The sequence below is a fragment of the Muscardinus avellanarius genome, assembly GCF_963383645.1.
Source record: "Muscardinus avellanarius genome assembly, chromosome: 15".
In the NCBI taxonomy this organism is placed as follows: domain Eukaryota; kingdom Metazoa; phylum Chordata; class Mammalia; order Rodentia; family Gliridae; genus Muscardinus; species Muscardinus avellanarius.
The window spans coordinates 36,195,460-36,324,825 of record NC_137801.1 but is presented as its reverse complement, the minus strand read 5'-3'; the positions used below and the strand labels follow the sequence as shown (position 1 = coordinate 36,324,825).

The following is a 129,366-nucleotide window of genomic DNA, read 5'->3' as shown; positions in this document are numbered from 1 at the left end:
CCAGTACTGGCCTTGTCTCCTGGCAGGCTCTGATCCCAGCCTCGAGGGCCCCAGCACTGGCCTTGTCTTTAGGCTAGCTCCTATCTCTCCCTCGCTGGCTCCAGCTACAGCCTCACCAAATGGCAGGCACCGATCCTGGCCTTGCTGACCCCAGCACTAGCCTACTCCCTCAGCAGGCGCCAATCCCAGCCTCTGAGGCCCCAGCACCAGCCTTGCCTCACGGCAGGCTCTGTTTCTGGCCTCGCTGGCCCCGAAACTGGCCTCACCCCTTGGCAGGCTCCGATCCTGGCCTTGGAGGCTGCAGCACCAGCTTTGCCTCACGCTAGGCCCCGATCCCGGCCTCACTGGCCCTGGCACTGGCTTCACCCCTTGGCAGGCTCTGATTTTGGCCTCGGAGGCCGCAGCACCAGCCTTGCCTCACGGCAGACTCTGATCCCAGCCTCGCTGGCCCCGGCACTGGCCTCACCGCTTAGCAGGCTCCAATCCTGGCCTCATTGGTCCTGACACTGGCCTCACTGCTCAGCATGCTCCGATCCCAGTCTCGGAGGCCCCAGCACTGGCCTTGCCTCACGGTAGGCCCTGATCCCAGCCTCGCTGGCCCCGGCACTGGCCTCACCCCTCAGCAGGCTCCGATCCCTGCCTCAGAGGCCCCAGCACCGGATTTGCCTCATGGCAGGCCCCGATCCTAGTCTCGCTGGCCCTGGCCTCACCCCTCGGCAGGCTCTGATCCCAGCTTCAGAGGCCCCAACACAGGCCTTGTCTCATAGCAGGCTCCAATCCTGGTCTCACTGGCCCCGGCACTGGCCTAGCCACCTGGCAGGTTCCTATCCTGGCCTCCGAGGCCCCACCTCCAGCCTTGTTGTCTTGCTGTGCATCAGGCTCTGTTCTCTGCCACTATGAGCAGGTCGTCTACAGATGTTCCCTCCCCCCCTTTTTTTGTGGTACTGGGGTTCCTGGAACTCCTGGGGACCCACTTTTTAAAAAAATATATTTTTTTATTTAGAAACAAGATCTCTCAAGCCAGCAAGGCTGGCCTCACACATGCGTGATCCTCCTGTCTCCGCCTCCTAAGTGTGGGGATTACAAGCGTGTGCCACCACACCCAGCGTTCTTCAATTTTTTTTTTTTAAAATATGAGGGAGCAGTACATGTCTTTTTTGGAAGCTGGGACCCCAGATACCCAGTGACAAAATTTTGTCCTCCCTCTAAAGGCAGAGGCCCACAGCTTCACTCCAGAGAGCCGGCTCTGCTGCTCCAATATATACCCTGGCCTCCTACTCTGTGCAGAGGAGCGTGGGGCCATGAGGGATGATGACTCCCAGAACCCCCAGTGCGGTGGCCCACCCCAACCATGCAGGGCTCCCTCTGAAACCCCCCAAACCCTTTTACCACTTAGCATGTTGTCCAGAAATCCCGATCATGTGTGGGAGGAGCAGTCTACTTTTGGGGAGATTTCCTCAGACGTTCATGGTGGACTGGACTGGATCTGACTGCCTCTCCAAACTCTGGTAACCACCACTGCCGCTGCTGCCACTGCCATCTTGGTTCTCTTCCGAACACCCTTCCCACACAGTTTGTTTTCCAGAATTCCCAAGCATGTGCGGCATTAGCAGTATACCTTTGAGGATATTTCATTAAAATTATGATGTGGATTGGATTGAATCTCTGCCTCTACCAAATGCTAACCACCGCTGCCACTGTCACAGCCATCTTGGTTCTCTTCCGAGCACCCTCTTCACACAGCATGTTGTCCCAAGTTCCTGAGCGTGTGCAGTGGTAGCATTCTACCTCTGGAGCTATTTCTTCAAAAGATCCATGTGTGTTGCATCAGATCTCTGCCTCTCCTAAGTACTGGCCACTGCCATTGCTGCTGCCTCTACCATCTCAATTCTTTCCCAAACTCTTTTCCCACACTGCATGTTGTCCAGTATTCCTGAGCATGCGCGATGGTAGCATTCCACCTTTGGGGCAATTTCTTCAGAAGATCAGGGTGGGTTGGATCAGATCTCTGCCTCTCCCAAATACAAGCCTCCACTGCCACTGCAGCCACCGCTGCCAATACCGCCTTCCTCCTAGGTCTCCGCTGAGCTCCCTCCTTACAGATGATATCCAGGATTCTTAAGCATGTAAGGAAGAAGCAGTCCCCTTCACAGGGATTTTTCCAAAAGTTTCAGGTCAGTTGGAAATGTTTTGTCTGCATCTCCAGAATCCTGGCTGCTGCCGCAGCCATCTTAAACCCTTTCCAATATTTATTCTTTTTCTTATTTATTTATTTATTTATTTATTATTTATTTATTGTGGGTCTGGGGATGGAACCCAGGAGCATTCGACCTCTGAGCTACACCCCCTGCCCTGTTTTTTATTCTTTATTTTGAAACCAAGTCTCAATGAGTTAAAGAGGGCCTCACTAAGTAGCTGAGGCTGTCCACGAACCGTGATCCTCCAGTCTCAGCCTCCTGAATGCTGTGATTACAAGCCGGTGCCACCATGCCCAGCTAGATTACTCTTGAAAAATCAAGACAGCAGATAAGCATGATGATTAGCATATTTATTTATTTATGTATTTATTTATTTTTGTGGTACTAGGGGTGGAACCCAGGAGCTTTTCTACTTACAGGCTATACTCCCAGACCTATTTTTATACTTTATTTGGAAACAGGGTCTCATTAAATTGCTGAAAGCCTCCTTCTGGGGCTTCTGTTACTAAGTAGCTGAGGCTGGCTTTGAACCTGTGTGATCCTGTCTCAGCCTCCCAAGTGCTGGGATTACAAGCATGCACCACCACACCTGGCTCTCCAGCCCTATTTTTCTTTTTATCAGGTTTTTTTTTTTTTTTTTTTTTTTGGCGGTCCTGGGGATGGAACCCAGGGGCATTTGACCTCCGAGCTACATCCCCTGCCCTATTTTTTATTCTTTATTTTGAAAAAGGGTCTCACTAAGTTGCAAATACCTTCATTAAGAGGTAGCTGAGGCTGTTCATAAACCACGATCCTCCAGTCTCAACCTTCCAAATGTTGGGATTATAAGTGTGCGCCACCACGCCCAGCTTCCAACCCTATTTTTCATTCTTTATTTTGAAACAGAGTCTAAGTTGCAGAGGGCCTCATGATGTAGCTGAGGCTGGCCGTGAACCCACCATCCTCCCAAGTACTGGGATTACAGACATGTGGCACATCCAGCTCACCGAATCAAACTGATTCAGTGGCAGCTTTGTCTTCCCACGGCAGGCAAATACACCAATCACCACCACTATTCATTCTCTTTCTTAGATTACTAAGCAGAAGTAACCTTGAATAGCTGCTGAGTAAAGATAGCAGGAGAGAAAAACCCTAAAAGAGAGAGGCCCAGAAAGCCTCTAAATAAATCAGAACAGAAAATATATGTGTACAGCCGGGTGTGGTGCCTCATGCTTGTAATCTCAGCATTTAGGAGGTTGTGACAGGAGGATCGTGGTTCATGGACAACCTCAGCTACTTAGTGAGGCTCTTTGCAACTCAGCAAGACTCTGTTTCAAAATAAAAAATAAAACATAGGGCTGGGGATGTATCTTGGAGGTAGAATGCTCCTGGGTTCAATCCCTGGTAACACACACACACACACACACACACACACACACACACACACGAAAAAAAAGAAAAAGAAAAAAAAAGAAAAGGAAAGAAAAAAAGAAAAGAAAAATAACTCCAGATTCCTAGAATTTGCTTTTCAGTATGTAGGGGAACAACCCATATTAGAAAATAGAATTATCAGCCTGGCGTGGTGGCGCACGCTTGTAATCCCAGCATTTGGGAGGCTGAGACAGGAGGATCACGGTTCGTGGACAGCCTCAGCTACTACTTAATGAGGCCCTTTAAACTCAGTGAGACCTTGTTTCAAAATAAAGAATAAAAAATAGGGCTGGGGGTATAGCTCGGAGGTAAATGCTCCTGGGTTCCATCCCCAGTACCGCAAATAAATAATAAATAAATAAACATAAGCATAGTTTTCACCAGCAGCATCAGAGGGCTAGGTGTGAGATGTTATCAATCATACCATGGAAGGGTAGTTCACCCCTGCCAGAGTCAGCATGTAGGCGGACCCATGCATAAGAAGACACCCCCCTTCTTATGCATGTTAAATTTGGGCTGGTAGAGAGCTTTCCTTTGTTCTCTTTCATGCCACACCATTTGGGGCAGGGGTCTAAAATCGCCCCTGCATGTCCAGAACTGGTCAATGGTCCCAAATTTTTAGTGTCCAGGCAACCAAGCAATTGTTCTTCCCTCAGTTCTTTTTTTTTTTTTTTTTTTTTTTTTTTTTTGCGGGTCTGGGGATGGAACCCAGAGGTATTCTACCTCCGAGCTACACCCCCTGCCCAATTTTTTATTTTTTATTTGGAAACAGGGTCTCACTGAGTTGTGGAGGGCCTCACTAGGTAGCTGAGGCTGTCCGCGAACCACGATTCTCCAGTCTCAGCCTCCCAAATGCTGGGATTACAAACACGCGTCACCGTGACTGAATCTTAATGGTAGGGGCAGCAGGCAGGCAGTGCCACCTTTTTGGTTTCGCCCTGTTTACCAGCCACAGTACCTTGCTGGCTCTTTTTCTAAGAGGCACAGCACAGATTGTCTATCTGTAAGCCACGTGGGATCACATTGCCTGGTCTGAGCCTATAACAATGCATAACAGAAGCCCTAGAAGAAAAAGGTTTTTTGTTTCTTTCTTTCTTTCTTTTTTTTACTTAGCCTTTACATGATTAAGGGCCAATGCACCACGCTCCTCTTACAGGGTTCTTGCCCAGTAGATTTATTATTATTTTTATTTTATTTTATTTTATTTTTTTGGTGGTACTCAGGGTAGAATCCAGGGGCTTTCTACTTCCAGGCTACACTCCTAGACCTATTTTATATTTTATTTGGAAACAGTCTCACTAAGTTGCTGAGAGCCTCACTAAGTAGCTGAGGCTGGCTTCGAACCTGTGCGATCCTCCTGTCTCAGCCTCCCAAGCGCGGGGATTACAAGCGTGTGCCACCACGCCCTGCTTCTCAGACCTATTTTATACTTTATTTGGAAACAGGGTCTCACTAAGTTGCTGAGAGCCTCACTAAGTAGCTGAGGCTGGCTTTGAACCTGCGCGATCCTCCTGTCTCAGCCTTCCAAGCGTGGGGATTACAAGCATGTGCCACCATGCCCAGCTTGCTCAGTGGATTTTGATAAATGAAGTTCAAGGACTAGCAAAGGATACAGAAATATGAAAGTTTATTTTAAGTCATGGAAAGATAAAAGACAAGAAAACTCTCTCACTTCAGGAGGGGTTAGGGATCCTCGAAAGAGAGTAACCATCGAAGCTCTTGGGAGGTGGGGTTTTTTGTTGTTGTTGGTGGTGGATTTTTGGTGGTACTGGGGGTGAAGCCCAGGGGCTTTCTACCTCCGGGCTATACTCCCAGACCTATTTTATACTTTATTTGGAAACAGGGTTTCTCTAAGTTGCTGAGAGCCTCACTAAGTAGCCGAGGCTGTCTCTGAACCTGTGCGATCCCCTTGTCTCAGCTTCCCAAGTTCTGGGATTACAAGTGTGTGCCACCATGCTCAGCTAGGAGGTGGGTTTTAAATCTTATGAGGCTCCCCATCTGCTCTTTAGTAATTGGTCAGAATTGAGTTTGGGGGTACCAGTGTCTTTTGTCCAATTTCAATCCTTAATTTGAATTGTTATCTTGTGGGCTGGTGGGCCTGATCTCCTGGTGCCCACTGGTCCCTCACCTCCCTACTCATTATCACAGAATATGATATAGATGGCTTTTTAAAATCCTTCTTCCCGGGATGAGACGGGTGCCAGGGCCAACCTGGCCAGGATTGGGACCCGCCGTGAGGCAAGGTTGGTACTGGAGCCCCTGAGGCCGTGATCGGAGCCTGTCGAGCTGTGAGCCGGGAGCCTGGGCCAGCAAGGCTGGGATTGAAGCCTGCTGTGAGGCAAGGCCGGAGTTGGGGCCTCCGAGGCCGGGATCGGAGCCTGCCGAGGGGTGAGTCCAGAGCCAGGGCTAGCGTGGCCGGGATTGGAGCCTGCTATGAGGCAAGTCTGGTGCTGTCACCTCCGAGGCCGGGATTGGAGCCTGCCGAGGGGTGAGGCCGGTGCCAGGGCCAGCAAGGCTGGGATCAGAGCCTGTCATGAGTCAAAGCTGGTGCTGGGGCCTCAAAGGCCAGGATCAGAGCCTGCCAAGGGGTTAGGCCATTGCCAGGGCCAGCAAGGCCGGGATTAGAGCCTGCCGTGAGGCAAGGCCAGTGCTAGGGCCTCCGAGGCCGGGATTGGAGCCTGCTGAGGAGTTAGGCTGATGCCGAGGCCAGCGAGGTCAGGATCGAAGCCTGCCATGAGGCAAGGCCGGTGCTAGGGCCTCCAAGGCGGGGACTGGGGCCTGGTGAGGGGTTAGGCCAGTGACAGGACCAGCAAGGCTGGGATCAGAGCCTGCTGTGAGGCAAGGCCGGTGCTGAGGCCTCCCAGGCTGGGATTGGAGCCTGCCGAGGGGTGAGGCTGGTGCCAGGGCCAGCAAGGCCAGGATTGAAGCCTGCCATAAGGCCAAGCCAGTGCTGGGGCCTCTGAGGCCAGGATCGGAGCCTGCTGAGGGGTTAGCCCATTACCGGAGCCAGCAAGACCGGTACTGGAACCTGCTATGAAGCAAAGCTAGTGCTCAGACCTCTGTGGCCAGGATTGGAGCCTGCCGAGGGGTGAGGCCGGTGCCAGGGTCAGCAAGACCAGGATCAGAGCCTGCTATGAGGCAAGGCCAGTGCTGGGGCATCCGAGGCCGGGATTGGAGCCTGCCAAGGGGTGAGGCCGGAACCGGAGTAAGCGAGGTCGGGATCGGGGCCTGCCATGAGGCAAGGCTGGTGCTTGAATCAGCGAGGCCAGGATTAGAGTCTGCCGGGGCGCCGAGGCCTTCAGGAGTGGGATCAAAACTTGCAGTCCAGCATACATAGAGAAACATACAGAAAATAGAAATTCAGATGCTTTCCTTAATATGCAAAAACGAGGAAAAAATGGGTAATGGGAAGAGATCTAGTTGAAGAAAGGGCCCCATGAAAGAGCAATTAAGGTGACCAATCAGAGGGGATGGGATGGGGGAAGATGGAATCTCTTCAAAATGCAGGATAGCCGAGCGTGGTGGTGCACGCTTGTAATCCTTGCACTTGGGAGGTGGAGACAGGAGGATCGCGTTGGTTCGGAGCCAGCCTTGCTGGCTTGAGACCCTGTTTCCAAATAAAAATATAAAAATAGGTCTGGGAGTGTAGCCCAGACGTAGAAGGGCTTCCAGGAACCCCAGTACTACACACACACACACACACACACACACACACACACACACACACACAAAACCAAAAACAAACAAATCAATCAATGTTAATCACCAAATCAGCATGGGATCGAGGGAGGGGGAGGGAATGGGACAGGGAGGGGATAGGGGCTAATTGGATGATGTGTGCTTGTATGCCCTCACAAGTCATGTATTGTATTGTGATGTTTGACTACAATGCACCAATAAAAATATAAATAAAAATATAAAAAATAAATAAATAAAATCCCTCTTCCCACTTGTAATCCCCGCGCTTGGAAGGCGGAGACAGGAGGATCACATAGGTTCAAAGCCAGCCTTGCTTAAGATTCTCTTAATGGTCCCTGTTTCCAAATAAAAAAAATAAAAAATAGGTCTGGGAGTGTAGCCCGGAGGTAGAAGGGTTTCCAGGAACCCCAGTACCACACACACACACAAAAAAACCACCCCAAAAAAATCCCTCTTCCCAGTGCCTCTGTCTTGCCTTATTTATTTATCTATATTGTGGTACTGGGAATTGAACTCAAGGACATTCTACCTCTGAACTACACCCCCAGCCCTATTTTTTTCCATCCCCCTGGGGATGGAACCCAGAGGCATTCTATCTCCAAGCTATATCTCCAGCCCTTTTTTTATTCTTTATTTTGAACAAGATCTCACTAAGTTGCAGAGGGCCTCACTGAATAGCTGAGGCTGACTGTGAACCTGTGATCCTCCCGTCTTAGCCTCCCAACTGGATTACAAGTATGCACCACTATGCCCAGCTCCTTTTTTTTTTTTTTTTTTTTTTTTTTTTTTTGTGGTACCGGGGATGGAAACCAGGGGCATTCTACTTCCAACCTATAGCCCAGCCCTATTTTTTTTATTCTTTACTTTTTTATTTTTATTTTATTTTATTTTTGTGGGTCTGGGGATGGAATCCAGAGGCATTTGACCTCCGAACTACATCCTGCCCAATTTTTTATTCTTTATTTTGAAACAGGGTCTCACTGAGTTGCAGAGGGCCTCACTAAGTAGCTGAGGCTGTCCGTGACCCTCAATCCTCCCGTCTCAGCCTCCGGAATGCTGGGATTACAAGGGTGCGCCACCACGCCCGGCTTTTATTCTTTATTTTGAAACAGGATCTCACTGAGTTGCAGAGGGCCTCACTAAGTAGCTGAGACTGTCGGATGAACTGCGATCCTCCTGTTTTAGCCTCCCAAATGCTGGGATTATAAGCATGCACCACCATGCCCAGCCCAGCTCCTATTTTATTTTTTATTTTGAAACATCTTCTCACTAGGTTGAGGAAGGCCTCACTAAGTTCCTGAGGCTGGCTACAAACCAATGAGCCTCCTGTCTCAGCCTCCCAAGTACTGGGATTACAGGCATGCGCACTATGCCTGGTTTATTTTTCGTTTGGAAGCACTAGATTGCAGATAGTCTCTTCAAATTACTGAGGCTGGTCTCAAACCTTCAATTCTCCTGACTCAGCCTCCCAAGTACTGACATGGGCTACTATACCTGGCTTGTGGAACCCATATTACGAACCACAATTCACTGGGCTTCATGGTGGTACATGCCTATAATCCCAGAATTTGAGAGGCTGAGACAAGAAGATTATAGGTTCCAGGCCAGAATCAGCAATTTAGTGACACACTGTTTCAAAATAAATAATCAAATAGGACTGGGGGAGAAGCTCAGAAACAGAATGCGAAAAATAAAATCACACACACACACACACACACACACACAGCCACAAAAACAAAATAAAACCCAAGCATGGTGGTATATACCTGTAATTTCTGTACTTGGAAGGCTGAGACAGGAGGCTCACAGTCTGGAAATCAACCTTAGCAATTTTGTGAGACTGTCAGCAACTTAGCAAGACCCTGTTTTAAATATAATAAAAGAAGGCTGGAAGGGGGTGGTGAGCTAGTCGTGTTAGTACATACCTGTAATCTCAGTATTTGGGAGGCTGAGTGAGACAGGAGGATCGAAAGCTCAAGGACAATCTCAGCAAACAAGTAGTGAGACTCTAATCAACCTACAAGACCCTTTTTCAGAATAAAATAAAAAATAGGACTGTGGGTATAGCTCAGAAGTAAAATGCTCCTGCGTTCAATCTCCAGAACCACACACAAACACACACAAAGGAGCTAGTATTCTGGCTGGATGTAATGAATCACGCCTGTAATCCCTGTATTTGAGAGGTTGAGACAGGAGGATTGCAGGTTTGAGTCTAGCCTTAGCAATTTAGCAAGGCCTTCAGCGATATTTATTTATTTATTTATTTATTTATTTATTTATTTATTTATTGTGGTACCGGGGGTGAAACCCGGGGCTTTTTCTACCTCTGGGCCATACTCCCAGACCCATTTTATATTTGATTTGGAAACAGGGTCTCACTAAGCTGCTGAGGCTGGCCTTGAACCTGTGCGATCCTCTGTCTCAGCCTCCCAAGCGCGGGGATTACAAGCGTGCGCCACCAGCCTGGCTGGCCATCAGTAATTTAGCAACACTCTGTTTCAAAATAAAAAGGGCTGGGGACGTAGTTTGGAGGTCGAAATCTCCTGGCTTCCTTTCTGGAGGTAACAAGAAAAGAGCCTAGCATTTCAGAGTCTCTGGCTTTGCCCTGGAATAACTTAGATGCCTCTTTGAATTTGGTGTCCCAGTCCTCAGCCTCACACCAACATGGGGAGTCTAAGTCAAGTCTTTTCTTTCTCTCTTTCCTTCTTCCTTCCTTTCTTTTCTTTTCTTTTCTTTTCCCCCCTATGTCTCTCTCCATGTTTGTGTACTGCTAGGAATCAAACCAGGGCCATCCTTCCTCCGAGCTATACCCCCAGCGCTTTTGTGTGTGTGTGTGTGTGTGTGTGTGTGTGTGTTGCTAGGGATTGAACACAGGGGCATTCTTCCTCTGAGCTATACCTCCCTTCCCTACTTTTTATTATTTATTTATTTATTTATTTATTTATTTATTTTTGTGGGTCTGGGGATGGAACCCAGAGGCATTTGACCTTCAAGCTATACCCCCTGTCCAATTTTTTATTCTTTATTTTGAAACAGTCTCACTCTCTCACTGAGTTGCGGAGGGCCTCACCAAGTAGCTGAGGCTGTCCGCAAACCGCGATCCTCCAGTCTCAGCCTCCCAAATGCTGGGATTATGGGTATGCACCACCACGCCCTGCTCCCAGCCCCTTTTTTTCATTTATTTTCTATTTGTTTTTGTTTGTTTTGTGGTACTGGGGATGGAACCCAGGGGCCTTCTACCTCCAGGCTATACCCCCGATCTCTTTCTATATTTTATTTGGAAACAGGGTCTCACTAAGTTCCTCAGGGTCTTACTTAGTTGCTGAGCCTGGCTTTGAACCTGTGATCCTAGTGTCTTAGCTTTCCAAATATTGGGATTACAGGTATGTACCACCATACCTGGCTTTTTTTTTTCATTTTAAAACAAAGTTTTGGAGCCGGATGTGGTGGCACACGCTTGTAATCCCAGCATTAGGGAGGCTGAGACAGGAGGATTGCACAGGTTTGAACCCAGCCTCAGCTACTTAGTGAGGCTCTCCCTGTTTCCAAATAAAATATAAAAGAGGTCTGGGAGTATAGCCCGGAGGTAGAAAACCTCTGGGTTCCACCCCCAGTACCACCAAAATAAAAAAATAAAGAAATAAAAAATAATAATAAAAAAATAAAACAAAGTCTTCCTAAATTGCTGAGGCTGACCTTCAATATGGGAGTCTCCTGTCTCAGCCTCCTAAGTACTGGCATTAGAGGCATACACCACTATATTTAGCAAATTAGGCCTTTTCTTTTTCTTTTTTTTTGTACTTGAAATTTAAGCCAGCCAGGGGTATTCTACCTCTAAGCTAGACCCTCAACCCTATTTTTTATTTTTATTTTGAAACAGTGTCTCACTAGGTTGATGAGAGTCTCACTACTTGCTCAGACTGTCATCCAACCTGAGAGCCTCCTGGTTCCACATCTCAATACTGGGATTACACACGTGTACCACCACACTGGCAAGTTAGGCCTTTTCTAAGTGACCCGCAAGCTCTCTACCACGTCTGAACACTGAAGACCTTGGTGTTCAGTCCCTCCTCCCACTGCCCCACCACTAATACCTCCCTCTCTCTACTACCCCCAGAGCCCCTCAAGTCTGGGGAGGAAGCGCTGCTTTTCCGGTGGCTCTGACTCCTTTCTGGAGGAGCCTTGAGGCCCTCAGGAGGACTCCCCATGGCCCAGCTTCCCTGGAGTCTCTGCAGCAGAGGGTGGCCCGGAGACTTGAGGAATGGAGTTAACTCCCCCGCCAGCGCACGAAGCTGCGATCAGATGCATTATTTATGACGCTGGTGTCAGCATGGCTCCCAGGCACCAGGGGAAATGGAAAAGGCACTTGGGCCTGGGCTGATGAAACTAAATATTTAAATAGGAATCAGGAATTGAGGTAAAATCCATTTTTCTTCAGTAAGGCAGAGAGCACCACAGATGAATTCAAGGCTGGGGACTTGGTAAACACCGTCCAGATCAGAGAGGAAGGCTGGGCCTGGTCCATGGCCACGGGCAGCTCCCAGCTGACTCTCTGGAGCAGAAGGAAGGTATTTGCAGGGCCTGGGAGGAGGCCCAAGGAAGGGAAGACAGGGAAGCAGGGGATTGAAGAACCACTTGGGAACGAGACTGTGAGACACCAGAACTGAGAGTCAGGCTGAATTACAGCTCTGCACAACTTCTCTGGCTGTTCTCAAATCCCAGATCCTTCTGTCTCAGTCTCCCAGATACTGGGATTACAGGTGTGTACTACCATGCCCGGCTGATGCCTTTCCTTTCTCCAGGGACCTGGGTCTCTTTCTCTCAAAAAATGTGGAATTTTTATTTTTTATTTTTTTTTACTCCCAGACCTTTATTATTTTTATTTTTATTTACATTAATTAATTAATTTATTTATTTTTGAGGTACTAGGGATTGAATCCAGGATCATTACCCCCAGCTGTATTTATTTATTTATTTATTTATTTATTTATTTATTTATTTATTTATTTTCTTTTTGTGGTACTGAGGATAGAACCCAGGGGCCTTCTGCCTCCAGGATATACTCCCAGACCTATTTTATATTTTATTTGGAAACAGGGTCTCACTAAACTGCTGAGAGCCTCACTAAATCGCTGAGGCTGGCTTTGAACCTGTGCGATCCTCCTGTCTCAACCTCTCAAGTGCTAGGATTACAAGCTTAAGCCACCACGCTTTTTAACAGGGTCTCACTAAGTTGCAGAGGGCTTCCCTGAGTAGCTGAGGCTGGCCATGAGCTTGCGATTCTCTTCTCAGTCTCCCAAGTACTGGGATTACAAGTGTGCACTACCACTCCTGGCTAGGGTAGGAGATTTAAAAAAAAATTTTTTTTTCCTGCTGCTAGGTATGGTGGCACATGCCTATAAACCCAATGCTTGGGAGGCTTAGACAGGAGGATCACAGGTTTCAGACCAGCCTCAGCAATTTAGCAAGCCCTGTTTAAAAATAAAAATAAAAAGGGCTGGGGGTGCAGCTCAGAGGTAGAATGCCCTTGGCTTCCATATCCAGTACCTAACCACACCACACATTTGCAATTGCCACACACACACACACACACACACACACACACACACACACACACACACACACATATTTACATATTTATTTATTTATTTTTGAGGTACTGGGGATGATTGAATCCAGGAGCATTCTACCTCCAAGCTATACCCTCAATCTTTTTTATTTTATGTGTCTGTGTGTGTGCACGCGCGTGTGTGTATGTGTGTTACTGTGTTACTAAGAAATTAATCCATGGGTATTCTAACTCTGAGCTAGATCCCAGCCTGTTTTATTTTTATTTTAAAACAGAGTTTTAGCCGGGTGTGGTGGCGCACGCTTGTAATCCCCGCGCTTGGGAGGCAGAGACAGGAGGATCGCGCAGGTTCGAAGCCAGCCGCGCACGCTGGCTTAGGAGTTCCTGTTTCCAAATAAAAATGTAAAAATAGGTCTGGGAGTATAGCCCGGAGGTAGAAGGGCTTCCAGGAACCCCAGCACCACCAAAAAATAAAAAAAATAAAAAATAAAATAAAACAGAGTTTTACTTGGTTGATGAGTGTCTCACTACTTGCTAAGGCTGTCCTCAAACCTGTCATCCTCCTGTCTCAGCCTCCCAAGCAGTGGGATTACAGGTGGGTGGCATCGCATCCAGTTTTGTTTTGTTTTGTTTTGTTTTGTTTTGAAACAGGGAATTGCTATGTTGAGGAGAGTCTCATTACTTGCTGAGGCTAGTCACGAATCTGCAATTCTCCTGTCTCAGCCTCCTAAGTACTGGATTACAGGTGTGATAGCACGCTCAGCTGTGTTATCACTCTTCTTTCGGAAGGATAGTGGTAGGATGTTGGCCAGCCACTCATCAACTCTGTGTTGATTTATCATGTCCCACCTGAGTCCCATTAGAAAGCTGACCCCCACCGGGCGTGGTGGCGCATGCTTTTAATCCCCACACTTGGGAGGCTGAGACAGGAGGATCACACAGGTTCAAAGCCAGCCTCAGCTACTTAGTGAGGCTCTCAGCAACTTAGTGAGCCCCTGTTTCCAAATAAAGTATAAAATAGGTCTGGGAGTATAGCCTGGAGGTAGAAAGCCTCTGGGTTCCATCCCCAGTACCACAAAAAAAAAAAAAAAAAAGAAAGAAAGAAAGAAAGAAAGAAAGAAAGAAAGCAAGCAAGCTGACCCCTACACACTACACACAAACAAGAGGAGACCGTTCCAGGGGAAAGAGAGGATGGGTACAAGGGAACAGGCCCGCTGATGAGAAAATCCAAGGCTCTCCAGATCTGAGGAAATAGCAGGTCTCAAAAGGAAATTTCCAAGTGGAAAGAAATGGTGTCCCGTGGCTGACTTCCCTGCAGCCTCCCATGCTCTCTCGCTTGCCTCTCCACCGCAGCCACTCCTCGGCCCCCAGGGATGTGCTGTTTCTTAGTCCCTGCTGAACAAGTGCCCTTTCCCTCTTCTCCTCTAAGGGCAGCTGAGACAGGCTGACATTTTCCAAATTAACTTTTATAAGAACTTAGGAAAGAAAAGGAAATAATTGCAGAAAATACAAGTGCAAAAGTTCAGTTCGGTTCAACATTTATAGAGATTTTTGTGTTCAGTGTCATCGCCTGAGCTACTTTGACAGATAGAGTAGGATTCTGGGGCTTGAGGAGCCACCATCCAGCCGGCAAGAGAACACGACTCCTTATATCTACTAGGATAAGGGACAAAATGGTCCAGGACTGGGAGCAATTAATATGGTCTACTGTAGCAGCAGGGGTAGTCAAGGCCTTGAGAGGTGTTTTAGTTTAGTTTTAGAGGTTGTAGTCTATCCTGAGAGTATAGTAAGAAAAAACTCTGTGTGTGTGTGTGTGTGTGTGTGTGTGTGTGTGTGTGTGTGTACTTGGAGCATTCTATCTCCAAGCTACACCTCCAGTCCAATTTATTTTATGTATGTATGTATATATGTTTGCATATATGTGTGTATGTATGTATATATGTATGTATTTATTTATTTATGGAACTGAGGATGGAACCCAGGGCCATTCTACCTACGAACTACACCTCCAGCCCTATTTTATTTAATGTATTGATTGATTGATTTTTGCAGTCCTGGGGATGGAACCCAGGGGTATTCTATACTCCCAACCCTAATTTTTTGAAACAGGTCTCACTAAGTTGTGGTGGGCCTCACTTAAGTAGCTGAGGCTGGCCACAAACCTGCAATCCTCCTATCTCAACCTCCCAAGTACTGGGATTACAAGTGTGCACCACCATGCCCAGCTCTTCAGCCTTATTTTTTATTCTTTATTTTGAAACAGGGTCTCACTAAATTGAGGAGGGACTCACTAAGTAGCCAAGCCCGGCTTTCTTTTTATTTATTTTTATTTTTATTTTTTATGGTACTGGGGATTGAACCCAGGAGCATCCTACTTCCAAGCTACAATCCCAGCTCCATTGTATTCTTTATTTTGAAACAGGGTGTTGTTAAGTTGCAGAGGATCTCACTAAGTAGCTGAGGCTGGCCACGAATCTGCAACCTCCTATCTCAGCCTCCCAAATACTGGGATTACAAGTGTGTGCCACAATGCCTGGCAATTTATTTTTACTTTGAAGCAAGTTCTCACTAGACTGATGAGAGTCTCACTACTTGCTGAGGCTGTGCCAAAACCTGTGGTTCATTTGTCTCAGTTTCCCAAGTACTGGGATTACAGGTGTATGCTACCTCACCCGGCAAAAACTTTTTTTTTAATTTATTTTATTGGTGCATTGTAATCATACATCACATTGGAATATAAGACTTGAGAGGATATACAAGCACACATCATCCAACTAGCCCTCATCCATTCCCCATCCCATTCCCTCCCCCTCCCTCGATCCCATGCTTGTTTGGTGATTAACTTTGATACATATGTTTATGTACCTCCTGCTTTTTAAAGAGGCTCCATCCTCCCCTATTCCATACCCTCTGATTGGTCACCTTAATTGTTTCACTATAGGGCCCTTTCTATAGCTCGACCACTTCCTGTTGCCCGTTTCTTCCTAGTTATTGCTGACTAGGGGAAGCATCTGGTTTTAATTTTCTGCGATATTTCTCTGTGCATGCCGCGTTGCAAATACCGATCCCACTCTTGACAGCCCCAGTTGTGGCCTGGCTACCCAGTGGACTGATCAGACCTCGCTGGCTCAAGCAGCAGCCTTGCCTCATGGGAGGCCCCGGTTCTGGCCTCGCTGGCCCTGACACTGGCCTAACCCCTCAGCTGGCTCCGATTCTGGCCTCGGAGGCCCCAGCACCGGCCTTGCCTCACAACAGGCTCCAATGTTAGCCAATGGCCCCGGCATCGGCCTAACCCCTCGGCAGGCTCCTATCCAGGCCTCGGAGGCCTCAGTAGTGGCCTTGCCTCAGGGAAGGCTCTGATGCCGGCCAGTGGCCCCGGCACCAGCCTAACCCCTCAGCAGGCTCTGATCCAGGCCTCGGAGGCCCCAGCATTGGCCTTGCCTCGCGGTAGGCTCCGATCCAGCCTCGCTGGCCTCAGCACCGGCCTACCACTCGGCAGGCTCCGATCCTGGCCTCGGAGGCCTCAATAATGGCCTTGCCTCACGGAAAGCTCCGATGCCGGCCGTTGGCCCCAGCACTGGCCTAACCCCTCGGCGGGCTCCGATCCCGGCCTCGGAGGCCCCAGCACCGGCCTTGCCTCATGGCAGGCTCTGATCCTGGCCTCACTGGCCCCGGCACTGGCCTAACCCCTTGGCAGGCTCCAATCCCGACCTCGCTGGCCCCAGCACCGGCCTAACCCCTTGGCAGGCTCCGATCCTGGCCTCAGAGGCCTAAATAGCAGCTTTGCCACACGGAAGGCTCCGATGCCGGCCATTGGCCCGGCACTGGCCTAACACCTCAGCAGGCTCCGATCCCGGTCTCAGAGGCCCCAGCACCAGTCTTGCCTCACAGCAGGCTCCGATTCCAGCTTTGCTGTGTCCGTCGCTGGCCTCACCTCTCGGCAGGCTCTAATCTGAGCACCTTCTTCGCCCAACTATTTGTCCCACATTCTCGAGGGTGCGTGGTGGTAGGTAGCATTCTGCCTCTGGGGTCATTACTTCAAAAGTTCCAGGTGTAATGTATCAGATCTCTGCCTCCCCTGGGTACTGGCCACTGCCATTGCCACTGCCTCCACCATTTCAAATCTTTCCCAAGCTCTCTTTTCACTCTGAATGTTGTCCAGTCTTCCTAAGCTTGCGCGATGGTAGCATTCAACCTTTGGTGTAATTTCTCAAAAAAAAAAATAATAATTAATTAATTAATTAAATAAGGTTGGTAGGCTCCGATTTCTGCTTCTCCTGAATACAATTCTCCACCGCCAACGCAGAGATCGCTTTCAGCACTGCCTTTCTCCTTGGTCTCCGCTAAACTCTCTCTCCTTACAGGTGATGTCCAAGATTCTTAACAATGTAGAGAAGAAGCAGTCCTCCTTAGCGGGGAATTTTTCCAATAATTCAGTTCATTTGGATAAGTTTTGTCTGCATCTCCAGTATCCTGGCATCCGCCACCTCCTTGACCCCTCTCCAATATTTTCCTTTTTTCTTTTTCTTTTCCTTTTTTACAGGGTCCTTCCGGGTGGAGAGGGGGGTCGCCTAGGGGTGCCCCGCCAGCACCTGCCCACCCACCCAGGGTCGGGCGGGGGGCTCAGACCATGGGGTCCTTCCGGGTGGAGAGGGGGGTCGCCTAGGGGTGCCCCGCCAGCGCCAGCCCACCCGCCCAGGGTCCGGGGCCCGGGGTCCTTCCGGGTGGAGAGGGGGGTTGCCTAGGGGTGCCCCGCCAGCACCAGCCCACCCACCCAGGGTTGGGCCCGGTGGCCCGGACCAAAGACTTTTTTTTAAGAGAGACTAAGAATGTTGTAGCTGTAGCTCAGTGGTAGAGCTGAGATTGGTCCTCAGTGCCATCAAAAAAAGAAAGAAGAGCTGGGCGTGGTGGCACACGCTTGTAATTCCAGCATTTGGGAGGCTGAGACAGGAGGATTGAGTTCATGGACAGCCTCAGCTACTCAGTGAGGCCCTCGGCAACTTAGTGAGAACCGGTTTCAAAATAAAGAATAAAAAAATAGGACAGGGGGTATAGCTCAGAGGTCAAATTCCCCTGGGTTCCATCCCAAGACCCGCAAAAAAAAAAAAAAAAAAAAAAAAAAAAAAAAAAAAAAAAAAAAAAAAGAAGAAGAAGTAGAAGAACTGAGCATGGTGGCACATGCTTGTAATTCCAGCATTCGGGAGGCTGAGACAGGAGGATTGTGGTTCAAAGCCAGCCTCAGCTACTTTAGTGAGGATCTCCACAACATAAAGAGACCCTTCTTCAAAATAAAAAATAAGCTGGGCATGGTAGCACATGCTTGTAATCCCAGCATTTGGGAGGCTGAGACCTGAGGATCGTGGTTCATGGACAGTCTCAGCTGCTTAGTGAGGCCCTCCGCAACTCAGTGAGACCCTGTTTCAAAATAAAGGATAAAAAATTGAGCAGGAGGTGTAGCTCAGAGGTCAAATGCCTCTGGGTTCCATCCCCAGACCTGCAAAACAAACAAACAAACAATCAAACAAACAAATAAACAAAAATAACAAATAGGGCTGGGCCGGTCATAGTGGTACACACTTGTAATCCCCGCGCTTGGGAGGCTGAGAGAGGAGGATCGCACAGGTTCAAAGCCAGCCTCAGCTACTTAGTGTGGCTCTCAGCAACGTAGTGAGACCCTGTTTCCAAATAAAGAATAAAATAGGTCTGGGAGTATAGCCTGGAGGTAGAAAAGCCCCTGGGTTCCATCCGCAGTACCATAAAAAAAAAAAAAAAATAGGGTGGGGGGTGTAGCTTAGAGGTCAAATGCACCTGGGTTCTATCCCCAGACCTGAAAAAAATAAAATAAAATAAGCCAGGCATGGTGGCACACACTTGTAATCCCAGCGCTTGAGAGGCTGAGACAGGAGGATCGCGCAGGTTCGCAGCCAGCCTCAGCTACTTAGTGAGGCTCTCAGTAACTTAGTGAGACTCTGTTTCCAAATAAAGTATAATATATAGCATAGCGGAGTGTAGCCTGGAGGTAGAACGCCTCTGGGTTCCATCTCCAGTACCACCCCAAAACCCCAAAAAACAAAAAATAAAAAATAAGGCTGGAGATGTAGCTTGAAGGTAGAACACCCCTGAGTTCAAACCCCAGTACCACAAAAAAAAAAAAAATAATAATAATAATAATAATCCCAGCACTTGGGAAGCGGTGACAGGAGGACTGCAGGTTCAAGAGTAGCCTTAGAAAATATTAAGACTTTCATCAACCTAGCAAGGCCCTGTTTCGAAATAAAAATAGGGCTGGGGATATAGCTCAGAAGTAGAATGCCCTTGGGTTCTGTAGGCACTGTGAGGCCTTGCCAGAGGATATGAGAAAAATAAAAAGCCTATGATATGGTGTGAAATCAGGGAGAAAAGCCTCTATCTCCCTGCCCCCAGCACATAATTTTGCTAAAATATGGCCCGCAGTGAAGCCCACTGATCAGTGGAATACATAACTTCCTGCGTACCCTTCCTTCCTAAACTCCATAAATGCCCCGAGTCTGTAAGGAAGTGGGCTTCTGACTCTTGTGGGTTCTTTCCTGGGTCAGTTGCTCCTTCTCAGATTTTATGGAGAATAAAGCCTGCTCCTTGCTGTCAAGCTGTGCCCCTTTGTCTCTGTAATTCCTAACATTTGGTGCCGAAACTCAGGAGGGAGTTGGCATCCAGTTTTCTCTTATGACCTGGGAAGTGACAGGCAGCTGTATTCACCTCGTGCCAGGCACAGGCCTTGGCAGCTCGTCCTGGGCTAATTCCCAGATCCTGGAGATTCTGGCCACCTCCCTACACCCTTTCTTCCCTCCTGAGTGTGGTGAAAAGGATTGTGAGGAAATGAAGAAGCATTGCAGCAGGTGTTCGATGGGAAACTCCAAGGATAGGTGTACTCCACACCTGCCTTATCTCAGTGTTCTGGCTGGCTGACTCACCCCTTTCCCCTCTCTCCTGTGAATGGCTCTGGTACTAGAAGGTCCTTTGCCGATCTGGGTTACTGCATTCAACACCTATCCCTAATTCGGGTCTGGTAAGTCCTGCTCCTATCCACCTTTCTTTTCTGTGTTACCCAGAAAGGCTCCGAACCGCCCCCCCCCCCACCTTGCTGCTTGGGATTCCCAGATCTGAAGATACCCCCTATAAAGGCCTGGGGATACCTGGCTGCAGATAATCCCACCCCAGGTCTGGGGATGTTCTCTTCCCAAAATAAGAACTTGGGAATGCCTGGCCTTCTGTGACTGGCCCCAGCCACCATCCACGCCTTCACAGAGCACCCTTTGTCAACACAGCATCTGTCCTTCTGCATCATCTCTTACCAGCCCATGGATTCCCAAATTTCAAAAATTTCCCCGGAGTCCCCTCTAGCATGCCTTTAAAACATTTCCTTACTGGGACTGAGAAGGAAGCTTAAATCAAAATGACCACACCCTCACATCAATAAGACTTAGAGCTGGGGATGGTGGCACATGCTTGTAATCCCAGCATTCTCAGCATTCGGGAGGCTGAGACAGGAGGATCTGGGTTCGCAGCCAGCCTCAGCTACTTAGTGAGGCTCTCTGCAATTCAGTGAGACCATGTTTCAAAATTAAAGAATAAAAAATAGGGCTGGGGGTGTAGCTCGGAGGTAGAATGTCCCTGGGTTCCATCCCCAGTACCACACACATAAAAAAAATGGGGCAGGGGGTATAGCTCGAAGGTTAAATGCCCCTGGGTTCCATCCCCAGACCCACAATCAATCAATCAATAAGACTTAGAGCCCGGCATGGTGGTGCATGCTTGTAATCCCAGCATTTGGGAGGCAGAGACCGGAGGATTGTGGTTCGCAGAAAGCCTCAGGTACTTAGGGAGACTCTCTGCAACGTAGTGAGACTCTGTTTCAAAATAAAGAATAAGCTGAGACGGGCATGGTGATGCACATTTTTAATACCAACGCTTGGGAGGCTGAGACAGGAGGATTTCACAGGTTTGAAGCCAGCCTCAATTACTTAGTGAGCCTTTCAGCAACTTAGTGAGACCCTGTTTCCAAATAAAGTATAAAATAGGTCTGGGAGTATAGCCCGGAGGTAGAAACCCCTGGGTTCCACCCCCAGTACCACCAAAAAAAATAATAATAATAAGCTGGGCATGGTAGTGCACGCTTGTAATCCCAGCACTTGGGAGGCTGAGACAGGAGGATTGCGCAGGTTCGAAACCAGCCTCAGCTACTGAGTGAGGCTCTCAGCAACTTAGTGAGACCCTGTTTCCAAATAAAATATAAAATAGGTCTGGGAGTATAGCCCAGAGGTAGAAAAGTCCCTGGGTTCCACCCTTAGTACTACCAACAAACAAACAAAATAAACAAACCAAAACAAAATAAAGAATAAAAAATGGGGCTGGGGGTTTGGCTCAGAGGTCGAATGCCTCTGGATTCCATTCCTAGACCCGGAAAAATAAATAAATAAATGTTATAGGTTTTCGGGGTGAGGGTTACTACTTGGGGGTGACTGTCCCCCAGGGATCTTTGTTAGACCCCTGGAAATAATTTCCCAATAAAACCACAAAACCCATAAAAACAGAAAAAGATAAAAAGACAAAAAGGCAAGGGTTCTTGTCCTGAGCTAAGAATAAGTATGCAATAGCCTGGACTCTTGCTGAAGATTTAAAGAAGTTTATTAAAAAGATAGAAATACAGAAGATAGTTACAGCCCCGTGCCATTCAGAAGTGGTATGGGGGGTTGGTTCGAACAACTTCACCAAAGATACAACATATGGACCAGACTTTTCATACACATGACCTCCATCTTGTTCACGTAATCTGACATAGTAAACATCCCTGTAAGGTACCTCCCCTTACTTTCCTGCCAAGGTGTACTTTCCCCTTTCCTGCCTAGGTGTCTCTTTACACGAAGGTCATGGTCGACCCTTTCCTCCCATCCTAGCTAGATTATCCATTTATTATGTAAACCTGTCTTTAGAATGAGGATGAGGAAGTCCTAGTTCCCCTCTCCTATGGACTTGTTAATTACCTTTAGCTAGGTTAATTTACATTGGAATAGTTGCCTGCTTTTTTGGGCAGAAAACAAGTCCTTTCACCAATTGTTGAAATATAATTGAATAGTTGAAAATGGAGTTAGGGAGTTTAGGAGGGAGGTAAAAACACCAACTGGGTTATCAGAGACTGCTGATTTGGACCCGGCCCCTCCGAGAGTCAGCCAGCTGGGGGGAAGGGACCGATAGGCCACAGGTCTGGAGAGTTGTGCATAGTCCTGATTGGGCGGCTGAGTCACGTGGCAGATCAGAGGCACCAATGTTTTATAGGGATGCCGATTCTCTCACGACATCCTGAGTCTCGCGAGGTTTGGAGTCTCGAGGCACCTGGAGTCTCGCGGCCGCTTCTGGCTTCCGGGGGGTGCCCCTGTGAGAACATGTGGTGGGGGACCCACCTTATCAATAATAATCAGAGCTTTCTCAAATCTTCCTAGGCCACTCACAATACTGGTACAAGAAAGAAAGAAAGAAAGAAAGAAAGAAAGAAAGAAAGAAAGAAAGAAAGAAAGGAAGGAAGGAAGGAAGGAAGGAAGGAAGGAAGGAAGGAAGAAAGAAAGAAAGAAGACATAGATAACTTTGCCCTGAATGGCCAAAGAGAGGAGGCCTTTGATTTTCAAGCTTTTTCTCCTCTCCGCCCTCAGCACTCACACTGCAACAATCGCTTTCTCTGCCAAGCCCCTCTCCTCAATGCAAAACTTCCCAGGGAAAAAAATAAAAATTTCTCATTCACCCCCTCCACTGGGCAGGCTGTATGCGTGTCCCTGAAATGGCACAAGCTGCAAGTGGGCCTCCTGGTGCAGCCTCCCAACGTGAGCCACGAGTGCACAGCTCCAGTGCCGCAGCCCGCGGAGCGCGCTGCTGCCTTTGGTTCCAGCTGCCCGCTCCCTTCCTGGTCCAGCCAATGATGCGGCATATCGTCCCAGCGGCCATGTTCCTGTCACTAGGGCAGCTTGTTAACTTCTCCTGTAATGGCAAAAGTAAAAAGGAGGCAAACTGGAAAGAAAGGAGAAAAGATATAGTTTTAAAATTTAGAAACTTCTTTATCCCCTGCAAGATCTGTTCTTTCAAAGATAAAGCCCTCATGGCGGCGCCTTCCGCTGGCCTCCCTCAGCCTCTGGCCAAATCCTTCCCTCCTTTTCTCCATCTCTCACTTGCTCCTGTGCATTCTTGCCCCCTGAGAGGTCAAGGCAGAGAATCATCTGTATTCATTTGCCCAAGTGGAGGAGAAACTATGATAGTTCTCTAAGCTTAGAGAGATGACGCGAAAGCCCAGTGAGAACTCTGTCATCTTTCTGTCTCACTTCAGCGAGACAATGCTTAAAAACCCCCAGTCCACTGAAGGTCAGGCTTTCTTACATTTATATTTTATGCCTCAATTTCCTCCTGATATTCAGAAAAAGTAACTGCAGAGGGAAGAGGGTCCTCATGTTACAGATTGGGAGAGTATGGTTGTGGGGAAACTGTTCCCAGGAACCCCTGTTAGGGTCCCGGACAGACTTTTTCCCCAACCGATAACAAAACCCAAAACGACCAAAAACAGAAAAATACCACGGGTTCTTGTCCTGAGCTAAGGATAAATATACATAGCTTGGACAGTTGCTGAAGATTTAAAGAAGTTTATTAAAAAGATAGAAATACAGAAAATAGAAATACAGAAAATAGTTACGGCCCCATGCCAGAATGGCATGGGGGAGGGTGGTCCGGGCCAATTCACCCCCCCCAAGATATAGCACATGAACCGGACTTTTTATACCCATGACCTCCATCTTGTTTACATGATTCTGACGTAGTGAAGGTCTCTGTAAGGCACCTCACCCAGCAAGGTGTGGCAAGGTGTCTCCTTTCATGAAGGTCGACCCCTCCTACCATCTTAGCTAGCTTATCTGATCATGTAGATCTGTCTTTAGATAGAGAAAGTCCTAGTTCTCCTCTTCTATTGACTTGCTAATTACATGTAGCTAAGTCAATCTAAGTTTCAGTAGCTGTTTGCTTCCTGACCAAAGCCAAGCCTTTCTCTTTCCAGGTCTGCCGCCATTTTGATACAATTATTTTTGAAATATATTAATAACCAGAGCTTTCTCAAATCTTCCTAGGCCATTCCAATACTGGTACACTCAGACTGCTCAAGAAGATCCCCTAAAGGCAGCCTTCAAGGTCTTCAGCAATAGGGAGGAGAAACAAACAAACAAAGAACAGCATTTGTGCCTAAAGTATCAGCCGCCTCTACGGTCCAGAAAGCAGAGAGGCCTTCCTCAGCCCCTGCAGTTGCTTCTGTTGTGGCAAAGGCAAAAGCACTGGGCTAAAGGGTGTCCTGGTGCCGGGCGTGGTGGCGCATGCTTGTAATCCTCGCGCTTGGGAAGCAGAGACAGGAGGATCAGGCAGGTTCTAAGACAGCCGCCCGCGCTGGCTTAGGAGACCCTGTTTCCAAATAAAAATGTAAAAATAGGTCTGGGAGTGTAGCCCGGAGGTAGAAGGGCTTCCAAGAACCCCAGTACCACCAAAACAAAATAAATAAATAAATAAATAAATAAATAAATAAATAAATGGTGTCCTGGTCCAAAGCCATCAAGGAGGCCCTGTTCAACGTGTGTGCAGAGGGCAGGGGACCACCGGAAGTGGGAGTGGCCTCAGCAAGGACACCTCCTTGCTCAAGTACATCCGCCTCAGGAACTCTTCTCTGATGGCCTTATCAGCTGCTGATTGATGAGATCCAGAGTCCACTGCCCCCACTGACTGCGAGCCCCAGGACACGCCCCCCAACAGGGACACTGGGGCAAGTTTGTCTGATTTAACAGACATCTGGACCTTTGTTCTCTTCCTCCATTTCTGTTGTGGGAGTAAAAGGAACCCCAGAAAAACCCCAAAGGACTCCACCCCTATTTTGCCGTTTTGGAAGAACATTCTTACTATTAGTCATATGGAGGTGCCTAATTTATGGAGTAAGTCCTTGCCCATAAGGGGCATAGCACATCGTCGAATAACCAGGAAGAAATGGAGAAGGGCTGGGGTGTAGGTCAGAGGTAGAATGCTCCTAGGTTTAATCCCTACCACTCCCCCCCTACAAAAAAAAAAAAAAAATCTGTCACTGGGTGAAGGACCAGGTAATAAAATTCCTCTATTACAGTAGTAATCAGAGGGGTCTGGGGTGGCAGGAACCCAGGCAGCTCAAAGACCACAACTCAGGCCAGCCTCTTTGTCCCCATTGCTATACAACCTTTGCTATGGGATCCTTGTGACAAGTGTCTCATTCAGCCTCACTGTAAAGTTATAGGTCCCACCCTAATCACACTCAGCCTCCTGTCTACCCACATCTCCTACCCAGGCCAGCCGTTGATTGCCTATATCAGTTTTTTTTTTCTGAAGATTTAAAGAAGTTTATTAAAAAGATATACAGAAAATAGAAATACAAAAAATAGTTACAGCCCCATGCCAAAATGGCATGAGGGGGGAGGGTAGCCCGGGCCAACTCACCACTATATCAGTTTTACCCGGACAATGGACACTTGATAAGACTTGTCACAGCCTACAGAATAAAAGCAGGAAACATCCTAGAGAGAGCATTGGGAAACTACATAATTTTTTTTCTATTCTTTCTGGTCTAAGAAAAAATATTGCCAGATTTGGTGCTTGAGGACAATGTACACCTCAGGATTTGCTTACACATATTTTTCTGAAACAAACAAAAAGAAACAGGGAAGAGCAAGGTTATAAAAAAAGTAAGACATCCTATGTCTGGGCCCTATATGGCCCGCGACCCACATAGACTTCTAACCCTAAGAGGAGCCTGGGCACACCCTCTGCTAATTTCCCCAGTGGCCTTTGTTTGAGTGAGGCCACTTCATTAGCGGGTAACAATGGAGAAATCCAAGGGCCCTCCCGTGTTCCATTTACAATTTAAGAGGCTGCAACCACCTGGAGCTTCATTTTGCTAGCTATTAGAGAAAGCTAATGTTTTTTCTTATTAAAACTGGAGGGCCTCCTTTCTTCCCTTCTCTCCCCCACCAGGTTATCTAAAGAGTGAATTCCAGAATCAGAGAATGCTCTTTCAGGAGTGGCTCAGGCTCACTTCTTTTAAGTGGTGCCATTATCATTGTGATTAGTCTTATTGGAGTCCTTTCACTTGCTTTTTTTTTTTTTTTTTTTTTTTTTTCCCCTGTACTGGGGTTGAAACCCAGGGCTATTCTACCTTTGAGAGACACAACCCCAGCCCTAATTTTTTAATCTTTATTTTTTGAGACAAGGTCTCACTGAGTTGCTAAGGACCTCGCTAAGTAGCTGAGGCTCTCGGCAAACTGCGACGCTATAGTCTCCGCGTGCAAACCCACCCCCACCCCCACCCCCGGCTCACTTGCTCTTCTTAAAAGATTATCATGAGGAGCTGGAGCTGGAGCTCTAGCTCTGTTGTAGTGAGCTTGTTTAGTAAACACAGGTCCTAGGTTTAGTCCCCTGCACCAAAATACTAATAATTCAATAGCCAGGGCTGGTGGTGTGTTCCATGGTTTATTGACACTTAGCATGTTCAAGGCCCAAGGTTCAATCCCCATAACCTGCCCCCTCCACATTCAGTAACCAGAATTTCCAGTTGCTATTTCTTCTAGTTGCAGCATGGTGCAGTGGAGACAAAGTCTCAGGTCAGAGGCTGAGCTCGAGGTATAGCTCGGTGGTGTCAGAAATAAAATTTCATGTTGTCCTGATGTAGGATAGAAGAAATAAGTAGGTAGAAAGGAGACAGACAGCTGGGCATGGAGGTGATGCACGCTTGTAATCCTAGCATTTGGAAGGCTGAGACCGGAGGATTGCGGTTTGAGGACAGCCTCAGCTACTTAGTGAGACACTCCGCAACTCAGTGAGACCTTGTTTCAAAATAAAAAAATAAAAAAAATAGGACAAGGGATGTAGCTTGGAGAGGTCAAATCCCCCTGGGTTCCATTCCCAGACCCCCCTCCCCCCAAAAAAGAAAGGAGACAGGAAGGAAAAGTAAAATATAACTTTAATATAAGAATCTGGAGCTGAAGTGCTTCAGCCTCTAATCCACAAACCAGTTCTCTTTCCCAGGCCTGACTTTCCTAAAAATTTGTGGGAAACCTGTAGATCCTAGAGTTAACAATATTTCTGAGAAAAACCTATAATTTAGGATATTCCTCTTTATCTGTCAATCAGCTAATGAGGACCCCAATCAACCCGAGATCATCCACCCTAAGGCTGAGCAGACCACCAGACTACCAGGAAGCGCCTTGGGACTACTGGACAGAGCTCATCCACCCTAAGGCTGATCACCTGCCCACCATAAACTGCCTGGAGACTACCGGAATGAGCTCATCCTCCCATACCTTCTCTAGCCCACCCCTCATGAAAGTCCCCTATAAAGGGAGAACTCTGAGCTGGACGTGGCGCACGCTTGTAATCCCAGCATTTGGGAGGCTGAGATAGGAGGATCTCGGTTCGCGGACAGCCTCAGCTACTTAGTGAGGCCCTCTGTAACTTAGTGAGAACCCGTTTCAAAATAAAGGATAAAAAACAGGGCAGCGGGTATAGCTCGGAGATCGAATGGCCCTGGGTTTCACCCCCAGACCCGCAAAAAAAAAAAAAAAAAAAAAAAAAAAGGAGAACTCTGAACTCCCCAAATTGCCTTCCTCATCCTGATGTAGCCCACATTCTCTCTTTATTTTGTATTTCCTTTCTTTTCTCCAAATGAACCTCTAAGTCTCTAACTGGTGCGCGCTGAAATTCTTTTCCATCATGTTAGCCAAGGACCTCAGATCCTGAGTTCCTGAGCTGAGGGCTCACCCCAACACTTTACATTTTGCAAAAAGGATCCTGCCATCTTTTGTGCAAGAACAAAGTGGTGGAAACTCGCTGGGTCTTTTATTTCTAAAAGTGAAGCTCCTTCACTTTACTCTTGTTGGTGGGAGCGTGATGTCACAAGCTTTATGTGATTGACTGGAAAGGAAGCCAGGAAGGGGTTTGCACTTGCATTTTCCAAGAAATACTAACTTTACAAACTGGGAGTTTTACAAAGTGAAACTTGCCAAGCTACTCCTTCATAGAAAAGATCTAATTAGTTGGGTGTGGGGTAGACACTGCAATCCCAGTACTTGGGAGGATGAGACCTCCCTTTGAGCTATACCTCCAGCCCAATTTTATTTATTTGGAAATAGTGTCTTGCTTGGTTGATCAGGGTCTGTCCTCGAACTTGCAACCCTCGTCTCAGCCTCCCAAATACTGGGATTACAGGATTGTGCCATCGTGCCTGGCTAAGACCTTGTTTCAACAACAGAAAATAAAAAGTTTTGGGAGTATAGCTCAAAGTTAGAATGCCCCTAGGTTCAACTCCCAGTGCCACAAAAATGAAAATGAATGACTGAATGAAAAGACCGTATTATATTCTCACGGTAGTAGAGTGTTTACATAGCATGCATGTAAACCTGAACCTGGGTTCAATCTCTATTTCCACAAATAAAAACAAACACAATGGAAGGCCTCATTTGGACTGTCAACCTGAACCTCAGTTCTCCATGTTCACATCTAGAAGCTCCCTGTTCTTATAATCCAAACTAATCCTTTTTTATGGTACTGGATATTGAATTCAGGGACATTCTGCCTCCAAGCTACACCCTAACCCTATCTTATTTTATTTTTTGAAATGAGGTCTTGTGTCAGGAATGGTGGTGCATGCTTGTAATCCCAGTACTTGAGAGGCTGAGACAGTTGGATTGCGAGTTTGCAGCCTGCCTCAGCAATTTGTGAGGACCTCTGCAATTTAGTTAGACCTTGTTTCAGAATAAAGAGTAAAATAGGGTTGGAGGTATAGCTTGGGGGTAGAATGCCCCTGGGTTCAATTTTTAGTACAAAAAAAGAAAGAAAGAAAGAAAGAAAGAAAGAGAGAAAGAAAGAAAGAAAGAAAGAAAGGTGGTCTTGCTAAATTGCTGATAATCCTACAGTGAGCATAAGATCCTCCCGTTTCAGCCTCCCAAGTATTGGGATGACAGGCATGTTGCCACCACTACCCAGCTTGTAGTCCAGCCTTTTGAGGATCACGCTGTGCAGTCCATTGAAAATAATTGTCAACTATGTATGTATGATGTATGTATTATTTATTTATTTATTAGTAGTACTGAGGATTGAACCCAGGGGCATTCTACCTGTGAGCTACACCCCCACCATGCCATTTTATTTATTTTTATTTTTATTTTTTTGGTGGTACTGGGGTTCCTAGAAACCCTTCTACCTCCGGGCTACACTCCCAGACCTATTTTCATATTTTTATTTGGAAACAGGTTCTCTTAAGCTAGCGCAGCTGGCTTTGAGCCTGCGCGATCCTCCTGTCTCCACCTCCCAAGAGTGGGGATTACAAGCGTGCGCCACTATGCCCAGCTATTTTTTAATTTTAAAACATATTATCTCTAAATTGCTCAGGCAGGCCTTGAACCTGTAATTCTCCTGTCTCAGCCTCCTAAATACTGGGATTATAGGCCTGTGTCACAATGTCCCACTAGTGTGTTAACTTATTTATTTGTTTATTTATTTTGTGGTACTGGGGGTGGAACCCAGGGGCTTTTCTACCTCTGGGCTATGCTCCCAGACCTATTTTATACTTAATTTGGAAACAGGTTCTCACTAAGTTGCTGAGTAGTTGAGGCTGGCTTCACTCCTGTCTCAGCCTCCCAAGTGCTGGGATTACAAGAGTGCTCCACCACACTTTACTTATTTTATTTTATTTTTGCAGGTCTGGGGATGGAACCCAGGGGCATTCAACCTCCAAGCTACACTCCCTGCCCTATTTTCTTTTAATCTTTATTTTGGAACAGGGTCTCACTAAGTTGCGTAGGGCCTAAGTAGCTGAGGCTGTCCATGAAACGTGATCCCCCTGACTCAGCCTCCTGAATGCTGGGATTACAAGGGTGAGCCACCACGCTCGGCTACACAAATACATTTTGGGGGTTTTCTTTTTTATTTATGTTTTTTTTTTTTTTTCCGGGTCTGGGGATGGAACCCAGGGGCATTCGACCTCTGAGCTACACCCCCCACCCTATTTTTTTTTATTTTGAAACAGGGTCTCACTAAGTTGCAGAGGGCCTCACTAAGTAGCTGAGGCAGTCGGAGAACCGCGATCCTCTGGTCTCAGCCTCTTGAATGCTGGGATTATAGGCGTGGACCACCACGCCTGGTTTACTGTGTCAACTTTAAACATGCCAAGTACTGAGAACTGAATTGGAAGCTTTATACATTTATATGATGAGATAAGCATTATACCTTTATTTTACACATAAAAAACCCAGCTCCTCCTTGACATGCTCACTTCTGACACACACACACACACACACACACACACACACACACACACACTTTACCAGCTGAAATTATTATTATTATTTTTTTTTGCGGTACTGGGTGTTACAGTGGGACAGTGAAACTGTACCGTGTGAGATGTAGCGTGGGATCTTCTTAGCTATTTGTAGAAAAGAAGAGCCAGAACTCTTCTGCTGTAAGCTTAAGCAATTTTATGAGTACAAAGGCAGAAAGATAGGACAGAATTTATGAAGCACTACATGAAAGGGATGTAGTGGAGTAACTTGAAAATAAGTCACTGAAGTTTTGAACATTAGAACAGATCTTATAAGGATTATAATCTCCCGTCTTCCATCCTGCATAGACAATAGTCTTTTCACCTCCCCCTGACCTAATGCAGGCGCAGGCCCACCAATGATCTCCACGGTGTTAGCCTTTCTCGTTAGATTTATGACCAAGATGCGCAAGATGTGTGACTTGGTTAACAAGGTCAGGGGTTACATGGTCTGTGCCCATGTTGGAGAAGGCCTGTACCATCTTCCTGTGTCCTTGGGCAGTTTTTAACCATTTTTATCTCTATCTGCTAGAAATTATTTTTCTATGTAAACTTATCTTTAAAGTATGGAGACTTTGGGCTATAACTCTTTTGTGTTCTTGGTAATTAGTATAGATTCTCTTAACCTTAACTTAAACTACTGTGAGAAGCCAGGCTTGGTGGCTCACACTTGTGATCCCAGCATTTGGGAGGCTGAGACCACAGGATTGGGTTTGTGAACAGCCTCAGCTACTTACTGAGGCCCTCTGCAACTTAGTGAGACCCCATTTAAAATAAAAAAAATAAAAAATAGGGCAGGGTGCAGCTCAGAGTTCGAATTCCTCTGGGTTCCGTTCCCAGACCCGCAAAACAAACAAACAAACAAACAAACAAACTACTGTGAGAATGTAGTGTGTGTGTTTTAACATTCTATGTTTTGCTGGGCTAACGGCTAATGTTTAGCTTACCGAGGTCAGTATTGGCTGCAGCTCTTGGCTGAAAGCTTAGAGACAGAGGAAAGGATTTTATTGTTTTGCCTACATATGAAAGCTTATTCTTATCAGCAATTAATACAGCTTTTATTAACAATCAATATAGGCTTAATCCCCATCACTGGGGATGGAACCCAGGAGCATTCTACCTCTGAGCTATACCCCTTTTCTTATTTCATTTTCTTTCTTTCTTTCTTTCTTTCTTTCTTTCTTTCTTTCTTTCCTTCTTTCCTTCTTTCCTTCTTTCTTTTTGTAGTACTGGGGATGGAACCCAGGGGCTTTCTACCTTCAGGCTATACTCCCACCCAGACCTATTTTATATTTTATTTGGAAACAGCATCTCACTAAGTTGCTGAGAGCCTCACTAAGTAGCTGAGGCTGGCTTCGAACCTGTGAGATCCTCCTGTCTCAGCCTCCCAATCGCTGGGATTACAAACGTGCGCCACCACGCCTGGTTTATTCTTTATTTTGAAAAAGGGTTTCACTGAGTTGCAAAGGGCCTCACTAAGTCGCTGAGGTTGTATGCAAACGGAAATCCTCTGATCTCAGACTCCCAAATGCCGGGATTACAAGCCTGAGGCCCAGCTAACTCATTGCAATTCTGATTCTAATTAGGGTTCTCTCATTTTGCCCTTCCTCTTTAAAGCATAGCTGAAGGGCTGGACACTCAGGACGCATCACACAAACACCAGGTTCAGAAGGGAGAGAAGTTTATTGTCAGGCGTGTGCGCGCGTGTGTGTGTGCACGCATGGTGGGGGACACCTGACAGGCTGCCTCTGGCAAGCGAGAGAACAGCAGCCCAGTTCTTTGGTGATCCAAGTCTTACAGGGCCCCAGGGTGGGAAACAAATGGGGGGAAATTTTGTTAGGAGTGGGAGCTGACATTCGCTGAGCTATTTTCTGCTTAGTCGTGGTCATCTGATTTCTGAGAAGCTGACATGGCTGAAGAGTCTTAAAATGGCTGTACTTATGCCGATAATAGCTACCATTACCCCAGCTGTGGCCTAGAGCATTTCTTCCCTGCTCTTCCCTTTTCTCCTCTTCTCTTTTCCTATTCCTCCCTCCCTCCCTCTCCTCCTAATTAGATCATTTCTATCAAAGGCATAGCTTGACTTGGGCTGCATTTTATACACTGCCATTGTGTAATGTTATGTGTGCTTGTATTTTTGTGAAGATAGCACTTCCTGGAAATTGGGAGTGGCAGCCCCTTCCCTGCATCTGGCATCCCCTCCAGCCAATGACTTAAGATTGTGAGGCTGTGTTCCCACTAATAGGAGCGCAGCACAGAAGCTCCCATTGAAAATAAAATGCCCAGCAAGTTTCCTGCATGTTGTTCTTGCACACCTGATTTACAGGACCCTGTTAGGTTGAAAATAGAGTTAGGGGGTTTAGGAGGGAGGTAAAAACACCAACCGGGTTTTCGGAGACCGCTGTTTTATTAGGCCCCAACCCCAGTACCCTCCAGAGAGTCAGCTGGCCGTAGGGGAAGGGACCGATGGGCCATGCGTCTGGAGACTTGCTCATAGTTCTGATTGGCCAGCTGAGTCACGTGGTGGATAAGAGGCACCGCTGTTTTATAGGCATGCCAATTCTTTCATGACATCTGTAGCACTGCGATGTTTGGAGTCTCGAGGCACCTGGAGTCTCGTGATATCTCCATTTCTGGCTTCCGGGGTTCCGCTGCGAGACCACGTGGGGGAGGGACCAAACTTATCATCCTGGCCTTTTGGTGATAGTGGGTGGAGAGTCGACTCTTGAACTACTTCCTGCTGTCAAGGGGTGTTGTAAGGGGGCCCCTTGGCCAGGAGCAGTCAGGTCCTCCAGAAGTGGGTGGGTGGGAGTATGGCTGCGGAAGGAGTTGGAGGTTACCCTGGACAGCTTGGTGAAGTGCGTTCAAGGAGACTTTAACAGACAAGGAACTATTAAAAGAAAAGGCAAATCCTGAGAGCGAGTCCTGGAAAGGCAGGAAGGAACCCAGTAGCTGCTGGCCCTTGGAGCCCTTCGAGATATGAGGTAGATTGTCATTAGATTTATTAATACGATAGCAGTATTTTTCCTGAGAAAACATGCTACTGGATCAGGAGCATCAGTTACAAATTTTAGAGAGTTTAATACTTAGGGCTGTTTGGCATCCTGAGAGGGAGAGCATCATACTATGTAAATGAGTGGACCTGCTAAAATAAAAACATCAAAGAGAATCATGTCGAGAAAAACGAAGCAAAGAGAATCATACCGAGAAAAACAAAGCTTAGTGGGCCCCAACACTGTACAAGAGAATTTGTCATGAGGATGTTGTAGCGGAGCCCTTTTTAGACTTGGCCTCAGCTTTAGGCAGAGCAATTTTGTCCTGTAAGAGAGGGCGTGTAGTGCGTGGGCAGGAGAGCTTGTCATCAATCCACTGTACCGAGATTGGAAAAGGAAAACTAGGACCTGAAAGGATGGAAGCACTGACCAGGCAACCAAAGAGGAGATTGGCTTACCACCACCTGGAGAGCTACCCTGGGCTGGCAAGGAGGATGGAGGTTGAGGGGTCCAGGAGCCGTCAGGCTTCGGCCAGGCTGAGTAGGGCCAGCGGTGGAGTCTGATCTGGAAAGGTGGTCCCCTGTGTTGAGGCACCTGGGGCTCCCTGCTTTTCCAAGGGCACTAGTGGCCCTCCTGGCACAATCTGATTGGTGGGCTTGGCCTTGATGCACTTGAGGCAGGCTCCTGGAGGTAGTCATCATTGCTGTCCTCCACCCCAGGTGGCATTCCAGAGGCCTGAACCGCCACCGCCAGCCACAGGACAGCTACCAGGATCTGCCTTTTGGTGAAGTCAGAGTGTATACCCCATCTCTGCCTGTTCCTCTTCAGAATTAAAAACTTTAAATGCCATGTTAACCAAATCTCAGATAGGAGTTTGAGGACCATCCTCAGCCTCTCTTAATTTTTTTGAAAAGCCTCCTGAGTTGGAGGCTTTAAAAAAAAAAAAAGCCTTAAGGGAGGGAGGCAGGGGAAACAGAGTGGGTTAGAGTGGGAGGCTGTCCTGGGATAGGATGGTGACCTGGGCGGTGAGAAGAGAACCTGTAAATCAGTGTCCGCAGAAAGCGGCACCTACAAACCAGCTGGGTTAGATGCTGGCATCCACATGTCGCCACAAAATGTTGACTGTGCCTATGACTCAGCAAAATTGCAGGCTGGTGCAAGCCAAGATGCCAACTAAGTAATGTCACATGGTCGCGACTGTGTAATGTCACAATATGGCGACCAAGATGGCGGATGTGACGTCACCAGGCAGCGACTACGCGCCATCACAAAATGGCAGCTGATGAGGGAGAGCATTTGGAGGGATGGAATGCAGGGGGAAAAAACCTGGACATAAAGACTTTCGACCATTTACCAGACTGCTTACAAAAGTTCTTTTTTTTGTGTGTGTGGTACTGGGGGTGGAACCCAGAGGCTTTATACCTCTGGGCTATACTCCCAGACCCATTTTATATTTTATTTGGAAACAGGGTCTCACTAAGTTGCTGAAAGCCTCACTTAGTAGCTGAGGCTGGCTTCGAACCTGTGCAATCCCCCTGTCTCAGCCTCCCAAGCGCAGGGATTACAAGCGTGCGCCACCACACCCGACTACAAGAGTTCGTAACCATTCTTGGGCCACCACAACCAATTACCTAACTCGTATCAAGGCCAGACAGGTGCTCAGGGCATAAGTCCTCTGCTAGTTTGGAGGTTCGACTTTCCATAATTGGTTCGCGGGTGAAAACGAAGAACAGGAAACAGGCGTCCCCATTTTCCTGGTCAATCGTTTGGAAACGGGGGTTAAGAGATAGGGAAAGACATCTCCATCCCTTCTCAAAAACCGGAGGATGACCTGGTCATCCAGAGGGCGATTCAAGTGGACTGGGTGACAGTGGGTCACCAAGCGCTTCAATTTCAGGGTCCCAGTGGACTGGAAGACCCAAGTCCAGAATCTGCTAGCCAAGGGAAGGAGAGGGAGCTTACCAGAGTCAAGTGTTGTTGGCCAGCGCTGGCTGCATTAGAAGTGCTAAGAAGCTGCTGGGGGCGCAGTGGAGTCGGGGTGCACAGCGCCTATTTCTGGTGTGGGCGGCACTGGCGGCTGGTGCGGGCAGAATCAAACGGTGACACATGGGCGGCTTGGCTTGCCGGGTCCACGGCATGAAAACAAAATGGCGTCCAGGCACATGGCAGACACTGAGGCCGGGCCACGGGGCACACTGCCCAGCAAGCCTGGCTTGGAACGGAGCAGCGGCAGTGAGTGGAACTTCAGCTGCAAGTCAAGCCTGGTGTGGGTGACTGTGGCGGACGCCGAAACTGGGCTGTGCGCCGCCCAACGAGCCTGGCTTGGGGCAGGTGGAACAGAACGGCCAGAGATCCCAGCGGTGACCAGAGCGCTGAGCCAGAATGGTGGTTGTGGGAGGTCCAAGTGGCGGGCGGAGGTCCTGCCCCGCACAGGCGGTCCGCAGGCATAGCAGGTGCCAGCACCCCCCAAGGAGCCTGGCTCGGGGCAGGTGGAACTGGTGGCCTGGCGGCCGGCAGAGCCTGCATGCTGTGGTGGTGGTGGCCGCAGCAGTGGGAGCAGCAGGCAGAGCCATGCCTGCAAGCTAAGCACCAGCATGGGACCTCGTGGTCAAGGTGCTGGTGGGTTGGAGAGTCTGGGGCTAAAAAAAAATAGTAAAAAAAACCCCCAAATCCTCCCGGGTTTTGGCACCAGAATGTTGTTCTTGCACACCTGATTTACAGGATCCTGTTAGGTTGAAAATAGAGTTAGGGGGTTTAGGAGGGAGGTAAAAACACCATCAGGAATTATGCCCTGAGCACCTGTCTGGCCTTGATACGAGTTAGGTAATTGGTTGTGGTGGCCCAAGAATGGTTAAGAACTCTTGTAGTCGGGTGTGGTGGCGCATGCTTGTAATCCCAGCACTTGGGAGGCTGAGACAGGGGGATTGCACAGGTTCGAAGCCAGCCTCAGCTACTAAGTGAGGCTTTCAGCAACTTAGTGAGACCCTGTTTCCAAATAAAATATAAAATGGGTTTCAGAGACTATTGTTTTATTAGGCCCCAACCCCAGTACCCTCTGGAGAGTCAGCCAGCCGTGGGGGAAGCGATCGATGGGCCACGCATCTGGAGAGTTGCGTCTAGTCCTGATCGGCTGGCTGAGTCATGTGGTGGATTGGAGGCACTGCTGTTTTATAGGCATGCCGATTCTCTCATGACATCTGTAGCATTGCGATGTTTGGAGTCTCGAGGTACCTGGAGTCTCGTGATATCGCCACTTCTGGATTCCAGGATTCTGCTGGGAGATCACATGGGGGAGGGACCCAACTCATCAGATCCCTTTTTGCAAAAAGTAAAATTTGCCTTGCTGAGTTGTTTTTAAATATTTGTCTTTTTTTTTTTTAGGACACCACAGAAATTTACTTCTGACACTCCTCTCTCTCTCTTCCTTGAACCCAGTAGCCCTCTACCACTGAGCTGCATTCCCAACTGTTTTCACTTTGAAACAGGGTCTCTATTCTGGGGCAAAATTACCCAAGCTGGCCTTGAATTTACTGTCCTCTAGACTCAGCCTCCAGCTCTGCAGGGATTATAGGCAAGCACCCCATGCCTCAGTCCAGACCCCCTCCCTTTTGGCACTTGAGACTGAACCCAGGAACATTCTACCTAACCAGTCCTATTTATTTATTTAGTGTTACTGGAATCTAACTCAGTGGCATTCTACCTCCAAGCTAATACCCCCAGCTCTATTTTTTTTTTTTTTTTTTGTGGTACTAGGGGTGGAACCCAGAGGCTTTCTACCTCCGGGCTATACTCCCAGACCTTTTTTATATTTTATTTGGAAATAGGGTCTCGCTAAGTTCCTGAAAGCCTCACTGAGTAGCTGAGGCTGGCTTCAAACCTGTGCGATCCTCCTGTCTCAGCCTCCCAAGCGCGGGGATTACAAGCATGCGCCACCACACCCGGCTATCCCAGCTCTATTTTTTATTCTTTATTTTGAAACAAGGTCTCACTAAATTGCAGGGGGTACCAGAGGCTGGCTGCAAGATTACAATCCTTCTGTTTCAACTTCCCAAGTATTGGGATTACAAGCGTGTTCCACCGCACCCAGCTAGTCCTGCATTTTCTAAGGTTCCATTTGTACTCCAGAGGGATTCCTGTTCTGCAGATCTTTTAAGGTCACTCCTCTAATTTGCTCCAATGGCTCCTGTGTAGCTTATCTAGGCTGCACTGCCGGCCCTTCCCCCACCTCCCAGGCTCAGCTAAAGCAAGCTGTGGTGGAAGACAGCCTTGCCCTCCTCGGGCCTTGCCCTCTGCAGTAAGTCTCCTCTTCCTTGACCTGCAATTCCTACTGGGCGCCCCTCCTCCGCGTCCCCAAGGCACTTCCGTACACCTTCATTATGGCATAGTACATTTTTGTTGGTTGCCCTGGAATATAAATTCTGGCAGGTAGGTAGGAAAATGCTGGAGAAATTGACATTAATAGGATTTAAGGAGGAGGCGAGACGTAGTATGAGATGAGGATGGACAAGGGAAAGCTGGGAAACCTTAAGAGCCTTAACTGCTGAGACACTTTGGATTTTATTCTGGAGGTGATTAGGTGGTTTTTAAGCAGGGAGTAACACTTGGCTCCCGTGAGCTTTTCTTCTCTCTCTCCAGTGCAGGGGATGAAATTCAGAGTCTTAAGCATGCCAGGCAACTGCTGTGGCCCTGGGCAACTCTCTCCGACCCTGGGCTTGTTTTTTTAATACTGGGGATTGAACCCAGCAGTGGTTTACTTCCAATCATTTTTATTTTTTGTTTTGAAACAGGGTCTCTCTAAATTGCTGAGGACCTCACTAAATTGTTGAGGCTAACCTTGAGCCTGTGATACTATCTCTGCCTCCCAAGTACTGGAATTACTGACATGCACCATAATACTGGCTTCAGACTCCTGGATTTCTTTTTGTTGTTGTTATTGTTTGTTTGTTTTGTTTTGGTACTTGGGATTGAACCCAGAGGGTTTTATCTCCAAACTTCACCACCAGCCCAATTTTATTTCTTAGTTGGAAAAAGTCGCCAAGTGTGGTACCACACGCTTGTAGTCTCACTAGGTTGCTGAGGGCCTCACTAAATTGCCAAGGCTGACTTTCAACCTGCGATCCTCCCAAGTACTGGGATTGTAAGCATGCACCTTCTACCCAACAAGGCTTCTTTTTTTTTTTTTTATGGTACTGAGGATAGAAACCAGGGGCATTGTACCTCTGAGATACACCCCAGCCCTATTTTTTATTCTTTATTTTGAAACAGGGTCTCACTAAGTTGCAAAGGGCCTCACTAAGTAGCTGAGGCTGGCCCTGAACCTTGATCCTCCTGTCTCTGCCTGCAGAATGCTGGGATTACAAGCATGCACCAGGCCTTCTCTGTTTTTTGTTTGTTTGTTTTGGTGGCACTGGGGTTCCTGGAAGCCCTTCTACCTCCGGGCTACACTCCCAGACCTATTTTTACATTTTTATTTGGAAACAGGGTCTCCTAAGCCAGCGCGCGTGGCTGGCTTCAAACCTGCGCGATCCTCCTGTCTCTGCCTCCCAAGCGCGGGGATTACAAGCATGTGCCACCACGCCTGGCTGTTTGTTTTGTGCGGGTCTGGGTAAGTAACCCAGGGACATTTGACCTCCGAGCTCTACCCCCGTCCTATTTTTTATTTTGAAACAGGGTTTCACTAAGTTGTGGAGGGCCTCCCTAAGTAGCTAAGGCTGTCTACGAACCGCGATCCTCTGGTCTCAGCCTTCTGAATTCTGGATTACAAGCGTGTGCCACCACGCCTGGCAAGCTTCTGTTTTTAATGAGACAGTTTGGCCCTAGCATAGAAAATGGACTGAAGGACCAGAATAAAAAAGCAGGAAATTTAGTAAAGAGGCTATTGCAACTGTCCAGAGTGCTTAACCAAAGGGCAGCTTGGGGGCTGGAGAAAGGGGACAGATGGACAAGAGAGAGGAAGGATTCCTTCTCGAGGCTCAGGCTTGGCAGTCGGCATGGGGAGATGCCATGAAGGGCTTGTTTAGTGAGGTGCAAAGAGCAAATTTGTGGAAGAAAAAAAGTTGTTTTGTGGAGTATTGGTGGTGATGTACAGTGTGGTTGGACGCCTATCTGAGGCTGAGCGTACATCAGGGCTGTGATGTAGATTTACGAGTGTTGTGCGTGCGGATGACAGTTAAAATCACAGGCATGGCTGGGCATGGTGGCACGTGCTTGTAGTCTTAGCATTTGGGAGGCTGAGACAGGAGGATTGCGGTTCACTACTCAGTGAGGCCCTCTGCAACTCAGTGAGACCCTATTTCAAAATAAAGAATAAAACACAGGGCTGGGGTGAGGCTGGGAGGGAGAACACCCCTGGGTTCCATCCCGAGTACCGAAAAAAAAAAAAAATCACAGACATGGAGAAGGACACGGAAAGAAAATATGCACAGTAGGATAAGAACCTAAAATTTTTTGGTTTGTCTTTCTTGTTTTGTTTTTTTATGGTGCTGAGGACTGAACCCAGGAACAGTCTACTTCTGAGCAACACCCCCAGCCCCTATTTTATCTTTTTATTATTATTATTTTTTTTGGCGGTACTGGGGACAGAACCCAGGGACACCATACCTCTGAGCTGTACTCCAGCCCTAGTTTTTAGTCTTTTTTTTTTTTTTTGCAGTACTGGGGATGGAACCCAGAGACATTATACTCTAAGCTACACCCCCAGCCCTAGTTTTTAGTCTTTTTGTTTTTGAAACAGGGTCTCACTGAATTGAGAAGGGCCTTGTTAAGTAGCTAAGGCTGTCCGTGACAACCCTAGCCCTAATTTTTAGTCTTTTTAATTAATTATTTAGTTGTGTTGTATGGGTGGTGAAATCCAGGGGCTTTTCTACCTCTGGGCCTATTTTATACTTTATACTCCCAGACCTATTTATACTTTATTTGTAAACAGGGTCTCACTAAGTTGCTGAGAGCCTCACTAAGTAGCTGAGGCTGGCTTTGAACCTGTGTGATCCTCCTGTCTCAGCCTCCCAAGCACGGGGATTACAAGCGTGCGCCACCACGGCCAGCTTGTATTTTATCTTTTACTTCAAAACAGGGTGTAGTTAAGTTGCTGAGGCTGGCCTCAAAGCCTGAGACCTCCCTGTCTCAGCCTCCCAAGGGCTGGGATTACCGTGAACACCACTGCACTCTGGCTTGACTTCCTCTTTCCTTGTTGTAATGTCACAAATCCACAAATCAAGTGACTTTGGTGAACTTACATTGATAACAGGATTCTTTGCAATTCAAAATCTTTTTCCTTTTTGACCCAGTCACAGGCAGATTCATGTACTACTATGTCAGACAGGCTGTTGCCATAGCAACAAAAATAAGATAAATGGAGCCAGGTGTGGTGGTGCACGCTGTAATCTCAGTACTTGGGGAGGCTGAGACAGGAGGATTGCAGGTTTGAGGACAGCCTCAGCTACTTAGTGAGGCCCTCTGCAACTTGTGAGACTTTGTTTCAAAATAAAGAATAAAAAATAGGGCTGGGGGTGTGTGGAGGTATAGCTCAGTGGTAGAATGCCCCTGGATTCAATCTCCAGTACTGAAAAATAAAAAAAAAAGAAAAGATAAACGAAGACACTGAAATCTAAAGGGTTACAGAAACTGAGACTTAAAGAGAGATTGAAAAACACCATGTATCTCCTTACCCAGTTACTGATAAAAACATGCCCTGCCGACTCTCATGAGATAAGAAAATAGGACTTAGATATAAACCCCTGAAGATCCAGGGGGCAGCAATATCTCTCTTTCTAGCATTCCACTACTTTCCTCTTAGAGTGTGGTGCTTTCGTTTTTCCTTGCAATAAACCTCTTAGCTTTGTAAGTGGGATTTCCAACTCTTTATTTCTATAATGGGCTGAAAAAAGGAGCCACAGTAAATCCCACAACATAACAGCTGCTTGTGTGTGTGTGTGTGTGTGTGTGTGTGTGTGTGTGTGTTGCTGAGAATGGCACCCAGGAGCATTCTACCTTCAAGATACACCCCTACCCCTATTTTATTTTTTATTTGGAAACAGGGTTTCACAGTTGCTGAAAGCCTCACTAAGTTGCAAAGGCTGGCTTCAAATCTGTAATCCTGCTGTCTTAGCCTCCCAAGTACTGGGATTTCAGGCACTCGCACCATGCCCGGCTGTGATGCACAATGTGGTGCTCTCCTGACTAAGCTGTTTTCTGCTGATGCCCTCACCTGAACATGGAAGGCTCCAGGTCTGGCCTCTCTGGGCGGCCTAAATATTCCATTATGTTTGATCAGAAAGGGACTGTTCAAGGTCAGCTAATGGTTGGTTATCATCTGACTGCTGTTGTCTGGTTTGCCAGTCTAGAAAGGGACGGAGTATTTCATGGTGTCTGGTACCACTTTATTCTTTGCATTTGACCATCTCTAATAGGAAGTTTGCTGTGAAATTCCAACATAATGTAAAGCTCATATCCTGCATTTTCTGAGAACTCCCCCACACTACTACTCGCTGCAGAAAGTAGAGTTTGGGGCCATGTTCATCATTTGAGGCCCTGTCCCCCAACCACTGTTGACTGTCATAGGAGAAGACCCATTTCAAGGAATTAGTTATTCAAAAATCCTGAGTCAGGGGCTAGAGGTGTAGCACTGCAGAAGAGAACATTCTTACCATGCATCAAGTCTTGGGCTCCATCCCCAGCACCAAAAAGGCGGTGGAGGAGAAAGAAAGAAGCTGGCATGGTGGTGCATACCTGCAATCCCAGTATTTGGGAGGCTGAGACCAAAAGCTCCAAGGTACAAGACCAGCCTCGGCAATTTAGTGAGACCCTGTTTCAAAATTAAAAAGGGCTAGGGGTAGCCAGGCATGGTGATGCTTATTTCTATTCCCCGCGCTTGAGAGGCTGAGACAGGAGGACCGCACAGGTTCGAAGCCAGCCTCAGCTACTTAGTGAGGCAATTTTTTTTTTTTTTTTTTTTTTTTTGCGGGTCTGGGGATGGAACCCAGAGGCATTTGACCTCCGAGCTACACCTCCTGCCCTATTTTTTAGTCTTTATTTTGAAACTAGGTCTCACTGAGTTGCAGAGGGCCTCACTAAGTAGCTGAGGCTGTCCGCGAACCGCGATCCACCAGGTCTCAGCCTCCCAAGCGCCGGGATTACAAGCGTGCACCACCACCCTGGCTTGAGAAGGCAATTTAAAAAAAAAAAAAAAGTTTGAGCAGCAAGAAGGAGACTAATGCCGAGCGTGGTGATGCAAGCTGTAATCCCGGCGCTTGGGAGGCAGAGACAGGAGGATCACACAGGTGATCCAGCCTTGCTGGCTTAAGAGACTCTGTTTCCAAATAAAATATAAAATAGGTCTGGGAGTATAGTCTGGAGGTAGAAAGCCCCTGGGTTCCACCCCCAGAACTGCAAAAAAAAAAAAAAAAAAAAAAAAAGGCTGGGATGTAGCTCAGCGGTAGAATGCCCTGGGTTAAATCCTTAGTATCATAAAAAAAATAATAATGAAAATAAATAAACAACCGGGTGTGATTGTACACATTTGTAATCTCATTACTTAGGAGACTGAGACAGGAGGATTATAGGTTTGCGGCCAGCCTCCGCAGCTTTTAGTGAGGCCCTTCACAACCTAGTGAGACTGTCAGCCATCTAGTGGAACCAGTTGAAAATAAAATATAAAAAAGGACTGAAAGTATAGCTCGGAAATAGAATGCCTCTGGGTTCAATTCCAGAAAGAAAGAAAAAAGAGAGAAAGAAAGAAAGAATGGATGGATAAAATAGAGTTAGGAGTGTACTTCAGAGGTAGAATGTCCCTGGATTCAGTCTCCAGCAACACACACACACACCAAAGGGAAAACAGAAAAATAAAAAATGAACCGAGTTTAGACAGGTTTTTTTTTTGTGTGTGTGTGGTCAACCCAGGGAAGGGCCTTCTACTTCTGGGCTATTCCCTGAGCCCTATTTTTTTTTTTTTTTTTTTTTTTTTTTTTTGGTGGTACTGGGGTTCCTGGAAGCCCTTCTACCTCCGGGATACACTCCCACGGGCTACACTCCCAGACCTATTTTATATTTTTTATTTGGAAACAGGGTCTCTTAAGCCAGCACGGCTGGCTCCGAACCAGCGCGATCCTCCTGTCTCCGCCTCCCAAGCGCGGGGATTACAAGCGTGCGCCACCACGCCCGGCCCCTGAGCCCTATTTTATTTGGAAACTAGATCTCCCTAAATTGCTGAGAGACTCACTAAATTGCTGGGGCTGGCTTCAAACCTGCACTGCTTCTGTCTCAGCCTCCAAGTACTGGGATTACAGGTGTGCGCCACTAGATAAGTACTTATGAGTGTGCACTGAACCTAAGAGCACAAATACATTTTTTTTTTCAGTACTGGGGATGGAACCCAGGGGCGTTTTACCTCCAAGCTACATCTCAGCCCTTTTTTTTTTTTAATTATTATTGTTTATTTTGAAACGGGGAATGCGGAGTTGCAAAGGGCCTCACAGCTAAGAATGTCTGAACCGCGATGGCAATCCCCCTGTCTCAGCCTCCCGAATGCTGGGATTACAAGAGTGAGCCACCATGCCCAGCTACACAAATACATTTTTGGGGCTTTCTTTTTGGGTACTGGATATTGAACCCAGAGGAGTTCTACTTCTAAGCTATACCCCCCAGCCCTATTTTACTTTTATTTAGAAACAGGGTCTTGCTAGGTTAATGAGAATCTCACTACTTATTTAGGCTGTCCTCAAACCTGCAGTTCTCCAGTCTCAGCCTCCTAACTATTGGGATTGCAGGTATGCGCCACCATACCCAGTGTCTTTTTTGTGATACTTGGGATTGAACATGGGCATTATACTTCTTTTTTTTCTTTTACAGTACTGGGAATGGAACCCAGGGGCATTCTACCTCTGAGCTATACCTCCAGCCCTATTTTTTTTATTCTTTATTTTGAAACAGGTCTCACTGAGTTGCAAAGGGCCTCACTAAGTAGCTGAGGCTGACCTTGAACCCAGATCCTCCTGTCTCAGCCTCCCAAATGCTGGGATTACAAGTGTGCACCACCATGCCTAGCAAAGGGCATTATACTTCTGAGCTAAACACCTAGCCTTATTTTAAATTTTGAAACAGATTCTCACTAAATTGCTGAGGATTTTGCTAAGTTGTTGAAGCTGGCCTCAAACCTGTGATACTCCTGTTTCAGTCTCCCAAATACTGGAATTAGAGGTGTGTGCTACCATGTCCAGCCACACATACATTTTTAAAATTTTGTTTGTTTTGAAACATGATCTCACTATGTTGCTGAGGCTGGTTGTGAACCTCCTGTCTCAGTCTCCCAAACACTGAGATCACAAGTGTGCCCTATCATGCCCAGCCTTTTTTTGTTCTTTTCTTCAGTACTGGGAATGGAACCCAGGAGCATTCTACTCTGAGCTACACCCCCAGCCCTATTTTTTTTTTTTTTCCTGTATTTTGAAACAGGTTCTCACTGAGTTGCAAAAGGCCTCACTATGTAGCTGAGATTGTCCAGGAACCACGATCCTCCTGTCTCAGACTCTCAAGTGCTGGGATTATAAGCATGTGCCACCATGCCTGGTTCCCACCTTACTTTTTATTTTGAAACAAGGTCTTACTAATTGCTGAGGCTGTCCTCAAACCTGTGATCCTCCTGTCTCAGTCTCCTAAGTACTGAACTTAAACACATGTGCCACCATGCATGGCTCATATATTTTGTAATTGAGTGCAGGACTGCTTTCTTCCCCAGGAACAGGGAGCGAGCCTGCCAGCATAGAGAACAGAGTAAAGCAGGAAGCCTCAGTGACATTCCAGACAGAAGGCACAAACTAGGAAAGACACTCCCCACAGCTCTCCCTCCATTTCTTTCTTTTTCCTTACATTTCTATTCATTTCTTTTTCTTTCTTTTCTTTTTTTGGTGGTACTGGGGTCCCTGGAAACCCTTCTACCTCTGGGCTATACTCCCAGACCCCCTCCACACATATATGTATGCATGTGTATGTATATGTATGTATATATATGTGTGTGTGTGTATATATATATATATATATATATATATATATATAATTTTTTTTTTTTTTTTGGAAACAGGATCTCTCAAACCTGCGCGATCCTCCTGTCTCAGCCTCCCAAGTACAGGGATTACAAGCGTGCGCCATCACGCCCAGCTTCTTTTATTTCTATACTTATTTGGAAACAGGGTCTCACTAAGTTGCTGAGAGCCTCACTAAGTAGCTGAGGCTGGCTTCGAACCTGTGCGATCCTCCTGTCTCAGCCTCCCAAGCGCGGGGATTACAAGCGTGCGCCACCACGCCTGGCAGCTCTTTTCTTCTAGGGGACTTTTGTGAGGAGTGGACTAGAGGAGGTACACGAGGATGACCTCAGTCCAGTAGTCCCGTGGCGTTCGTGGTGGTCTGGCGGTGCAGTTAACCTTAGGGTCCTCAGGCTGACTGAGGTCTTAATTATGATTGATATATAAGCTGGCGAGTGTCCTAAATTATAGGTTTCTCAAAATATCACTTCTGTCTTAACAATGAACAGGACAATTATAGTTTTGTTTTGTTTTTTCCAGTTAACTCTACGATCTACAGATTTTCCAGAAATTTGTGAGAGACAGGCCTGGGAAAGAGAACTGGTTTGGGGAATAAAAGTTGAAGCACTTCAGCTCCAGGTTCTTATATTAAAGTTTTATTTTTACTTTTCCTTTTTGTTCCTGTCTGTCTCCTTTTTACCTATTTATTTTTTATATTCTGTTACAGTTGTAATGGTGCTATGGGCTCTTTTCCACAATTCAACCAGAATTTGTTAAATAGGGAAATTAAAACTAATAGACGGCTGGGCGTGGTGGCGCACGCTTGTAATCCCAGCGTTTGGGAGGCTGAGACAGGAGGATCACGCAGGTTCGAAGCCAGCCTCAGCTACTGAGTGAGGCTCTCAGCAATTTAGTGAGACCTGTTTCCAAATAAAGTAAAAAATAGGTCTGGGAGTATAGCCTGGAGGTAGAAAAGCCCCTGGCTTCCACCCCCAGTACACCAAAAACAAACAAAACAAAACAAACAAATAGATGGCTTGGTGCAGCTTTAACAGTTCTTTATTACAAAATCAGTAAGAAATAGAAAGGAAAGAGAAGAAAAGCAGCATGCCTGGCAGGCACACTGGAGAGCCCCAAAATAGAACCCTGCCCCCCCTCCCCGTTCCTGGCCTTTAGAGATGTGTGTGTGTGTGTGTGTGTGTGTGTGTGTGTGTGTGGTTCTGGGGGTGGAACCCAGGGGCTTTTCTACCTCCAGGCTATACTCCCAGACATATTTTATATTTTATTTGGAAACAGGGTCTCACTAAGTTGCTGAGAGCCTCACTCAGTAGCTGAGGCTGGCTTCGAACCTGTGCGATCCTCCTGTCTCAGCCTCCCAAGTGCTGGGATTACAAGCGTGCACCACCATGCCTGGCTTTGTACTTGGCCTTTAAATACAGATTTTGCACTGTTATGTTCTTATCTGCACTACCGAGGCAATGGGCTAGTAACTTATTTCTTTGTAGGTGGTGCCTCTTTGTCTCTGGACAGTGCACTTACTAAGTACAGGCGTCAATAATCTCTCTTGCTTTTACCTCTCTTGTACTGGGCTCTGTTGGTTGCCCATCAACTATGGGTGCTCTGAAGCTGCTCACGGAGTCTACCTTTCTTATACCCAGGCTGGGTCACAAAGAAGAGGAGGTCAACGGGCTGATTGCCTTTATGTATTTTTAGGGCTAAAGGCTTCAATTGTCTGTAGAGATTTTAAGGGTAAAGGCTTTAATTTCCTTTACATTCTTACTATATTCATTAGAACAAAGGGCAGAAAGAGAGTTCTGCAGTGTAATAGCTGCCACCTCTCCCTGCCTGTCTGTGTAGCACCTAGACTCTATTTTTAATTTTAATTTTATTTTTTTGTGGGTCTGGGGATGGAACCCAGGGGCATTGACCTCCAAGCTACACCCCCTGCCCTATTTTTTATTATTTAACTTGAAACAGGGTCTCACTGAGTTGCGGAGGGCCTCACTAAGTAGCTGAAGCTGTCCGGGAACCGCGATCCTCCGGTCTCAGCCTCCCGAATGCTGGGATTACAAGCGAGCGCCTCCACGCCCGGCTCTCCGACTGCTTTTTACATTTTGGAAATCAATACTGGAGCAATTTCCCAATACCGGCATATATACTACATCTCCCCAGCCCTACTTTATTTTAATTTGGAAACCAAGTCTCACTAAGTTGTTGAGGGCCTCCATAAATTGCTGAGTGAATGGTTGAAAATAGAGTTAGGGAGTTTAGGAGGGAGGTATAAACACCAACTGGATTATCAGACACCACTGCTTTATTCGCCCCCAACCCCGGTACCCTCTGGGGAGTCAGCTGGCCGTGGGAGAGGGGACCAACAGGCCACGCGTCTGGAGAGTTGCGTCTAGTCCTGATCGGCCGGCTGAGTCACGTGGTGGATTGGAGGCACCGATGTTTTATAGGCATGCTGATTCTCTCGTGACCTCTGTAGTCTCGTGACCTCTGGAGTCTGTCTTGTGATGTTTGGAATCTCGAGGCACCTGGGTTCTCACAATATCTCCTCTTTTGGCTTCTGGGGTTCCGCCTCCAGTTCCCGCTGATGAGATCTCATGGGGGAGGGACCCGATTTATCACTGAGGCTGGTCTTGAACCTGTGGTCCTCCTTTCTCAGCCTCCTAAGGCCTAGAATGACATGCATGGTCCACCACACAGCTTTAGCCCTCTTTTCTAGATTTCAGTCCCTCTAAGGTTTGTTTTGTGGACCCATGGGTTCTTTATTCCTTTTTGCCTAAGCTGCTCCTAGCAGGCTTCTGTTATTTACAAGGAAGGAGCTTCACTAATTGACAGCAGCCATCTGGGTAAGAGCCTCAGCGGGAGAGGCAGTTTGAATAGGTTTTACTGAGAAGACTCAGGCAATACCTAAATCCTATCAAGAGGTTGAAGTGCAGTCTTAGGACTGAAAAGGATTTAGGGAAAGCTGTCACCTAATCAACTGTGACTGTGACTGAAGAAAGGGCCCTGCCTGGCACAGGAGGCTGGTAGGAAATGGGTGCTTTGAAGTATTTGTTGACTGGCTAAAATTAAAGGCAAATATCAAACTGAGGAAACAATTTGACCACAAAAGGCCAATGCTTTTCAAGTGATACCATTTTGTGTGTGTGTGTGGTACTGAAGATTGAACCCTGGGGTATTCTACCTCTGAGCTATACCCTCAGCCCTATTTTATTTTATTTTTTCAGTACTAGGGATGGAACCCAGGGGCATTCTACCTCTGAGCTACATCTCCACCCTATTTTTTTATTCTTTATTTTGAAACAGGGTCTCACTGAGTTGCAAAGGGCCTCACTAAGTAGCTGAGGCTGTTGGCGAACCATGATCCTCCTGTCTTAGCTTCCCGAATGCTGGGATTACAAGTGTGCGCCACCATGCCCGGCTCCTATTATATTTTTATTTTGAAATAGCATCTCTCTAGGTTGATGAGAGCCTCACTACTTGCTGAGGCTGTCCCCAGCCTCCCAAGTAGTAGGATTACAAGTAGGCTAACCTATATCACTTTTACCTCCCAAAAGTATCTACAAAGTTAGTGCCAACTACTAGATGTAATGGGCATTATTTTATCCACTAAAAGTAAGTAAGTAAATCCAGGCATGGTGGTGCATGCCTATAATCTCAGTACTTGGGAGGCTGAGACAAAATTGCAGGTTCTAGGACAACCTCAGCAAGTAGCGAGACTCTTATCAACCTGGTAAGACTGTTCAAGGTAAAATAATAAGATAGGGCTGGAGGTATGGCTTGGAGGTAGAATGTCCCTGGGTTCAATCCCCAGTAACACACAAAGACACACACACACACACACACACACGTAATAAACCAAGCTGTGATGATGGTACACCCCTGTAATCCCAGTACTTCGGAGGCTGAGACAAGAAGATTGCAGGAGGATTGCTGAGGAAGTTAGACTCAGCAAATTAGCAAGGCTCTCAGCAAGTTATTAAGACCCTTTTTTTTCTTTTACTTTTTCTTTTTTTCTTTTTTTTTTTTTGCGGTACTGGGGATGGAACCTAGGGACATTCTACCTCCAAGCTGCACTTCCAACCCTATTTTTTATGCTTTATTTTGAAACAGGGTCTCACTGAGTTGCAAAGAGCCTAACTAAGTAGCTGAGGCTGTCTGTGAACCGCGATACGCTGGTCTCAGCCTCCCAAATATTAGGATTACAAGCGTGAGCCACCACGCCCGGTAAGACCCTTTTTCTAAATAATAATAATTTTTAAAAAGTAGAATACTCAGCCGAGCATGGTGGCGCACGCTTGTAATCCCCGCGCTTGGGAGGCGGAGACAGGAGGATCGCACAGGTTCAAAGCCAGCTGTACTGGCTTAAGAGACCCTGTTTCCAAAAATAAAAAAAGTATAAAATAGGTCTGGGAGTGTAGCCCGAAGGTAGAAGGGCTTCCAGGAACTCCAGTACCACCAAAAAAAAAAAAAAAGTAGAATACTGGGCATGGTGATGTGGTGATGCACACTTGTAATCCCAGTGTTTGGGAGGCTGGGACAGGAGGATCGTGATTTGAGGCCAGCCTCAGCTACTTAGTGAGGCCCTTTGCAACTCAGTGAGGCATTCTAACTCTGAACTACACTCCAGCCCCTTTTTTTTTTTCTTGAAATAGGGTCTTGTTAGGTTGATGAGAGTCTTGCTATTTGCTAAGGCTGCCCTCAAATCTGTGATCCTCCTGTCTCTGCCTCCCAAGTACTGGGATTATAGGCGTGTCCACCACGCCGGGCTCACAAAATAATTTTTCAAAACTTTCCTTGTAGCCGGCGTCTGGAGCACGCTTGTGATCCCAGCATTTGGGAGGTGGAGAAAGGAGGATCGCAGTTCTCAGACAACCTCAGCCACTTAGTGAGGCCCTTTGTAGCTCAGTGAGACCCTGTTTAAAAAAAAAAAAAATAAGGAGCCGGGCGTGGTGGCGCACACTTGTAATCTCAGCGCTTGGGAGGCTGAGACAGGAGGATCGCACAGGTGGGAAGTCAGCCTCAGCTACTTAGTGAGGCTCTCAGCAACTAGTGAGACCTTGTTTCCAAATAAAATATAAAGTAGGTCTGGGAGTGTAGCCCGGAGGTAGGAAGCCCCTGGGTTCCGCCCCAGTACCACCAAAAAAAAAAAAATAAATTAAAAAAATAAATAAATAAATAAATAAATAAATAAATAAATAAGGCTGGGCGTGGTGGAGCACGCTTGTAATCCCCGGGCTTGGGAGGTGGAGACAGGAGGATCACGCAGGTTTGAAGTCAGCCTCTGCTGGCTTAAGAGACCCTGTTTCCAAATAAAAATATAAAATAGGTCTGGGAGTGTAGCCTGGAGGTAGAAGGGTTCCCCCAATACCACCAATAAAGAAAGAAAGAAAGAAAGAAAGAAAGAAAGAAAGAAAGAAGATGAATGAAAGAAGGAAAGAAAGGATAAAAATAGGGCTGGGGGTATAGCTCAGAGGTACAGTGCTCTTCGGTTCCATCCCCAGTATCGCAAAAAAAAAAAAAAAAAAAAAAAAGAAAAGAAAAACTACTTTCGACGTGAGGAGCACAGTGCCTCTCCTGCCATTGGCAGGCGCTCTGGGAGCAGTAAGGCTGCTCTGGCAGGTGTGCTGTGACTCTGCAACAGAAAGCAAATAGCAAACATTCAGACAAAATGTGGCTGTTTTTTTTTTTGTTTGTTTTTTGTTTTTTTTTTTTTGGTAGCATTGGTGATTAAACCCAGGGGCATTCTGCTTCTGAGCTACATCCCTAGAATTTTTTTTTTGTCTTTTTTTTTTTTTTTTTTTTTTTTTTTTTGCGGTACTGGGGATGGAACCCAGTGGCACTCTACCTTTGAGCTACATCCCTAGTCCTATCTTTCTTTCTTTCTTTCTTTCTTTCTTTCTTTCTTTCTTTCTTTCTTTCTTTCTTTCTTTCGTACTGAGGGTGGAACCCAGGGGCTTTCTACCTCCGGGCTATACTCCCAGACCTATTTTATACTTTATTTGGAAACAGGGTCTCACTAAGTAGCTGAGAGCCTAAGTAGCTGAAGCTGGCTTCAAACCTGTGCGATCCTCCTGTCTCAGCCTCTCAAGCGCGGGGATTACAAGCGTGCACCACCATGCCTGGATTTTTTTTTTATTCTTTATTTTGAAATCAGGTCTCACTGAGTTGCAAGGGCCTCACTAAGTAGCTGAGGCTGTCCGTGAACCACGAGCCTCTGGTCTCAGCCTCCCAAATGCTGGGATTACAAACATGTGCTACCATACTTGGCTCCTAGCCCTTTTTATTTCTTTTATTTCTTCTAATTTAATTTTTTTGGGGGGTGGTATTGGGGACTGAACCCAGGGGCATTCTTCTATCCAGCTACATCCCCAGCTGTTTTTTCTTTTGCGGTACCAGGGATGGGACCCAGGGTCATTCTACCTCTGAGCTAAACCCCCTGCCCTATTTTTTATTCTTTATTCTGAAACAGGGTCTCACTGAGTTGCAAAGGATCTCACTAAGTAGCTTGAGGCTGTCCGCAAACCGCGATCCTCCAGTCTTAGCCTCCCAAATACTGGAATTACAAGTGTGTGCAACCGTGCCCGGCCCCCAGCCCAGTTTTTATTCTTTATTTTGAAACAGAGTCTCACTAAGTTGCGGAGGGCCTAAGTAGCTGAGACTGGCCACAAACCTGTGATCCTCTTGTCTAAGCCACCCAAGTACTAGGATTACAAGAATGTACCACCATGCCCAGCACCCCTTTTTAATTTTTTAATTTTTATTTATTTGTTTTTAAATTTTTTATTGGTGCATTGTAGTCATGCATCTTAATGGGGTACAAGATGGTGGAGGCCTTTTTATTTTTAATTTTGAAACTGGGTCTCTGTAAGTCACCACGTGCTGGTCCTGAACGCGCAATACTGTGTCTATACTTCCCAAGTAAGCTGGTAACTTTTTTCTTTTTTTTGTGTGTGTGGCACTGGGGGTGGAACCCAGGGGCTTTCTACCTCCAGGCTACACTCCCAGACCTATATTCTACTTTATTTGGAAACAGGGTCTCACTAAGTTGCTGAGAGCCTAAGTAGCTGAGGCTGATTTTGAATCTGCGCGATCCTCCTGTCTCAGCCTCCCAAGCACTGGGATTACAAGCGTGCGCACCACACCCAGCTAAGATGGTAAAATTTTTAAAATTTTAGCTGGGCGTGGCAGCGCATGCTTGTAATCCCAGTACTTGGGAGGCTGAAACATGAAGGATTGTGGCTAGCCTCAGGTGCTTCGTGAAGCCCTCCACAACTTAATAAGAATTTATTTCAAAATAAAGAATAAGCCGGGCATGGTGGCGCACGCTTGTAATCCCCGCGCTTGGGAGGCTGAGACAGGAGGATCGCACGGGTTCGAAGCCAGCCTCAGCTACTTAGTGAGGCTCTCAGCAACTTAGTGAGACCCCGTTTCCAAATAAAATATAAAAGAATGGGTCTGGGAGTATAGTCCAGAGGTAGAAAGCCTCTGGGTTCCACCCCCAGTACCACCAAAATAAAGAATAAAAAAGAGGGCTGGTGATGTAGTTCAGAGGTAGAATACCCTTGGGTTCAATCCCTGATACAAAAAAAAAAAAAAAAGCTATTTTTTTTGTTGTTGTTGTTGTTGTCCTGGGGAATTTAACCCAGAGGGATTCTACACTCCCAGCCCTTTTTATTTTGTAACAGGATTTCCCTAAGCTGCTGAGGGTCTGACTAAGTTACTCAGGTTGGCCTTGAACCTTGGATCCTCCTGTCTCAGCTTCCCACATATTGGGATTCTAAGCGTGTGTTACCAGGCCTGTCAGAAGTTGGCATTTGAGTGCCTGATTCCACCAGGTCCACCTGGCCCTGTTCTCCCTAAAGTTTGCTTACATGAGCAAATCAAGTGCGTGCTTTCTGCCTGCCTGAGTTCAGGTTGGGTCACTAGCAGGCAGCATGCTGACAGAAGCAGGATACCTTTCCGAAGTCGCAGAGAGGGAGCAGGTGGCGCTGAGCTTCTTCTGCGGTGGGTCTTGCTCCTCCTGGAACGTGTATCTGCTTTTCTCAATAAATCCTCCTGTGTCCCTCAGAAGACAGAGAGAGAAGGTGGGAAGGGGTAGCATTTTGAGGAAACACTTGGCATAATTAATTTACTCAACTGTAAATGAATATGCCCAGTCGTGTGTGGTGGTGCATGCTTGTAATCACAGTACTTGGGAGGTTTAGACAGGATTGCAGGTTCGAGGCCAGTCTCAGCAACTTAGTGAAGCTCTCCACAACTTAGCGAGACCCTGTTTCCAAATAAAAAGCAAAATAGGGCTGCAGGCGTAGTTCAGAGATAGAATGCCCTAGGTTCATTCCCCAGTACACAAAATAATAAATAAATAAATAAATAAATAACCAAGCAAACAACCTACTTGGTACAGGCATTGAAATGTGTCCAAGAAATTTCAGGCCATTTCCTTGGGGATTTAGAGTCCTGCTAATTAAATGCTTTACTTATTTATGTATTTATGTATGTATGTATATATTTATATATATTTGTGCTGGCTATTTAATCTAGGGCCTTACATATGCTAGGCTAGGCTCATACACTAAGCCACCTCTCCAGCTCTTTATCAAAGGCTTTAAAATGTATATCTTTTGTCGGGTGTGGTGGGGCATGCCTGTAATCCCCGCACTTGGGAGGCTGAGTCAGGAAGATTGCACAGGTTCGAAGTCAGCCTCTGCTGGCCTAAGAGACCCTGTTTCCAAATAAAATATGAAATAGGTCTGGGAGTGTAGGCTGGGTGTAGAAGGCCCCTGGGGTTCCATCCCTAGTACCACCAAAAAAACCAAAAACGAAACAACAACACATCAAAAAACAAAACAAAAAAACACCCCAAAACAAAGCCAGCCTCAGCTACTTAGTGAGACCGTTTCCAAATAAAGTATAAAATAGGTCTGGGAGTATAGCCCGGAGGTAGGAAGCCTCTGGGTTCCACCCCCAGTACCACCAAAAATAAATAAATAAATAAATAAATAAATAAATAAATAGGTCTGGGAGTATAGCCCAGAGGTAGAAAGCCTCTGGGTTCCAGCCCCAGTACCACCAGAAAAAAAAAATAAAGTATGTCTTTCTTTTCCTTCTTCCCTCCTTCCTTCCTTTGTGGTGCTGAAGATAAAATAATGGAGGGCCTCACACATGCTAGGCGAGTACTTGGTGACTGAGCTATATCCCTGATTGTGTGTGTGTGTGTGTGTGTGTGTGTGTGTGTGTGTGTGTGTGTTATTGGGGATTGAACCCAGAGGCATTCTACCTTTGAGCTACACTTCCTAGCCCAATTTTATTTACTTGAAAACAGGACCTTGCTAAGTTTGCTGATGCTGACTCTGAACTTGTAATCTTCCTATTTTAGCCTCCAAAGTACTGAGATTACAGGTATACACCATCACTTCTGGCTTTCTTCGGTCCTCTTTATGTTTTATTGAGACAGGATCTCCCTAAGTTACCCAGGATGGCCTCAAATTTATGATCCTCATACTTCAGCTTCACTAATATAGGCATTTGCCACCACAGCCAGTTAAAATGTTGGTGTGTATGTGTGCATGCATGCGTGCGTGTGTTACTAGGGATTGAACCCAGGGATGTTATACCTCTGAGCGACACCCCCCCCCCCGCCCTTTTTATTGTGAAACAGGGTCCAGCTAAATTGCTGAAGGTCCTCACTAAACTGCTGAGCCTGTCCCTGCCTCGCAATCCTGGGATTACAGGTGCCACTACACCTGGTTTGTATTGCTTTTTTGGGGGTTAGGGGATGCTGGGCATTAGATCAGGACCTCATGCATGCTGGGCAAACATTCTTATCAATGTGCTATTTTTAGCTCTAGCCCCATAAATCACCAGGGTTAGTTCATTTTAGGTGTCAATTTCAGTGGATTAAGGATTACCCAGAGAACAGGTAAAGATTTATTTCTGGGTAGGTCTGTAAAGCTGTTTCCAGGGGAGACTGGCATGTGAATCAATAGACTTGATGTGGAGATCCGCCCTCAGTGCTTGCAGGCAGTATCCAATCAGCCGCGCCCCCTCATTCCCCATAGATCAAAAAGGCTATTTCTTCTTTGAGTTGGGATACATTCTTCTCCTATCCTTAGACATCACAACTCAAGGCTATCTGGCCTTCCTTTGGACTCCAGGATTAATGCCAATGGCCCCCTGTTCAGCTTCAGGTCTGTAGCCATACTACAGCATCCCAGGGTCTCCAGCTTTTAGACAGCCTTCTGAGCCTCTGTAATTGTAGGAGCCAATTCCATTAGTAAAATTATATATAGATATCCATATAAACCAGGTGTGGGCATGCATGCCTGTAACCTAGTACTTGAGAGGTTGAGACAGGAGAATCACAGGTTCGAGGACAGCCTCAGCAAGTAGTGAGAGTAGCCTCATCAACCTAGCAAAACCCTGTTTCAAAATTAAATAAAATAGGGCCAGTGCTGTAGCTTGGCATTAGAATTCCATTGGTGAGAACCTAGTGGACGGCCACACCACACCTCAAGGTTGCCCAGAGGTGCAGACTCGTATTCTCCTTCTATGTAGGAGGAAGAAAAACATGCGTTGAATCCCCATTGTGTGTGTGTGTGTGTGTGTGTGTGTAGTGATTTCATCTCCCTGGAAAATCCTAATAAGTGTGGCATGTCACCATTAAGACGCCTATACTGGGGTCAGATGTGGAGCGCGGGGAATGGCTATGCGCTCCTAAGCATCCAGGTGCCGCTGAGTGGGATCCCCTTGGTGTGATCTTCAGCCTGCCTCTGTGCTGCATAGTCTTGGACTACTTTATGCCCCCATTTGCACAGCCCAGTGGGAAATCATTGCAGGATAGATGTTTAATGGCTCCTTTTTTATGGTAATGGGGAATCAAACCTCTGAGCTCTACCCACACCTCTCCCACCTCAGCCCTTTGAATGTTTTATATTGAAACAGGGTCTGGTTCAATTGCTGATGCTTGAACCTATGATCCTCCTGTCTCAGCCTCCCAAATACTGGGATTATAGGTATGCACCACCATTCCTGGTTAAATGGCTGCTTTTTTATTGCAATATAGTAGTTGGAATTGATCACAGGGGCACTCTGTCAAGGAGCTACACCTCCAGCTAAGCACAGTGGTGTACATCTGTAATCCCAGTATTTGGGAGGCGGAGACAGGTGGACTGTAGGGTTTTTTTTTTTTTTTTTTTTTTTAACCAGGGATTGAACCCAGAGCACCACTTTACCACTGAGCTACATCCCGGCCCTAGGACTGTAGATTTGAGATCAGCCTCAGCATTTTTTCCCACCTGTGGTGCTGAGGATTGAACTCAGGGACATGCTACCTCTGAAGTATACCCTTATTTTGTTTTATTTTTTTAATTTTTTATTTTATTGCTAAAGGCCTTGCTAAATTGCTGAGGCTGGCTTAGAACCTGTGATCTTCCTGTCTTGGCCTCCCAAGTACTGAGATTACAGGCATGCACCACTATGCCTGGCCAGCCTCAGAAATATAGACTCTCAGCAATCTAACAAGACTCAAAATAAAAAATAAAAAGGGCTGTAAGTATAGCTGGGAGGTAGAATGTCCCTACATTCTACAAATCAAACAAATCCCAACAAAACTATCACTGCTCTCTGGGTCTTTTCAGAGTGATAAGGTCAACTCATACCCATGAGATACAATATATTGCTCATTTTAACATTTACTGATCGATTATTATTTATTTATTGGTACTGGGGATTGAGTGCTACACCTCCAACCCTATTTTCTTTTCTTTTCTTTTTTTGTGGTACTGGGGTGGAACCCAGGGGCTTTTCTATCCCTGGGCTATACTCCCAGACCTTTTATTATACTTTATTTGGAAACAGGGTCTCACTAAGTTGCTGAGAACCTCACTAAGTAGCTGAGGCTGGCTTCAAACCTGTGCGATCCTCCCGTCTCAGCCTCCCAAGTGCTGGGATTACAAGCGTTCGCCACCACGCCCGGTTTATTTTCATTTTGAATCAGGGTCTCACTCGGCTGATGAGAATCTCACTACTTGTTAAGGCTATTCTTGAATCTGTGATCCTCTTGTTTCATCCTCCCAAGTACTAGAATTACAAGCATGTGCCACCATGCTTGGCTATTTATTTTTGAAACAGGGTCTCATTGAGTTGCTGGGTCTCCCTACTTCCTAAAGCTGTCCACAAACCTGTGATCCTCCTGTCTCAGCCTCCCAAGTACTGGGATTACAGATACCATGCCTGTTTTTTGTTTGTTTGTTTTTTTTTTTTTTTGTTTTTAGGGTCTGGGGATGGAACCCAGGGGCATTCAACCTCCGAGCTACACTCCCTGCCCTATTTTTTATTATTTATTTTGGAATAGGGTCTCACTAAGTTGCAGAGAGCCTCACTAAGTAGCTGAGGCTGTCCGCGAACCGTGATCCTCCGGTCTCAGCCTCCCAAATGCCGGGATTACAAGCGTGCACCATCACTCCCAGCTTCATGCCTGGTTTAAAAGACATTTTTATCCTTCCCTCAAGTGAGGTGTACAGTATAAGTTCTGGCTGGAGAAATGCAGGTAGAAATATTATATGGTACTTCTAGGGAGACTCCTGTCAAGCTGAATAACAATCAGAAATTCCACCAAAGAATAATGATTTTATTTGGAGATAGAATAGCACTGTAATGGGAATACAGTTTCACAGTAAACTATGGGTATATTTTGAGGTTGGTAGCTGGGCATGGTGCTCATGTCTGCAACTCCAGTTACTGATGAGGCTGAGAGGAAGGTCCCAAATTCCAAGGCCAGACTGGGCAATTTAGCAGGAATCTCTCAACAAAACAAAACAAAACAAAACAAAACAAAACAAAACAAAACAAAACAAAACGGCTTTAGAATAGCCTGGCGTGGTGCCAAATGCTTGTAATCCCAGTAGTTGGTAGTCTGAGATAGGAGGATTGCAGGTTTGTAGCCAGCCTCAGCTATTTAGTGAGGCCCTCTGCAACTTAGTGAGACCATTTCAAAATAAAAGAATAAAATAGGGCTGGAGGTGTAGCATGGAGTAGAATGCCCCTGGGTTCCATCTCAAGTATCACAAAAGTTTTGTGGTACTGGGAATTAAACCTTGATGTTTTCTACCTCTGAGCTACACCCTCAGCCATTTCAAATTTTTATTTTTTATTTTATTTTGGGGGGGTCTGGGGATGGAACCCCGGGGCATTTGACCTCCGAGCTACACCCCCAGCCCTATTTTTTATTCTTTATTTTGAAACAGGGTCTCACTGAGTTGCAGAAGGCCTCACTAAGTAGTAGCTGAGGCTGTCTGCGAACCGCGATCCTCCGGTCTCAGCCTCCCGAATGCTGGGATTACAAGTGTGTGCCACCATGCCTGACAGTCAAATTTTTATTTTGAAATGGGGTCTGGCTAGGTTGCTGAGAGTCTCACAAAGTTGCTGAGGCTGGTCTTGAACCTGCGATTCTCCTATCTCAGCTTTCTGGGGTTACAGGCATGAGCCACCAGGCCTGGCTAGGTTCTACACCCTGAAGCTCTCCTATCCCCTGGAGCCTCTTGGTTTGTGTCTGGTTGAGTTGAAGGCCTTGTCCTGGTCCCAGCAGCTGGGAGGGAGGCAGAGGCCTGTCTGCTCACTAGCACTCTCTTTCCATTGGTGAGAACCTAGTGGACGGCCACACCACACCTCAAGGTTGCCCAGAGGTGCAGGCTCGTATTCTCTTTCTATGTAGGAGGAAGAAAAACATATTCTCTCCCTTCTGAAGGTTTGATAATTGTGTTTATGAAATAAATTGACAGGACACAGATAAACAGGAGGAAAACCATTTTAATTACATGCATACACCTGGGAGCCCCACAAAATATTAGACTTGAAGACGGGCCAAATGAATGAAGGTTCTACAGCATCCTGAGCTTCAGAAAGGAATAACAGCTTGGGGCTTCTGGGAGGTGCGGGGACACAAGTTATAAGGGTGAAGGAGGAGAAGCTCAGGGAGCGAAAGCTGTCTTGTTATCACATGAAGTCTGTTAGTGAATGAGCAGCCCTCCCAAGAATAGGTGGACACAGACACACAAGGTTGCCCCTGGCTTTTGCCACGTGAGGCCTTGAGCCATCTCAGGACTGCAACAATATGGCCGTCACTGAAGGTCAGGCCTACCCCCCCCCCCCCGACTTTGAACCTACAAAGCTATACGCCAAAATAAACCTCTTTTTTCTTTCCCCTCCCTCTTTCTCTCTCTCTCTCTCTTTTTTTTTTTTTTTTTTTTTTTTTTTGGTGATACTGGGAATTGAACCCAGAGGTGTTCTACCTCTGAGAGACCCATTTTATTTTATTTATATTTTATTGAACAGGGTCTTGCTAAGTTGCTGATGGGCTTAAATCTGCAATCCGCCTATCTCAGCCTCCCAGGCACTGCGGTTACAGGTGTGCATCATCACACCTAGCTCTTTTTCTTTTTTCTTTGTTTTGAGTTTTTTTGTTGTTTGCTTTTTTTTGGTACTGGGGATGGGACCCAGGGGCATTCTATCTCTGAGCTACACCCTTAGCCCTTCTGTGGTTTTTTTTTTTTTGTTTTTTTTTTTTAATTTTGAAACAGGGTCTCTCCAAGTTGCTGAGGCTGGTGTGTGTGTGTGTGTGTGTGTGTGTGGTACTGGGGGTGGAACCCAGAGGCTTTCTACCTCCGGGCTATACTCTCAGACCTTTTTTATATTTTATTTGGAAACAGGGTCTCACTAAGTTGCTGAGAGCCTCACTAAGTAGCTGAGGCTGGCTTCGAACCTGTGCAATCCTCCTGTCTCAGCCTCCCAAGTGCGGGGATTACAAGCGTGCGGCACCATGCCCGGCATGAGGCTGGTCTTGAACCTGTCTCCGCCTCCCAAATACTGGGATTACAGGTGTGCACCATCACACCGGGATAATAGAAAAGAAAAAAAGAAAAAAAGGAGGAGGAAAAGATGACACCCTGTAACAAAGTATGCCATGTCTTCCAGGTGTGGTGGCCCATTCCTATAATCCCAGTTACTCAGGAGGCTAAAGCAGGAAGATCTCAATTCGAGGCCAGCCTATTTCTTTCTCTCTCTCTCTCTCTCTCTCTCTCTCTCTCTCTCTCTCTCTCTCTCTCTCTTTGGTGGGGGAACACTTTTTTTGGTGTTATTAAGCCAGTCTTGTACATGCTAGGCAAGTACTCTACTGCTGAGTTACATTTCCAATCCCTCAAGGCCAGCGTAGGCAATATAGTGTGGCCCTGTCTCAAAATAAAATAAAAAGGTCTAGTGATGCAGCTCAGTGGTAGAGTATATTCATGAGGGTCTTGGTTTGATCCCCAGCACTGCAAAATAAATAAATAAATAAATAAATAAATAAATAAATAAAACAGTTGACTGTGACTTTTTCTTTTTTGAACCACGGGGGAGTCTATCTCTGAGCTGCACCCTCAGCCTTATTTTACTTTTTATTTTGAAACAGGATGTTGCTAAGTTGTGGAGGAACTCAGTGATTTACTTAGGCTCACCTCAAAAGTGGGGATCACACTTTATTTTGAGACAGCCCTAGGCTGGGCTCAGAAAAATAACTTGTTAACGGGCGTGGTGGCGCAGGCTTGTAATCCCCACGCTTGGGAGGCGGAGACAGGAGGATCCGCAGGTTCCAGGCTTAAGAGACCCTGTTTCCAAAACAATAAAAATAGGTCTGGGAGTGTAGCCCGGAGAAGGGCTTCCAGAAACCCCAGTACCACCAAAAAAACAAAACAAAAAAACACCAACAACAAAAAAAACTGGGTGTGGTGGCACATGACTGTAATCCCAGTACTTGGGAGGCTGAGACAGGAGGATCTCAGGTTTGAGAACAGCCTCAGCAAATAGTGAGACTTTCACCAACCTAGTGAGACCCTGTTTTAAAGTAGAAAATAAAATATGGCTGGGGTTGTAGCTTGGAGGTAGACTGCCCCTGGGTTCAATCCCACTACAAAAAAAAAAAAAAAAAATTGTAGTCCTCCTGCCTCAGCCTCCTGAATAGCTAGGATTATGGTTGTGTACCATCACACCAGCTCAAACTCCCCCCACCTTCCCCTTCTTCTCCTCCTCCTGCTTTTCCCTCCTCTAATTCTTCTCCTTCTTCTTCCCCAAGCCCTCTTTATTTTGAAACAGGGTCTAAGTTTCTGAGTGCCAGTCTCAAACGTGATCTTCCTATCTCAGCCTCCCAAGTATTGGTATTATAGTCACGTGCCACGATCGATGCCCAGCTCCAACTATACTCTTTGTGTATGTGTGGGAGGCACTGGGGATTGAGCCCAGGGGCATTCTATCTCTAAACTATAACCCCAGCCCTATTTTATTGTTATTTGGAAATAGGGTCTCACTAGGTTGGTAGTTTTACTACTTGCTGAGGCTCTTCTCAAATCTGTGATCCTCCGTCTCAGTCTCCCAAGTACTGGGATTATAGATGTACATTACCACACGTGTACTTATATATGTATAGCAGTATATGTATAAAATATATATGGTACTAAAAATGGAACATAGGGGCATCTACCTCTGAGCTATACTCCCAGCCATATATATATATATATATGTATAAATTTTTTTCCCCCAGTATTGGGGATAGAACCTAGAAGTATTCTACCTCCAAGCTACACCCTCAGCCCTATTTTCGTATTCTTTATTGTGAAACAGGGTCTCAGTGAGTTGAAAAAGGGCCTAAGTACCTAAGGCTGTCTGAAAACTGTAATCTTCCTGTCTCAGCCTCCCAAATGCTGGGATTACAAGTGTGCACCACCATGCCCAGCCCCCCAGCCCTAATTTTATTCTTTATTTTGAAACAGATAGCTGAGGCTGGCCTGGAACCTGTGATCTTCCTCCCAAGTAGTGGGATTACAAGTGTGTACCACCATGTCTGGCCCCAGCTACACTCTTAACCCACGTCGAAGACACAGATGTTTTCCGTTTTGTAATAGGTAACCTCCTAGAATTCTGTTGCATGTGGAGGTCAAGGAGGGAGAGTGATTATACATATCCCACTCTCTCAGTCTCCCAGTTGGCTTCAAGATTAGAATGATGACCTAGGCTGCCTCCACCTCACAGCTGGGAGAATTGCATAAGAAATCACTGGAAGTCATTTTACAGGTTGCTTACCCGAGGAAATTCCAGAGGTGTAAGACCAAAAAGGAGTTTGTCGTCAGGATTTTCTTTTCTGGTGCTGGGGATTGAATGCAGGGACATTCTACCTCTGAGCTATAACCCCAGCCCAATTATTTATTTATTTATTTATTTGCAGGTCTGGGGATGGAACCCAGGGGCATTCAACCTCCGAGCTACAACCCCTGCCCTATTTTTATTCTTTATTTTGAAACTGGGTCTCAATGAGTTGCAAAGGGCCTCACTAAGTAGCTGAGGCTGTCTGCGAACCACGATCCTCTGGTTTCAGCCTCCCGAATGCTTGGATTACAAGCATGCTCCACCATACCCGGCCTGATTTTTAAATTTTGAAACAGGGTCTCATTATGTTGCAGAGGGCCTAAGTAGCTGAGACTGGCTGAGTACCTGGATCCTCCTGTCTCAGCCTCCCAAGTATTGGGATTACAAGCGTGTGCCACTACGCCTGGCTTTTTGTTTTAAGTACTGGAAATTTAACCCAGGGGCACTCTACCACTGAGCTGCATCCCCAGCTCTACACCGCTAGCCCCTTTTTTGTGTGTTACTGGAGGTGGAACCCAGAGGCTTTCTACCTCCAGGCTATACTTCCAGACCTATTTTATATTTTATTTGGAAACAGGGTTTCACTAAGTTGCTGAGCACCTCACTAAGTAGCTGAGGCTGGCTTCAAACCTGTGTGATCCTCCTGTCTCAGCCTCCCAAGCGGGGGGATTACAATTGTGCGCCACCACACCCGGCTTTATTTTTTGTTTTGAAACACAGTCTTGCTAGGTCACCAAAAGTCTCAGTGAGTTGCTGAGGCAGTCCTTGAACTTGCGATCCTCCTGTCTCAGCCTCCCAAGTACTGGAATCACAGGTGCATGTCATCATGCCCAGCTGCCGGGGTCCAGCCCTAGCAGAGTCGGGGTTCGTGTGAAGGCGAGGGGAAAAAACCGAGGCTGATGAGAGAAGACGACACACGATTCAGATTCGATCTTCTCCATTTTATTCAGGATTTGTTACAGTTTTTATACTTTATTTTTTGGCAGAAAAGCAAGAGCATAGTCATGTAAGCAGGATTGCCACGGACAGTAAAAATTATTATTTGTTATAAAGTTTAGGGCAAGGGTGCTGGACATAGTATGTTTTGTCTCACTTCACAAGGCTGTCTCAAACTTAATCGTATACAGTGGCTCTAACTAAGGTCAGTTTGAACTTAATATTTGGCCCAATATCTTCATCCTTGGGAAGATATCTTTGCCGCCTGAGTCTCTCACAAGCCGCTCCCCATCAGTTTTAGTTATAAAGTTTATACATAAAATTCTAATTATACATATTAATCCAAATAATCCTAAAATAATTTTTTTTTTGGTGGTACTGGGGTTCCTGGAAGCCCTTTTACCTCCGGGCTACACTCCCAGACCTATTTTTACATTTTTATATGGAAACAGGGTCTCCTAAGCCAGCGCGCGCGGCTGGCTTCGAACCTGCGCGATCCTCCTGTCTCTGCCTCCCAAGCGCGGGGATTACAAGCGTGCGCCACCACGCCCGGCTAAAATAATTTTTTTGAAGAAATGCCAGACATACTTCATGGGGGATCTACGCTGTTGCGGATCCCCTGATCAAGCTTTCTCAAGATCTGCATGAAATTGCTGTGGCATCCAGCCCACCCCTTTTTAATTTTCGTGTGTGTGTGTGTGTGTGTGTGTCTGTGTGTGTTGGTATATTGGGGATGGAACCCAGAGGCTTTCTATCTCTGGGCTATACTCCCAGACCTATTTTATATTTTATTTGGAAACAGGGTCTCACTAAGTTGCTGAGAGCCTCACTAAGTAGCTGGGACTGGCTTTGAACCTGTGTGATCTTCCTGTCTCAGCCTCCCAAGCGTGGGGATTACAAGTGTGCGTCACCATGCCCGGCCTGTTGTTTTTGGTATTGGAAATGGGACCCAGGCATCTTCTACCTCTGAGTTATACCCCCAGCCCATTTATTTATTTATTTATTTATTTATTTATTTATTTATTTATTTATTTATTTATTTCAGTACTGGGTATAGAACCCAGGGGCATTCTACCTCTAAGCAACACACCTAGTTCTTTTTTTTATTCTTTATTTTTGAAACAGGGTCTCACTGAGTTGCAAAGGGCCTCACTAAATAGTAGCTGAGACTATCCACCAAATGCAATCCTCCTGTCTCAGCCTCCCGAATGCTGGGATTACAAGCATGTGCCACCACGCCTGACTAGCCCTTTTTATTTTTGAAACACGGTCCTATTAGCCTTTTCTAACAACAAAAAAACAAACAAATACACACACCAGCTGCCAGCCCTTTTTATTTTGCAACAGGGTCTCACTAAATTGCTGAGGCTGGCCTCAAACCTGATCCTTCTGTCTCAGCCTCCTAAGTACTGGGATTAGAGGAGTATCCCACCATGCTGCCAGAGCCAGCGGCAAAAGTACGGGTTCCAAACAGAGGCGTGAGGATGAAGAATTCAACTCTTAAGAATTTGATTCCAAGAATTTTTTAATTCTAACGTGGCGGGGGGCCGCCAGCCTACTATCTTTACTGGCTGACCCCTGCTCCTGGGTCAATATCTCTACTGGTTGACAACAGGTTTATTTCTCTTGAGGTATTTATAGTTTCAGGTCAATTAACATCCCCGTGCTATCACCACTGGAATACAATAGAGACCAATCCAAAGCACATACATTACAGGCAGGTTAATCAGTACCCTCGTGCCATCACCACCTGATCTTCTCTCAGACCTTTTACTTTGAACTTTCCATGACCCCAAACCTTGTTGACTGTGGGCAAAGGACAGTCAGCTAAATCAGAAATATTCTTTTAGGGGAAAACCTTAATGGCTCCCACAATTCCCCCTTTCTTATTATATTCAAAGAAGACTGTGCCTGTCTTAGGTTGTTTCCTTCAAGTATCAAGGATTACCCGTCTTTGGATAATACAGAGCTAAGCTGTATATCGTATCTTAGGTTTCCTTGTCCCAAGGAAATCTTACCCGTCACTGACTACCAGCCTCTTAAATGGGAGTACCCTTCAAACGTAAATTGTGCACTTCTGCTGAAAAAATGTTCTCACTTTGTTCTAAGACCACACTTTGTCCGAGTCTCCAATAAACAAGGTATTGGGAGTAACATGTAAAATAGGTATTTCAGTAAGACATTTCCTCCAATCAACACTATGATTTTTACATGTTAAATCAGTTTAACAGAATAAACAAGTTATTAGTGGGCTAACGTTTTTATCTTCTTTCCCTGGGTAACCAGGGCCCCACAAGACCAAACTTTTAATAGCACAGTTACTACTTGTCTGTAATACCACGGGTGTCAACTGCAGACATCCCATCTTCTTGACATCCCTAGAAAAATATGAGTGTACTAGTTCTTTGTCCAAAATAACCAAAAGTACCAATTATTTGTCCAAAATACAGTGACTATCAGTCTTTGTACTTGTCTGCAATACCACAGGCATCAACTGTAGACATCTCATCTTTTTTTGAATAACACAGTTATTATCAGTCTTTGCCCTTGTCTGCAATACCACAGGCGTCAACTGCAGACATTTCATCTTTTTGACATTAAAAAAAAATATATAAGGGTGTACCAGTTACCAGTTCTTTGTCTAGAATAACCAAAAGTTTCCACAATGGGTGCAAAATTCAAAGCAAGAAGTCCCAGCAATCGTGAGTTGTTACTGAAGACAGTGATCTCCCGTTGTTCCCAAACAGCTGGATGAAGTATGGGATGATCTGGAACGTAAGCCTATGTTTCAGTCGTCTGCATTAATCCGAGAGTCTACTATCTTTCAGTCATCAGCATTAATCCAAGAGTCTTCTATTTTTCTTTGATCCATGTGCCGCAGAAGCTGCTCAGGTATCCACCGTGCATTATCTTCATCCTGTGAAAAAACACAAACATGCCCTCTTCCCCATATTAGTACGGGGTCGGGACTTTTCCAAATTCCTGTGCAAGGATCTTTCCATTTTACTAGAGCAAAATTGTTTTTGGAGGATGGATGCCAATATCTATCTGCTGCTGTGCGACCAGTTTTGTCAGCATTCAAGAAATTAATAATAGCTCCTTGACCAAGTTTTGTCAGCATTTAAGAAATCTAATAACACCACCTTGACCATCAGGGTCTTCAGTAACCGGGAAAACTGAATCCCCTAGTATCTTCTCTGTTTTCTGCAGCCCGATATATAGCCGCCTGAAGTAGTGATATTAAAGATAATAACTCATCTCTATGGTACTGAGCAGCAGTTTCCTCAAGCTGCTCCTCTTCTTCAGTATCTAAAGTATCCTCATCTTCCTTAGGAAGCTTAACACAAAGCATATCTTTTAACATACGTGCAAAAAACAAAAAAATAACTTTTTGACCCACTATATATTACAACATTTTTTGACCCATTGTATATTACAACTCTTACGTTAGGCGCCTTCCTGTTCTGTCTTAGTTTCTCTAACACAAAGCATCTCTTTTAACGACCCATTATATATTACAATTCCCATGTTTTTCACTCCCACCACGAGTCTTTGAGCGCGCTCCTTTTCTATTCAGCGGTATCCTTCACTGGATCCTCAGTTTCAGAATCTCCCCGTATGGGGCACCACCTGCTGGAACCAGCTGGCAAAAGTACGGGTTCCAAAGAGAGGCGTGAGGATGAAGAATTCAACTCTTAAGAATTTGATTCCAAGAATTTTTTAATTCTAACGTCGGGGGACCGCCAGCCTACTATCTTTACTGGCTGACCCCTGCTCCTGGGTCAATATCTCTACTGGTTGACAACAGGTTCAGTTCTCTTGAGGTATTTATAGAGTTTCAGGTCAATTAACATCCCCGTGCTATCGCCACCGGAATACAATAGAGACCAATCCAAAGCACATACATTACAGGTAGGTTAATCAGAACGCTCCTGCCATCACCATCTGATCTTCTCTCAGACCTTTTACTTTGAACTTTCCATGACCCCAAACCTTGTTGACTTTGGGCAAAGGACAGTCAGCTAAATCAGAAATATTCTTTTAGGGGAAAACCTTAATGGCTCCCCACACCATGCCCTGTTTATTTATTTGTTATGGTACTAAGGATTGAATCCAGGGCCATTGTAGCTCCCAGCTACACCTTTACTCTTTTTAGCTTTTGTTTTGAAACAGAGTCTCATTAGGTTGCTAAGAGTTTGCCAAGTTGCTGAGGCTGGACTTGAACCTATGATTCTCCTGTCTTAGCCTCCCAAACACTGGGATTACATGTGGGCACCACCACACCCAGCTTTTTTATTTTGAGATAGGGTCTCACTATGTTGCTGGACTTGAAATTGCAATCCTCCTGCATGGTCTCCCAAATAGTTGAGATTACAGTCAGAGGACACCACACCTGGCTGTTTTTTATGGGTTTTTTTGGGGGGGTGGGGTGGGGGAAATGCTGTTGCTAGGGACTGAACCCAGGACTCCATGAACACTAGGCAAGTAATCTTTCACTGAGCTACATCCAAAGCCCCATTTGTCAGCTCTAAGCAATGGATGCCAGGACAGAGGAAAGAGGTGCCTGTCAATGTCAAGGACTTGAGGACAGCAGTGGGAGCTGTGACTTGGAGGTTGAGAGAGCAGGCAGTAGGGAGCCATGGAACCAGGGAGACTGGAAAAGGCATAAAGGGCTCAGATGGGGAGGTGAGGACAGTCCTAGGGAGGCTCCTCAGAACAGGCATCTGCCATCTCATGCTACAGGGGCAGCAACTGGAGGCATGGAGCTGGGCAGAAGAACTGCGGGTGGATGGTGACAGTTAAAAAGAAAATATAAAGTCTGTGATCTGCTTTGGGACAAGTTGATTTTTGTGATGTTGTGGAACATCCAGATGGAGCTATGGTGTTGGAAATTGAAAAAGAGCTCAGGCTGGGGGAGCAGCTCGTCGTAGAGTGCTTGGCTAGCATGCAAGGTCCTGGGTTCTATTTCTAACACTGAAAAAAAAACCCATAAAATTTTCTTTTCTATTTGTGGTGCTGGAAATTCAATCCAGAGCTCTGCACACAGTAGACAAATGCTCTACCACTTAGCTACACTTCTAGCCTCCTTCTTGTTGGTGTGTGTGGTACTGAGGATTGAATCCAGGGGCATTTTATCTACGAGCTATACCCCCAACTCTATATTTTTATTGTTGTTTTAAAAGAGTGTCTCACTGAATTGCTGAGGCTGGCTTCCAAGCTGCGATCCTCCTGTCTCAGCCTCCCAAGTACTGGGATTATAGGTGTGCACTATCATAACTAGCTTTATTTTGTGTGTGTGGTACTGGGACATTTAACCTCTAGGGGCATTCTACCTCTGAGCTACATCCTCAATCCTATTTTATTTTTCAGTTTAAAACAAGGTCCCAATAAGTTGCCATGGCCTTGCTAGGTTGCTGAGGCTGCTCTAGAACCTGTGATCCTCCTGTCTCAGCCTCCCAACTACTGGATTTAGGCGTGTGCCACCAGGCCCAGTTTATATATTTATTTACTTGGCACTGGGGATTGACCTCAGGGGAATTCTACCTCTGAGCTACACAGTCTCATTAAAAAAAAATTTTTTTTTTTGTGGTCCTGGGGATTGAGCCTTATTTTGTTTTTGTTTTTTTTTTTTTTAAACATTTGAAACAGGATCTCACTAAATTGCTGAGGCTGGTCATGAACCTGTGATCCTCCTTTCTCAGCCTCCCAAGTGCTGGAATTACAAGCTTGCACCACCACACCTAGCTCCCCCAGCCCTTTTTGTCTTTAGTTTGGAAATAGGGTCTCACTAAATTGCTGAGTCTGGCCTTGAACATGCAACTCTCCTGCCTCTGCCTCTCAAGTACTAGAACTATAGGTGTGTACAAACACACTCTGTTTTCAGGTGTGTGCATGTGTGCTACTGGGGATTGAACCCAGGGACTTTTTTTGTGTGTGTGGTGGTACTGGGGATTAAACCCAGGGGCATTCTACCTCTTAGTTACACCCTCAGATATATTTTATTTTTTAATTTTGAAACATGGTCTCAAAGTTGCTGAGGCTGGCCACGAACCTGCCATCCTCCTGTCTCAACCTCTCCAGTCCATGGTAAACTTGCACTACCATGTCCATCTGAAACTTGGGACATTCTACCTTTGAACTACAACTGCAGCCTTATTTTATTTTTATTTTTAAAGCATGGTCTAAGTTGTTGAAGATCTTACTGAGTTACTGGGTCTGGGGTCAAACCTGTGATTCTCCTGTCTTAGCCTCCAAGGGTTACAAACATGTGCCACCATACCCAACTGGGGCTACCATCTTATGTTTTCTTTCCTTTCTTTTTTATTTTTTGTGGTACTAGGGATTGAACCAGAGACATTCTATCTCTGGGCCCCTAGCCCTATTTTATTTTTCAGTTTGAAACAGGATCTTGCTAAGTTGCCGAGCCTGGCCTGGATCCTGCAATCCTTTCTCTGCCTCCCAAGCATGTACAAGTCTTACATCATTTTTTTTTAATTATTTTTTTATTTTTTATTTTTTATTTTTGGTGGTACTGGGGTTCCTGGAAACCCTTCTATCTCCGGGCTACACTCCCAGACCTATTTTATACTTTTTAAAATTTGGAAACAGGGTCTCTTAGGCCAGTACGGCTGGCTTCGAACCTGTGCGATCCTGTCTCCACCTCCCAAGCGCGGGATTATAAGCGTGCGCCACCACGCCCGGCTACATCTTATTATTATTATTATTATTATTATTATTATTATTATTATTGGTGGTACTGGGGTTCCTGGAAACCCTTCTACTTCTGGGCTACACTCCCAGACCTATTTTTTATATTTTTAAATTTGGAAACAGGGTCTCCTAAGCCAGCGATGCTGGCTTCGAACCTGCGTGATCCTCCTGTCTCCGCCTCCCAAGCGCGGGGATTACAAGCGTGTGTCACCACGCCCGGCTTTATTTTTTAGATAGGATCTCACTAAATTATGAAAGCCAGGTATTTTGATAGTAATAAGTTGGGTCCCTCCCCCACATGATCTCAGCAGTGGGAACACGAGGCAGAACCCTGGAAGCCAGAAGCAGAGATATCGCGAGACTCCAGGTGCCTTAAGACTCCAAAAATCACAAGACTACAGATGTTGCAAGAGAAAAACATCGATGCCTCCGACCACCACGTGACTCAGCCGGCCGATCAGGACTACGCGCAACTCTCCAGACGCGTGGCCAGTTGGTCCCTTCCCTCACGGCTGGTTGACTCTCCGGAGGGGCCGGGTCCGAATAAAAGAGCAGTCTCTGATAACCCGGTTGGTGTTTTTACCTCCCTCCTAAACTCCCTAACTCTATTTTCAACCTAACATTCTGGTGCCGAAAACAAGGAGGATTTTGCGGTTTCCCCCCTTTTTTTCCTCTCTTTTTGAGCCTCGGACTCTCCAACCCTCCAGCAACTCGACTGCAAGGTCCTGTGCTGGTGCTTGGCTTGCAGACGCAGCTCCGCCCATCGCCGCCGCCACTGCCACCGCCGCTTGCAGGCTCTGTACGGCCGCTGCAGGCCCTGCAGGCTGCCAGTTGCACCCGCCCTGAGCCAGGCTTGTTGGGGGTGCACGCCCCGTGGTCACTGGTGCCTGCTCAGCCTGCCGACCGCCTGAGTGGGCCAGGACCTCCTCCGCCCACCGCTTGGACCTCCCACAACTGTTCTGGCCCAGCTCTGGTCACCGCCGGAACCTCTGGTGAACAGCCCGGCCTCGGTGTCTACCATAGTTACCCATGCCAGGCTCGACTTGCAGGCGTAGCTCCACTCGCTGGTGCCGCTCTGTTCAACCTGCCCCCAAGGCAGGCTTGCTGGGCGGTGTGCCCCATGGCTCGGCCTCAGCATTTGCCGTGTGCCTGGAAGCCATTTTGTTTACACGCAATAGGCCCGGCAAGCCACACTGCCTGCTCACCACCCTTTGATTCTGCCTGCGCCAGGTGCCAGTGCTGCCCACACCAGGCACAGGCATCGAGCACCCCAGCTCCACCACACCCCCAGCAGTTTCTCAATGTTTCTGCCACAGCTGGCGCTGGCCGGCAACGCTTCACTCTGGTAAGCTCCCTTTCCTTCCCTTGGTTAGCGGGTTCCGGACTTGGGTCTTCTGGTCCACTGAGACCACCCTTCGGATGACCAGGTCATCCTCCGGTTTTTGTGAAGGGATAGAGACGTCTTAACGCCCGTTTCTAAACGACTGATCAGGACAATGAGGATGCCTGTTTCCTGTTCTTTGTTTTCACCCACGAACCAATTATGGGAAGTCGAACCTTTAAACTAGCAGAGGACTTATGCCCTGAGCACCTGTCTGGCCTTGATACAAGTTGAATAATGGGTTACGGTAACCCAAGAATGGTTAACAACTTTTGTAAGTGGTTTGGTAAATGGTCAGAAGTCTTTATGTCCAGGCTTTTCTCCCCTGCATTCCGTTCCTCCAAATGCTCTCCCCCATTAGCTGCCATTTTCCTGCCAGCTGCCATTTTGTGATGGCGCGTAGTCACTGCCTGGTGACATCACAGTCGCCATCTTGGTTGCCATCTTGTGACATTACACAGTTGTGATGTTGTGCAGTCGCCATCTTGGCCTGCGCCAGCCTGCAATTTTGTTGAGTCACAGGCACAGTCCACATTTTGTGGCAACAAGTGGATGCCAGCATCTGACCTGGCTGGCTTGTAGGCGCCGCTTTCTTCGGACACTGATTTACAGGTTCTCTCTTCACCACCCTGGTCACCATCCTATCCCAGGACAGCCTCCCACTCTAACCCACTCTGTTTCCCCTGCCTTCCTCCCTTAAGGAACCAACTCAGGAGGCTTTTTGAAAAAATTAAGAAAGGCTGAGGACAGTCCTCAAACCCCTGAGATTTGGTTAACATGGCATTTAAAGTTTTAATTCCAGAGAAGAACAGGTGGAGATGGAGTGTACACTCCGACTTAGCCAAAAGGCAGATCCCTGGTAGCTGCCCTTCGGCTGGTGGTGGCGGCTCATCCCCCTGGACCGCCACCTAGGGGTGGAGGACAGCAACAACAACTACCTCCAGGAGCCTGCTTCAAGTGCGGCAAGGCCATGCCCACCAATCATACCGTGCCTAGCGTGTGGCCAGGAGGGCCACTGGAACAGTGCCCTTGGAAAAGGGTGAGCCCCAGGTGCCTCAACACAGGGGGACCACCTTTCCAAACCAGGCCCCGCCACTGGCCTACTCAGCCTGGCCGAAGCCTGACAGCTCTTGGATCCCTCAACCTCCATCCTCACTGCCAACCCAGGATAACTCTCCAGATAGTGGGTAAGCCAGTGTCCTTTGTGTTTGCATGCTCAGTCCTTCCATCCTTTCAGGTCCTAGTTTCCCTTTTCCGATCTCGGTACAGGGGATTGACAGCAAGCTCTCCTGCCCTGGCACTACAGGCCCTCTTTTACAGGACAAAATTGAACTGCCCAAAGTTCAGGCCAAGTTTAAAAAGGGCTCTGATACAACAGCCTCATGACGAACTGTCTTGTACAGTGTTGGGGCTCACTAAGCCTCGTTTTTCTCAGTATAATTCTACCTCAGAGGTAGAATGAAATTGTGATGCTCCAGTCTCAGCCTCTCATGTACAGGGATTACAAATGTGTGCACCACAACTGGCTTATTTTTTTTTTTCAAACAGGGCCTCATTAAGTTGCCAAGGCTGTCCTGGGATAGAAAATTCTCCTGTCTCAGCCTCACAAGTACTGAGATTACAAGTGTGTACCACCATGCCCAGCTTATTTTTTTGTTTTGAAACAGGGTCTTGCTGAGAGCCTCACTGCTTTGCTGAAGCTGTCCTTGAACTTGCGATCCTCCTGTTTTGGCCCTCCAAGTATGGGCATGGGCTACCACACCTGGATTTTTTTTGTTGTTTTTTTTTTGGTATTAGGGATTGAACACAAGAGCATTTGACCTCTGGGCTACACCCCCAGCCACATCTCATTTTTTATTTTGAAATAAGGTTTCCCTTAGTTGCTGAAGGCCTCACTAAATTGCTGAGGCTGGCCTGGAACCTGCATTCCTCCTGTCTCAGTCTCTCAAATTCTGGGATTACAGTATATGCCACCAAGCCCAGCTGTGTGTTGGAGCTCTGATTCACCTAGAATGCCGTACAGGACAAGCAAGGCAGGGGCCTTCTGATTAGAGGGTGGGTGTCACTGAGCGAGAAGGTTTTCTCTTAGTCCATGAGATGTTCAGTTTTAAGGACCTTTGTTAAACTGAGGTTGACAGACCCAAGCTCAGTGACTGCCTAATCATTTCTCAAGTCCTGAACAGGGATCACGTACCCCAAGTACTTATTCTAGAAAGTACTTTTTGTTTAGTACAGGGAACTGGACCCAGGGGCACTCTATTTCTGAGTGACATCCTGACATTTTTTATTTTAATTTTTTTTTGGTGTGTGGGTCTGGGGATGGAACCCAGGGGCATTCAGCCTCTGAGCTACATCCCCTGCCCTATATATAAATTTTTTATTCTTTATTTTAAAACCGGGTCTAGGCCGGGCGTGGTGGCGCACGCTTGTAATCCCCGCGCTTGGGAGGCAGAGACAGGAGGATCGCACAGGTTCGAAGCCAGACACGCGCGCTGGTTTAGGAGACCCTGTTTCCAAATAAAAATGTAAAAATAGGTCTGGGAGTGTAGCCCGGAGGTAGAAGGGCTTCCAGGAACCCCAGTACCACCAAAAAAAAAAAAAAAAAAAACCCCGGGTCTCACTGAGTTGCAGAGGGCCACACTAAGTAGCTGAGGCTGTCCTCGAATCACGATCCTTCAGTCTCAGCCTCTGAAACGCTGGGATTACAAGGGTGTGCCACCACGCCTGGCTCTTAATTTTTATTTTGAAACAAGGTCTTGCTAAATTGCTCAGGCTGGTCTCAAAACTGTGATCCTCCTGTCTCAGCCTCCCAAGTACTGAGATTATAGGTATAAACCAACATGTCCAGCCAAATAGTACTTTATTTTTTGTTTTGCAGTACTGGGAATTGAACCCAGGGACATTCTACCTCTGAGATATAATCCCAGCCCTTAAGAAAAAAATTTTTTTTGAAATAGGGTCTTACTAGGTTGCTGAGTCTCACTACTTGCTGAGGCTGTCCTTGGTCTCAGCTCCCCAAGTACTGGTATTACAGGTGTATATCACCATGTACTAAAAAAGTACTGACTAATAAAGTACTTTTTTCTTTTTGGTGGTACTGGAAATTGAACCCAGGGGCATTCCACCTCCAAGATATATCCCTCCAGCCCTATTTGATTGTTTTATTTTATTTATTTTTTTAATTTTATTTATCTTTGGTGGTACAGGGTCTCACTGAGTTGCAAAGGGCCTCACTAAGTAGCTAAGACTGTCTGCTAACTGATTCTCCTATCTCAGCCTCCCAAATGCTGGGATTACAAGCGTGTGCCACCACGCCCAGCTTTTATTGTTTTATTTTCAAACAGGGTCTCATTATGTTGATGAGAGTCTCACTACTTGCTGAGGCTGTCCTCGAACCTGTGATCCTCCTGTCTCAGCCTCTCAAGTACTGGGATTACAGGCGTGTGTCACCATGCTCAGCTCAAAAAGTACTTTTAAACATGTAAGAAGTGCACTGCCAAGGCAAAGATGAAATGATGTATCCACAGTAGGGGGTGCTGGAAATGAATACCAACCTCTCCTAAGCCTTGGTTACTAACTTGCTTAGTACAAATTGACTATTTACTAACAAAGCAAGTTAGTACTAAGCCAGTTAGGAGTATGGACAGAGGAAGTTTCATTTTTGGGGGGACCCCATGGGGATTGAATCAAATGAGAGGCAATATTACTTGTATGCCTGGAGTTTCACAATTCTCCTAAGAATTGATGGTTGTATCGGCACCATTAAAACTGGAGTCTCCTTCAGGGTCCTATGAATCAAGGGTGCTTCAGTAATGTAAGTGATAAATGTCACTCCTGTGTTGGTTACTAGGGTAAAATCACAATGGACTATAAATTGAAAGCCTTGACCAATGCTTAAATGCTGATTCAATGGAAGTTATATACATCTATATATTTTTTCCTTTTTAGAAGTTATCTGCTTACCCCCAACCCTACCCCATGGTACTGGGGACTGAACCCAGGACAGGGCCTCATACATGCTAGGCAAGCACTCTACCACTGAACTACACCTCTGGTCCTTTTATAAATTTTAAGACAGGGTCTTGCTAAGTTTCCCAGGTTGGTCTTGAACTTGTTATCCTCCTGATTTAGCCTCCTGAGTAGCTGGGGCTACAGGCATGCATCACCATGCCTGGTCTGTTGTTTTTTGCTATTGAGATAGACCACTGGAACAGTCATTGACTATTTGCTAATGCCTTGACACTGTCAGAGTTAAATATGTTCTGACCAGCCTGGTGTGGTGGTTTAATCCCAGTACTTGGGAGATTGAAACAGGATTCCAGGTTGAAGACCAGCCTCAGCAACTTAGCAAGAGCCTCAGCAACCTAGGGAAACCCTTTTTCAAAATAAAAAATAAAATAGGGCTGGGGTGTATCTCTGAGGTAGAACGCTTCTGGGTTCAATCTCCAGTACTGAAAAAACAAACAAGCAAGCAAACACTCTGGCCAGGTAATTGTCCCAGTGCTTGGGAGGCTGAGACAGGAGGATTTCAAGATGCCCAGCAACCTAGAAAGACCCTGTCTCAGAACAAAAATTACAAGGGATGGGGCTGTAGCTTGGAGGTAGAACACCCTGGGTTCAATCCCCAGTATCAGAAAATAAAAAACAAATGAAATACAGTCCATACCTAGAGGAGACAAATACCTTGCCACCCTCAAATCCTCAAAGATAACTTGGCAAGCTTATCTTCTTCAGAGATTTTGTGTATGTGTGTGTTTTATGGTACTGGGGACTGACCAAGAGCCTCGACATGCTAGGCAGGCGCTCCACCTGAGCCACGTGCCCAGCTCTTTGAAGAGCTGCGCTGACACCTGCTCTAGTGGTTCTCGCAGTTTCTTCTAACCCAACAGAAGCTAGTCAAGGAGTAGAAGAAGTGTCTCAGCCGGGCGTGGTGGCGCACGCTTGTAATCCTAACACTTAGGAGGCTGAGACAGGAGGATTGCGCAGGTTCAAAGCCAGCCGTAGCTTCTTAGTGAGGCTCTCAGCAACTTAGTGAGATCGTTTCCAAACAAAATATAAAATAGATCTGGGAGTGTAGCCCAGAGGTAGAAAAGTCCTTGGGTTCCACCCCCAGTAACACACACACACACACACACACACACACACACACACACACACACATCTTAGTGTCCTTTGATCTAAAGAATTTTTTTGTGTGTGTGTGTACTAGGGACTGAATCCAGGGACGTTCTACCTTTGAGCTACACCTTTTTATTTTTTATTTTGAAACAGGGTCTCACTAAGTTGCTGAGGCTGGCCTCAAACCTGCAATCCTCTTGCCTCAGCCTCCTAAGTATTGAGATTACAGGCATCTGTCACCATACCTGGCTTGCTCCAGAGATTTTGAGATAGGGTGTTGCTCAGTTTTTCAGGTTGTCCTTGAACTTGCTCTGGGGAGAAAAAATCCTACTAGCAAATGTTAAGTAGCCAGAGGAGAGTACTCTTGGCGGGACCAGAGCTGATGTTTCTGGACCATAGATGCATGGAGCCACAGTCCTTGAGGAGGAGGCCTGGCAAGACGGAAGGCTACTGCGGCCCTCATTTCTTCATTTTTGTTTTTGCTGAGCCATCAGCCCTGGTCTCTGAACCAGGCCTGAGACTGGTTTACATGAACTGACTGCACCTTCTCTGAGCCACCTTGAAAGAAGGGCAAGTCAGTCAGGTGTGGGGTCTGGGGTCATGCAGTACCAGGGACTGGGGAGGCTGAGGCAGGAGAATCACTGCAGCCACAGGGTCAAGGCCAGCCCAGGCGCAGGTGGAGATTCTGTCTCGAAACGAAAACAGAAAACACCTTCGGTTTTCCAGAGGGCAGCACTGCTCTCCTTTCCACTGAGAGTTATTACTTTCTGCTACTGACTCTGAGAATCTGTCTCAGACTCAGGCAATGTACTTCGGAGCCAATAAGACAAATGCCTGGGGGTTTTGTTTGATTTTGGTACTAAGGATTGAACCCAGAGGTGTTCTATCACTGAGCCAGGACCCAAGCCCTACTTTCTTTTCCATTCATCCTTCCTTCCTTCCTTCCTTTGGCACTAAGGATGGAACCCAGGGTCATTCTACCTTCGAGCTACACCTCTCAGCCTTATTTTTTTATTCTTTTTTTTTTGAAACAGGATCTCACTAAATTGCAGAGGGCCTCACTAAGTAGCTGAGGCTGGCCACACACCTGTGATCCTTCTGTCTCAGCCTCCCGAGGACTGGGATTACAAGTGTCTGCCACCATGCCTGGCAAAAACAGTATATATATGTATTTGGTGGTACTGGGGTTCCTGGAAACCCTTCTACCTCCGGGCTACACTCCCAGACCTATTTTTATATTTTTATTTGGAAACAGGGTCTCTTAAGCCAGCGCGAGGCTGGCTTCGAACCTGCGCGATCCTCCTGTTTCCGCCTCCCAAGCGCGGGGATTACAAGTGTGTGCCACAACACCTGGCTCAAAAACAGTATTTTAAATCCTATACCTGGAATAAAAATGTAATCACTGTTGAAGAGTATATCTTTTTCTTTTTTCTTGATGGTACTAGGGATTGAATCCAATATTATTCTCCCTCAGAGCTAAATCTCCAGCCCTATTTGGTTTTGTTTTGAAACAGGATCTCACTAGGTTGATAAAAGTCTCTCTACTTGCTGAGGCTGTCCTTGAACCTGCAATCCTTCTGTCTCAGCCTTCCAAGTACTGGGATTACAAGTATGCGCCACTACCGCTCAGCTCATTTTTTTTTCCGCGTTTGAGGATGAAACTCAGGGGCTTTTGACCTCTGAGCTACACGCCCTGCACTATTTTTTATTCTTTAATTTGAAACTGGGTCTCACTAAGTTGCAGCGGGCCTAAGTAGCTGAGGCTGTCTGAGAACTGCGATCCTCTAGTCTCAGCCTCCTGAATGCTGGGTTACAAGCGTGTGTCGCCACGTCTGGCTCAGGTTCATTTTTTATTTTGAAACAAGGCCTCACCAAATTGCTGAGTGTCTAGCTGAATCGCTGAGGCTGGCCTTGAACCTGGATCCCCTATCTCAAGTCTCCCAGTACTAGGATTACAGGCCTGCAATATCATGCCTGGCTGAGTATATCAATTATTAAGTGGAGAGCTACAGCTATTTTTGTTGCACCTACACTGGGAAGCTCATTTCCAGGAATGCTATAAACTTTGTTTTGGTCAACCCCAATATTTTCTGAGGTAGAAATAACTGCAGTAGGCACAGGAGGTGGAGGACTGGGTTGCGAGGCTGCAGGCAGATCCTTAGAGGGACAGAAGAATCAGAACAGCAGGTGTTTGGGGAAGCTGACTCCTAACTAGCTAATTTGGGTTCATTATGTTGGTAAAGGCAGCTCTTTTCTTTGCAGAATGGAGAACACAGTGGGGAACTTTGATTCATTTTGAAGATACCTGATTTTTCTTTCGAACAGAATCCTTGTCCGAGCTGTTTGACTGTGTCCTGCAATATGCCATGAAGGCATGGGGAATCCCTCTCTTCCTGCCAGGCTCTCCCCCTTTCCTTTCTGGGCTCAAAGTTTGTTTGTTTGTTTGTTTGTTTGTTTTCTACCTCAAGCTACACCCCCAGCTCTATTTTTTATTCTTTATTTTGAAACAGAGTTTCACTGAGTTGCAAAGGGTCTCACTAAGTAGCTGAGGCCTTTGACCTTGAGCACCCTAAGACAGGCAGTTGGGTCTCTGAAATGTCTATCACAAGGACAACAGCCTTATACATTTCTTTCTATTTCTCCCCCTCCACCCCTTTCTATATTTTCTGTATTTGTTGAGTTCTAATTTTCTTTCTTTCTTTTTTATGGAACTGGGGATAGAACCTAGGGGCTTTCTACCTCCGGGCTACACTTCCAGACCTATTTTATATTTTATTTGGAAAGAGGGTCTCACGAAGTTGTGGAGGTCTCACTAAGTAGCTGAGGCTGTCTGCAAACTGCTATCCTCCTGTCTCAGCCTCCCAAATATTAGGATTATAAGCTTACACCACCATGCAGGGCCTACAGCCCAGTTTTTATTCTTTATTTTGAAACAGGGTCTTAGCAAGTAGTGAGACTCTCATCAACCTAGCAATACTTTGCTTCAAAATAAAGTTAAATAGGAGCTGGGTGTGGTAGCACATGCTTGTAATCCCAGCATTGGGAAGGCTGAGACAGGAGGATTGCAGTTTGCAGACAGCCTCAGCTACTTAGTGAGGCCCTTTGCAACTTAGTAAGACCCAGTTTCCAAAATCAGGTTGGGAATGTAGCTTGGAGGTAGAATGCCTCTGGGTTCAATCCCCAGTACCAAAAAAGGGGTGGGGGGGCTGAGGGTAGCTTGGAGTAGAATGTCTCAGGGTTCAGTCCCTAGTACCCCACTCCCCTACAGTTTTATTGGGATAAAATCCACAATTTGCCCATTTGAAGGGGTCACTTCAATGGTGGGCAGCTCTTTTGTCCTCGTACACCTGGCTGACTTCCACATGGACTCCCTCCTGCATACGCAAGTGGGTGGGTGAGGGGACACAGCCTCTGGGCAAGGGGTGGCAGGGAACTCTCTGGACCAGGGCGGGTGGTCTGCCACTTGAGCAGGGATTCTGTACTCTTTTTTTTTTTGGTGGTACTGGGGATGGAACCCAGGGGCCTTCTACATCCGGGCTACACTCTCAGACCCATTTTATATTTTATTTGGAAACAGGGTCTCTTAAACCAGCTGAGGCTGGCTTCGAACCTGCACAATCCTAACAATCCTCAGCTTCCCAAGCTCGGGGATAACAAGCGTGCGCCACCACGCCTGGCTTGATTGTGTACTCTTAAATGCCAACAACGGAGCCAGGCATGGTGGCGCACGCCTGTAATCCCAGTACATGGAGGCTGAGACAGGAAGACCACAGGCTCACAGCCTTAGCTACTTAGTGAGGCACTCCACTACTTGGTGAGACCCTCTAATAAAGAACAAAAAACGGGGGGTGGGGGGGTGGACACAAGGTAGAATGCCCCTGGGTTCAATCCCCAGTTCTGCAATAAATAAATAAATAAATAAGTAAAAAATAAAAAATAAACATCAGCAGCCGGCAGACATTAGGAACAGGAAGCAGAGCCAAGACTATTCCAAATGACAAAACTGAAGTGGTTTTTCAGAAAAAGCCTGTATTTTCCCAGTTGGTCAGTTCCAACCTTATTTTATGGATAAACAAATACTGCCAGTTCAGCTCTCAGAGAGTAGTATTTAAATCAATACTAATAGTCATTTATTTCTTCACTCAACAAATAGTTATTGAGTTTCGGTAAGGAGCCAGGCACTGTTTTGGAGGTTGGGATTGGTGTGATCTGGCCTCAGGGTCCCTGCTTTCAGAGGAATTAAGCAGCGTGGTGGGAGACAGATGATAAGCAGCTAACAGGCAAATGAGCAAGATGATCTTTAAAAATTAACTTTATTTTTTACAGTACTGCATAGCAAAATTGAGAGAGATAGCCTATATATTTCCTACCCCCTATGTATGGCCTCTCCCATAGTCAACATCCCATACCATACTGCCACATTTGTTATAGCCGAGAAGCTTGCACTAACACATCACAATCACTCAAAGTCCGTAGTTTATATTAGGATTCATTCTTGGTGTTGGACAGTCTATGGGTTTGGACAAATGAAGTTTTATTTGTTTTGGCACTGGGGATTGAACCCAAGGGTGGTCTACTTCTGAGATATATCCCCAGCTGATTTTTTTGTTTTTGGTGCTGAGAATTAGACCCAGAGCACTGTACCTCTGAGCTACAGCTTCTTCTTCTTATTATTCTTATTCTTCTTCTTCTTCTTCTTCTTCTTATTATTATTATTATTATTATTATTGTGGTATAGTGCTCTTAAATTATAATAATAACTATTATTATTATTATTATTATTATACAGTTATTGAACCCAGGGACATTCTACCTGCAAGATATATTCCCAGCCCTATTTTATTTATTTTTTGCAGTACTGGGGATTGAACCCTGGGGAATTCTACCTCCAAGCTACACCCTCGGCCCAATTATTTATTCTTTATTTTTGAAACAGGGTCTTACTAAGTCACGGAGGGCCTAAGTAGCTAAGGCTAGCCATGAATCCCGATCCTCCTGTCTCAGTCTTCCAAGTACTAGGATTATAAGCATACACCACCACGCCCAGCCTTATTTTTTGTTTTTAAATAGAGTCTCACTAACTTGTGGAGGGCCTTACAAGTTGCTGAGGCTGGCCAAGAACCTGTGATCCTCTAGTCTCAGTCTCCCAAACACTAGGATTATGAGCATGCACGACCATGCCTGGCTCTTTTTTTTTTTTTTTATTTTGAAATAGGGCCTCACTAAATTGCTCAGGCTGTCCTCAAACCTGTGATCCTCCTGTCTCAGCCTCCTAAATACTGGGATTACATGTCTGTGCCACCATGCCCAGCTGGCAATTAATTTTTTAGGGTGAAAGGAATGAAAAAACTAGGTGATTATGCTAGAATAGGTGGTCGGGGACAGCGTTAGGAAGGAACCAGCCACACAGGCCCTGGGTCTGAGTGCTCCAGGCAGAGGGAGCAGCAGGCACCAAGTCTCAGGTGTAACTGAGCAGATGAGAATACAGAACACAACAAAAGTAGGCCTGAGAAAGCCCAGGGTGTAGCTCAGTGATATAGTCCGCCTAGTACTCATAGCCCTGGACCTGATCCCCAACACTGTCAAAACTTTTTTTTTTAAAGTAAAATAAATGGGCCTCAGGATAAAGGTAACCTGGTAGGAGGATGCATACTAAAATTCTTTTAGTTTTTTATTTTTCTATATTTTGGTACTAGGGATTGAATCCAAGAGGCATTCTATCTCTGAGCTATACCCCCAGCCCCATTTTATTTTTATTTATTATTTTATTTGTGATACTGGGATGGAACCCAGGGGCATTCTACCTCCAAGCTATACCCTAACCCTATATTTAATTCTTTATTTTGAAACAGGGTCTCACTGAGTTGCAAAGGGCCTCACTAAGTAGCTGAGGCTGGCCTCAAACCTGGATCCTCCTGTCTCAGCTTCCCAAATGCTGGGATTACAAGGGTGCGCCACCATGCCCGGCTCTTTATTTTTATTTTGAAAGAAGGTCTTGCTAAGTTGTGAGTGTCTCACTACTTGCTAAGGCTATCCTTGAACTTGCAATCCTACTATCTCAGTGTCCCAAGTACTGGGATTACAGTCGTATACCACCACACCTGGTATTTTTTTTTTTTTAATTTATTTTTTGGTATAGGGGATTAAACCCAAGGGCATTCTATCTCTGAGCTATACTCTCAGCCCTATTTTATTTTTTGTTTTGAAACAGGGTATTGTTAGGTTGATAGAGTCCCACTACTTGCTGATGCTGTCTTTGAACCTGTGATTCTTTTGTCTCAGGCTTTCAAGTACTGGGATTATAAGAAATGGGTCACCAGGCCCAGCTTGGTTCTTTTTTTATTTTTTCTCTTTTTAAATAAAAATACACCAGGCATGCTGGTGCGTGCTTTTAATCTCGGTATTTGGGGGGCTGAGATAGGAGAATCGGGGTTCACGGACAGCCTCAGCTACTTAGTGAAGCCCTCTGCAACTTAGACCCTGTTTCAAAATAAATAATAAAAAAGCTGGGCATGGTGGTACACACTTATAATCCCAACATTCAGGAGGCTGAGACAGGAGGATCGCGGTTTTCGGGCATCCTCAGCTACTTAGTGAGGCCCTCTGCAACTTAGTGAGACCCGGTTTTAAAATAAAGAATAAAAAATAGGGCAGGGGGTGTAGCTCGGAGGCCAAATGCCCCTGGGTTCCATCCCAGACCTGCAAAAACAAACAACAACAACAACCCCCCCCAAAAAAACCCACAAATACTTAGAAAGTTGAATTAACTGCAGGGCAAGGGCTTTTAAAAGCAGGCAGAGCTGGTAAGCACGCTGCATGGCACAGGAGTGCCCATGGGGTATTTCAATTTCTAAAGCACTGGGACAGGCAGGGTGTTCAGAGACACGGCCATGCAGTGCACAGTGACGGGGAACTGTGTCCAACCCAGAGTCAGAGTATAAAGATCACAAGTTTTAATGAGTACTTGATGCTTCAGGTTACTTATTTGTGGTGGGTCACATTTTTGGATGTATCAACTAAATGATCTAATCAATACTTATTTAAATTCAGGAGAAAAATGAGCATGGCTTGTGTGGGTTAACAGAAGCATACATGAAGTGAGATTTTTCCAGTATCATGTAACTGAAGTAAATATTCATAGCCTACACAGGGTATAGCTATCTACCCTCCTCTTACATAATCTCATTTAATCTTGGGAATTGAACCCAGCGGCATTCTACCTCCAAGACACATCCCCATACCTTTTATTTATTTTTTTAAAACAGGGTCCCAGGTCTTTCTAAATTATTGAGAGTCTTGCTACTCAGTTTTTCTAAAGTACTGAGAGTCTTGCTGTTCCCAAACCTGCGATCCTCCTGTCTCAGCCTCCCAAGTACTGGGATTACAGGCATGTGCCACTACACCTGGCTCACTATCTTCATTTTTTGAATAAGAGAACTGAAGCCCAAAGATCTGCTTCAGGTCACTTAGGACATAAAGTGTACAGCCAGGTTTGAATCTCGGAGTGCCCTAATAGCTGATTTGGACGTTAATGTATGGACAACTTGTAATTCTGTAGGTCTGCATATGGTCCTTTTCAGTTTTGAAATGGGGAGGTGACTTGAAAAATGCTAAGAGAGAAGAACTGTCTGCTAGCCTTACACAGGGTTCTCAGAGGTAAGAAAGAAACGGAGGGCAGAGAGAGGTGGTAGGTGGTTTTGACAGCAATTCAGTTGTGGGAGATGGAGTGACTAGAGTTTGGAACTAGAAGACCTGGTTCTAGCATTGTCCCTGCCATGATGCACCACCGGGGAATCTCCAGCAAGTTTCACTTGTGTCCTTCGAGCTTAGTCTTCCCTGAAATGGGTTGGTAAATTGAGACTAGAAAACCCTTAGGTTCTCTTAAACTCCAAAATTTGGTCTGAGTCGGGCATGGTGGTGGATATTTGTAATCCCAGTATTTGGGAGGCTCATAGCCAGTCTCAGCAACCTGGCAAGGCCCTCTGCAACTTAGTAAGACCCTGTTTCAAAATAAAGAGTAAGCCGGGCGAGGTGGCTGCACGCTTGGAATCCCAGCATTTAGAAGGCAGAGACTGGAGGATCCCGGTTCGCAGACAGCCTCAGCTACTTAGCTGAGGCCTTTGCAACTCAGTGAGACCGTGTTTCAAAAATAAAAAGACTTAAAATAGGGCTGGGGTGGGGGTGTAGCTCGGAGATAGAACACCCCTGGGTTCCATCCCCAGTGCGGGGGCGGGGGCATGATAAAACAGGGGTAGAGTGTAGCTCCGTTGTAAAATGCCCCTGGGTTCTACAAACACACACACACACACACACACACACACACACACACACACACACACTCTCACTCTGCCTGATAACTTTAAATTTTAATGTGTTCTAGAGATTTATGTACGAATATCCTAAACATCTCAAATCTAGGCTGTGTGTGTGTGTGGTACTGGGGTTTGAACCTAGGGGTGCTTTACAACTAAGCTACATCCTCAGCCCTTTTTGTTGTATCTTGAGACAGGCTCCCACTAAATTGCCTAAAATGTGTGATCCCCCCCCCCCCAGCCTCCCTAGTTGCTGGGATTATAGGCGTGTGCCCTCACGCCTGGCACCCGGCTCAGAAGAGAATTTAGACATAATAATTCTCAATATAATCTTTCTTCTCAAATATAAAGGAATAGAATTAGTTTTGAGAATGCTTTCTAATCCACGTTATATTAAAACAAGCCAATCATTTCTGCATCTCTGTGTATCCTTTAAGAAAACGATTAGGGTATTGCAGTTGCTGTGGCAGTTGATATTAAAGTCAAACAAGAATATTACTTTTAAAACAAATAGAATGATTTAAACCTATCTAAAATTTTTATGAAAATATACCTAGGAGGCACAAATTGCACTGTCATCAAATTAATTTGCTTCCTAGGCTCAAATTTAATTTAAAATGAGACATTTCTTCAATTCTTCAATCCACATACCATAAAGGGATTTTTGATAAAGAAAAAGGAAATGAATATAGTAATGTTTGAGTAAATAACCAATGTGTAATGTTGTTTTCTGTAGCTTGTGATGCTTCTAGAAAGTATTTGCAACAACTTACTGATGAATTGGCTGTTGCTGGTGTGAAGCCAGCTCTGGCTGACATACGCACACCTCCCCAGATTGTACAACAAATCCATTATTAAGACCTGCTAAGGCCTTGGTTATGTTTCTCATAACTGAGCTTCCTTTTTACTGACATGAGGTGGGATTTCCCTATGAAATGGCCTCTTCCTAAGAATAACTCACCAGGCAAAGGTCTCTTCCTGAAACCAAGTCTTCATCAGGCTATGTTATTAGAGCTTCAGGGATCTCCCGGCTCACACCGTATTCTGTAACTAAGCTCCCCATGGGCTCAGGCAGGCAAATGCTTGGCTTCCTGTACAGATTTTAATCCTTCACATCTGAGATTCTGCTACTTGGAATCCTTTGCTTTTTTTCCTCTGCCAATCCGGGGTCATCGCCCCCTTCCATTCTATCTTAAAATTCTCTGCCTTCAGGGTGTTTCTTTGTTTAGTAGCTATTTAGCAGATAAACAGCTCTTGTTTTTGAGCTTTTAATCACATTAAGTGCTTTTAAGATAAATTATTCAAGTCTAGGGATAAACAGCATGCAGAGATTTTGCCTTCTTTTAAGAACCACCCAGAGTGATTTTACTTTGTCAGAAACAGCACTCCAATTTTTAAGGCGTCTGCTGCCTAAAATCCACAGGAGAACCAGAGCAAAACGACTCTTTAGGGTGACCTCTAGCGGGCACAGGACAATCCTACACAGCGAGGAAAAGTGGGAAGAGGGCGAAGTAGAACCTCCTCGGAACCAGCCGGGTTACCCTGCGGTCAGATGACCGCACCCACCCCACCCTGCTCCACCCTTATTTTTCTCCAGTATGTTTTGCGTCCCCCGCAGGTGGGCCTCGCGACTCACCTGTTTCGCCCCGGGCGGGCTGCCCAGGCGCCGGGGACTAGCCGGTGGCGGTCGGCGGGGACCTCCGCCGCGCGGGCCCCGGCGGGGGCTGTGGAAGGGGCGCCCGCGGAGGCGCGCCCGCCCGCGGTGGCGGGAAAGGCGGTGCTCCCGCCTGCGCCCTCCCGGCCGGCGCGGGGCCGCGGCCCGCCGCCCTCGAGCGCCGCACGTGGGGCGCCGCGCGGGCCGGCAGCGCCGAGGCTGCGGCGCGGCGGCGGCGGCGGCGTCTCGGGGCTCCCCAGCGCGGGACGGCTTCGGAGGGGCGCCCGCCGCCAGGCCGCCCGCCCCCCGGCCCCGCGGGCCGGCGCCCCCGAGGCCGGCGTGACGCGCGGGAACCCCAGCCCGCGCGGCCGGGAGGCGGCGCCGCCCGCGGCGAGGCGGAGGCCGGCGAGAGGCCCCGCCCCCGCCCGCCCGCCCCGCGCCGCTCCCGCCCTGGACCCGCGGGCGGGCGGCTGCGGCGGCCGAGCCCCGCGCCCCTGCGCCCCGCGCCCCGCCCGCCCGCCGCGGGCACCGGCTCGGGCTCCGGGCGGCCGAGCGCGGGCCGGGCCGGGGTCCCGGGCGCGGGCGGCGCGGCCCGACGGCGCGCAGCCATGCCCGCGGCGGCCCCGGTGGTGCTGAACGTGGGCGGCGCGCGGTACTCGCTGTCCCGCGAGCTGCTCAAGGACTTCCCGCTGCGCCGCGTGAGCCGGCTGCACGGCTGCCGCTCGGAGCGCGACGTGCTGGAGCTGTGCGACGACTACGACCGCGAGCGCAACGAGTACTTCTTCGACCGGCACTCGGAGGCCTTCGGCTTCATCCTGCTGTACGTGCGCGGCCACGGCAAGCTGCGCTTCGCGCCGCGGATGTGCGAGCTCTCCTTCTACAACGAGATGGTCTACTGGGGCCTGGAGGGCGCGCACCTCGACTACTGCTGCCAGCGCCGCCTCGACGACCGCATGTCCGACACCCACACCTTCTGCGCCGCCGACCCGCCGGGCGCGCCGGGGCGCGACGAGCCGCGGCCCGGGCCCGAGGCGGCCTCGCGGCGCTGGCTGGAGCGCATGCGGCGCACCTTCGAGGAGCCCACGTCCTCGCTGGCCGCGCAGATCCTGGCCAGCGTGTCCGTGGTGTTCGTGATCGTGTCCATGGTGGTGCTGTGCGCCAGCACGCTGCCCGACTGGCGCGCGGCGGCCGCCGACAACCGCAGCCTGGATGACCGGAGCAGGTACTCCGCCGTCCCCGGGAGGGAGCCCTCCGGGTAGGACCCGCTACTTCTCTGCCCGTCCCGTGCGTCCGTCTGTCGCGTGTGTCCGTCCGTCCGTCCGTCCGCGTCTGCCGGGCGGGGGCCGCCCCACCTCCGCCGGCTCCGGGTGGGACCCCGGCGGGGAGCAGGTGGAGACGCGCCCGAGGCTGGAGTCTGCGTCCGAGCCAGGAGCAGCCCGCTCGGTAGATCCGCCCAAACTTAGCGCCAGCCGGCCGCGGTTTAACCCGAAACGCCGAGCACTTGGAAACAGCTGCCGGCTTGGGTGGTGTTTGAAAGCACGGTTCTGGCAAAATGTGGTCCGCCGCGCATTGCCCACGCGGGCCGCCGGCAGCCTGTGTGCAGTGCTGGAGGTGCCCTTTGATAAAGGAGGCCGATTCAGTGATCGACTCCAAATACGGGTGCCTGTGCCCCTTTCTGCCTTCTTCGGCCGTCAGGGATGAAGTTAGCAAAGTTCGGTCCACCCTTCGGTACCGAAGATTCCCGCTGAGACGTTCACCCCGCGAGCGTCTTCAGTACGGGGAGGAAGGACGTTCCCTTGGGAGAGGAGAGATGCGAACTGCCCTAAACCCAGGGACACTATAGAAGTATTTCGTGTTTTTTTTTTTTTTTTTCTTTCCACTAGCTGAAAGGAAATACTTTGATCTTTCCTAAGATAGGGTTTACCTTTTAATAGTGATAACACTTCTCTGTTTTTAGTACAAGTGAGTTTATTTTGCATATTTGGTGGGAGGAATAAGCATACTAAAGTTGGACTCTCAAGGGAGACAGCCATTTTGGGCACGATACCCAAATTGTATATTCTGTTTTACCTTGGTTTGATGACTTTTAAGATTCTCCCCTCCATACACTTTTTATTTCATTTTTTTTTTCCATTCACTTTTTAAATCCAAGGTTGCACCCTGTACTTTTTTCCTGATAGGCCTGGGTATGTTAGGAATGGTACTATGTTTCTTGATACTGCAGTGGAATACTTTCCACTCTTCCTGTGGAGAGTAAAGCTTTCTACATAAATCTAAGAAGTAAATAAAATTGTCTAGTACCACGGGGTCCATTACTGTTATGCCATCTTGGCATGAAATCCAAGACACATGTTTTGAGAAGAAATAAATTAGGAAACTCATTTTGTTTATTGTATTAGGTTCAACTGTTTTCAATTTACAGATAAGAATTACTTATTTGGTACTCCAACGGTACAATAAAATTAATCCGTATACCTAAATACATAAGGGCCCCCCTTTTTTTTTTAAGAGAGCCACAGGAAAATGAGCCATAAATGACTGGCCTTGAGATAATTCACTAGTAACTAGATTTTAAGGTTAGTGAAGGCAGAAGAAGCAAAACAGAGAAGAGGCATGATGAAAAAGGGAGACTGCAAAAGGAGTGAAGAAAGACAAGAGTAGCGCTTAATTTGTGTGTGTGTGTGTGTGTGTGTGTGTGTGTGTGTTTTACGTATGTATGTAATTATTCAAGCCAGAACTGTTTCCTGGATACCCAGATATTTCAGGCAAATGCATGTTTTTCTTGGCTTAATGGCCCAGTTTTAAGCTTCCCTCTACGGGTGAAGGTATCCGAAAACCAATATCTGTAATCCCAGACAGATAAGCTGAAGGATGACCTAATGCCAGTGGCTGCTGCACACCGAAGGGGAAGCCCCTCACTGGCCTTCAACAGAAGTAAAAGCCCTGCCTGGTGTGGTTGCTAAAATTAATCTTTTTTTTTTTTTTTTTTTTTTTTTTTCTGGGAGCAGGGGTGTAGGGTACCAGGGATTGAATCCAAGGGCATTCTACCTCCTAGCTACACTCCCATCTCTTTTATTTTTTATTTTGGAACAGGGCCTATCTACTTAAGTTGCTAAGGGTCTCACTATGTTGCTGTCTCACTAAGGCTGTCCTTGAACCTGGGATTCTGGTCCTCCGGTCTTAGCCTCCCAGGTACTGGGATTATAGATGTGCACCACCATGCCCAACTGCAATTAGTCTTTTAACATCATTCTGATCATTTGACCATATTTGAGGTTTATTAAAAATAAAGCCCAAACTCTTTTTTTTTTTTTTTGGCCTGCAGAGGCTATGATTTCACCACGACTTGCCACTCTTGATTTATGCCATCATAATCTGTGATCATTTTTTGAGTATCTGCTGTTTCAAGGCACCATTGATATTCCAGAGATTGTAACTTTTTATTGGGAAGAAAAGTTGTTTTGTAGAACTCAGAGGCACAATAGATCCTTTGAGAGCTGAATTGTTCTGAGAAGGCCTTTAAGGTCAGGGAGGATGGACAAAAAAAAAAACATCATGAGAAGGTTTTGGAGATTGTTGTGCACTGCTCAACATTGGCAGGGGTGTCATGTATATAGACTAGTTTATGCAACCTAAACAACAATTCACAAGTTGCGCTCCACCTGGGAACAAAATAAGGAGGCTTTTCTAGGTAAAAGGAATAGCATGGGCCCAGTCATAAGCGTGAACCTTGTATATTGTGTTCAGGGAGTGAGAGTCCGGTGATGGAATAGCTAGATAACAGATGTGAGGGGAAACATTTTTATTTTGCAGGCAGTGGCCAGCCACAGGTCAGTTCATAGAGTTTGAGGCAAGTGGATCATGCATATAAAGTAATGATTGTGGTGTGTACTTGTACTGAGAACTGGGGGGGGGGGGTTGGACACAGGAAGATTTAGAAGGGACGAGAGCTTGGGTTGTTAGTGGTGAGAATGGAGAATAGATGACAACTCTGGGACATACTAGGAAGAATCAAAATTGGCCCAGGACATTGGGAAGACCCCACAGTGGGCTGATTCATGGCCTGCAGGTTCTAGGGGGGCTCCCTTCCTCCTTGTCTTATTCACTTTTCCCGAGCCACCCCGACATCTCTGCAATCTCTTGCCTACTGAAATTGGGTCATTCGTCAAGTCCAGCTTGGATGCTGCTTCTCTCTTGAAGCCGTTGCAGGCCGTCGTAGTAGATGTGAAGTTTCCTCCTGGACATCTTGAGGGATGGCTTGTTTGTATTGCTTATTTGGCATCTATAATATACTTCCTAGCACAGTAGTTATTTTCTCATATAAATGTGTCCCGGCTCTGAGGCTTAGATTAGATGAAAAGCCCTGGAAGGCAGGTAAATTCTCTGATACTATTCATTATCACAAAATATTTAAGAAAAAAATACTTTTCAGGTACAATAAGTATATATTGTTTATATTACATTTCAAAATATAACATTTTGGAAATATATTTTCTGTGGCACGGTTTGAAGAGCTGTTTGGGGTAAGGCAATAAGCTTCAGGTGCCAGAACTCTTAGTTGAAGCAGATGGATTCCTGTGCTAGAGTAAAAAAGTCTACCAAATTAAGAAGCAATTATTTATCAAGTACTTATTGTACAAAGAGCATAAGGAGCATGGTTTCTTTAAAAAACATTTTTTTGCCGGGCGCGGTGGCGCAGGCTTGTAATCCCCGCGCTTGGGAGGCGGAGACAGGAGGATCGCGCAGGTTGGAAGCCAGCCGCGTGCTGGCTTAGGAGACCCTGTTTCCAAATAAAAATGTAAAAATAGGTCTGGGAGTGTAGCCAGGAGGTAGAAGGGCTTCCAGGAACCCGAGCACCACCAAAAAATTAAAAAAAAATTAAACATTTTTGGGGGTACTTAGGATCAAACTCAGGCTCTTGTACGTGCTAGATGAGGACCACTGAGCTCTGTTGTCAGCTCTTTCTAAAATTTTATATTCAGCCAGATGTGGTACAAACCTTTGGAGGCTAAGACAGGAGGATTTCAGATTTGAGCTCAGCCTCAGCAACGAACAAAAGCCAGTTTCAAAATTAAAAAGGGCTGGGGATGTAGCTTGGAGGTAGAATGTCCCTGGGTTTAATCCCCATGACCACAAAAGAAAAAACATTCTTAAAAGTTAAATCATTGAGTCAAAAGACATGTATACTTGTAATTTCCGTAGGTAATTTCAAACTACTCAAAAAAGATGGTATCTGTATCACAAAAAATTAATAAATTATCCCTTTGTTTATTATTTGAGTTGCAAATACTTTATTCTTTAAATTTGGAGCTCATTTAAAGATAAGCACAGTTGCCTAGAACATAAAAGCTATACTTTTTCGGGGGGGGGTACTCAGGATTGAAACCAGGGGCATTCTACTTCTGAGCTATACACTCAACCCTTTCATTTTTTAAAAAAAACAACTTTTTTCTTTTTTGTGTGGTGCTGGGAATGGAACCCAGGGGCATTCTACCTCTGAGCCCTTGCCCTATTTTTTATTCTTTATTTTAAAACTGTCTCACTGAGTTGCAAAGGACCTCACTAAGTAGCTGAGGTTTCTGCAAACTGCAGTCCTCCTGTCTCAGCCTCCCGAATGCTGGGATTATAAACATGCGCCACCACGCCCAGCTTCTTTTTCATTTTTTATTTTGAAATAGGGCCTTGCTAAATTGCTTAAGATGGTCTTAAACTCAAAATTCTTGTTTCAGCCTCCCAAGTACTGGGAGGTACTTGAGGTCTATACTACTGTACCTGACAACAGCTATACTTTTTTTTTTTTTTTTTTGGTACTGGGGATGGAACCCAGGGGCATTCTGAAACAGGGTCTCACTGAGTTGTGAAGGGCCTCATTAAGTAGCTGAGGCTGTACTGGAACTGTGATCATCCTGTCTCAGCTTCCCAAATCCTGGGATTACAAGCATTCACCACCACGCCCAGCGCAGCTATACTTCTAATATCTAGCTATTGAAAAAAATACATGATAATTTAAAAATAAACGTGTGTGTGTGTGTGTGTGTGTGTGTGTGTGTGTGTGTGTTACTGGGTATTGAGTCCAGGGCCATTCTACCTTTGAGTGACACCCCAGCCCTTTTTTTAGTTTTTCTTGTTTTGAATCAGGGACTCTCTTAGTTTGGGTGAGAGTATTGGTGAATTGCCGAGGCTGATGTCAAACCTGTGATCCTTCTGTCTCAGCCTCCCAAGTACTGGGAGTACAGGTATGTGCCATCATACTCAGCTGCAACAGTGAATTCTAAGTATTCTTCACCGGTAAATTCCTATAATTGTGCCATCCACTGTCTCAGGCACGGTGGCACAGAGATTCGTGAGACAGGGCGCCTGCAGTTATGGAGCCGGCCAACTAGGAATGATAGTAGCAAATGCATAAGCATTTCAGATTGTGAGAGGTGGCACGAGTTGAGTCCTGAATGTGAGAAATAGCCATTCTAGGTAGAAAACAGACTGAGGGATTAAAAGTAAAGGCTGCAAGGTCTAGCAAGCAAGGGAATGCAGCCTTGGTGTAGGGGAGTAGCAGTGGAGAGGTGAGAATGATTGGATTCATCTCAGAGGGAGGTTTCTGTGATGGCCGAGGAAACTGAAACACACTGTGGACTGAGGGAAGTTCTAGGGCCTACGGACATTGGGGTTCCTCTGGCAGGAGCGCCTTGCCCACACCTGGTAAGCCGTGAATACAGCTCTGTTCTATCAGGTTTGCTTTCCATTTTAGGATATTGTGAGGGGGAGACTGAAGAGGGCTCCTCAGGGAGCTGGTAGGAGAAGGGTCATGAACGATATTCCTTACTGTACAACTGAAACCATCTCATTGAGAGGACTGTGGTGGGTTAAAGGTCTTTAGTGAACACATTTCCAGCCCCCCTGGATGAAGCAGTTCACCAGTTCCAGGAACCAATTAAGCAGAGTGGTGATGTCTTAATGTTTCATTGGATTGTTAAGATAAACTAGATTCTCCAGGCAGAGTGCCTTCTCTGGGTTTTATTCTGACACTGACAAGGAGATAAATGTTCTTTATGGCACCTTAACATACAGACAAGTCATTCTTTTAAAATTACTAAGCATTGTTGCCCTTTTCATAAAAAGATGCTCTTTGCTGGTTGCCTTTGAGAAGTTCTGACTTCTGAGAGGCAGGTCAGATAGAAAGTAGTTGTCCCTTTTACTGTCTGGTCCCTTTTGCCTCTGGACCTCTGTCCCCGCACAGTCTCACAGAAGTGTTCTCTTGAGTTTTTAACCTCTTTAGCAATGCAAAGTCTTGTGATCATTTTGATCCACTCTTTTGAAATTCTAACAGTTACTTCATATAGGAATTTTGATCTTTAATATTTATTATTTAGTATTGGAGCATTTGCAATTTCAAAATGGTTAAGTTTCTTATGGCATTATTTAAGCCCAAATTTTAAATTTTAAATAAAGTTAAATGCCAGGTGATAGAAATTTAAAAATCAATTGTATTATTTCTCTTGCCTTTGTGTCTAATATTGTATAAACCCAGTAGGTTTTAAAGTATGTTAAAAATAAAAATCAGTATTTGAAACTGAAGATGAAAGTCTCCGTGCTTTTGCTCTGCAGATAAGGTGGTTATTTTCAGAAGTCAGTAATTAATAGATCTCCGATAAGATTGAACATAACCCAGAACCTCAGTTAAATCCCGCTCTTTCATAGTGAACTGTTTCTTTTAAATACATACAGGGTTTTTTCTATCTGCTGCCAATTTTAGAATTCTGTGGAAACTTTTTTTTTTTAATGTCGTTTTCCTAACCAAAGTGCTTTTTTCCCCTCCTTTTTGGCAAGCAAATTATTTTCAATCTTATTCTTTTAATTAAAACTTCACTCATTGAAAAAAAAAGTGTTATGTGAAAAGTTAACGTGCTCCTCTCTCCTCAGTCCTCTCCCACTTTCTGGGTTTTCTTCTAGAAATGTTCCATGTACATACAAACATATACATATTCACATACATGTATATAAACAAATACATGCGTGCATATACATATGATTTATATATTATATAGATTTTGTTTTTGCGGTACTGGGATGGAACCCAGGGGCATTCTACCTCTGAGTGACACCTCCAGCCCTAATTTTTTATTCTTTATTTTTGAAGCAGGGTCTCCCTGAGTTGCAAGGTGCCTCACTAAGTAGCTGAGGCTGTCCTTGAACCTCTGATCTCCACCTCCAGAATGCTGGGATTACACGCATGTGCCACCACGCTCAGCCTTCTTTTATTCTTTATTTTGAAACAGGGTCTCACTAAGTTGCAGAGGGCCTCACTGAGTGGCTGAGGCTGTCCACGAACCATGATCCTCCGGATTCAGCCTCCCAAATGCTGGGATCACAAGCATGCACCACCACGCCTGGCCTTTTCTTTTTCTTTTTTTTTCTTTTTTTTTTTTTTTAGTACTAAGAATTCAACACAGGGATGCTCTATACCAAGCAACTTCCCCAGATCTTATCATTTTTTAAAATGCATTTTAGTGTGTAGTACTGGGGAATGAACACAGATGGACATTCTATATCTGAGCTACACCCCGGTCCTATTTCATTTAGAAACAGGGTCTCACTAAGTTGCTGAGAGCCTTGCTAAGTTTCTGAGCCTAAAATCCTTCTACCTTGAACCTGCAATCTTTCTACCTCAGCCTCCCAAATACTGGCACCACTATACCCATTTCCTTTATTTTTTATTTTGAGGCAGAGTCTTGCTAAATTGCTATAACTTGCATCCTCCTGCCTCAGCCTCCCAAATCACTGGGATTATAGGCATATGCTACTGGACCCAGCCCCATGTCTAGTTTTTTTTTTTTTTGGTGGTACTGGGGGTTCCTGGAAACTCTTCTACTTCTGGGCTGCACTCCCAACCTTAATTTTATATTTATTTTTATTTGGAAACAGGGTCTTTCTTCGAACCTGCGCGATCCTCCTGTCTCTGCCTCCCAAGTGCGGGGATTACAAGCATGCACCACCACGCCCAGCTATGTCTAGTTTTTTAAAGGAGAAAATGGTAAGCACTTTGGACTTATATGAGAATTTGGGTGTTGAGCAGAAAAAATAATGGCTTTTTTTCTTCCTCTTTTCTTTGCTTTGAGACAGAGTTTTGCTATGTTCTCCAGGCTGGCCTCAATTTTTTTTTTTTTTTTTTTTTTTTTTTGGTGGTACTGGGGATTAAACCTAGAAGCAGTCTACCTCCATGCTACACCTGCTCATTTTGAGGTAGAGTCTCGCTAAGTTGCTTAGTTTATTCTCTAACTTGCATCCTCCTGTTATTGTTTTGAAACAGGGTCTCATTAGATTGCTGGGAGTCTGGCTGTGTTGCAGAGGCTGTCCTTGAACCTCCACTTCTATCTCCACCCTCCAAGTACTGGGATTACAGGTGCATGCTACTGTGCCTGGCTGGCTTAGAACCTTTTTTTTTTGTTGTTGTTGTTGTTGTTGTACTGAGGGCTGAATCCAGGGAAATTTTACCTGTGAGGTACACCTCCAGTCCAAATTTATTTAATTTTTTCTTTTGAGACAGGGTCTCACGAAGTTGCAGAGGGTTTAAGTTGCTGAGGCTGGGTATAAACCTGTGATCCTTCTGTCTCAACCTCCCACATACTGGGGTTTCAATTGTATGCCACCATGCCCCACCATGCCTGGCAGGCCTCAAACTTTTGATCATCCTGTCTCAGCTTTCTGAGTAGCAAAGATTACAGGCATCTGATTCAGTACCTTTTGCCTTCATTTTATAAGTTTGAACTGGTATGTAGCTCAGTGGTAGAGTGCTTGCCTAACATGTGCAAGGTCCTGGGTTAAATCCCCAGTATTAAAAAAAGAAAAAAACTGGCTCCATCTAGGTGTGAGCATAGATTGTAGGATGCAACAGTGCACTGACCCACTATTAGCTGGGTTTCCTTAGCTGTCTCACCAAAGCTTCTAGGCTCTGGTTTTCCTTGGCCCTGAGTGCTGCCACTGTGAGTCTTAGGTCAAGGCAAATAATGCCATATGGGGGTAGGATGACCTTTTTCATTTTCTGTATAGAGATACTGTAATCAGACAACTTTACCTCTTCCATCATGGTGTGACAGGAGGGAGGGAGAGGGGGAGAGAGAGAGTGAGTGAGTGAATATGTGTGTGTGTGTGTGTGTGTGTGTGTGTGTGTGTGTGTGTGTGTGTGTGTGAATGTGGAATACCCAGGGGCATTCCACTTCTGAACTACACCCTCAGCCCTATTTTATTTTTTATTTTGGAAAAGTCTCACTAAGTTGCTGAGGTTGGCCTCAAACTTGCAATCCTTCTGTCTCAGTCTCTGGGATTACAGGTGTGCACCACCAGGACCAACTATATGTATGTATGTGTGCATGTATATGTATGTATATATATGTGTGTGTGCATATATATATATATTTTTTTTTTCAGAACTGGGGGTGGAACGCAGGGCATTCTACCTCTGAGCTATACCCCTAGCCCTAATTTTTCATTCTTTATTTTTGAAACAGGGTCTTACTGAGTTGCAAAGGGACTCACTAAGTAACTGAGGCTGTCTGTGAATCGCAGACTTCCTGTCTCAGCCTCCCGAATGCTGGGATTACAAGCGTGCACCACCATGCCAGGCTGGTGTCAGCTTCTGAATGACATGTTCAGTAACTCCAGCTTTACAGGTGGGGACAGTGTGCCAAGGAAGCATCTAAACCCTTGACGTTATTGAAAATCCTGGAAGACCACATCAAGCTTTCATCAGACCCCTCTTCATATGAGAGCATGACAGGTTTTCTCTCCCCCTATTTGCTTACAGTGTGTCTGCCCCATGATCACTCAGGAGCTGGTCGTATAGAATGATGCCGTGTATTTTGGAGAAAGCAGGGACATACACATTTCTGTCTCCATGTCACCTTGAGCGAACTTTTTGTGTGTATGAGAGTGATGAGAAAAAGGGATACGATGAACCTCCCTCCACATGCCCAGCAATGATGTGAATTGCCTTATGCATACAAAACCTTCTGAGTCATTATGATCAAGTGTTCCCATGAGGCTGGAGAAGTCACAGGCACGGGGGTGGGGACCGGGTGGGCCGCCCGGTTCTCCTTCCAGAGCCTTTGTGCTTGGCTGAAACTCTGTCGCTTTCTGTGCAGCAGCAACCCTTGTCTTTGGGCGTGTAAGTGATGTGTGGGGAATTTTGACTCACATCTCAGGAACCAAATGAAGGACCAAATTGAATTTAATTGATAGTTACTGTTATATATGTCATTTAAGAACCAAGAAAATGAAAAAGTTTTTTTTTGATCCCTAGAAAGATAAAAATTAAATTTTACTAGTTAGCATTGTGTACTGTGCCAGTATACAGTAGGATTTTTTTTTTTCAATACTGGGGATGGAACCCAGGGGCATTCTACCTCTAAGCTACACCCCCAGCCCTGTTTTTTATTCTTTATTTTGAAACAGAGTCTCATTAATTTACAGAGGGCTTCACTACATAGCTGAGGCTGGCTGTGAACCTTTGATCCTCCTGTCGCAGCTTCCCAAATATTGGGATTATAAGTATGCGCCGCTATTTCTGGTTTACAGTGGGCATTTATTTATCTATTCTTTTTTTTTTTTTTTTTTTGATGGTGGTACTGGGGATGGAACCCAGGGGCCTTCTACCTCTGGGCTACACTCTCAGACCTATTTTACATTTTTATTTGGAAACAGGGTCTCTTAAGCCAGCTGAGGCTGGCTTAGAACCTGCACAATCCTCCTGTCTCAGCGCGGGGATTACAAGCGTGCACCACCGCGCCTGGCTTACAGTGTGTTTTTTTTTTTTTTTTTGGGTGGTACTAGGTTTCCTGAAAGCCCTTCTACCTCCGGGCTACACTCCCAGACCTATTTTTACACTTTTTAAAATTTGGAAACAGGGTCTCCTAAGCCAGCGCGTGCCGCTGGCTTCGAACCTACAATCCTCCTGTCTCTGCCTCCCAAGCGTGGGAATTACAAGCGTGCGCCACCACGCCCGGCTTACAGTGGGGTTTTAAACCAAATTGTCAGCTGGGAATGGTGGAGCACACCTGTCATCCAAGTACTTGGGAGGCTGAGACAGGAAGATTGCAGGTTTGCAGCCAGCCTCGGCAATCTCTTGAGGTCCTCCTCAACTTAGACCCTGTTTCACAGTTGGGCTAGGGGTGTAACTCAGGGGTACCTGAATCCATGTGCCTCTGGATTCAGTCTCCATTGCCACAATAAACAAATAAAACAAATTTAATAAAACAAGTTTTCCCTCCCTATTTCTCAAGTAACCTTAGAATTTTTTTTAATTTTTGGTGGTACTGAGAATTGAACCCAGGGGTGCATTCTACCTTGAGCTACAATCCTAGCTGTTTTATTTTTTCACTTGAAACAATCTCTCTAAGTTGCAGAAGGCCTTGATAACTGGCCAAGGCTGGTCTTAAACCTATAATCCTCCTGTCTCAACCTCCCAGATACTGAGATTACAGGCATGCACCACCATGCTTAGTTGTATAATTTTTTTTTAATGTTGGTACTGTGCCTTTATAATAAATAAATGTTCTGAGGAATTTTTCTTAAATATAAGACTGTTGGAAATAAAACAAAATTTAAGCATTTAGAAACATGAAGAATTTCTTATGCCAATCAAAGTGTGTTTTTCTTTAACAACTACTGAAAATTTAAGAAGCAGAACAAATCAATCTGTGAAATAAAAGAAACTTGTGCTTTACAGAGGTAGAAGAGGAAATTATGCATAAAAACCATTATAAAGTCTTTGAGGCATGTAAAAAAGTATAGATTATAGCACAGTGAACATTTGTGTACCCAGCACCCAACAGAATAAATAAAACATAAAAAATACAGCTCACTGGGTATTTCTTTCCCTTTGAAATCTTGGCCTTTTCCACAGAAATTGCCATCTTGGCTTTGTCTTTGTTTGATACTATTTCTATGATATTAGGGATCGAACACAGGGGCACTGCACCTCCAACCTACAGCCCCAGCCCTGTTAATTGTTGTTGTTGTTATTATTATTTATTTTTATTTTTTGCAGTATGAGGGATGGAACCCAGGGGCACTGCACCTCCAACCTACACCCCCAGCCCTATTTTTTAAATCATTTTATTTTATTTATTTATTTTTTTGCGGGTCTGCCCCTGCCCAATTTTTTATTCTTTATTTTGTTTTGTTTTTGTTTTTTGTTTGTTTGTTTGTTTGTGATGGTACTGGGGGTGGAACCCAGAGGCTTTCTACCTCCGGGCTATACTCCCAGACCCATTTTATATTTTCTTTGGAAACAGAGTCTCACTAAGTTGCTGAGAGCCTCACTAAGTAGCTGAGGCTGGCTTCGAACCTGTACGATCCTCCCATCTCACCCTCCCAAGTGCGGGGATTACAAGTGTGCGCCACCACGCCCGGCTTTTTTATTCTTTATTTTGAAACAGGGTCTCACTGAGTTGCGGAGGGCCTCACTAAGTAGCCGAGGCAGTCCGCAAACCGCGATCCTCCTGTCTCAGTCTCCCAAATGCTGGAATTATAAGCGTGTGTCACCACGCTTGGCTGATTATCATTTTATTTTATTTTTATTTATTTATTTTTGTTGGGGGTACTGGGGTTCCTGGAAACCTTTCTACCTCCGGGCTACACTCCCAGACCTATTTATATATTTTTTTATTTGGAAACAGGGTCTCTGAACCTGTGCGACCCTCCTGTCTCTGCCTCCCAAGCTCGGGGATTTCAAACATGCACCACCACGCCCGGCTTATCATTTTTGAAACAGGGTCTCACTGAGTTGTGAAGAAGGGCCTTGCTAAGTAGCTGAGGCTGTTTGTGAACCACGGATCCTCTGGTCTCCGCCTTCCATGCTGGGATTACCACCACGCCTGGCCTTATTATTGAAACAGGGTATTGCTAAATTCCTCAGGGCCTCATTAAGTTGCTGAGGCTGACCTCAAACCTGTGAGCTTCCTGTCTCAGCCTCTCAAGTACTGGGATTACAGGCATGCACCTCCAAGCCTGACTTGATTTTTTTTTTCCTGAGGTACTAGGGGTGGAACCCAGGGGCTTTTCTATTCTGTGCTACACTCCCAGACCTATTTTATACTTTATTTGGAAACAGGGTCTCACTAAGTTGCTGAGAGCCTCACAAAGTAGCTGAGGCTGGCTTCAAACCTGTGTGATCCTCCTGTCTCAGCCTCCCAAGTACTGAGATTGTGCCACCATGCATGGCTGAAACTTGTTCTTTTAGCTCAATTTATATTCTCTTTTTTGTTTTGGGGTGGTTTTTTTTTTTTTTTTGGTGCTGGAGGTTGAATCTAGAGACAATCTACCTCTGAGCTACACCACCCCCCAGCCCTTTTTACTTTTTGTCTTGAAATAGGGGCTTGCTAAGTTGCTGAGCGACCTCTCTAAATTACTGAGGTTGTCCTCTACCTGTGACCTTCCTGTGTTAGCCTCTCAAGTACAGGGATAACATGCATGCGACACTGCTCCTGGTTCAACTTTATATTCTGCTGTTTATTTCTACAGTTGTGGTCCTTTCATTTTAACATTTACTGTAGTGTAAACAGTGATTTATTTGTTCTTCTGTTCATACCAATTTTGCTGTTACTTCAGTGCTGCAGTATATAGTTTTGTCCATGTTTCAGTAGACACACAGGATTTCTTCAATATGTCCACCTAGGACTGGAGTCGCTGTAGCAAAACGTATGCACATTTCTTCAAGATATACTGCTAAATACTCTCCAGAGTAGTTCTACTGATTTGTACTCTTCCCGCCAGGGAGTAAATTTTGCTCAGTATCCTTCTCTTCTTACATGTTGCCAGACTTGAAATTGTTGCTTATGTGGAGGATGTGAAATAATACCTCAGTTTTCTTTTTAAATTATTATTATTACTTGTACTACTGAAACAGTATTTGAAACTGGGTCTCTTTAGGTGGCTGAAGTCTCACTACTTACTGAGGCTGCCTTTGAACCTGCCATCCTCCCGTCTCAGCCTCTCAAATACAGGGAGTACAGTGTGTACCGCCATGCCCAGCTCTTTGTTTTTCACTTTGAGGCAGGGTCTCACTAAGTTGCCTAGACTGACCGTGTTTGTTTCATTCATCCTCAGACTTGTGATCCGCCTGTTTCAGCCTCCCAAGTACTGGGATTACAGGTGTATATCACCAGGCATGGTCCCCCAGCCCTATTTTAATTCTTGTTTGGAAACAGGGTCTCACTAAGTGGCAGAGGGCCTCACTAAATTGCTGAGGTTACCCTCAAACTTGTCATCCTCCCATTTCAGCCTTCTGAGTACTGGGATATAGTCCTATGCCACTAAGCCTGGCCAGTCATTGTTTTTTAAATTGATATATGAGCCAGGTGTGATGGCACATCCTTATAATCCTAGGATTTGGGAGGCCGAGGCAGGAGGGTCACACCCCTGGTTCAAACTTCAGTAATACACACACACACACACACACACACACACACACACACACATTAGTTAATTAAATTAGAAAATGAAGCCAGGTGTGGTGGTGCACACTTGTAATCCCAGCATTGAGACTGGAGGGTTGCGGTTCGCGGACAACCTCAGCTATTTAGTGAGGCCTTTTGCAACTCAGTGGGACCCTGTTTCAAAATAAAGAATAAAAAAATTAGGGGCCGGGCATTGTGGTGCACACTTGTAATGCCAGCATTAGGGAGGCGGCGACTGAAGGATCGCAGTTTGTGGACAGCCTCAGCTACTTACGCCCTAACCAACTCAGTGAGACCCTGTTTCAAACATAAAAAGGACTAAAAAATAGGGCTAGGGGTGTATCTCAGAGGTACAATGCCCTTGGGTTCTATCCCCAGTAACTCTCTCTCTCACACACACATACACACACACACATAGGGATGGGAGTGTAGCTCAGATGTAGAATACCCTGGGTTTAATTCCCAGTACTGCCAAAAAAAAAAAAAAGAAAAAGAAAAAGAAAATGAAAGTATACAGTTTATTGTTTTTATCTTATTTTCTGTGTTGTACAATCATCATTCATCACCTCTCAAAGAAACTTACCTGGCAGCGTTAATTTCTTCCTCCCCTCATCCTTCCATCCCCTGCCAGCCACTCACCTATTTTCTGTCTGAATTTGCCGATTCAGGATGTTGAGTATGAGTGCAGTTACACAGTGTAGAGCCTTTGTCTCTGCTCTCACTTACTTAGTGGGATGGTTTCCAAATTCATCTGTTGTATTTTATTCCATTTATGATTGAATAGTAATCCATTGTATGGTTATAGCATATTTTGTTTTATCCTTTTTTTTTTTTTTTTTTTTTTTTTGCGGGTCTGGGAATGGAACCCAGAGGCATTTGATGTCTGAACTACACCCCCTGCCCAGTTTATTATTCTTATTCTTTATTTTGAAACAGGGTCTCACTGAGTTGCAAAGGGCCTCACTAAGTAGTTGAGGCTGTCCACAAACCTCAATCCTCTTGTATCAGCCTCCCAAGTACTGGGATTATGAGTGTGTGCCACCACACCCGGCTTCTTGTCTAGATTTTTAAGTGACTATATGTTTTTATTATTAACCCTTAATACCTAGTAATGGAATTTCTAGGTTGTATTATAATCATGTAACTTTTTTTCTTTTTTTTTCTTCTTTTTTTTTTTTTTGGTGGTACTGGGGGTGGAACCCAGAGGCTTTCTACCTCCAGGCTATATTCCCAGACCTTTTTTTATTTTTTTAATATTTTTATTTTTTTGGTGGTACTGGGGTTCCTGGAAGCCCTTCTACCTCCGGGCTATGCTCCCAGACCTATTTTTACATTTTTATTTGGAAACAGAGTCTCCTAAGCCAGCGCACGCGGCTGGCTTCGAACCTGCGTGATCCTCCTGTCTCTGCCTCCCAAGCGCGGGGATTACAAGCGTGCGCCACCACACCCAGCCCCAGACCTTTTTTTAATATTTTATTTGGAAACAGGGTCTCACTAAGGTGCTGAGAGCCTCACTAAGTAGCTGAGGCCGGCTTCGAACCTGTGCGATCCTCCTGTCTCAGCCTCCCAAGCGCGGGGATTACAAGTGTGCGCCACCATGCCCGGGCAAATCATGTAACTTTTTGACAGAAGTTCATTCCATCTTTGTAGTATTCCGGTGTATGAATATTTAACAGTTTCTCTATTGTTCACAAATTGATGTACATTTGAACTGCTTATTTTTAGTTGTTAGTCAAGCTGTTATAAACATTCATGTACAAGTGTTTTAGTGGACATATTTTTTCCTTTTATGGATAAATACCTAGAATGGAGTTACTGGATCATAGGGTACATGTGTGTTTAATTCTTTTTTTCTTTATGGGATTCAGGAGATAGAACATAGGGTCTCATTTGTGCTAGGCAAGCATTCTACCACTGAGCTATGTTCCCCAGCCCTTTTCAATTTTATTTTGAGACAGGGTCTTGCTAAATTGCCCAGGTTGGCCTTGAATTTGTAATCCTCCTGCCTTAGCCTCCCTAGCAGCTGGGATTGCTTTCTTTTATACTGGGATTACTGGCATGCACTACCAGATGTGTTTAATTTTTAGAGGTAGTCGCCCCTGGGCATCCATGGGAATTGGTTTTAAGACCCTCTGTGCATATCAGAATCTGTGGATGCTTAAGTATCATATAAAATAGTAGTAAAGCTTGACATAGTGGCACAGCCATGTAATCCCAGTACTTGGGAATATTAGACAGGAGGATCACAGGTTTGGGGCCAGCCTCAGCAATTTAGTGAGAACTTATTTCAAAATAAAAATAAAATAGGCCTGGAGGTATGGCTTGGAGGTAAAAAGCCCCTGGGTTCAATCCCCAGTACTTCCCCCAAAGGTATAGCATTTGCACATAAACTATGCTATCCTTTCATGTACTTTAAATCATTTCTAGAATATTTTGACTATAATTTAAATACCACTGTAAATAGCTCTTTTACTGTATTACTTAGGGAATAATGACAAGAAAAAAAGCTGTATATGTTCAGTACGGATGCAGTTTTTGTGTTTTGAATATTTTTGATCCACAAACTGTCTTCCAAAGTGGTTTCATCATATATACTTCCACCAGCAGTGTATGAATCCCAAGCACTTCATATCCTTACTGCACTAGATATTGTCAGTCTCTTTCATTTTAGATCACCTAGTGTGAGTATGTGGTGCCTCAATGTCATTTTTTTTCTGTGTGTGTGGTGCTGAGAATTGAGCCCAGGGGCATCCAATCTTCTAGCTACACCCCCAGTTTTATTTGGAAACGGAATCTCCCTAGGTTGCTCAGAGTCTCACTATGTTGCTTAGGTTGGTCTCAAACTACAATCCTGTCTTAGCATTCCAAGTACTAGGATTACAAATGTGTGCCACTATGCCTGACTCCCTCATTGTAATTTTAATTTGAAGTTTCCTTCTTAGTAGTGAAGTTTAGCATCTTTTGACATAGAATTTTTTGACATGTGGATTTTGGTTTTGTGAACTGTTTCCTTCCTTCCTACCTTTCTTCCTTCCTTGCATTAATCCATCCATCTATACTGAAGGTTTAAGCAGGGGTACTCTACCATTGAGCCATGTTCTCAGCTTGTTTGTTTGTTTGTTTTATAGTACTAGGTATTAAACCAAGGGGTGTACTACCTCTGAACTACACCCCCAGCCCTCTTTCTAATTGTGTGTTTATGTCGTACTAGGGATGGAACTCAGGGGCCTTCTACTTCTGGGCTAAACTCCCAGACCTATTTTATATTTTATTTGGAAAAAAGGGTCTCACTAAGTTGCTGAGAGCCTCACTAAGTAGCTGAGGCTGGCTTCAAACCTGTGTGATCCTCTTGTCTCAGCCTCCCAAGTGCTGGGATTACAAGCGTGCATCAACACAGGTGGCTTAATTTTTTTTTCTTTGAGATAATGCCCTAAGTTGCCTGGTTGGACTTGAACTTTTGATCCTCCTGCCTCAGCCTCCTGAGTAGCTGGGATTACAGGCATGCAGCACCACAACTGGCTACACCTTAAATTATTTATACAACGAGGATATAATTTTATTTATTTTTCATATGGATAATTGTTTCCTTGGCTCTATAGAGTAGCCTGGTATTTACCACACTGATGTGAAGATACTCATCTGCTGTGTGTTTATCTCCGTGAGTATGTGAATCTACTTCTGGGTTTGCCACTCCTTCTTAGTCTTCCTGTTAATTCCAGCAGAGCACCACACTGTCTTACTTACTATAGCAATACACTTAGCTTATCTGTTGCAATGAAAACCCTTCTTGGGAATTTTAAGTATGATACATTAGTTTTTGCATTAAATTCATAGGGTAATTTGGGAGAATTGGCAAGCTTAATTTAGTCTTGTTATCTATGAGCATAGTATATAATTCCATTTACTCCAATGATCTTTAATGCAAAAGTAAAGGTTTATGATTTTTCATCTAAATTTTTTTCTATATCTTTAGCTAGATTTAAATTTAGGTGCCTTATTACTTTGGTTTCTGCAGTTAGTAATATCCTTTTTTTTTCCCTATCCACATTGGCTTTTTTTTTTTTTTTTGGTGTGTGTGTGTGTGTGTGTGTGTGGTACTGGGGATCGAACCAAGGGGCTTTTCTACCTCCGGGCTATACTCCCAGACCTATTTTATACTTTATTTGGAAACAGGGTCTCACTAAGTTGTTGAGAGCCTCACTCAGTAACTGAGGCTGGCTTCAAACCTGCGCGATCCTCCTGTCTCAGCCTCCCAAACGCTGGGATTACAAATGTGTGCCATTACAACACATGGCGTATAGTAAAATCTTTTGACACATACTGCTTGCAAATAGTATAGACACAAAAAATATAAAAATAAACCAGTTGATATAATAATATTCTTTTAAAATTTTTTTTTTTTTTGTGTGTGTGTGTGTGTGTGTGTGTGTGTGTGTGTGTGGCACTAGGGAGTGAAACCAGGGGCATTCTACCTCTGAGCTACATCCCCAGCTCTTTTTATTTTTTGTTTGGAAACAGGGTCTCACTAGGTTGCTGAGGCTGTCCTGGAACTTGCAATCCTCTTGTCTCTGCCTCCCAAGTACTGGAATTACAGACTGTGCCACCACTCCTGGTTTAAAAATTAAATTTCTCTTGTAATCCCAGCTACTTAGTGAGGCCCTCTGCAACTTAGTGAGACCCTGTTTCAAAATAAAGAATAAAAAATAGTTCTGGAGTTGTATCTTGGAGGTAGAATGCTCCTGGTACTGCAAAAAAAAAAAAAAAAGATTACATTTCTAACTGCCTTTTGTTATAGTCATATAATTGATATCTTCATCTTATATGTATAAGTCATCTTATACATCTTATACCTTCATCTTATATGTATCGGTAATTCTTATTTATTCCAAAAATTCATAAGACATTTTTTTGTTAATGTAGACAGCAATACATTTGGAAATAATGACAGTCTTTGCAATTCCTTTGTGTGTGTGTGTGTGTGTGGGTGGGTCTGGGGATGGAACCCAGGGACATTGTACCTCCAAGCTACACCCCCTGCCCTATTTTTTATTCTTTATTTTGAAACAGGGTCTCACTGAGTTGCAGAGGGCCTCACTAAGTAGCCGAGGCTGGCCGCGAACTGCGATCCTCATGTATCAGCCTCCGGAATGCTGGGATGACGAGTGTGCGCCTCACGCCCGTCTGCAGTTCTTATGACTTGTTTGTCTAACTGAATTAGTTAAATCCTCCTGAGTTGGATCGACTGGACGTTGTGTAGTGGGTGTTCTGGTCTTGTTCCTAATTTTAAGGGCATTATTTCTAACTTCCATCATGAAGTATGATGTTGGCTTTAGGTATTTGGCAGATGTCATACCAGGTTAAGAAAGTTTTACACAATTCCCAGGTTATTCTCTTTGTTCATTTTTAAAGTCATGAATGGTTGTGTAGTTTAATAAAATGCTTTTGTAGCTGGGCATGGTGGTGCACGCTTGTAATCCCAGTACTTGGGAGGCTGAGACAGAAGGATTGCGGGTTCATGGCCAGCCTCAACTACTTAATGAAGCCCTCTGCAACTTAGTGAAGCCCTATTTCAAAATAAAGGATAAGAAATAGGGCTAGGGGTGTAGCTCAGAGAAAGAATGCTCCTGGGTTCCATCCCCAGTACTGCAAGAAAAAATAAAGCTATTTAATATTTCTACTGAGATAATCACAATTTCCACCCTTGATCTTTTTTTGTGTGTTTGTGGTACTGGGGATCGAACCCAGAGGCATTCTACCTCCAAGTTATACCCAGCCCGAAATTTTTTTTGGGGGGGGTCTGGGGATGGAACCCAGGGGTATTTGACCTCCGAGCTACACCCCAGCCCTATTTTTTAGTATTTATTTTGCCCTATTTTTTAGTATTTATTTTGAAACCGGGTCTCACTGAGTTGCAGAGGGCCTCACTAAGGAGCTGAGGCTGTCCACGAACCGCGATCCTCCAGTCTCAGCCTCCCGAATGCTGGGATTACAAGCCACCATGCCCAGTCCTGATTTTATTTCTTATTTGGAAACAGGTTCTAATTAAGGTGCCAAGGCTGGCTTTGAATCTGTAATCCTCCTGTCTCATTCTCCCAAGTACTAGGATTACAGGCATGTGCCACTATGCCCAGCTTCACCCTTGATCTTTTAATATGCTGAATTAAATTAATATATTTTATACTTTTATTGGTGCATTGCAATTATACATCATAGTGAGATTCTGTATAATACAAACAGACATACATCACTTGGTGAATTTCCATATATATATATATATATTTTTTTTTTTTTTTTTGGTGGTACTGGGGTTCCTGGAAACCCTTCTTCCTCTGGGCTACACTCCCAGACCTATATTTACATTTTTTTAAAATTTGGAAACCTCCTAAGCCAGCGTGCGCGGCTGACTTTGAACCTGCGCGATCCTCCTGTCTCTGCCTCCCAAGCACGGGGATTACAAGTGTGTGCCACCACGCCCGGCCCCTTCATATATTTTTTAATATTGAATCGCCTTGCATTTCTGGAATAGAATCAACTAAGTGATGATATTTTTTTGGGTTTTTTTGGTGGTACTGGGGGTGGAACCCAGAGGCTTTCTTCCTTTGGGCTATACTCCCAGACCTTTATTTTTTTATTTTTTATTTTATTTGGAAACAGGGTCTCACTAAATTGCTGAGAGCCTCACTAAGTAGCTGAGGCTGGCTTCAAACCCCTGAGATCCTCCTGTCTCAGCCTCCCAAGCGCAGGGATTACAAGTGTGCTCCACCACGCCCAGCTAAGTAATATTTTTAATGCATTTTTTGGATCACATTTGCTAATTTACGTAGAAGTTTTGCATCTCTATTTCATTTTTTTTGAGGGCCTGGGGTGGAACCCAGGGGCATTCGACCTCCGAGCTACACCCCCTGCCCTATTTTTTATTCTTTATTTTGAAACTGGGTCTCACTGAGTTGCAGAGGGCCTAAGTAGCTGAGGCTGTCTGCAAACCGTAATCCTCCATTCTCAGCCTCCCCAATTCTGGGATTACAAGCGTGCACTACCACGCCTGGCTGCGTCTGTATTCTAAGTGAGATTGGTCTATAGTTCTTCTTTCTTGTATTGTCACTGTCTGGACTTGGTATCATGTTTCGCCAACTTTAAAAGAATTGGTAAGCACCATCTGGATTAGTTTACATATGATGGGGATTATCTATCTATTTGATAGAACTTGCTTGTCAAATTGCCTGAATTTGATGGATGAGCATATTTTAGTGGACAGATGTTAAAGTGTGGATTCAGCTTCTTTCAGGAGCTACACCCCCAGCCCTTTTGATTTTTTATTTAGAAACAGGGTCTTGCTAAGTTGCTGAGGCTGGTCTCTAACTTGTGATCCTCCTGTCTCAGCTTACCGAAATTATAGGCATGTGCCACTGTGCTCAACTTTCAAAATTGATTTTATGAGTTGATCTGTTGATGGTAACTATCTTTGAAGACAAAATGTTATTAAAGAAAAGAAGTAGCTGGGCGTGGTGGCGCACGCTTGTAATCCCCGTGCTTGGGAGGTGGAGACAGGAGGATCGCACAGGTTTGAAGCCAGCTGCACTGGCTTAAGAGACCCTGTTTCCAAATAAAAATATAAAATAGGTCTGGGAGTGTAGCCCAAAGGGAGAAGGGCATGCAGGAACCCCAGTACCACCAAAAAAAAGAAAAAAGAAAAAAAAAGAATTGTCGGACATGGGGGTGCATGCTTGTAATCCCAGTACTTTGGGAGGCTGAGACAGGAGGATTGCAGGTTTGAAGCCAGCCTCAACAACTTAGTGAGACTACCAGCAATTTAGGGAGACCTTGTTTCCAAATAAGAAATAAAATAGATTTGAGCCGGCCGTGGTGGTGCACGCTTGTAATCCCCGCACTTGTTGGCAGAGACAGGAGGATCATGCTGGTTCAATGCCAGCATTGCTGGTTTAAGAGACCCTGTTTCCAAATTTAAAAAAAAAATTATATATATATATATATATATATATATATATATATATATAGTCTGGGAGTGTAGCTCGGAGGTAGAAGGGTTTCCAGGAACCCTAGTACCACCAAAAAAAAAAAAAAAATAGGTTTGAGGGTGTAGCCTGGATGTAGAAGGCCCCTGGGTTTCATCCCCAGTACCACAAAAAAAGAAAAAGAAGTATTGGCATTAGTGGTTTTTGGGGGGATTGGGGATAGTAGAGATTGATCAGGGGTGCTATACTACTGAGTTGCGTCCTCAGTCCTTTTTATTTTCTTATTTTTCAACAGATTCTCCCTATGTTGCCCAGGCTGACCTCTAATTTAAAGTCCTTCTCCCACACTCTCCTGAGTCCTGGATTGCAGGACTGTGCTGTTGCACCCACCTTGGTATTAGTTTTTATGAAATGATCATGTTTGAAGAGGGTATACATTCTTGATGTCCCTTCTAGTGTCAGAATTCCTTTACGAATGAATTGCCAGTTAAAGGGAAAATGTGTAGAGCCATCTGGTAGTTATATATGGAATGGGAGCAGATGCAGCCTTTTGATGAGATGGGATTTCTCATAGTGTTTCAGGTAAGTGGGGGGGCGGTAGGAGCCGCGAGGTTCTGCACATGGCGGGTAAGGGGCCACTTGGAGTGGAGAACCGGCTGAGAGGGCCGGTGTTGGCAGCCCTGGGTTTGCTTCTTTTCCTCTCACATCTGTGAAGCTTTTCAGTAGTGAGGATCAGAAGTACAGATTTTGAGTCCCTCTGTTTATTTGCCCAACCTGGAACATGGTAGTGTTCCACAAACTCGGTCCTAACTCTGGTGAAGAGAAGCATCCCCCGATTTCTGGGTCAGTCGGAGAGCGAGATGAGGAGCCTGTGGCGAGACACAGAGAGAGAGTCTAGAGCTAAGGACAGAACTGGAGAACTTCATGAACATCAAACCATGGGTTGATGAAATGTTTTAGGTAATTCAGCTCCTAAAAATGATTTCTGGCCGGGCGTGGTGGCGCACGCTTGTAATCCCCACACTTGGGAGGCAGAGACAGGAGGATCGCGCTGGTTCGGAGCCAGCCTTGCTGGCTTAAGAGACCCTGTTTCCAAATAAAAAAGTTAAAAAATAGGTCTGGGAGTGTAGCCCGTGGGAGTACAGAGGTAGAAGGGCTTCCAGGAACCCCAGTACCACCAAAAAAAAAAAAAATTGATTTCTGTCTTTTCATTTGTTAAGAAAATCAAGGGAATAGTCAGAGTCGGTCTTGCTCTCTTTCTGTACTTGGGGTGGAACCCAGGGGTTTTTCTTGTTCTGAAACAGGGTCTTGCTACTTGTTCGTATTGCTAAGGCTGACCTTGAACCTGTGAACCTCTTGTCTCAACCTTCAAAGTACTGGTATTACAGTTTTGTACCACCATGCCCAGAGACATCGGTTGAAATAACATTTTTCTGGGTGGTCTTTGTTTTCTTCATTTGTCTCTCCATTTAGAGAGGGCCTCGGGAACTCTCGGCCATTCTGACCCTCACCTGTCTATGGGAGGTGCAGGCTAGTGGCTGAGTGTCTGCCTGTGCCATCAGCCCTGGGATATGCTCACACCCTGGTAGCCAGCGTCTAGTGGAAGGCTTCTGGCATCTCAGTCTCATCAGTTCATTTTCTTTCATTTCATTCCCATTATCTCCTGCCAGTTTGGGCCTTCCATTTCTCTGGCAGGCATCACAGCCCCCTGACTCACCTCTTTATCCAGCCATCCCATAAACTGTTGCCCCGTGCATGTTCCCACAGCACACATGGCCTCTTCTAGTACACAGGCCTGCTGCAAAGTGACCATTGAAGAAATGCGTTTTGAGTGAATGAAGGCCCCTGTTGCCAAATCATTAATGGTCCCTTGGCCTTTAGAGCAGTAACTTGGCATTCAAAGCCTTCTGCCATCAGGCACCCAGGTCCATACCCAGCCATGGCTCCAGTCTTCCCTTCCCACTACACAGCTCACTTTGCCTTCAAGTGGGACTCTTTCCTGAACTCCTGGCATGTTCTGACCTCTCTTTCGTTCCACTCTCACTGCTTGGTTTTTGGCTTTTACTCTGGTTTATTTTAGTAGTTCCTTAACTAGACCTCCTCCTTTCAGTCTCTTTTCCAGCAGAAATATCCACACTACAGACCAGCACCCCTGCTATGCCACTGATCAATTGGGGCTTGCTTCCTCATCTCTAAAATAAGGATATTGTAACGGTGATGACCAAATAGTGGGTCTTAAAGGGTAATAATATATATCTAAAAGTAATAAACACTTAAAGGTTTTTTTTTTGTTTTTTTTGCATTACTAGGGATTGAACCCAGGACCTCACACTTTGTAGGCAAGTGCTCTACCACTGAGGTTTCACTAACTTGTCTGGGCTAGACTCAATTTTTTTTAAATATATATATATATATACTGGGGATGGAACCCAGGGACATTCTACCTCTGAGCTACACCCCCAGCTGTGTGTGTGTGTGTGTGTGTGTGTGTGTGTGTGTGTGTGTGTGTGTGTGTTACTGGGGGTAGAACCCAGGAGCTTTTCTACCTCAGGGCTATACTCCCAGCCTTATTTTTTATTCTTAATTTTGAAACAGGGTCTCACTAAGTTGCAGAGGGCCTCACTAAGTAGCTGCGGCTGGCTGCAAACCTGTCATCCTCCTGCCTCCGTCTCCCAAGCACTGAACTCAATCTTGCTGTCATCCTTCTACCTCAGCCTCCTTACATGCCAGAACTATAGGCATACGCCATTGTACCTGCACAGATTGTCTTCTTTTGTTTGTTGAATAGTTTATATTGTCCATCTCAGAATTTTTTAAGCTTATCAGAGCTGGGTCTGGAGGTACAAACCTGTAGTCTTGGTACTTGGGAGGCTGAGATAGAGGAACACAGGTTCTAGACTAGCCTCAGCGATTTAGTGAGACCTTTTTTTTTTTTTTTTTTGGTGGTACTGGCGTTCCTGGAAGCCCTTCTACCTCTGGGCTACACTCCCAGACCTATTTTATACTTTGTGAGACCCTATTTCAAAATAAAAATGAAATACGCTGGGTGTGTAGCTCAGAGGTAGAATCCCCCTGCATTCTATCCCAGTAACACACACACACACACACACACACACACACACACACACACACACACACACACACACACACACACACACCCTATCAGGTTGATAGCTACTTCTCTCTGAGGTCGTAGAGTCTGTCTTTACCGAGTCACACTAGCAGCAGAGTTTCTAGCACAGTGCTGCCTTGGGCTTCATCACAGTGCACTTAAGTCGTATATTTGGGTTGAAAATGGAGTTAATTGTGCCAAAAGTAGTCAGAGAAGATAAGTGCTGTTTGTAGTAATTTCCTGTAATTTTTCACAGAAGCACACTTTGATCTTTGATGGAGATTGATGTATGTTGGGCAGCCTCGTCTTAGCAGAGCTGGTATTGTCTTTGATGTGCAATCAAGAACTGGGTTGTTTCAGCCAGGAGCAGTTGTGCACACCTGTAATCCCAGTATTTAGGAGGCTGAGACAAGAGGAACACAAGTTAGAGGCCAGCCTCAGTAACTTAGACCCTATTTCAATTTTTTTTTTTTTTTTTTTTTTTTGGTGGTACTGGGGGTGGAACCCAGAGGCTTTCTACCTCCAGGCTATACTCCCAGACCTTTTTTATATTTTATTTGGAAACAGGGTCTCACTAAGCTGCTGAGAGCCTCACTAAGTAGCTGAGGCTGGCTTTGAACCCGTGCGATCCTCCTGTCTCTGTCTCCCAAGCGCAGGGATTACAAGCGTGCGCCACCACGCCCGGCGACCCTATTTCAAATTTAAAAATAAATAAGCCGGGCGTGGTGGTGCGCATTTGTGGTTCCAGTACTTGGGAGGCTGGGACAGGAGAATCACTCGGGTTCAAAGCCAGCCTCAGCTACTTCGTGAGACTCTCAACAACTTAGACCCTGTGTCCAAATAAAATATGAAAATAGGTCTGGGAGTATAGTTTTGAGGTAGAAAGCCCCTGGGTTCCATTTCCAGTACCGAAAGAAAGAAAGAAAGAAAGAAAGAAAGGAAAGAAAAAGAAAAGAGAAAGAAAGGCAGGCTAGGGGTGTAGCTCAGAGGTAGAATGCTCCTGAATTGAATCCCCTGTAAAAACAAACAAACAAAAAAAGCCCTTTGGTTATTCTTTGTAGAGGGTCCTTGTTTATCAATAGATAACGTGGATCTGGTCCTGTGTTGCTGACACAGAGTTCAGAGGAACAACAGGGAACTGCACGGAGGAGTCCCGCTCCTCAGGTGGGCGCAGAGCGGCACACTCCCATCAGCCTGGCAGGTGGTTATAGGAAGAGGAGATCAGCAGAGGAGTGCCCGCCCTTAAAGCTCTGGGGCAGGAGCCCAGTTCTTCACAGCCTGTGCCAGTGCCTGTGGAAGAGTGGCTTTCTACTCATCCTAAAGAAGTCGCTATTCGAGAACAGGTGCTACAGTTTGCTTCTGAAATGTCCCACGTGTTAATGATAAAGTCCCCCCATAAAGTAATTGAAGTACTTAAGAAAAAACAAGTTTAAAAAATCACACCTTTTCCCCATTTAGCTGATTGTTGTGGAGAAAATTGTATCTATTTATTTATTTATTTTTTTTTTTGCGGGTCTGGAAATGGAACCCAGAGGCATTTGACCTCCAAGCTACACCCGCTGCCCAATTTTTTATTCTTTATTTTGAAACAGGGTCTCACTGAGTTGCAGAGGGCCTCACTAAGTAGCTGAGGCTGTCCGCGAACCGCGATCCTCCTGTCTCAGCCTCCCAAATGCTGGGATTACAAGTGTGCACCACCACGCCCGGCTCTGGAGAAAACCTTTATAAGGACACAAGAGAGACTCTAGGCATTATGGTGTATACTGTGTGCAGTTTGTTGAGAGCTTTACCACACGTGTTATACTGTACCTGCCTGTTAGAAATGTGACTGGAAAAACCTCACATTAAGTCTGAGAGCGTGGGGTTAACTGTTCCTTTTGTGGCACTCAGGGTTGTGCGGGTTGATTGAGGCTGCTGATAACTCAATCATAATGATTGCTGTGCTGGTTGGGCATGCTTTTTACTTTTACTTTAAAAGTGTTTGAATTGGAACAATGATATGTGTACGTGATACAGTATTTAACAGTACAAAAGGGAATAAAGTAGAAGTGAGTTTCCATCCTGCCTCAGGTTTGAGGGTTCCAGCTCTGGAGCCATTGCTGTTAACAGTTCTCGAGACTTTCCAGTGTGCACTGGCACGCCATTACAGCACACTGTGCACACAATTGTAACATTATACATGTGCTCTTCTGCCCTTTGCTTAACCACACACCTTAAAGAATGTCCTGCGTCAAAGCATAGTGATGTGCTTTATTCTTTTTCATGGTAGAAGATTGAACAATACAGAATTGCTGATTTTTTTGTGTGTGTGTGGTGCTGGGGGGTGGAACCCAGGGGCTTTTCTACCTTCGGGCTATACTCCAGACCTCTTTTATATTTTATTTGGAAACAGGGTCTCACTAAGCTGCTGAAGCCTCACTAAGTAGCTGAGGCTGGCTTCGAACCCATGTGATCCTCCTGTCTCAGCCTCCCAAGTGCTGGGATTACAAGCGTGCGCCACCACGCCTGGCTGATCTTTTTTTTTTTTTTTTTTTTTTAAACAGAACAGTTTTCATTGGTTGCAATGGCAAATGGAAGAGAGTAAGCAGCTCTTGCCTCTGAGTGGAGTCTCAGACTCAATTGCTGCCCTTTAGAAGCAAATGCACTGGTATTTGACTGGCAGTTTCACGTGGTTCAATCTAGGAATAACTTTTGGAAATACACATATATAATCAACCTTACATAATCAGTCTCCTGTGGACAGGCATTTATATATTTTTTATCCTTGGTTATTATAAATGATGGATCTTGTCATACATGTTCTTGTAAATATATGGGTGCCTATGCAGAATAAATTCCTGGAGTGGGTGGTTGAGGCTCCTCTGTAGTATTCAGCTTAATAAATCCTGCCAGTTGCAAGTGATTTTAACAATTTATGCTGTAACCAGCAGTGCATAAGAATATATGCAGAATTCTGGGAAGAGGAAATAATGGAAAGGTGGAATATTCATTCTCACCTTGTGTCTTAGTTCACTTCATGCTGCTCTAACAGATTACCACAGACTAAGTCATTTAGAGTGAACATTTCTTAGTTTATAGTTCCGAAGGCTGGGAAGTCTGAGATTCCCGAGAAGGTGAGGGCCTTCTTGCCGTAGCATCCCAGGTAAGAGAGAGAACACACTCAAGAGGGGCAGGACTGTTCCCTGATGGTGAATCCAGTCTTATGACCTGGCATCAGTCTTTTTGTGAGAGTGGTGCCCTTGTGACCCGCGTACCTCCTAGAGGTCCCACCTCCCAGTGCCATCAGAATGGCAATGAAATTTCTGCTTGAGTTTTGGAGGGACAAACATTCAACCCTAGCACATTTTAATTATACTCAGAAAGGCATTGAACTAGATCTCCTTTTGAGTGTGAAGGGAAGACTATGAACTCAGATTAATAATAATACAGTGCTATGATAATAATTGCAGTAACAGTAATAACATTTACAGTTGATTAAGTACTTTGTGTCAGGTAATGTTCTAAACTTTATTTATTGTAGTGCAATAAAACTGACTCTTACTTATTTTCTCCATGATATTGGTAATTGAACCCAGAGTCTTGCAGAAGCTGGGCAAACACTCTACCATCAAGCAACATTGTTGTTGTTGTTCTTCTTCTTCTTCTTCTCCTCCTCCTCCTCCTCTTCCTCCTCCTCCTCCTCCTCCTCCTCCTCTTCCTCCTCCTCCTCCTTTTCTTTTGTGGTACTGGAGATAGAACCCAGGGGCATTCTACCCCTGAGTGCTGTTTTTGTGGATTTTTCTTTTCTTTTAATTTTGAAACATTGTCTCACTAAGTTGTAGTGGGTCTGGCTAAGTTTCTAAGGCTGTTGGTGAACCTGCTATCCTGTTTAAGTACTAGGATGACAAGCCTGTGCCTTCATGCCTGGCCTATACAGTTCATTGTATATAAAGTTTATATCATGAGAAAAAAACTATTCGGGCATGGTGGCACATGCTTGTAATTCCAGCAGTGGGAGGCTGAGACAGGAGGATTGCGCAGGTTTGAAGCCAGCCTCAGCCACTTAGGTTCTCAGCACCTTAGTGAGACCCTGTTTCCAAATAAAGTATAAAAAATAGGTCTGGGAGTGTAGCCCAGAGGTAGAAAAGCCCCTGGGTTCTGCCCTCAGTATCACCCAATAAATAAGTAAATAAATAAATAAGAGAAAAAATGAAACAAATACTGAGCTCTAGTTACTGATATGCAACCTGAAGTTCTACAAGGACCAGCACTGATGTCTGCAATTTATTTTAAATTGCATAATTAGATTAATGGACAGATAAAGGGATGAGTTGGTGATACACAAATACAGCATCTTTGAAATATTAATGAATCTTTTCTGTATTTGAAAGTTTCCATAATAAAATGTTGGGGGTAGAAGATGAAAAGAGAGCACCCAGAGGGCCCTGATCCTTATCTTACACAGCACAGTTAGTGGCCTTTTGTGAACTATCTTTTTGGGGGGAGACAGAAGAACATGGAGACTGATACCAATAAATACTAAAAGCATTTGTTCCCCTTTGTATCCTATTTATTCCCCTTTGTAAACCTCTGAGTCATTCCCAGAAGTACCTTCTATCAGGAGGGATTAGCCAACCAGAAGTAATGGCTAATGATCAGGAGCAGTTGTCAGGGTCTCCAGGCCCTGTAGCATGGATACTTTTGACATGTTAACTGTTGGGGTCCATTTTCTTCTGCAACAGAACAACAGTGAGGCTTGGCTACAGCAAGCCTGTATTCTTAACCCTTGGGAGGCTGAGACAGGAGGATCTCGCAGGTTCGAAGCCGGCCTCAGCTACTTAGTGAGGCCCTCTGCAACTTAGTGAGACCCTGTTTCCAAATAAAATAGGTCTGAGAGTGTAGCCCGGAGGTAGAAAGCCCCTGGGTTCCATTCCCAGTACCACAAAAAAAAAAAAAAGAAAGAAAGAAAAGAGTAACAAGTGGGTACAACTGGATGATTAAAAACAGTAGAATTTATTTGGCTTGCAGTTCCTTGTGGGGTGGGTGCTGGGCTGACCCCCCGGCACTCTATTGCTGAGCTTCATCCTCAGCCGTTTGTTTTTCATTTGGAGAGGCTCTCACTAAACTGGCTTTGAACTTGTGGTCCTGCTGCCTCAGCATCCCGAGTGTTTGGGTCACAGGCAAGTACGTGGCTCTTCTTACTGTTCTTCATGCTAGGGATCCACCCAGAGTCTTGTACATGTAAAGCTAGTACTGGGCTGCCGCGCTGCATGCCCAGCCCTGCCTCATGGTTCTTGAGGGTTAGCAGTCCACAGGCACAGTGCCAACATCTGGGAAGGTCTTCATGCCATGTCACAGATTGGCAAAAGGGCCGGCGTGCGAGACAGAAAGTTGGACTGAATTTTTTTTTTCTTTTTCAGTGCTGGGGATCAAGCCCAGGCCTCGAGTTTGCAGACAAGCTTTCTGCCACTCATCTACAACTCTAACCCAAATTAAGCTGAAGTTATCTCTTTATCCGGACCTTACTCCATCAATAACAGTAGCAATCCATTAAGGAGGACCGAGCCATTATGACTTAGTCACATGTGTGCACACAGGCGGGAGCATGTGATACTGGGGAATGAACCCAGAGGTATTTTACCTCCAACCTACATCCGAGCCCTATTTTTATTTTCCATTATTACTATTTTTTGGTTCTAGAGATCAAACCCAGAGTCATTCTGCCTCCAACCTGCACCCAGTCTCAGCAACTTAGCAATATCCTGTTTCAAAATAAAAAATAAAATTGGTCTGGAGGTGTAGGTCAACCTATTAAAGGTTCAACCTCTAAGACCCCTCAAAAGAGAATGAGAGAGAGAAATTAACACATACTATTATAAGTGGTGTAAGTCGATTTTGCCATGAAAACCATTAGCGTTTTCAGATGTTCCTTCTTGCTCCAAGGGCCTAGGACGGGGTTTCATTACTTGTGCCACTGCTATTTTCTAGTTGTGTGACCTTGGAAAAGATGGTTAAGCCCTTATTCTCTACTTGTCAGCTGTAAGATGGAGATGCTAGGGGAAATGCATACTTGGCAAGGATTAAATGAGATAGTGTCTGCACAGTGCTTAGCATAAGTCCCAAGGAAGGCTGTAGTAAGTGTTGAATTGTTTAATGGTGCTGGAGATTGAACCCAGGGGCATTCTTCCTCTGAGATATATCCCCCAGCCCTATTTTATTTTTTACTTTGAAACAGGGTCTCCCTAAATTGCTGGGGCTAGCCTCAAACTTGTAATTTTCCTGTCTCAGCCTCCCAACTACTAGGATTACAAGCATGCACCACCACACCTGGCTAGTGGTAAACATTTTTCTTAGCCATGTGTTCAGGCCCTTCTGTGAGTTTGAACCTCAGAAGCGATCAGAATGTGCTTCCAAGGAGTGTGGTGTTCCTCATCCTCCTCTTTAGTTCTTTTTTCCTGACTGCTGTTCTGTAGATGAGCCTCCAGCAGCACCTCTGTTGGCTGCAGTGCTCAGTGAATGGTCCTCACTTTCCCGCAGTTGGGTGCTTTGGCCAGGGAGCCATTTGGAAACATGGGGAGCTCTGGCGGTTGGTGGTGTGCTGCTGGAGGCTGCTTTGGCAGCATCCAGGAAGAGAGCAGTGCTGGGGCTCCTTGCTCCTTCCTCTCCTCTTGTGAGTTCTGGAGACACTGCGTCTGACTTGAGGGGCAGGGGAAGAACCCCTTGGACTTCATTACAGATGCACGTCTTTGAAATTTCCTTACTGAAAGGTTATTCCACACCATTTGAGTTTCTTCCTTTTTAATTTGAACAACTTGTGCTGCTGGTGGAAATAATTAGACAGAAAATGTTCTGGTATTTTAGGCACAATTAAAATCTTTACTCTTCTGAAATTAATAGGATCTTAGGATTTTCGAGCTGTCAGGGTTTTTGGAAGATCTGAACAATCTGCCACTTGATAGATGAAGCTTGTCTGTCACACAGGAAAGAGCACGGGGACCTTTGACATCAACAGTGCTCTTGCAGCCTGGCATGGTGGCACATGCCTGTAATTCCAGTACTTAGGAGACTGAGACAGGAGGATTGCAGGTTTGAGGCCAGCCTCAGCAACTTAGTGAGCTCCTGTCTCAAAATAAAAAAAAATAGAGCCGGGCATGTTGGTGCAGGCTTGTAATCCCAGCATTGGGGAGGCGGAGACAGGAGGATTGTGGTTGGTGGCCAGCCTCAGCTACTTAGGCCCTTTGCAACTCAGTGAGACCCTGTTTCAAAAAATAAAGAATAAAAAATAGGGTTGGGGGTATAGCTTAGAGGCAGAATGTCCTCCCTTCCAGCCCCAGTACTGCAAATAAATAAATTAAAATTAAAATTAAAATTGAGCTGGAGGTATAGCTGAGAGGTAGAATGGCCCTGGGTTCAATCCCCAGCACCACAAAAAGAAGAAGAAAAATGCTCTTGTTCATGTCTGGTTAGAGAAGAGAGAGCACTAGCTTGAGAACTGCTGCACTGTATCCACAAACCCAATCTAGCAAACTATTCTTTTTCTTGAGTGGGGGTAGCTACTGTGGATTGAACTCAAGGACATTCTGCCAGTGAGCTACACTCTCAGCCCTATTTTATTTTTTATTTTAAACTAGGGTCTTGCCAGGAGTGGTGGCACACACTTATAGAGACGAGGATTGCAGTTTCATGGCCAGCCTCAGCTACTTAGGCCTTCCGCAACTTAGTGAGACCCTGTTTCAAAATAAAGAATAAAAAATAGGGCTGGGGGTGTAGCTCAGAGGTAGAATGCCCCTGGGTTCAGTCCCCAGTACTGCCAAAAAAATAGTCAATGTGTTCTTGACGGTACTGTGAACATTGTCACACAAGTGGTCATGGAGCCACCTGGCAATACCTGGCTATAACTGTATACATATGATTCGTGATGTGATTTTACAGGCATTTTTATTTATTTATTTTGGTGCTGTGGGTTGAACCCAGGGGCATTCTACCCCCGAGCTAAACCCCCCAGCCCTGTTTTTTTTTTTTTTTAAGTATTGTTCTAGAAATGAAAGCAAACGTTAAGAACGTCCTTGTAAATCGGGTGTGGTGGCATATCCCTATAATCCCAATACTTGGGAGTCTGAGACAGGGAGATCAAAGGTTTGAGGCCAGGCTCAGCAACATAGTGAGACTCTGTTCCAGAATAAAAAATGAAATAGGGCTGTCGCTATAGCTCATAGTTCAGAGGTAGAATGCCCTAGTCTTAATTCCTAGTACTATTTAAAAAAATTATTGCAGAGAAAATATGGATTCAAAGAATTGTTGTGGCTACCAGTTTGTGAGCCATTGTTTTATTTAAACCAGGGATCTGCAAAGTTTTTCTATAAAGGGCCAAATAATAAGTAGTTTAGGCTTTATGGAGCCATATACTTTGTCATGACCACTCAACTTTTCCATTATAGCATGAAAACAGCCATATAAACAGGGTTTAAATGAGTGAGCCTGCTGTGTTCCAATAAAACTTTATGGCTGATGAAATTTGAATTTCATATAATTTTCACAACATGAAATATAATTCTTTTATTGTTCTGTTTTTTCCTCAACCATTAAGAAATGTATAAACTAGCTGGACGTGGTGGCATATGCCGGTAGTCCTAGTACTTGGGAGGCTGAGACAGGTGGATCACAGTTTCAACGCCAACCTCAGCAATTTAACAAAACCCTCAACAACTTAGTGAAACTTTCAGTAACTTGAAAGCCTGTATCAAAATAAAAAGTAAAAAGTGCTAAGGGTATATAGCCCAGAGGTAAAATCTTTAGTACCGCCCACCCCAGCACACATGTAAAAACCAAACTCAGAGGTAGCATGCTTTTAGGTTCAACCCCCAGTAACACACACACACACACACACACACACACACACACACACACACACACACTAAACAAAGCCAAGCATAGTGGTGTACACCTGTAATCACAGTACTTGGGAGGCTGAGACAGGAAAATTGGAGATTTGAGGCTAGCCTCAGCAACTTTGTGACAGCCTCAGCAATTTAGCAAGACCCTGTTTCAAAAAATGGGGGGCCAGGGGTGTGGTGCAGAGGTAGATGCCCGTGGGTTCAATGCCCGATACTAAAAAAAAGTATCAAAAACCATCTTGAGTTGTACTCCATACCAAAAAGGGGGGAGGGGCAGGCAGGATTTAGACCGCAGGCTGGAGTTTATTGGTTCCCGCTATAAACAAATTTATAAACAGAGCTTCTGGGGCAGTTTTCAAAACTGGTGTTTCAGGCAACAGTAGTCCCAAGGAAAAATTGATCTTGCCTGATATTCTATGTACCCAGAAGGGTATTCATAAAGTATCTGAGTTGATTAAAGGCCTGTGAGCAGAGGACAGAGGAAACAGAGCAGACCTTTGCACATGTAACAAATGTGCAACATCCTTCAAAATAAAATAGCATTTTGTGTCCCTCAGAGTGGCAGAGCTTGCCCGCTTCAGTGACACACTGGCTGGTGGGGCCGCGGGACATAGACACTGCCCATGCAGCTGGGTGCAGTTTCCTACTTAACCTCTGCGGGATGGTTGGCAAGATCTATCAGAATGATATTCTTTGCCAGGCATGGTGGCGCCTGCTTGTTTGTAATCCCAGCATTTGGGAGGCAGAGACAAGATGATCCGGGTTCGCGGCCAGCCTCCGCTGCTTAGTGAGGCCCTCTGAAACTCAGTAAGACCCTGATTCAAAATAAAGAATAAAAAATAGGGGTGGGGATGTAGCTCAGAGGTAGAATGCCCCTGGGTTCCATCCCCAGTACTTTAAAAAAAAAAAAAAGATATTTTTGACTCAGTATACAAGTCCAAGTCTGAGATTTATCTTATAGATATATTTGGACATGTGTGAAATGATACAGAAACAAAAATGTTACTCTTATCACTATTAAGGAAACTACCTCAGTGCCCATCAAGTGAACTGGTTAAATAAAGCACTGTACAAACATTCAGTAGATACTGTGTCACCATAATAAGAAATGTGGAAGCTGGGCATGGTGTCGTTTGCCTGTAATCCCTGTATTTGGGAGGCTGAGACAGGAAGGCGTGGCAATTTAGCAAGACTCTGTTTCCAAAAAAAAAAAAAAAAAAAAAAGCACGCTTGTAATCCCCCACACACACACACACACCCGCCTTGGGAGGCAGAGACAGGAGGATCGTGCAGGTTCGAAGCCAGCCTTGCTGGTTTAAGAGACCCTGTTTGCAAACAAAAATATTTAAAAAGGTCTGGGAGTGTAGCCCAGAGGTAGAAGGGCTTCCAGGGCTTTCAGGAACCCAGTAACACCAAAAAAAAAAAAAAAAAAAAAAAATAGAGCTGAGGGCATAGCTTAGAGTTAGAATGTTCCTGGGTTCAATCCTTCCTCCCTCTCTTTCTCTCTCTCTCTCTCTCTCTCTCTCTCTCTCTCTCTCTCTCTCTCTCCCCCTCTCTTCTCTCTTCTCTTCTCATCTCATCTCTTCTCTTCTCTCTCTTTCTCCCCACACACACACACGAACTGAAACAGTATTTCTACCAAACTGGAACCCAAATTAGGAGGGGGGGGAGTAGAGAATAATATAAATTCTAAATGCATTGTAATATAATTTCAGGACCAGAATTTTCTGTTCCTGGACTACAAGTATTTTCATTATCAGAACAAGAAAGAACTTTTTTTTTTTCTTTTTTTTTTTTTTTTCCCGGTACTGGGGATGGAACTCAGGGGCATTCTACCTCCAAGCTACACTCCCAACTTTATTTTTTATTCTGAAACAGGGTCTCACTGAGTTGCGAAGGGCCTCACTAAGTAGTAGCTGAGGCTGTCCTCAAACCATGATCCTCCTGTCTCAGCCTCCCAAATGCTGGGATTACAAACGTGCGCCACTACACCCAGCTGTTATACTTTATTTTGAAACAGGGTCTCCCTAAGTGGCTGAGGCTGTCTGAGAACTGCGATCCTCCGGTGTCAGCCTCCCAAATGCTGGGATTACAAGTGTGTGCCACCACACCTGGCTCCATTTGTTATTTTTCTGCTTAATAATTTTATAAGTAAATACCAGCCCTTTTGAGAATCCCCTACCACAAAACAATCCATCGTTCTCTCCCAGCCTCCTCTCCAAGCCATAGGGAAGATTGTAAGTTTTAAAGATAGGGTTTGTCTTATACAAAAAAAAAAGAAACTAAATCAGGTGTAGAGTAAAGCAAGTTAAATTTGTTGATGACTGGGGCCAGTTAGCTCTATATTTCTTAAATTATTCCTTGAATAGGGAATTTCTTATTTTGAACCAAATATCAGAGCTGGTATAGAGAGGTCTCTTGGAAAGAACAATATTCGTGTATCTCTCAGTAACAACCTCTTTGTGAGAGAAGGACAGGAACGGAGAGGTAATATTGTTTTGATTATGTTTCTAGATTGCTTGATTATACTTAACACCTAAGAAAATAGGATTCTGTGACTGGTTTAGAATTATGGGACAGAAACATATTACTTGATATAGTTTATCTCTTAAAAAGGGTTACAACATTGGGAAGCTGAGACAGGAGTGTCACGTTTCAAAGACAGCCTCAGCTACTTCTTGCGACTCTGTTTTATCAATAGGGCTGAGGGTATACCTCGGGGGTAGAATGCCCCTGGGTTCCATCCCTAGTACTGCAAAAAAAAAAAAAAAAAAAAAAAAGTTATAACCTGACAACCTAAGAAAGAATTGTTATTCCAGAAGTCTGGCGTATTACTTAGTGAAGCTGAGTTTGAGAGTACTAGGAAAAGATAAACATTAATAATTGTACAAAAAATTAAGAAACTGTTTATCAATATGGAATGATCTCCAAGACACATTAGCCAAACAAGAAGCAGGACAAAAGCCGGGCGTGGTGGCGTACGCTTGTAATCCCAGCATTCGGGAGGCTGAGACCGGAGGATCGCGGTTCGCGGCCAGCCTCAGCTACTTAGTGAGGTCCTCTGCAACTCAGTGAGACCCGGTTTCAAAATAAAGACTTAAAAATAGGGCAGGGGGTGTAGCTCGGAGGTCAAATGCCCCTGGGTTCCATCCCCAGACCCGCAAAAAAAAAAAAAAAAAAAAAGAAGAAGAAGCAGGACAATTAGTATAACATGCTGCTGGTAATACCTGTAATTCCCGTACTTGGGATGTTGAGATAGGAGGATCACAGGCTCAGGACGAGCCTCAGCAGTTTAGGAAGGCTCTCAGCGACTTAGTGAGACCCGGTTTCAAAATAAAGAACAAAATGAGGCTGGAGGTGTAGCCCAGAGATAGAATACCTGTGTTCAACTGTGTTAAACTCCTTGTGCCCAAAAAATATAAACAAAAAAGGGGATGAATACATACACAATTTTATTTCTGTTGTGCATCAAATAACTCTGGTCAGATTCATTAGAAATTGATATTTGTGAGCCGGGCGTGGTGGGCACGCTTGTAATCCCAGCATTTGGGAGGCTGAGACAGGAGGATCCGGGTTTGCGGACAGCCTCAGCTACTTAGTGAGGCCCTTTGCAACTCAGTGAGACCCGGTTTCAAAATAAAGAATAAAAATTGGGCAGGGGGTATAGCTCAGAGGTCGAATGCTCCTGGGTTCCATCCCCAGACCCGCAAGAAAAAAAAAAGAAATTGATATTTGTGTCTTTAGAAAAGGAAACTGGGTAGCTGGAGAATGGAGATTTTTCTTTCTTTGTTCTCTTCTGTTGCCCCCCCTTTCCCATTGGGATTAAATTAAAAGGCATTCTACCTTTGAGTTACACCCCCAACCCAATTTTTTTAAATTTTGGAACACGGTCTTGCTAAGTTCCTCAGAGTCTTGATAACTTTTTTTAATCTGTATAGATTGTGTGTGTGTGTGTGTGTGTGTGTGTGTGTGTGTGTGTGTGTGTGTTATAGATTTGAATCATGTGGATATATATTAAAAAATAAATAAAGTTAGCTAGGCATGGTGGCACATGCCTGTGATTCCAACACCTGGGAGACTGAGACAGGATTGTAGGATCAAGACCAATTTCAGCAACTTAGTGAGAAACCCTGTTTAAAAAAAAAAAGCCAGGCATAGCGGCACATGCTTATACCCCAGCGCTTGAGAGGCTGAGACAGTAGGATCACAGGTTCATGGTCAGCCTCCGCAACTTAGCGAGGCCCATTGCACCTTAGTGAGACCCTGTTTCAAAATAAAAAATGAAATAGGGCTGAGGGTGTGGTTCAGAGGTAGAATGCCCCTGGGTTCAATCTCCAGGACCACAATAAAATGGATAAAATAGGGCTGGAGTGTAGCTCAGAGGTAGAACCTACTGTCCCTGCTCCAGACCCCTATACCACAAAAAATAAAATGAAAACAAAATGGGCTGCGTATATAGGCCAGAGGTAGAATGCCCCTGGGTTCTATCCCTAGTACCACAAACAAACATACATATATATAAATGCATACATATGTAAATAAGTAAACAAATACATAAATGTTAACAAACATGTAAAGTGCATCTTTATGGCTCTGCGAAGGCCTACACTAAGGGAACTCTCCTTGGTTAATTGTATGTACTCATCTCTCGCAGCCTCGCAGCCTCCGGCCCTGCGGAATGCACGGGAATCGCTCTTCAGATGTTGCCCTGCCTTCGTCTTCCACTTCTTGAAAGGGATGGATGGCTCCAGGGCCTTTCTCTGGAGTGTAACCTTTTTATCACAGCCGTCTCTTAAACTCTACCCCTCTCCCCTAAATAAGCCTCTTATATTCCCCTAAAAATGTTGCCCTACCTACTCCTGTCCTACTTTATATTTTTCTCTTTCCATTGCATGTCTGATGTTTGGGATGTGGTGAAGAAAGAATTATGTGGAAAAAAATGAATAATAGTATACTACTAATAATTTAATTTAGAATTAACAATTTTAATTAATTTACAATTACTTCTGAATTACCTCTTAGTCCAAGTCAGAGCTCCTCAACTGGCATGCTGTGATTTGATTTCCTTGGCCTCAGAGAGCACAGACCTAGGGCCGGGGTGGCCGGGCCCTCGGGGTGGTGGTTTCTGCTTCAGGAATCCTGCCCTTTGGCTCTAGTAGGCTGTGTAAATATTAATTATTTTCAGTGTGAGCAGTGGTGTGGAAAGGTTGGTAAATATGGCTCTAGGCAAAATGTGGTCTTATATTTTTTTAAAAAAATATGCTACATAAAAAAACTGTGAAGAAACAAATAAAGTAGTTGTGGTCTTTGGGGAATCCCAGCGGTGGTTGGCCTCAGTGTCCCCACTTTCTCCTTCCTGAGGAGGAATGGTGGTGGGGCCTGACCTCGCTTACAGAGAGTGCTAGTGGAGTGTCTAGAAAGCCCCCAGCTTCAGCCTCTCCCACACAAGACTTCTGGAAAAGAAAAAAGAATCACATTTTAGGAAATAATCTTGCAGTTGCTCTAAGTTGTCAAAAAGTAAATTATAAAAAAATGGGCACCTGGGCATGATGGTGCATGCCTATAAGCCAAGTTCTTGGGAGGTTAAGATAGGAGGATTGCAGGTTCCAGACCAGCCTCAGCAACGTAGCAACCTAACAAGACCCTGTTTCCAAACAAAAACTAAAAAGCACTGGGAGCTGGGCATGGTGGTGCACGCATGTAATCCCAGCCATTCAGGACGCCGAGACCGGAGGATGGTGGTTCGCGGACAGCCTCAGCTACTTAGCGAGGCCCTCCACGATTTAGCAAGGCCCTGTAACTGCAAAAAGGGGTGGGGGGTGGGTAGGGGTGTAGTTTGGAGTTCAAATGCCCCTGGGTTCCATCCCTAGACCTGACAAAAATTTTAAATTAAAATTAAATTTTAAAAAAAGGGCTGGGAGTGTAGGCTCAGAGGGAGGATTCCCCTGGGTTCGGGGTTCAGTCCCTTGTACAACAAAATGACAACAACAAAATCTTGTTAACATTCACTGTCAAAATCATTCTGACCCACCTCAAACTAATACAGAAGGCAAGAACTACTGTCCTCAAAGCGTAAGTGAAATTTCACACTGTGGCTTGCTCAGGTTATTTCAAACCACCAAATAAGAGAATTTTAGGTATTAGTGACAAGGTTAAGAGAAAAAAACCTCATCATTGTAATGATATATTGCATGTACTATATTATAAATAAGAACTTTATGAAGCTCAATTGTCATTCAAACTGTAATATTTCTCGTTCTGTTGTGTACTGATGATGTTGGTAATGCTGTCTGTTCTCTATGTTTTTTGGAAAAGTAACTGAATTAGTATGTCAGTGTAGTACTATCTGAAGAACTCGTAAGAGCTATTAAAATGCTTAAAAATAAAATGATCAATTCTCCCTTTGTTCTCTTGACAGGATAATTGAAGCTATCTGCATAGGTTGGTTCACTGCAGAGTGCATTGTGAGGTTCATCGTCTCCAAAAACAAGTGTGAGTTTGTCAAGAGACCCCTGAACATCATTGACTTGCTGGCGATCACGCCGTACTACATCTCTGTGCTCATGACGGTATTTACAGGGGAGAACTCTCAACTCCAGAGGGCCGGAGTCACCTTGAGAGTGCTCAGAATGATGCGGATTTTTTGGGTGATCAAACTGGCCCGCCACTTCATTGGTCTTCAGACACTTGGTTTGACTCTCAAGCGATGTTACCGGGAGATGGTTATGTTACTTGTCTTCATTTGCGTTGCCATGGCAATCTTTAGTGCACTTTCTCAGCTTCTTGAACACGGTTTGGACCTGGAAACATCCAACAAGGACTTCGCCAGCATCCCCGCTGCCTGCTGGTGGGTGATTATCTCTATGACTACAGTTGGCTATGGAGATATGTATCCTATCACAGTGCCCGGAAGAATTCTTGGAGGAGTGTGTGTTGTCAGTGGGATTGTTCTGTTGGCATTACCTATCACTTTCATCTACCATAGCTTTGTGCAGTGTTATCATGAGCTCAAGTTTAGATCAGCTAGATATAGTAGGAGCCTCTCTGCTGAGTTCCTGAATTAATGCATTGCAAATCAAGTCTCGCATACACTCCATTTGATAGAAAGAGTTGACGCTACTTCATATTCATGTGTTTCTTGCAGGGTGAGCATGGCACTGTTATTGTAACCGATGTGGTAGGGTAAAAATTATCCTTCCCAGCTGAAGGGATAAAACAGTTTACTTACTATGGAGTAAATAAGATCAAGACTTTAAAGAGAGAGCAGTGACTCCTAGAGTAAACTTTAGGACCTTATTTTATCTAGACTTGTCTCTTCTTTGCCTTCAACAATTACATGTTTCTGTTTTTTTAAGTATGTTATTTGAATACTTTAAAACAGAAAGGTACTATTT

The 129,366-nt window shown here is 45.4% G+C and overlaps 1 protein-coding gene across 1 annotated transcript; it reads left to right on the top strand.

Annotated features, from left to right (window-relative positions):
- Positions 1–67,924: 67,924 nt before the first annotated feature.
- KCNG3 (potassium voltage-gated channel modifier subfamily G member 3) lies at positions 67,925–129,036 on the top strand (the record flags this gene model as incomplete). The annotated part of the gene is made up of 6 exons (XM_080711358.1): positions 67,925–68,075; positions 70,808–71,092; positions 71,331–71,445; positions 86,335–86,458; positions 86,589–87,820; positions 128,391–129,036. The coding sequence occupies 6 exons, from the start codon at positions 67,925–67,927 to the stop codon at positions 129,034–129,036; spliced, it is 2,553 nt and encodes an 850-aa protein (XP_080567484.1).
- Positions 129,037–129,366: the final 330 nt, after the last annotated feature.